At 45.0% G+C, this 119,079-nt stretch overlaps 4 protein-coding genes across 4 annotated transcripts; 2 read left to right on the top strand and 2 right to left on the bottom strand.

Moving 5' to 3' along the window:
- Window positions 1-49,516: 49,516 nt before the first annotated feature.
- Window positions 49,517-79,287, bottom strand: CCDC25 (coiled-coil domain containing 25; the record flags this gene model as incomplete). The annotated part of the gene is made up of 9 exons (XM_080710910.1): window positions 49,517-49,546; window positions 51,866-51,911; window positions 54,093-54,295; window positions 54,508-54,611; window positions 59,923-59,998; window positions 65,373-65,424; window positions 69,137-69,176; window positions 76,027-76,074; window positions 79,260-79,287. 9 exons carry the CDS (start codon window positions 79,285-79,287, stop codon window positions 49,517-49,519), a joined length of 627 nt encoding a protein of 208 aa, XP_080567036.1.
- Window positions 79,288-83,946: 4,659 nt separating this feature from the next.
- On the top strand, window positions 83,947-87,293 carry LOC308273082 (N-acetyltransferase ESCO2-like; the record flags this gene model as incomplete). Its single annotated transcript, XM_080710199.1, has 3 exons — window positions 83,947-83,999; window positions 85,454-86,137; window positions 87,269-87,293. The coding sequence occupies 3 exons, from the start codon at window positions 83,947-83,949 to the stop codon at window positions 87,291-87,293; spliced, it is 762 nt and encodes a 253-aa protein (XP_080566325.1).
- Window positions 87,294-88,492: 1,199 nt separating this feature from the next.
- Window positions 88,493-99,994, top strand: LOC308273081 (N-acetyltransferase ESCO2-like; the record flags this gene model as incomplete). Its single annotated transcript, XM_080710198.1, has 8 exons — window positions 88,493-88,556; window positions 90,622-90,679; window positions 93,735-93,861; window positions 95,065-95,196; window positions 97,172-97,261; window positions 97,903-98,043; window positions 98,759-98,934; window positions 99,862-99,994. 8 exons carry the CDS (start codon window positions 88,493-88,495, stop codon window positions 99,992-99,994), a joined length of 921 nt encoding a protein of 306 aa, XP_080566324.1.
- Window positions 99,995-103,450: 3,456 nt separating this feature from the next.
- On the bottom strand, window positions 103,451-118,135 carry PBK (PDZ binding kinase; the record flags this gene model as incomplete). The annotated part of the gene is made up of 7 exons (XM_080710197.1): window positions 103,451-103,656; window positions 105,002-105,175; window positions 111,169-111,298; window positions 112,480-112,649; window positions 113,172-113,314; window positions 116,437-116,530; window positions 118,078-118,135. 7 exons carry the CDS (start codon window positions 118,133-118,135, stop codon window positions 103,451-103,453), a joined length of 975 nt encoding a protein of 324 aa, XP_080566323.1.
- Window positions 118,136-119,079: the final 944 nt, after the last annotated feature.

Genomic DNA, 119,079 nt, shown 5'->3' with positions numbered 1-119,079 from the left:
GACCCCCCAAGGCAGGGACCGAGCAAAGCCCGGTGAGCTTCGTGAATCCTACAACTGCCCCCGAGTTCTGTGGTTAAAGAAATAGAACAGGCCTGGACACTTGAGGGGTGCCTCTCCCCCTCCTCTTCCCTCTCCCCCTCCTCCCCCTCAAAGACAAGGAGATAGAAGCCAGACATGTTGGCACAGGCCTGGAATCTCAGTACTTGGGAGACTGAGACAGGAAGATCGCAGGTTCGTGGCTAGCTTCAGCAACTTAGTGAAATCCTCGGCAACTTAGTGAGACCCCGTTAAAGAATTTAAAAATAAAAAGGGCTGTGTGGTAGGTCAGCAGTAGAGTGCCCCTGGGTTGAAAGTCCAGTGCCAAAAAAAAAAAAAAAAAAAAAAAAAAAAGCAGGTGAATAGGAGGGGAAAGGAGGAAGAGAGCAGGTCAGACCTGTCCGCAGGAGCAGAAATCAGCCAGTCCCTGCTCAGGGAAGACTTGTAGGATATAGTAATCAAATTTGCTGGTAAAACATGGTTTAGCACAAGCCTGGGGCACTTTTTAAAAAAATTTTTGTTTGTTTGTTTGTACGTGAGCACTTAGTACAAGAAGTAAACAACGAGATGGAAAAGTGGGAGGGGGCTGTGTGGGGCCCCAACATATGGGCTCCTGCCTCCTCAACCATCTGTGTGACATGAGGTCCCTCCACCCACCAGCACCAGAGATGTAGGGGTCCTGGGGGTGCAGGGGCCAACAGAACACCCATCTCAGGGGAGCAGAGCACGTGGTAAGTGCTAGCTGTCTGCCTAGAGCCATGGACAGAACAGGCCGGGGCTGGGATAGAGGAGTCCCCAGGGTCAAGTCTCCTCGAGAGGCTGAGCAGGTCCAGGAAGGTGACATCCAGACAATGGCACCAGAACAAGCAGGACACGTGCCAGAGGACTCAACCCACCACACCCTGGGCCCTGAGCAAATCTCCAGGGAACTCAAACTGCTGGTTGTCTAAGGTGGGTGCACAGCTGGGCAACCCTGTGGGAGCAGCGAAAGTTGAAGTGCGTGGGCCGGCCAGGGTAGCTGGATTTGGGGTCAAGTCCAAGGGATGAATTTGGGGCCAGAATGAGAGACAGGGCCACCTGGATACGGACAATAGCTCTGAGAACATAAGCGCAAAGAAGAGAAAAATTCACGAACTCCGACAACCGCCACAAACCAGTCCCTGGTCTTACAGTTTGGGGAATTCACTTAAGGGCATAGGATGGAGGAAGATACTACTGAGCCCACCCACCCGGTTACCGGGGCCCTGAAGTGCATTCGGGAAAATAAGGGAGGGGTGTTTGTGGGAAGGGCGCGGGCAGGTGGGCTCCGGGCTGCCATGGTTTTAGGTGAGATGCATCGGCCTCCAACACTCTTGCTGTGGAAAACTGGCCGGCCTCTCGCCTCCCTGGCCCTTGGCAGCCACTGATCCCCGCTCTGCACCTTTCTCTGTTCCCTCGCCCAGCATCTTCTGTTAGCACAAAACCCAACTGAACAGGACTTGCACTCTCCACCGCTGGTGGACGTGGCCCTACGGCTCCTACTCCCCAGTTCCTAGGTGAGAAAGCCATTGAATTGCACCAGGTGGTCCTGATGTAATGAGGGATGGAGGGAGGGACGAGGAACATAAGATCAAGTGAGGACATGGAAGCAAGAGTGTCGATGGCGGAGAAAAACCCCGTGGGTGCTGTAGAAAGGTCAAAGCAGCTTAGTAGTACTAATGACAGCAGAGAACTGTTTTGAACACTTCACATATCGTAACTTTTGTGTGTGTGTGTGGTACTGGAGATGGAACCCAGGGTCATTCTCCCTCCAAGCTACACTCCCAGCCCTATTTGTTATTCTTTATTTTGAAACAGGGTCTCACTGAGTTGCAAAGGCCTCACTAAGTAGCTGAGGCTGTCCTTGAACCGCGATCCTCCTGTCTCAGCCTCCCGAGTGCTGGGATGACGAGCGTGCCCACCACGTCCTGTTTGGTGACTCATTTTGTCTTCTCTACATGGACGACCTCGCTGCTGTTGCTACCCCCTACTTTACAGGTGGGGAAAGTGAGTTTCCGAGAAATTCCTTGACTTCCCAAAGCCACAGAGATCATGAGATTTTAGGCATGTCTGTGCTGAAAGGCAGCCTGGGGTGAGTCCCTTCAGTCTCCAGCCTCAGGGTTGCAGAGAGAGGATGCTCTGGCCAGTTGGTTGCCCAGGGTCTTAGGCTGCTCGGGCTGCCACAATAAGACACCACAGATGGTGTGGCACAAACAACAGAAATGGATTTTCTCACGGTTCTAAAGGCCAGCAAGGCTAGCATCAAGGTTCCAAAGGCCAGCAAGGCTAGCTCCTCCTGGTTTGCAGAGCACCACCTCCTCACCGTGTCCTCTGCTTATAAGGCCACAGTCCTGTAAGATTAGAACCTTACTCAATTTTATTTTGTTCTGTTTTCACTTGGTATTTGGGAATGACATTCATAGGCATTCTACCTCTGAACTATGCCCCCTGCCCTGTTTTATTTTTTATTTTGAAGCAAGGCCTAGCTAAATTCCTGAGGCTGGCTTTGAACTTGTGATCCTCCTGTGTCAGCCTCCCAAGTACTGAGATTACAGGTGTGTACCTACACGCCCAGCATGACTTTGCTTATTCTTAATTATCTCCTAAAGACACAAGTGTCCAGTGCAGTCACACTAGGAGTTCCAGCTTCAGCAGAGGAATCTTTCAGGACAGACTTCGGTGTGCAGAAGCAGGATGGTCAGCGCTCCATAAACATCAGCTGCTGTCCTGAGGGTGCCTGTCCTATGGAAGCGGAGCCTCTTCTTGAGTCTCAGAGGGCACCACTATTCTCCTCTGCAGATGAGTGGCCAGAACACGAGCCCCTGCACAGCCCTGTTCCCAAATGACCCCCTGCCCAGTGAGAGCCAGGGGAGACATGGTGAGCCACCGACCTCAACACCTTTACTCTTCAGGAGAAAAACTCAAGCTGGAGAGAGGCTGAAGTGTTTGCCACACATCTGGGGCTAGAACCCGTGACCACTGAATGGCTCCTGCTGCACACGCCCCGGAAGTGACCCCACCCCATCCCTCTCTGTCCCGTATCATCTCGTAGCTGGTAGTACTGGCCCCTCAGAGTGTCTGGACATTTTTTATGTACTGCTGAAACTCCAAAGAGCTGGCCATGGGGCAGTCAGGACCATAAAGCCTGAAGCAAATTCTATGAATCAATAAGCTCCAGAGCTGGGCGAGGTGGTGCACGCTTGTCATCCCAGCATTCCGGAGGCTGAGACCAAAGGATTGAGGTTCGCAGACAGCCTCAGCTACTTAGTGAGGCCCTCTGCAACTCAGTGAGACCCGGTTTCAAAATAAAGAATAAAACAAATTGGGGTGTAGCTCCGAGGTCAAATGCTTCTGGGTTCCACCCCCAGACCTGCAAAAAAAAAAAAAAAAAAAAAAAGCTTCAGAATGTTCTGAGATGGGAGGAATTGTGTGGGCTCCAGGATAGAGGCCCCTCAGCGGACACAGAACCAGGACAGGTGTTGCTTCTGGCATGCTGGGCCCTTTATCCTCATAGACCACAGGCTCAGCACGAGCCCCCAGACCTTCAGCGGCTTCATCAGAAAGCAGAGGGAGTGGGCCGGTCCTGACTCCCCTGGGCCTGGCCCACACACTCCTCGTCCCGCAGTTCTAACCTGGCACTCTTCCTCCTCCTCGGTTGTTTTATTGGTACTCGCCAGAGTCCAGGCAATAAAGCCTGGACCCAAAATAAGAGGTGACAGTCACTGTAATTTCAGTCACGGCACGAGAAGCACAAGCTTTGCCTTTGGGGCAGTTTGAATCTCTACTAGATTTGTGAAGCTCTGAGGTCACTCCTGGGCCCCTATGAAAATCAAAAGGCTTCTTGGAAGCCAGAGGCCTGGGCCTCTAAAACCCCAGCATCCTCACTGCCTCTCCCGCAGGGCTGGGACAACCTCTCTCCCTTCCTCCCGCTTTCTCACTCCTCTCCCCAGAACCAGGGCTGAGCTGGCAACTTCTGCTGCCCCGGGCCCTGGGTACACCTGTCAAAATAGAACCACGGGTGAGGAGAGCTGGGAGCTGAAAACATGGTCTGACCGCACCAAGCTTTCCAGCAGGGCAGGGCTGGGCTGGCAGAGCCAGCGATTCCCGAAAGCCTGGCCCCACCCACCTGTGGCTGGGTGCCTTCCTGGGACGGCCTGACCCACAGAAGTGCAGGCGTTTGTTTTCTTGCCTTTAGCTGGTCAGTCCTTTGTTTCTTTTTGAATAGTGCTGAGTGCAAGGCTCTGCTTGGATGTGGCAGAAGATGTACTAAGGCTGGTGCACAGAGCAGGGGCCACCGTGGGCACAACCACCCAGCCCATAGCACTGCGGGCTGAGATCATACATCTCCACCTGGCACCCCCTCACTTGCAACCCCAGGGATGCGTGGCCTGGGTGGAATGTGACCTTTACCCAAGTTCCCAGGGAGGTCTGATGCCTCATAAATTTGAGAACCACAGATGCAGGAGATAAAGAAAGGAACTTATTATTGTTTTTTTTTTAATTTGTGTATATTATTATTTAATCACAAGCAAAGTGCATTTGCCTGCTACGGGTCAGAAAATGAAGGCTCATAGAGAAGTTTTCCTTGAATTTGGGTTTTTCACAGCCTTAGATAGCTATTTAAATACTTTGTTAGCCGGGTTAATCTTAAATACTTTGTTAGCGTGGTGGCACACGCTTGTAATCCCTGAGCTTGGGAGGCTGAGACAGGAGGATCGCACAGGTTCGAAGCCAGCTTCAGCTACTTAGTGAGGCTCTCAGCAACTTATTGAGACCCTGTTTCCAAATAAAATAGAAAATAGGTCTGGGAGCATAGCCTGGAGGTAGAAAGCCCCTGGTTTCCACCCCTCGTACCATCAAAAAATAATAATAGTAATAAAAAATAAAAAATAAATAAATCTTTTGTTATGTCATAAAAGGTTTTTTTTGGAAGAGCTGCTAATTTTACTTCATGAAACAGAATTATAAAAATATGACTCCTTTTTTTTTTGCAACTGGGGATGGAACCCAGGAGCATTCTACCTCTGAGCAACACCCCCAGCTCTATTTTTTATTCTTTATTTTGAAACAGGGTCTCACTGAGTTGCAAAGGGCCTCACTAAATAGTTGAGGCTGTCTGCGAACCGTGATCCTCCTGTCTCTGCCTCCCAAATGCTGGGATTACAAGCGTACACCATCACACTCCTTTTTTTTTTTTTTTAAGAAGAAAAAAAAAAACTCTCCCTCCAGGACATGTAACACAGCATCACCGTGTACAAGACAGGGCTCAGAAGGAACCTGGGGCAGATGTGCTTTCCTTATAGTGGCTGTAAAGATGTTATATTTATTATGTATCAGATATTGTATTGAATAATAAAACTATGGAATTAAGTTTAAAAAAAAAAAAAAAAACCAAGGCTCCAAAAAGGCAAGTGGTTTGTTCAGGGCCACATAGATATGAAGTAGGTCTCAAGCCAGGATTTAGGAGCTGGACTGCATTGCCTCTGGCAGAAGGGCGGAACTGGAAATTCAACGAGTCCTGCCTTTGCAAATGGGAAAGCTGAAATCCACAGAAGGGGCCATGCTCAAGGCCTTGTTAGAGCAAGCTCGTGACAAGGCTGTCACAAGGCCCCGAAGAAAGGCCCATCATTTCCCTGGTCCCAGCTGCCTTGTTGCTGAACAGCGAGAGCAGGGCAGGAGCTAGCAATGGCGCGTGCCTCGCCGTGAAAGCCGGTGGCCTCTCCAAGGAAGCCAGGTGCCCACCCTCGGCCAGGCCACTGCCGTCCCCAAGCTCAGGCTCTCCCAGATGTGAGTCCAACTGCATCCTGGGGGCAAGGAACACATGAAATGCTAGAACTTCTTATCATATTCCCTCTGTTCTGTTTCCGTTAGGTAGCTAGTTAACATTAGCAGATAGGGTAGACTGGGTGGACTTGAAGCAGAGATATCGGAAGGCTAACCTCCCTGCAGAGGCACATTCAGACCCTTCCCCGGGGGAAAGGGGGCAGAGACAACGTAGATTCACTAAAGTGCATGAGATTCTGTTTCAAAACAAAAAATAAAATAGGACTGTGGACTGCAGTGGTAGAACACCCCTGGGTTTAATACCCACAGACACACACATAAAAGAATTTAATTTAAAAAAAATGTTTGTGTGTGTGGTACTGAGGGTGGAACCCAGGGGCTTTTCTACCTCTGGGCTATACTCCCAGACCTATTTTTATGCTTTATTTGGAAACAAGGTTTCACTAAGTTGCTGAGAGCCTCACTCAGTAGCTCAGGCTGGCTTTGAACCTGTGCGATACTGTCTCGGCCTCCCAAGTGCTGGGATTACAAGCGTGCGCCACCATGCCCAGCTTCACAAAAGAATTTAGAAATGAACAGATTTTGTGTATTAGGAAGATGGCTAAAATATGTTTGGTTTTTTGCCAGGTGTGGTGGCGCACGCTTGTAATCCCCGCGCTTGGGAGGCGGAGACAGGAGGATCGCACAGGTTCAAAGCCAGCATTGCTGGCTTAAGAGACCCTGTTTCCAAATTTAAAAAAATATATAAAATAGGTCTGGGAGTGTAGCCCTAAGGTAGAAGGGCTTCCAGGAACCCCAGTACCACCAAAAATAAAAATAAATATGTTTGGTTTTTGTTTTTCACTGATGGGTATTGTAATAAAAATATTTAAGCACCACACTACCCCAGACCAGCTCTGTTGGTTCTGATCTTCCCGTCATCAGACACAGGGGTGATAAGTTGGTTCCTGCACTCGTGTGACTTTGCGTCACATGACCTCTGCACAGGCAAGGGGGGGGCTGAAACCCCCGCGAGAATTGGGCGTTCTTGCAAGATGCATACCTTGAAAAGGAGAGCCCGCCTCCTCTAGCTTCGGACAGGCGCGCCGGCCCCACGGTGCCTCGCCCTGATCCCCGGGAGAGTCGTGCCATTAAAACTTTACATGCCACGTGTACTGGACTTCTCTCGTGTTTTTTTCACACTCACATATTTTTTATTTTACTCGCATTATTTTTTATTTTACCTAATAAGGGGAAGGTAGTAGAATCTATACATGGTGATTTTATCTAGACTTGGAAATTGATGGTCCTTCTCCTGCACAATCCCCAGGTCCTCTGAATCCCCCAGAAAAGCCCGGCCCCAAATTTACACTTGGATAATCATCCATCAGCGTCCTTATTTCAGTTTCATGAGGTTCCTTCTTCCAGACATAGAAACATCTCAAACCTTCATAGGCAGCGTGAGGATACCACTGATTTTGTTTACTCATCCAGCAAAGAGTTTAGTGAGCTGTGACTGTATCAGGAAAGGTGAGCTCCAGACCTTCCCTAGGTCCTTCCCTAGGTCCTGCCCGGGCTTCTCTCCGAGCTGCCCCACAGAGAAGCAGAATTCACACAGGAGCGGTACCCATGGGTGCTCTCTGCCAGGCTCTACCTTTGCTCACCCAGAAGGCTTCTCCACAGCCTGGGAAGTTCAGAGCTGCCCTTCAAGATCCAAATGAAATGTTCCATCTCCATGGGAACCGCCAGAGCCCAGCCTGGGGAACTGCCCCTCCTCTGCATTCACGGGGTACTTTGTCATCTGGTCATTGGGCAGCTTTGATGTATCAGCCTGGAGCAACCTCAGGCGTTCTTTAGGAAAAGCTATCAACTTTACTAGATACGTAAGCCAGGCCTGCAAGGGGAAGGCGCCTTAGGAACATTTGCCGTATGGTTTGGACTTAGAATGTCCTCCTATCCCTCACGAAAACAAGGTAGCCATGTTGGAGGTGGGGCTTGATTGCCAAGAAGGGGTCCCTGGGGATGTGGCCTCAGGGGTTATATATAGTTTCTCTATATAATCTACTCTCTCTCTCTTTTGCTTTCGGCCTTCATGATGTGAGAGCAGAGCCTTGCTCTCTCCTTTGCTTCCCGCCGCCATGCCCTGAGCTCCACAAACCCACCCTGACGTGGATTGAAATTCTGATATCTCCGAAGCTATGAGCAAATAAATTTTCCTTCCATTTGTGCTGTCAGTTGCTTTGGATGATAGCAGTGAGAATGTTGTCTAAAACATTTGTATGATCCATTTAGATTGACAAAAATGCTCCCAAAACATTGGGACCAAGGTGAAGACTGTTCTTAGAAAAGAGACAAACATTAAGGAAAACCAACATGACCAAAGTTGTTTCTCTACAAAGATAAATGAAGTTGATAAAGTCCCAGTTAAACAACCAAAGGGAAAAAAGAAAAGGAAAAAAGATATAAATTAATAGTATTAGTATTAAAAAAAGGACAACACTATGAATCCTATAGACAGTGAAGGATAATAAAGGGATATTTTGAACAAGGTTATATCACGAAATGCAACAGCCTAGATGAGATGGACAAATTCTTAGCAGGGTGCATGTGTGTGTGTGTGTGCGTATGTGTGTGTGTGTGTGTGTGTGTGTGTGTGTGTGTGTGTTGTGTTACTAGAGATTGAACCAAGGGGCATTCTAACACTAATACCTCCCAGCCCTTTTTTATTTTTTATTTTGAAACAGGGTGATGCCAAGTTATGCTCTTTGGCTTCAAACCTGCAATCCTCTGTCTCAGCCTCCCAAGTACTGGATAACACATATGTACCATAGCATCCACCTGGACAAATTCTTGAAAGACAAAAATCTCAGAAACGAATACAATAAACAACAGTCCATAGGCCTATACATATTCTAGAAATTGAATTAGTACTCTTCAGCAGGGTAGCAAGACTCTCAGCAACTTAGAGAGACCCTGTTTCAAAATAAAAAATAAAAGAGGCTGGGGGTATATCTTGGATGTAGAACATCTGTGGGTCCAATCCCTAGTACCACCCAAAAAAAGGGACAAGAATACATAGAAATATATAATGCTCATAAATTGGTAGATACAATATTGTTAAAACGTACATTTTCCAGCATATTTTTTCTCATAGAAATTGAGAACCTGTTGATAAGATATATATGTTGGTCCAAAAAGTAGTCTTGAAGAAAGAACCAATCTGGAGAACTTGTCTTGCGTGATTTCGATGGCTACTATAAATATACTGAAACAAAGCCAGGCATGTCTGTAATCTCAGGCCTGAAGAGCTAAGACAGAGAGATCACAGATTCGAGATTGGCCTCAGCAACTTGGCAAGCCCATCAAGCAACTCAGCAAGACCCTGTTTCAAAATACAAAGTGTTGGGGGCTATAGCTTGGAGATAGAATACCCCTGAATTCAATTCCTAGTACAAAAAAATAAATAAATAATAGACAAGATAGTTTGGTATTTTAACAAGACTTAGCAACTGCTTTTGCTACAAACACTGGCTCTTAACTTGGGTCCACAAATGTAAAAACTTTGGCGTTTCTGCCTCCATTCTGCATCTGTCTCTTTTGCTTCGAGTCACCCTGGATTCCAGGAACAGCAAGTCTGATAGATAAACATCTTGCGATGAATTGAAACTACCCCTAGCAATAGCAACTGTCTTATCATCTCTGACAAGTCCCTGCCTGACCATCCTGAGATAATGATCAACCATGCCACGGTTTGACCAAGTCTACTTGACCATGCATATTTCTGGTCCTCCGGCTACATGATCTTGAAGCTCACATCAACACCCCAAAGGCCCAGCTGCTGGTGTCTTCTGTCTTCTCAGTCATGGTCATGCGAGTAAAGTTTCTTTCCTGCTTTTCACCATTGTTTTCCACTTTGTTTTTTTGGGATGAGTGCCTGGATATGATTTGTTGGGATCTCCAGAATCGAGCCTCTGGCTTAGGACTCCAGTGATTGTATTGGCATAATGACAGATATACAGAAAACTGAAAGAGAATAGAGACCAAAATAAATGAATAGAGACCAAAATAAACTTATTATTAAATTGTCAACTGAATGTTTATAAAGGCAATGAAAGAAATCAATGGGGAAAAAAAAGATCCTTCAGAAATGATGCAAAAGTAATTAAATATCTCTGTGGGGAAAATATATCTTGACCTCTCTCTCATGCTCTACAACAAATTAATTTGAGATAGATTGGACCTTACATAAAGAGTAAGTCTAGAAAACTTCTCTAAGAAAACACTATCGTGACCTGGAGGTGGCAAAGATCTTTTCAGCTCAAATAAGAAAAGCATTAACCACAAAAGAAAACTAAACTAGATTTTGCCAAAATTAAAATCTATCGGGGCTAGTGGTATAGTTCTGTGTAGAGCACTTGCCTAGCATGTGTCAAACCCAGGTTTAATTCCCAGAACTGTAAAAAACATTTTTAAAATTAAAATCTATTCACTAAGAGACCTAGTCAAGTAAATAAATAAGACACATTGCACATTGGGAGACAACATTTGACAACCTATAAGTAAAATCTATAAATATCTCTTATAACTTGATAATTCACAAATATTGGTAAAACTACTTAAACCAACATTTCACAAAATAACATAATAGCATGTGGAAAGACAGCTGATATCCTAGTGATCAGAACATCACAAATTAAAAGCACTATACCCATACTGAAATGGCTAAAATCAAGAGCATTTGTCAAGCCAGGCACGGTGGCACACACCTGTAACCCTAGTACTTGGGAGGCTGAGGCAGAAGGATCACAGTTCAAGGTCAGTCTTAACAACTTAGTGAGACCCTGTTTCAAAATAAAAAGGGTGGGGGGTATAGCTCAGAGGTAGACTTCTGGTTTCAAATCCCCAATGGGAGAAAAGAAAAGAAAAGAAAAGAAATGAATTAATTAATTAATTAATTAATTAATGAAAACACCACAGCAACTGACTATTGGCATGGATATGAAGAACTGAAACTCCCACCCACTGCTGATGTGGTTGTAAAATTATATAATCACTTTGAAAAAAGTTTGGTAGTTTCTTTAAAAATTAAACATATACCTCCCAAATGTTCCAGACATTCCAATCCTAGGAACTTCTCCAAGAGAAATAAAAACATGTATTGAAAAATACTTGTGAAATATATTCATAGAAGGCTTACCCATAATAACCCAAACTAAAAACAAGCCAAATGTCTGTCACTGGGTGGATGGATCAATAAGTCGTGTTATATCCATACAATTAAATGACAATATGGATGAATTTCAAAAAAATTAGGCTGTCGGAAAGAAGCCATATAAAAACAGTACATCATACGTGATTTCATTTACATGAAATTCGAGACAGGCAAAGTTGGTCTAGAGTGGTAGATTTAAAATTAGTGGTTACCTGAGGCAGAAATGCAGTGTAATGAACTATAAAGGCTCATGAGGTAATAGAAATGTTCTAGATCCTGATTTTGGGTGGTGGTTAGATAGGATGTTATACATTTGTCAAGACTCACCAAACTATACGCCTAAAATGTGTACATTTTATTGCAAAGTAAATCATACCCTATAACATAGATTAAAAAAAAAACAACTAGGGATACCATATTTTATTCATCAGAGTAATTCAAGCCCCAAATACTTAAAATGTCAAATATTAGGTTGGATTTTCCTGGTGGGAGTGTAAATTGGAAGAACCTCTTTGGGAAACTGTTTGGCTTCTTATAAAGGTAAACACTCACCTACCATATGACTCAGCATTTCCATCCCTGCCCAAGAGAAATAAAAAACATTGCCCACAAAGACTTGTACAAAAACATTCACAGCGGCAAATCGTAACTGCCCAAACCTGGAAACAGCCCATCTATCCATCGACAAGAGAAGGGGCAAATAAGTTGTGATATTTACCTGCAGTGGAACACCATGAAAAGAGAGAGGAGGGAGAAGAGGTGGAAGGAGGAGGAGGAGGAGGAGGAGGAGGAGGAGGAGGAGGAGGAGGAGGAGGAGGAGGAGGAGGAGGAGGAGGACGACGACGACGACGACGACGGGGAGGACGGGGAGGAGGGGGAGGGAAAAGGGGCAAGAGGAAAATCAACAACAATAAAAAGAAGCAATAACAGAAAAAACACTATAATGAAGAAAAAACTAAACACAAAAGAGTACATATGATTCCATTTATATTAAATTTTGGAAAAGGCCAAGCTATTCTATGACACTGAAATCCAAATAGCCATTGCCTCAGGGTGCACAGGGAAAGGGCAAGCACTGATTGAAAAGCCTGAGAAGCTGATGCTCTCCTAGAGGTAGCTGTATGTTGATAGCTGTATGACTTGCACAGGTGCATGCATTTGGTGAAGCTTATCAAAGTAGACATGATTTGTGCATGTCCCTGAATGTAAACTAAAGCTCATTTAAAAGCCATAAAAATAAAAATTTGTTTTCAAAAGCTCCTGAGTTGGGAAAAATTATAATTTAAATTAATTAAAAACATAGAAAATACTTGCTAACTTTTTTTTCTTTTTTTTTTTTTTTTTTTGCAGGTCTGGGGATGGAACCCAGAGGTATTTAACCTCCGAGCTACACCCCTGCCCAATTTTTTATTCTTTATTTTGAAACAGGGTCTCATTGAGTTGCGAAGGGCCTCACTAAGCAGCTGAGGCTGTCCCCGAACCGCGATCCTCCTGTCTCAGCCTCCCAAATGCTGGGATGACAAGCGTGTGCCACCACGCCCGGCTCTTGGTAACTATTTTTTAATGAAGAGACTACATCTGTGAAGTTTAGGAGTTGTGGCTTAGGCGAGACTCCAAGAGAAAAAATAATGGCCTTAAATAAATTAGACAAAGTAGAAAGGCTCAAGTTAATGAGCTACGTGTGCAACATAATGTGCAGAACACACCAGAACATACTTGAAGTAGAAAGAAGAGCTGAGAAAGGGTAGAGGTTAGTGAAATGGGAAGAAGAAAGTCTGGACTAGAGAGAATCAACAAAGTCAAAAGTTGGCTGCTTTGAAAGACTAAGAAAACTAGTAAGCTCTGGGCAGTGTTGATCAAGAAAGTACAAGGAGGCAAAAATAGAGAATGTTAGCATAGGAAAGGTGACATTAAAAAGAAATATTATGAAAAGCTGATGCCAATGGCTTTGAAAACTTAGATGGAACAAATAAATTCATAGGAAAATCTAACACACCAAATTAACTCAAGAAGTTGAAAAAACCTGAAGAGCCTGAAACCATGAAAGAAATTGAATGGGTGGCTTAAAGTATTCCACAAGAAAAACATCAGGCCCATGCAGAAAGACTTATAAGGCAAATTCTACCAAAACACTCAAAGAAGACCCAGCTCCAATCCAACACAAACTCTTCCAGGGAACGGAAAAAGTCAGGAGCATCCCCAGCTTGCTCTACCAGGATAGAAAACCCAGGTACCCAAACCAGGAAAAACACAGATAAATAGACTGAGAGGAAACTTAGCAAATTAAGCATTTATTCACAGTTTTAAAAAGTCTTATTAAACTAAGAATGAAAGGGAATGTGGAAAACTCATATATAGGCTCTACCCCCCAAATCCCACAGCAAACATCTTTGCTAAAGGTGAGAATTTAAAGTCTTTCTTTTAATAGAATTAGACCTTGTGAGCCCAATAAGAGGATATCATAGAAAAAATAGAAAAATAGAAAATTGACCTGAGGGTTATCAACACACACACACACACACACACACACACACACACACACACACACACACTGATCCAAAATGCAATCAAGTGTCTAGATCTGTTTTCCAGTTTATAGGCAACACATCCAAAGACAGAAATATATTAAACAACATCTTCATAATATGGAAGTGTTGACCAGTCAAATTCAGAATGATCCAGTTCCTTCAACAAATAAATGGCATATGAAGGGGGAAAAGAATAGAGAGAAGCCCATAAAGTAAAAGAAATCTAATTTTCAAATAAAAAAATTATGAAAGGACTTAGACACATCAACAAATGCCACGTGTGAATGTATTTGGATATTTATCCGAACGATAGTTTTAGCAGACTATATTAAGAAGTTAACTGTGGTGATGTATTGTGATTATGCTATTTTATGTCTCCATTTGTTAAAGACACACACCTGAAATATTTAGGGCTAAATATTTATGTGAGGTCTGGGTTTTGCCTTAAAACACTCCATGGAGGAAGATAGATGCAATTGGCAAAACATTAATCATTGCAAAACTGGGTGACCGGTGCCTGAAGGATCATTACTTAGTCTACTTATCTTTGTGTCTGTTTAAAGTCTTCCATAATAAAATCTCCAAAGACAAAATAAAATATGATGATGTTGATAGTAACAGCAACAAATGTTATTTTGAAAGGAAACCAGGAGCGCGTAAGGATTCTCTCTTTAGTCACCATTATGGCGCCTTCCAGGGGAGCCAGACTGCTAGTTAATCTGTCTCCAGCCACAGCTCATACCTGTCCATTTCTTCCCAGAATTTCTTTCCTCTTTATTACTGAAAACCCAGCTCAAACATTACCTATTGCCGACAGCTATTACATTGATTTACCAAGCACCCGCCCCCTCTTCTACAGGTAACAACACCTCTATTTTCCTGTGGATAAATACCTCTAATTACATCATATGGTTGAAACTGAGCTGATCTCACCACCCACATCCCCCTAGAGGTGGGCAAATGACTCAGGTCTGTTCAGCGATGATAGCACTGTGACGGAAGGAAAGGGCGCATTGCCCAGACTGGACCAAAGAGTGTCAGCTCCTGGACTGACAGTGCTGTGAGTGTTGGCAAAGAGACGATCCCCCCTCCCCCTGGGTTGCTAGTTCAGAAGGCGTTCTTGTGGCCATTTGCCTTAAATATGAAAGAAGATCCTGTCCAAGAAAGCAACTGCTGTAAGGAAGCAGACACACAGAGCTTGGTGCCAGTATTAGAGTTGTGGAACATGGCCGCACTCCCCTCCCATCCAGCCTCCCCGTCACCCTTCCAGTGTATTAATTAGTTAAGGACTTTTTGCTAGAGAGAAAAGGTTGTAGGAGGAGACAGAATAAGAGAGAGAGAAAGAATGAGAAAGGCAGAGCAGGTTAGAGGAAAGGGAAAAGAGGGTGATGGTGATGATCGAATGAGAAAAAGAAGAAAAGACAGAGAGACAGAGAGAGAAAGGAAGTCTGACAGACAGAAGGAGGAGTAAGGGTGGAAAGCATTCTCTTTAGGATCAAGGGCAGGACAGCAGGGGTACCTGCTGTCACCTGCGTATTCAACACAGAACTGGAGGTCCCATAAATTTCAATAAAGATAAAAAATAAATGGTGAAGATACAAAGGTGCTGACTGGTGTATGAGATATTTTTACCTCTTATTTTTTCCAACGCTGTGTTAATTCAGCCAACATCCTTTATTTTTACCATTTGCCTTTAAGTGGGATCTGAGCCCACCAGGGCTTTATGAGATTATGTACCACGAGTAAGGTGGCCTCCTCCTTTGTCTCACAGCCTATCACCTGCACAATAACTCCAAAGAGATCTTTCTTGACCCCCTACTCCCCACTAGAACTGTGTACTACTAGTGTAACTGAATTTTTCCTTTGCTGCCCCAAAAGATGCAGGGTTTTTTTTCTTATTCGGTTCTTGTCTGTGTAATTAAAAGTCAAGAGAAGCCAGGTGTCATGGCACATGCTTGTAATCCCAATACTTGGGAGGCTGAGACAGGAGGATCGCAGTTCACGGACAGTCTCAGCTGCTTAGTGAGGCCCTCTGCAACTCAGTGAGACCCTGTTTTAAAATAAAGAATAAAAAATAGAGCTGGAGTGTAACTGGGAGGTAGAATGCCGCTGGGTACCATCTCCAGACCTCCCCCCAACACACACACAAAAAAAAGTCAAGAAACCATAGAAGGATGGGTATAAAAATACAAAGATTTTGTTTAAGCCAAAGAAAAAGACAAAAAACAGCCCCCCCGCACACACACAGGGAGGTCCCTGAAAGAGAGCAACCGTTGACGTCCTTGGGAGGTGAGCTTTTATTCCTTCTGCGGTTCCTGGTCCACTCTTTTGTCGTTGGTCGGAATTGGGTCTTTGGGACCCAATGTCTTCTGCCCAGTTTCAATCCTTAATTTGAATCTTTATCTTGTGGGCATCTGCCTGCTCATCTCCCCATCCCTGTTTACACAGGTTGTCCTCAGCAGGCAGCTCCCGAAGGGGCTGGAGTTTTGTTTTGAGTCCCATAGTCCTTGCCTGGTCAGTGTTACCCTCTATCTTATTAACCTCCTCTGGTTTTGTTCTTTAAAGAGATGGCCTCTTTTAACCCTCCCTGTCCCCAGGTCCTCTGCCCTATCTCAGAAGCCAAGCAGGGCAGCACCAGTGAGGGGCCGGAGGAAGCACACCCTGCTGTCTAGATCTGAGTCCTGCTCTGGTCAGCTGGGTGCCTTTCTGAGACTCATTTTCCCTACTGAAAAGTGAGTAATGGTGGCTCCCTGGGGGGCTGCCGTGAGATTTAAACGTGACAGCACGTGTGATCATACTTCTTGACGTGATCTGGTCTTTTGGTTCCCGTTCTTGTTGCTGTTCTGCTTATGGCAACCAGAATGTGCTCTTTCTTTGTTAGTGTTTAGCATTTTATATTCTGTGCTAAACCCCTTTCTCAAACTTCCCATCAGAGAATGAAACCCACACTCTTTGACAAGGCTCATGGGCTCTGCCTGCTCCAGACCCACTGACCTCTGCAGCCTTTCTGTCCTTTAGCCGCCACTCTCTTGCCCTGACCCTCCTTCAGAGGCCTATTCAAAAGTCACTCCTTGAGCCGGGCGTGGTGGTGCACACTTGTAATCCCAGCATTCGGGAGACCAAAACAGGAGGATGGGGGTTAGTGGCCAGCCTCAGCTACTTAGTGAGGCCCTTTGCAACTCAGTGAGACCCTGTTTCAACATAAAGAATAAAAACTTAGGGCTGGAGGTCGTTCGGAGGTAGAATGCCCCTGGGTTCCATCCCCAGTACCACAAAAATAAAAAAGTCACTCCCTCCTCTGAGCAGGGCTTCCCTGGTCATTCTTTCTAAAATAGGAGAAACCAATGGCCTGGGGCGGGGAGCTGTAGGGAGCAGCACTTCACATGCACTTCTGACACTATGGTAATCTGTGTGGTGCGTCGTGCCCTGTCACTACACAGCATCCCTGCAGCAAGCAAGCTCTACACACTGATCTGTACTATTCCAGGTGTGCTCAGCCCTTGTGAATCAACAGTCCAGACACAGTCCTGGGCTGCCCTCCTCTCCACCTGTGCCACTCCTCAGGCTGGGGTCTCTCAGCCCACAATCTGTCTTCTGCTCTATGCCCACTTTATGACGTGGGTGGGACCCTCCTCTTGCCCAGCCTCATTCCTCTTACCCCCTGGCTCTGCAGACAAGAAGGAGACTGCTACCTCGGAGCAGGACAAGGGACTCGTTCCTTGCCGTCTGCAGCTGTAGGCTCTTGGGTTCCCAAGAGCATTATCTGGCCTCTGACCTCACTCCTCAGTTATAGCAACAGTCCTTTCCTGTGGCAGCAACTGAATCCGGTTGAAGTTTCTCCAATGCATCATCAGCCTTCTTGCACCCTCCTCCCCTGCTGAGGACCCCAGGCCCAGCCAGCTGGTGGCCCCAAAGAGATCCTCCTCCAGGATCAGAGGCACCAGAATCAGCTGCGCTGAGCCCCCTCCTCCAAGGTCTTTTTCAGCTCTTTGAGTCTCTCTCCTCTGGGTTTCGGAGTTTTGTTTTTGTTTTTGTTTTTACAGTACTGGGGATGGAACCCAGGGGTGTTCTATCTCTGAGCTACACCCCCAGCCCTATTTTTGAGTCCTTATTTTGAAACAGGGTCTCACTAAGTTGTGAAGAGCCTCACTAAAAAGGTGAGGCTGGCTGCGAACCTGTGATCCTCTTGTCTCAGCCTCCCAAGTACTGGGATACAAGCGTGCGCCACCACGCCTGGCTTCTGGTGTGGTTCTTGCTGGACCCTGCTGGGACAACAACCCACAAGATGAAGAATGGGAAATCAGACCATCCCATCAAGACTGAGGCTAAGAGGACTAGAGGATGCTCGGCTGCGACAACAAGGAGACACAGGGAGAGCTAGGAATCTGCTAGACATCTTTAGGGTCCAGGAGGGAGAAAATTCCAGACCAAGAAATTATAGGAGTAGAGTCAAGAAACTTACATTCATGAAAAAAATGTGTACTAAATGTCTCCTGTATTTCAGGTATTCTAACTAAAAATGGCAGACAGCGCTGGATTCTGTAGCTAGTCTTTGTACCTGTAATTAGTGGTCCTTGTGGTTACTTCCACCTACAGGAGAGAGAATGTGCTGTGCTCATGACTGGCGGTCAGTGATGGCATCGTGGGGAAGGAAGGAGAAGAGGGGTAGAAAGGGCACAGATAGAGGGAAGGAGCCTCCCAAACCGTGCCAGTGGCCCTCAAAATGCCTTCGAAACAAAAGGCAAAGATTTGCCAGGGAAAACCACCACTTCTCCCTCACGTGTGTGTGTGTGTGTGTGTGTGTGTGTGTGTGTGTGTGTGTGTGTGTGTGTGTGTTTATTAACTCATACTTCTTCCAATTGTGTGGTGGGAAAGAGGTCAAGGGTTGAGAGAGACCCACGTCCCAGAGACCTGGAGAGAAGGCGGGGTCTATACAATTATGGCTACGGAGGCTTTCAGGAGTGAACACGCTAAGCTCAGTATTTCTCAGACTTACTTAGGAAAGGAACATAGAACACAGATTAGGGAGGCCGGCTGGAGCCACGAGGGGGCTGCCCCGTTCTCTTCTTTACCTGGGTGAAGGTTGCAGAGGCATCGTCTTTAAAATTAATAGTATGATTATTATTGCAGTCCTGGGATTCGAACCCAGCTCTACCACTGAGCTACCTTTCGAGCCTTTTTTTTTTTTTTTTTTTTTTGAGACAGAGTCTTACAAAGTTGCCCAGGCTGGCCTGGAACCTGTGACCCTCCTGCCTTAGTCTCCCCAGTTGCTGAGGTTATAGGACAGGAGCAGTCGTCTGCACCTGGCTTGTAATTATTTTATTTATTTATTTATTTTTTTGGTGGTACTGGGGTTCCTGGAAGCCCTTCTACCTCCGGGCTACACTCCCAGACCTATTTTATATTTTTGAAACAGGGTCTCTTACGCCAGCGCGGCTGGCTTCGAACCTGCGCGATCCTCCTGTCTCCGCCTCCCAAGCGTGGGGATTACAAGCATGCGCCACCATGCCCGGCTACATAATTATTTTTTAATGCACATATATTTTTTGTATTTCTTCAAATATCCACTTCACAGGGGTTTTTGTTGTTCTTGTTTTTTTTTAGTTTTGGGGATTCAACCCAGCAGCATCCTCTCTCCAATACATACCCCAACCCTTTTTACTCTTTTATTTTGAAGAAGGGTCTTGCTAAGTGGCGAGTGTCTCACTAAAGTGCCCAGGCTGGCCTCAAACCTGCAATCCCCCTGTCTCAGTCTCCTAAAGCACTGGGATTACAGGTGTGCACCATCACACCAAGCTAAGGAAGTTTTCCTTAGGTAATGGAAATTCACTGGGAATACTCTGAACCCCTGACCAGAGCAAGTCGGTCAGAAGTGGCTGCAAGTCAGAGATGATCTTTTTTTTTTTTTTTTTGTGGTACTGGGAATGGAACCCAGGGAAATTCCACCTCAGAGCTACACCCCCAGCCTTATTTTTTATTCTGCGTGTGCGTGTGTGTGCGTGTGTGTGTGTGTGTGTGTGTGTGTGTGTGTGTGTAGTACTGGGGATGGAACCTAGGGGCTTTCTACCTCCAGACTATACTCTCAGACCTATTTTATATTTTTATTGGAAACAGGGTCTCACTAAGTTGCTGAGAGCATCACTGAGCAGCTGAGGCTGGCTTTGAACCCATGCGATCCTCCTGTCTCAGCCTCCCAAGCGTGGGGATTACAAGCGTGCGCCAGCATGCCTGGCTTCTATTTTATAGTTTATTTGGAGACAGGATCTCACTAAGTTGCTGAGAGCCTCACTAAGTAGCTGAGGCTGGCTTTGAACCTGTGTGATCCTCCTGTCTCAGCCTCCCAAGCGCTGGGATTACAAATGTGCGCCACCACGCCTGGCTTATTCTTTATTTTGAAACAGGGTTTCACCAAATTGCAAAGGGCCTCACTAAGTAGCTGAGCCTGTCTGCGAACCACGATCCTCCTGTCTCAGCCTCCCGAATGCTGGGATCACAAGCCTGAGCCACCACACCTGGCCAGAGACAGTCTTAAAGGCGTCTAGGCAGCCTGAAAGTGCCGGCAGGAGAGAGTTTTGATGGATCGGTTCTGGAAGTATCCAGGGAACTCAAGCCACTCAGAAGTCTCTAGACTCCCCCAGTTCTGACCACTGGGTGGGCTAGGAGTAGCAGGGAGACAGTGGGAACTGCTCTAGGTTCCTCCGAGCCTGGCATCCAGGAGGAACAGGGCTTTGTGCCCTGCTGGGGGTGAAAGTCCCCGCAGAACAAGGAAGCGAAACAGGAGCTGCTGATCAAAAGCCCGATTATTCCGTGACCCTTCCCGGCCAAGCGGTGACCCAGCGCCCTACGCACTAACCCGTAGAGCATTTGTCTCTCATAATCTGCCCACGCCGCAGACGAGGGCAGGTGGGGGACAGCTCCCCAAGGCTCTGGAAACAGGATGCCAGGCTCTGGAGGGCCCTGTCTGGCGGTGGCCCTGCCAGGTCATCTCAGAGTTGCAGGGCCTCACAGATCTGGGGGACAGGAGCCGACCCAGGCGGCTCGTTTCTGCTCTGAGGAAGCCAGACCCCGGCAGGGGATCCCGGGCCCACGCGCAGGGCCAATTTGGACCAGATACCTGGCTTTGGCATTTATCATGAGCAATGTACACTTCTAGAAACCAAATAGCTGAGCCTTTTGTCCAGAGAGATGGTAACTTACCTAGCAGTAGAGTCCCCGAGAGACTGATGAACGGCGGCAGAGTTACTCTGGGATTCCTAAGGCTTTCTGAGCTCGGGGAAATAGAGGGTCAACATATAGGAACGACTTCACACACGGCCTCCCAGTATCGTCGGAGGAAGAGCTGAGACAAAGGGCAGACTTAATGCTATCTCTGATTCAGTTTTCTCTTACCAGAGAGTCTATGGGCCAGCCCCACCTACACACACAGCAGCCAACAGCAATGCACAAAGGGGGCAGACATGTCTTCAACTTGAGTTTCCCATAAAAGGAGACTAGTCAAATTATGATACATCTATAAAAGTGAAAATGTATGTGGCTACTAAGAGTGATAAGGCAGCCAGGTACAGTGCTACACACTGCAATCTCAGCAACTTGAGAGGCTGAGGCAGGAGGACGGCAAAGTTAAAGCCAACGTGGGCAACTTAGCGAGATCCTGTCTCGAAATAAAGTAAGAGAGAACTGGGGATGTAGCCTGGGCTACAATCCTGGGCTCAATCCCCAGTAACAAAAACAAAAATAATAAGGCAGCTCTCTCTGTTCTGATAAGGAATAATTTCATACATGTATATTATAATTAAGAAAGAAAGGTGCAGTAGGCTTTCATTTGAATGAACCTTTGTTTGTTTGTTTGTTTGTTTGTTTGTTTGTTTGTTTTTCCACTACTAAAGACTGAACTCAGGGGCATTCTACCTATGAGTTACACCCTCATCCCTATTTTTTTTTCTCTCTTTTTTCTTTTTTTGAAACAGGGTCTCACTAATTTGCTGAGAGTTTCACTAAGTACCCGAGGGCTGGCCTCAAACCTCCTGTCTCAGCTTCCCAATACTGGGAATACAGACACGCACCATCACACTCAATGTACACAGAAGCTTTTAAATACTGAAGATTCACAGGAACCAGAAACAGAAGTGGCCTCTGGACAGGGGCCTGGGGAGCAGGAGGAGGAGGAAGGATGACATTTCCCTGGATACTCTTTTGCCCCCTGGATTTTATGATGAAATTGTTTTTTATTTTAAGATATTGTGAGCTGGGCATGGTGGCGCACACCTATAATCCCAGTACTTGGGAGGCTGAGACAGGAGGATTGCAGGTTCTTGAGGACCGCCTTAGCAAGCAGTGAAACTCTAATCAACCCAGCAAGACATTATTTCAAAATAAAAATAAAATAGGACTGGGGTGTAACTAAGAGGTAAAGTGCCCCTGGGTTCAATCCCCCATACCAAAAAAAAAAAAAAAAAAAAAAAATATATATATATATATATATATATATATATATATATATATATATATATGAGAATCAGGAAGGCAGGCTGCCTCTTCCAACCAGGGAGAATTATTTGCATTCCATCCAGACTAAGGAGAGCTCTCTGCCTGCTCAGACTCCCAGCTCCTGCCTTCTTGAGCTTGTGCTGATAGCAGGCTCCATTCCCATGCGCTCTCAGGGTCCTGGCGTGACATTTCGCTGGCCCCCCTGAGGCCCGGGGCCTCTGGTGGCGGTCAGAGCCTCGCCTTCTGGGAAGGCCTGGCTGCCGCTCGCCTGCCCCCGGGGATTCCCGCAGGTCTCCGTGCACACTTGGCCCCGTGGCCCTTTGTTCTTCCTCTGCCTCCTCCTCAACCCCCAGACCTGGGCTCATTTCCTTGTGAGTCCTACCGTTCCCTTTCAATGACCTAAACCTCTGGGAACCCTCACCAGACGACACAGGTGCCAGGTACGAGGTTATAATAGAGGACCCTAAGGTTCTCCCGGCTGCAGGAAGGCAATGCCGAGCCGTGTGCCTGCTGCCTGAGGGTCTGCTGCCCCTCATTCCAACCTCGTGAGTCTGGAAGGTTGGAACATACATATGATTTTCTTCTCTCTCTCTCTCTCTCTCTGTGTGTGGTGTGGTGTGTGTGTGTGTGTGTGTGTGTGTGTGTGTGTGTGTGTGTGTGTTTTATACTGAGGATTGAGCCCAGGGGCATTCTACCTCCAAGTTATACCCCCAGCCCTTTTTTATTTTTCTTTTGAAACAGGGTCTTACTAGGTTGCTGAGAGTCCCTCTGAATTGCTGCCCCCAAACCTGTGATATCCTTCTGTCTCTGCCTCCCAGGCACTGGAATCACAGGTGTGCGTCACCATGCCCGACTCGATCGTACTTCTTGACAGACTCTAATAATGTGATGGAGAGTCCAGATTTGAAGGGATGCTGGTTTGAATTTCTGCTCGATCGGTCACCAGCAGTGTGGTTTCTGAGCAAAATACTTTCACCTCCTTAAGCCCCAGAATTCTTTCTGAAAGGAGAATGCAAGAGACCTTACGCTGCAGGGAAGTAACAAGGATGAAACAAGCCGTGTGTAAACGGCACGACTCAGAGCGGCTCAGAGCTGAGGCTTGGTGAGGGTGGCATCTTCCCTGCACATCCTCCAGCCTCACTCTGCCAACTTCCTCCCACAGAAGCTATGCCAGGCACTCGCCAGCGCATGCTGGGACATCTACTGCAGGCTTATCCATATACATATGGGTCTGCATAGATATATAGGTAGGTATTCACTGACCCAAGGAATAAGAAGAGAGAAAGAAAGAAAGAAAAGGAAGGAAGGAAGGAAGGAAGGAAGGAAGGAAGGAAGGAAGGGAGGGAGGAAAGGAGGGAGGGAGGGAGGAAGGAAAGAAAGAAAGGAGGGAGGGGGGGTTGGAGGAAAGAAAGAAAGAAAGAAAGGAGGGTGGGAGGAAAGAAAGAAAGGAAGGAAGGAAGAAGGAAGGAAAGAAAGAAAGAAAGAAAGAAAGAAAGAAAGGAAAGAAAGAGAGAGAAAGAAAGGCTAAGGAAAATCAAGTATAGAAAAAGAAATGAAAAGCCAGGCATGGTGGCACATGCCTGTCATCCCCATACTTGGGAGGCTGAGACAGAAGGATCACAGGTTTGAAGCCAGCTTCAGCAAGTAGTGACACTCAAAAACCTAGTGAGACCCTGTTTCAAAGTAAAAATAAAAATAAAATAGAGCTGGGGGTATAATTCGAAGGTAGAATGTCCCTGGGTTCAATCCCCAATACCAGAAAAAGAAGGAGGAGGAGGAGGAGATGGAAGGGGGAGTGGTCAGTTGGAGAAATGGACAGCTGAGGAGGCCAAGTAGAAAGCAGGAGAGGACATGGGTGCAGACGCGATCAGAACTCTGATCAAGAGCGTGGGAGGCCGGGCGTGGCGGCGCACGCTTGTAATCCCCGCGCTTGGGAGGCAGAGACAGGAGGATCACACAGGTTTGAAGCCAGCCTCCCTGGCTTAAGAGACCCTGTTTCCAAATAAAAATGTAAAAATAGGTCTGGGAGTGTAGCCCGGAAGTAGAAGGGCTTCCAGGAACCCCAGTACCACAAAAAAAAAAAAGAGCGTGGGAAGCGCAGGTTACCTTCACCCTAACCCGTGAACTTGTCCCATCCAGGATAACAGAAGATGTGGAGAAGGAAACTGACCCTGACAGAGGGCTGTGAGCAGCGAATGGCCATCGGGACCTACTGGAAGTAGGAATGAAGCACTTCTGTATCTCACCTCAGATTCTACAAGGACCAAGTCACCAGAGTACAAGAATGTACCTTGGAAAAGAAAAGATGAAATATCAAGAGAATAGGAAATGCAGAAGTGTTCAGTAAGGTAATCCATCCACATATCAGAGAAGCCCCAGGTGTCCTACAGGGTACCATCGATATCTCACCATGTGACACAGACTAAGGTGGTCTGAGACTTACTTATTGAAAATCCAAAGATGAGTCTCACTTCTGGATATAACATGGTGGCTGAGACCAACCCAGTCTTCCCTCCGTAAACAGCTGATCAAAATGTATAGCACAGCTTTTTTTAGTCAGTGTACAACAGGCAGGGTGAGATTATTGTCACCGAGAGAAACAAGTCATGGCCTCATGACCACCCTGGGGACAGGGTCTTTCTTAGAGGCAGCAGTCTTTCTTAGCTGAGGAGTCAGAGCTTGGAGTTTGAGACTCCTGAAACTACTGGAATCTGAAAGGCAGGGCTTTGGAAAAGAGAAAGATGTGTAGGATAGGTACCCAAAAGATCTGAATCAACTTGAACAAATTGGTACACTAATAATATTGAACTGATATATGCCGATCAATTGACCCAATTAAATACATTTGTCAAAAATCATCAAATTGTATACCGGAATGTATGCATTGTATGGTATGTAAACTATGCCTCAAAGTAAATGACTTTTTTTTAATACCACCCACAGCTCCCCTTTGCCTACAGATCACCATCCAGGTGATACGTTCCCTGGCTCCCCTCTCCGAGCTCCACACCTGCACACCCTCTCTGATTGATGGCTTTTGATCTCTATGGTTCCGGGTCAGGAGCTGCTGGGTTCTGGGGCTAAAGTGGCCAGCTCTCCAAGCCTGCCTGGAGCCAAGAGTTTTCCTGGGCTTCCTGACACATGGATGTTCACTGTATCCCCCGCAGACTGGGACCACTGCCACCTTCCCTGGGCCCTGTGGTTCTTATCTCTCTACTCCCGGGCTTAGCACGCTGTCGGGCCTGCCTGTGGTGTGTGTGTTGTGTGAATGTTTGCTGGAAGCCTCAGATAGACCTCCGAGTTCTACCTCAGATGCAAACTGAGGCTAAAGACAGGGACGCCAAAGACAGTGGCTGATCCACCCCAGATGTGGGGCTCACTCCGGTCCCACCCAGGGCTCCAGCCTCTGACCACGGCCCCTGGCCGTTCTGGAAGGCAGACACACTGCTGACATGAGGCCTTATTTAGGTTTTATGGAGTCGCCAGCCTTCCAGAGTCCCCCTCCCAGGGCCCTGCCTGCCATTTCCAGCTATGGTGAAGTCACCCAGCCCCAGTGGCCCCAGCTTCCCCTCTCCACACCTCCCCAAGGCCGCCCAGTCCCAGCAAGACCTGGCCTCCAAGCTGGCCTTCCAGGGGGGCTTGTTTTCTCCCTCAGGTTGGGGGCAGAAAAACATCCTGTGGTAAAGAAGAGAGAGGCCCAGAGGAGGGCCTGCCTAGGCCTCGGGCCTCTGTCCTCTCTGCTCCTCCCTCAGGCCTCTTCTTCAGAACTGCTTCCCAGGGGGAAGAGGGGCAGGTGGGGGGGGGGGCTCTCTTAAACAATGCCACTCTGTCTGCACGGGAGCAGCAGCCTGCTGGCCTGATTAAGGCCAGGGCCGCAGAGGGAGTCTTCCACCCCAGCCGCCCTGGCCCTCCCGGTGTCTGTGGCAGCTTCTCTTCCTGGGTGAGCAGGCTCTTGTACTCATTCCCAAGGAGTGCTGCGACCTGCCGCTGCCCTCTCCCTCTGGCCTCTGCGTCCCACAGGCCAGCTCCCAAACAGAGTTTTTCACACTTGCAGCTTTGCCTGCCAGGCCGGAGGCACAGGCCCTGGAGCCCAGCCGCCATCCACATGAAAGCCTTCCTGCCCAGCGCCCACAGGGCACTGGGGCCTCAAGGTTACCCACGCCCATGGCGCGGGCTCAGGGTCCCTAACACCCGGCCGCAAGGCTCCTGGGAAAAATAGCCCTGAGCCCTGCAGGAGGGGTCTCCCAGGGCCAGCACCGGGAGGGGGAGAAGGGCGCCCTGCCCAGGCACCCTCCACACGCCACTGTGCGGCACCTGTGTCTGGCGGAGGACGGGGAGTTTGTTAGTGCAGGTGGAAAGAAGGCAGTTCCCAAGGCCCTGGCAGAAACCTTGAAAACTGAGATGGCAGGGCGCAGGGCGAGGCCCGCAGCGGTGGGCAGTGGGCCCTGAACTGAGGGCGGTTCTCCAAATAGCTGAGCAGGAAAGCCTCCGGCTTCCTGGGGAGAGAAATCTGGTCCCTCAGCCTGCGACGGGCGTGGTTAGCAGCTGGCACAGCCGGCCTTGCACATGGAGAAACTGAGACCCAAGGGTGGTGGCTTGTTCCAGGTTGAACAGCTCCTTCAACTACACTGAACACAAGCCCCGGCATTCTGGCTTCCAGACAATCTCCTACTAGTAGTGCTCACTCTTAGACATCTGGGACAACATACACCAAAATGTCAATTATTTTGAGTTTTCTTGTTGCTTAACTGTGCTTTGTTTTTTTCTTTTTCCTTTCTTTTTTTTACTCTCTGATTTATTTATCTATTTTTTTGGTACTAGGGATTGAACCCAGGGGCTCTACCTCTGAGATTCGCCCCCAGCTCTTTTTTATTTCTTGTCTTGAAACATCTGGATTGTTGAGAGTCTCTCTAAATTGCTGAGACGGTCCTTGAGCCTGTGATCCTCCTGTCTCAGCCTCCCCAGTACTGGGATTACAAGGATGTGCCACTATGCTTGGCATCCCCTTTTTATTATTTTTAAACGGGGTCTCAAAATAATAAGTGGCCAAGTTGCTGAGGTTGGCCATGAACCTGTGATCCTCCTGGCTCAGCCTCCCAAGTGCTGGGATTACGGGCATGCTCCACCACACCCTGCTTCTAACATTATTTTACAATGAGCAAGAATGACTTATGTAAAATATAATGTAAAAGAAAACAAGGGTTTGATGAAGCAATGTACCGTGCATATGATTAGCAGGTAGGCAGGCAAGGTGGTGCACACTTGTAATCACGATATTTGGGAGGCTGAGACAGGAGGAACACAGGTTGGAGATCAGTCCCAGCAACCTAGTAAGGCCCTCGGCAACTCAGTGATGGTCCAAAAATTAAAAATAAAATTGAGCAGGGGGTGTAGATTGGAGGTAGAATGCCCCTGAAGTCAAAGCTCAATACTACAGAAAATAATTTACATAAGTTCTGCAGGTCTGTCACGTGTGCACACGCACACACGCACATACACACACACGCACACACACACATGCTGGCCAGCTCCATGGGGAGCAGCCCCATTCCTGTGCAGAAGTGAGAGTTCTTCTCTCAAGAGGACGGGCTGGGGCTGAGAAGGGGTTTTTGCTGCCAGCGCCCCGCGGGCTAGTCAAACAGTCCAAGGTGACATCATGTTTTTTGAGTGGATGTTTGCTTCAAAAGCTGCAAAATAATCCAAACTTTCAGCCCTGACTTCTTCCCAGAGGGCCCAGCAGCCTGTGAATCGGCCAGAAAGGAACTCACACCCCTGCTCCTTAAGGGAGTGGCTGGTGTGGGCACCAATTAGTGAGGGCGGCCCCCAGAAAACTCCTCCCAGCCCGTGCTCCTCTGGGGTTAGGGTTAGGGTGCGGGTTTGAGGGAGTGGAAGGGCCGGTCTCAGGAGCCTGACCCCACCAGGGCTAGTATCCTTCGTGTGAGCGCATGGTTGATGGAGGTGCTCTGCAGGACCTTGGCAGACCCAGGCAGGCTCAGCTAGGGATCCTTGCTGATGGTAAAGCTGCCCCAAGGACCTCGGGAATTTCATCCCCACTGGCCACGGAGCCAAGGTCAACATCTCTGACCAGGGACCCAGAAAGCAACTGCGGATCTGAAGAGGAGACGCCCGTCACCAAACAGGCTTCAGGCCAGAGGGACCAGTTCTGAGCCCAGCCTGGTGACTGCGGGCCCTTCCCGGCCTCCTCAAACCTCACTTTTTGCATCTGAACATGGGAGTCCAATTATTTATTCCTGCCTTCATTTGCTTAACAAATATCCATCGGGTGTCTACATGCATCAGGGACTGTGTGCCGGTTTTGGAAAATGACTTTGGTATTAATGTATCAGAAATTAGTTTCAAAATGTAAAAAGTAGTCAGGGCCTGGTTGCTGCCAGGCCCTCAGGCAGTTGTTATAATGCAGAATTCTCTCACTAAAAGTAATTAGCAAGAACACAGAAGAGTTGGGACCTAGGGCCTTGAATATATATATATATATATATATATATAGTGGAGGGGGTACTGGGAGTGGAACCCAGGGGCTTTTCTACCTCCGGGCTATACTCCCAGACCTATTTTATATTTTATTTGAAAACAGAGTCTCACTAAGCTGCTGAGAGCCTCACTAAGTACACTAAGTAGCTGAGGCTGGCTTCAAATCTGTGCGATCCTCCTGTCTCAGCCTCCCAAGCGCGGAGATTACAAGCGTGCGCCACCACGCCTGGATTAGGGCCTTCATATTTTAAAGGTAGGTTTACATAATAAATAACTTCTAGTAGATAGGTTAAAATTCCCCAAGAATGTGGGAGGGGGGTACAGGCCTCTGTCAAGGGGGGCAGATACCACGTGACCCCTGACTTTCTTAATCATTCTGGTCCTAACAAAGCCCTGGGCCTACACCTGCTTCGAGGCGGAAAGAAGGCTTTTGGTCAAGAAATCCCCATAACCGTAATCCTCCTAATCATAAAAGGGGCCTGCACGGAGTTAATAGGCGGGCTCACACCTAGGTCAGATTATCGGTTGAGCAAGATGAAGAATAATGTCTCTTTATAAAAACTGTTCTGTATCCAAAACCTTCAGTAACTTATTTTCAAGTAAATCCACTGCATTTCTTTCTCTAAATGCAGTGCTTTGCAAATTGCTGTCCTTTCTTTCTGCCTTTGTGATAATAAAATTGCTCAAGCCTACAGCAGAAGAGTTCTGGCTATTCTTTTCTAAAAGAGCTAAGAGCAAGAACACACAGTTGCATCTCACACTGAGCGCCGTAACAGACTGTATGAGGTACAGGGGCACAGTAGAAACCAAACTATTGTTTCTGCTGTGAAGGTGCTTGTAGCTTAGTGAGGACAAACGAAAAGGCAATTCTTGAAGAGACTGAGAAGTGCCACCCTCAGTCTACATACTGGACAGTGCACGGGCACTGGTTTGGAGGCTGGGAAAGGCAGCACAGAGCACAGCTTAAAGCATGCACTGAGTAAGTGCGGCGCCCTGGAGGGGAAGCATGAGCTGGAGGGAGAGAGGGCGGAAAGAGGCGGCCACCTGGGCCCGGCGGGAGCTTAGACTTCACAGTCTACACGTGAATGGGGCGAATGTGAAGATGAAATTTGGGTGGCTGCAGGAGGCACGGTTGGTTGGTTGGAGGAAAGGTACACAGAGGAAGAAGAGACCATTAAAGGAGGTTACTGGAGGGAGCCAACCAGAGACAGCAGGAGTCAGAAGTGCCGGAAGCCATCAGCCTGAGAGGTGGGGGAGGAGCGATCAGGTCTGGGGACCCTTGCAGAGGAGGAAGAGGAGGCTTCGGGATGGGAGGAGCAGCAGCTCAGCTCTGGGGAGGAGTAACACGCGGAAAGAGCCAGTCCACCCACAGAGCTCCGGGGAGAGTCAGAAGGCCCAGGTAGGAGGTCAGTGGGGAGTGGAGGACCCAGGATGAAGTCAGTCTGCCTTCAGTGTGCTGGCAGAAAGATGCCTGCTCCTACTGCAGGAGACGGAGAGAAGAAGAAGACGAAGACGAAGACGAAGACGAAGACGAAGACGAAGAAGAAGAAGAAGAAGAAGAAGAAGAAGAAGAAGAACAACAACAACAACAACAACAACAACAACAACAACAACAACAACAACAGAAGAGGTTATGGACTTGGGGCTCCAAGCATCAATAGTGAGATTCCAAGCTGAAAAAGGAGATGCCCACTGCAAGTCCAGCGCAGTCAGGCTTCCAGCCTTTCCTCTCGTCCTGCCTGCTGCTGATCATCTTTTCCCCAGAGAAGGACATGGAATTCCTCAGAGAAACAGAAGCGTCCCCAAGTAATAAAACTTCCAAACACAGTCATGCGATGCTTAATGATGGGGCTACATCCTGAGAAACGCATCGTTAGGTGATTGTATCATTGTGTGTACACTGTAGAGTGTACTTACACAAACCTAGATGATGTAGCCTACTACCCACCTAGGCTATACGGTGTGTGCATGTGTGTGTACATGTGTGTGTGCGTGTGTGTATTTGTGATATAGCCAATTGTTCCTAGAGCCATGATGGACAAAATAATACAGGATTAAATCAAGCACAGGAGAAGTGGTACCATCAGTGAAGTGGCACAGGTGGGGATGCTGCCTTCAGGAAGAGTACATGCTTAGCACTGGGAGGCCCTGGGTTCATCCCCAGCACTAAAACTTTAAAAAGAGAGAGATGCAAAAAATAAGAAATCAGATGCTTTCCCTGATGTGCGCAAACTAGGGAGAAATGGGTGACAGGAGGAACTCTAGATGAAGACGGGACCCTCTAGAGGAGCAATGAAGGTGACCTATCTGAGGGGATAAGAGGGAGGATAAGGGAAACTCTTTAAAGCACAGGATGTACTTAAACACATCAAAGTCAATCAGGAAGCCAAGCATGGGCAGGAGGGAGGGGGAGGGAAGGGCTAGGGATTGGGTAAGGGCTGATTGGGTGATGCATACATGTATATCTCCACAAGATTTTTATCCCATTAAGATGTATGACTACAATGCACCAATAAAAATTTATTAAAAAATAAATGACTAAAAAAGAGAGAGAGATGCAATAAACAGGAGCTATATGAGGCTATTACCAATACAATGCTTTACGATAAGCTTTCTAAAAATAATTTGAAAGCCGAGCACGGTGGTACACGCTTGTAATCCCCGCACTTGGGAGGCTGAGACAGGAGGATCGCACAGGTTCGAAGCCAGCCTCAGCTACTTAGTGAGGCTCTCAGCAACTTAGTGAGACCCTGTTTCCAAATAAAATATAAAATAGGTCTGGGAGTGTAGCCTGGAGGTAGAAAAGCCCCTGGGTTCCACCCTCAGTACCACTCACACAAAATTAATAATTTGAAGAAGCATACTCTAATATAATGATAATAGTATAGTAAATATGTAAACCAGCAGCAGAGCCACTTATGATCTCTCTCAATCTCGCACACTGTACAGGACTGTAAATGCTATATTTTTTACAAGGCTGGCAGCACAGGAGGTTTGTTTACACCAGAATCATCACAAATACATGCATAACACATTATCCTGTGTCACACCAGCTACGTGGGCACGAGGCAATGCAAATGAGGCAACTCTGTTAGCTTCTTTTGAGACCACTGTTAGATATGTGGCCTGGAACATGTTAGGAAGCACATGATCACACTGTGGGTGTTTGTTTGTTTGTTTGTTTAAAAATCTCAGCGGGCTTGGTGGCACACACCTATAATCCCAGGAGAAGGGAGGTTAAGACAAGAGGATCAAAGCCTTAAGGCCAATCTGAGCAATCTAGTGAGAGTATTTCAAAAACTAAAAAGGGCTAGGGGTGTAGCCTGGAGGTAGAATGCCCAAGTTCAATTCCCCAGTACCCAAAAAGAAAAAAAGGAATGGCAATATCTCCTTCCAGTAACCCCAGTACCACACACACACACACACACACACACACACACACACACACAGAAAATAAATAAATAAATAATTCAACCTGGGGCAGAGGAAGGGACTGGAGAGGATTAAGGTTCAAGTCCAAGTCCACACAGACCAGCTGCGATTGACCTGACCACCCGAGGGAGAATCCCCCAAAACCCCAGGCGAGCAGCGCTTAGGTCCTCGGCCCCCCATGATGCCCTTCTCTGGGTGCCGGCCCGGGCTGGAGCCAGAAAACGCAGCTGTACCGTTTGCCCATGGCCCATGCAGGTTCCAGCCAACTCTGACTCATGCTTCGTCACTGGGCCAGACCCCACGGCTCTTCCAGGTTCCTTCCCTTGAGATGGCCGCCCCGCAGGTGGCTGAGGGCCTGGCACCCGCTCTTCTGCCCCAGCACCAGGTGTCAGCGTCCCTGGATCAGCAGATTGAATGGAATTTGCTCACCGAAAATCAAAGACTTTGTTATGTTTGAATAACGGCCCCACGTTCACTTTTCCTTATATTCTTATAGTTTGGAGCCAAGAAAAACCATCTTGAGGAGAAGGAATTGAAAATAAAAACAAGACCGTCTTACATGTTCCTATCACTTTATACCCAGACGCTGCTGCATACATTACCTCGGCCATCTGAGCCGCACCGCCACGCTTTAAGTTTGTTATTGAAGACTCTAAACCCTATAAACCCTGTGCTGCCCGCCTGGGGGAAAAGAAGGGTTGTCTGCAAAGTAAACACTATTAATACATGAAACAGAACCGCCTGCTCCTCAGAAGTGGAAGCCAGGTGAAGGTATGCACCAGGCTTCGAGTAACCCAGACATCGGCAGCCAGTCAGCTACCTGGTTTTAGTGACGTCTAAAAATACGCATTGTCGAAAATTTCAACACGTAACAAAAATAAAGAGCATTGAGCCACTAAGCTCCAATCACACCGATATAAGAAAATCATCAGCCCCCAGCACCACTCTTGCCTCTGTATCGTAACCTGCTCCACTTCCCATCACCACCGTGGATAGAAGCAAATCCATATACCATCGAATACTCAGTCAGTGCTCAAATTTCCCCCAAGTCTTTTAGAATGTACGAGTTGCCTCTCTCTGTGTCTCATTATTATTTGTAAAAGAAACCAGGTCCTTTTTCTCTTTTTTTTTCTTTCAATTTTATAATTTTCAGACAGTGGCTCGCTATATTGCTCCAGCTTGTCTCAAATTTGTGATTCTTCTGCCTCAGCCTCCCAAGTACTGGGATTACAGGTATGCACCACCACCTGGCTCAGTTCCCCTTTGATCCAGTAATCCTTGTCCTGAGAATTTCTCCTACAGATTCATCTGTACATTTTCTTTTTCTTTCTTTTTTTTTTTTTTTTTTTGCGGTACTAAGGATGGAACTCAGGGGCATTTTACCTCCAAGCTACACCCCCAGCCCTATTTTTTATTCTTTATTTTGAAAAAGGATCTCACTGAGTTGCAAAGGGCCTAAGTAGCTGAGGCTGTCCGCGAACCGCGCTCCTCCTGTCTCAGCCTCCCGAATGCTGGGATGACAAGCGTGCGCCACCACGCCCGGCCCATCTGTACATTTTCAAAATGACTGTACTCAGAGTTACTCATTTCAACATTCCAATAGATTAGAATTAATCTGAATACCTATCTAGATAAAACTATTAAACCATGGCACATCTAGAAAGTGAAATATTCTGTTGATTTTTTTTTTAAGGAATGAGGAAGCTCTTCGTGTATCAGTAAATACCTCCAGGGCTTCTGAATGAGTAATCTCAGCACAGCAAGAGTCTATGTTGGACACTGGCTAACAGTTGTCCGCGTTTCCTGTTTTCTGCTGGGCACAGCTAAGCACCAATTCTCGGCCTCCTTTGTAACAGGACTGGCTATTGCTTGAGCTTTGACCCAAAGAATATAAGTAAGAGTGATTGGCTGTCACTGGCCAGAGGTGGTCGGCCATGGCAAGCCACACAAGACTGACATCTGAGCAGGTAGCAGGGAAGCCAAGGGTGAGAAATGGCTATATAGAGACAATTGTGAAAGGCAGAAAAGGGGTACAAAGGCCAGGTGTGGTGGCGCACGCTTGTAATCCCCGCGCTTGGGAGGCAGAGACAGGAGGATTGCGCAGGTTCGAAGCCAGCCGCGCGCGCTGGCTTAGGAGACCCTGTTTCCAAATAAAAATGTAAAAATAGGTCTGGGAGTGTAGCCCGGAGGTAGAAGGGCTTCCAGGAACCCCAGTACCACCAAAAAAATAAAAAAGAAAAGGGGTACAAATATAAAAAATGAACCCCGTTGTCTGGATTGGAAATGGAAGTTGTAGTGTGACTTTGCTGTTAAAAGCTAGACAGACAGACAGACAGATAGACCGTAGACTGAAAAGTAAACACAGATGCATGAGTGAGACTCCACCGGGAAGGTTGAGATCGACAACGCTCCAGAGACCTGGCAAGACGAGGTAATTAAATATCACTCTACTAAAAGGAGCCAAGAATCCATGGCGAGGTGACTGCTTTCAGAGATAAGACCGGGCTTTTTTTATCTTACGAGAAAGTAAGAAAATGTTCAAAGAATAATGGGGAGGTGTCAAAGGACACAGAAGTCCCTTGGAAGGGCTCCTAGTGGCTAAGTGTGTGACAATGGGAGCATCAGAAAACGCTAGGCTTTAACTGACTGGATAAAAAAGGAAATCCACACTAATAAAAGTAACAGACAAATAACTACATGTGAAGAAGACAAAGCTCTTCCTTATGATAAAATGTCAAACATATAAATGTATAAGGTGGGATAAAATTTTAAAAAACATTATTTTGCCAGGCATGGTGGCTCACACGTGTAATTTCAGTACTTGTGAGGCTGAGACAGGAGGATCGTGCAGGTTCAAAGCCAGCCTCAGCTACTTAGTGAGACCCTGTTTCCAAATAAAATAGAGATATGGGAGTATAGCCTGGAGGTAGAAAGCCCCTGGGTTCCACCCCAGGAACCACAAAAACAACAACAACAACAACAAAAAAATCAAACAAACAACAAAAACCCCAACATTAGGCCGAGCGTGGTGACGCACGCTTGTAATCCCAGCATTCGGGAGGCTGAGACTGGAGGATTGCGGTTCGCAGACAGCCTCAGCTACTTAGTGAGGCCTCTGCAACTCAGTAAGACCCGGTTTCAAAATTAAGAATAAAAAATAGAGCAGGGGGTGTAGCTTGGAAGTCGAATGCCCCTGGGTTCCATCCCCAGACCCACAAAAAACAAAACAACAACAACAAAAACATTATTTTATAGCCATTACAGTAATAATTCAGGCAAAAATATCAATGGATGCTAAAACTAATAAGTGAAAGATAATAGGACACTTATATTGCTTCCAAGTATGCCAAATACATTTTAAAGACAAAGTAAGAAATAAGTAAACTTAAATTTAGAGTGGAGAAATCTAGTAGACACCAAACATACGTGTGTGTGTGTGTGTGTGTGTGTGTGTGTGTGTGTGTGTGTATCTGTGTTACTGGGGATTAAACCTCCAAGCTACATACCAGCCCTTTTTATTTTATTTTGAAAGGGGATGTCGCTAGGTTGCTGAAGGTCTTGTTAAGTCGCCAAGGCTGGTCTTGGACCTGAGATCCTCACGCCTCAGTCTCCCGAGGACTGGAATTACAGGTGTGCGTCACGATGTCCGGGAACCCATCTTAATCAGGTGATTTTAAAACTACCACCAGGAATGAAACAAACCCACATTGTGTGAAACCTCACAGGGCTCAACACAAAGAACACAATGTCACTTCTGTGAAATCCTTGCCAAAGAAATGTGTAATCGGGGGCTAATCACAAGGAAACTGTGCATGAATCAAACTGCAGAACCTTCCACAAAGCTGCCCGTAAATCCTCAAAATAAATGTCAAGGGCCCCCAATCCAAGAAAACTCTGAGGACCTATTCCAGACTGAAGGGGGCTAGGGAGATTACCAGCTGGGTGTGACATGGACATCTGACCCTGGACTGGATCGGGTCCTTAGCTAGAATCTCCTAAGGGCAACTAATAAATAAAATGTAAACTGGGTGTTTGAGGAAGTTCTTTGTAGAGTCAAAAATCTTTTTTTTTTTTTTTCGGTAATGGGGATGGAACCCAGGGACTGTACCTCCAAGCTATACCTCTGCCCTCTCTTTTATTTCTGAGACAGGGTCTCACTGGGTTGCAAAGGGCCTCGCTAAGTAGCTGAGGCTGTCTGCGAACTGCGATCCTCCGTCTCTGCCTCCTGAATGCTGGGATTACAAGAGTGCGCCACCATGCCCAGCTGTAGAATCAAAATCTTTCAAAATAAAACTGCACAGAGAGTGACCTGGGCCTGGATGCAGGTCTAGACGGAGACAAAGCAATCAATAACTGCTAGACAGATGGCGGCACAGGATGACCCTAAGCACCCCCTTGCTTCATCTCGATCTCAGCTGACTTAAGTCACTCACTCTGGAGGTCGCACGCTGGGGCAATGTGTATCGGTCTCCCCCAGCCTTGCTGTAGACACCTCTGCCTCGGGTAATGAGTGAGTGATAAGGTTGCCCAGGTTACTTGTCAGGGACATGGAGGCCACGCTGGCTGAAAACATTGATTGTCCTTCCCACTGTGTCAGATGACAGGTGATTGGAACAAAATGTAAAAGCTTGGCACTGGTGTTCGTATCGTGCCTTATTAACCTTTGGGCTAAAAGATACCTAACAGCCGCTGTTACAGGAAACACCAGACCGTAAAAGGAATGAAGAGGTGGCAGCAGATTGCTGGAAGATCTCCGCCTATTCCCAGAAAACCCACGAGCATCCCTCCCCTTCATTAGCTGTGCCCCTCTCCCCTCATTACTCCTGTCCTGTGTCTGTAACCCTTCAGTTCCCTGGAGCTGAGAAGCTGGTTCACAAGCACAGCTCCCTCTTCTCCAGTCTTTAGCCATTAAATAAAGCGCTTTCTTCTCCGTCACACTGTCTCTTGAGTTATTGGTCTTATGAAGTGGCAGCAGAATTAGACTTTTTCTTAATTACAATAGCCATTAAGAAAAAAAAAATACCCAGCCGGGCGTGGTGGCGCACTCTTGTAATTCCAGCATTTGGGAGGCTGAGACAGGAGGATCTTGGTTCGAGGACAGCCTCAGCTACTTAGTGAGGCCCTCTGCAACTCAGTGAGACCCTGTTTCAAAATAAAGAATTAAAAAATAGGGCTGGGGGTATAGTGGAGGTAGAATGTCCCTGGGTTCCATCCCTGGTACCACAAACACACACACATACACACACACACACACACACACACACACACACACACACTACCCACCTTATGTGAGAGCATGAGGAATCATGAAGGGAATCAGGGCTGGGACCAGACTTTTCAAAGTACATCTTTTAATATAACTTTTATTTTTAAACTATAAAATTGTTTATTCAGGAAATAAATCAGTGAGCTGGGTGAGGAGGTGCATGTCTGTGATCTCAGTACTTGGGAGGTTGAGGCCAAGATGGCAGATTTGAGATCAGCCTCCGAAACTCAAAAGGAAAAGGAAAAAAAAGGGTTGGGTACGGCCTAGGTAGGATGCTTCTGGGTTTTATCACCAATATCACACACACAAAAAAAAAAAAAAAAAAAGAAAGAAAAAGAAAAGGAAAGAAAAAAAAAAAACAGTTACATACAAACATCTTTCTCCACCCCTTTCTGCCTAGGCTCGCATTCAGTCCTGTCCGTTTCTAGCTCTCCTTGCTGGTCTCCTCCCCGTCATGCTTCCAGCCCTCCAGAGGCGGTCAGTACCACCAACAGGTGGAGACATTTACTACGACTCAAGGCTGTGCAAAATGCCCCACACGTGATCATGCGTGGAGTTATCTTATGCACACACTGCCAGTTCTCTGCCCGACCCTGGTCAGAAAGCCCCTCCCCCCCCCAGTAAGTTCTGGGCACCCCTCGGTGCCTGCACGGTGGGAACCTCCTTGGCTCAGCCCAGCGCATCGCATCCTCGTCTCCCGCTCTCTGGACCCTCTGTGGTCTGGCCCCTGGGCAGCTTTGACACAGCGACCTGGACCCTCTGTGGTCTGGCCCCTGGGCAGCTTTGACACAGCGACCTGGACCCTCTGTGGTCTGGCCCCTGGGCAGCTTTGACACAGCGACCTGGACCCTCTGTGGTCTGGCCCCTGGGCAGCTTTGACACAGCGACCTGCAGCAACCCGAGGGGCCTCAGGAAGAGTTCTCTACTTCAACTGGGCCTCGGCCTGGCCCGAAAGGGGCAAGTATCTCAGGAACGTTTGCCTAACTCATTTGTATTGAGAAAAGTGCTCCCCAAAAAGTCAGGCCTCAAGGGAGACCAGGTCCTGGGCAAAGGCGGCCTTCAGATGAACTTGGGAGTTCTGGGAACCCCCGAGTGCGCAGAAGTAGGACTCCTCCCTCCAGCTCCACTGTTTTCAAAACAAGCAGGTCCAGGGCACAGCTCTCCACCCATTAGGAAACAGGAAAGTATTTCTTCGGAAAAGTATACAGAAGTATGAAATAAAATCAGGCTGCAAAAGATGCGACATCAGATATGTAAAAGTAGCTCTTCAAGACACCGCGGGGCGAGAGCTCTGCCTCTTCATTAGGACAAAGCAGAGTTTCCAAAGCCCGGATGACCGGATAAAAGCAAAAAATATTTGCCTTATGCTGGGCAAATGGCACACGCCTGTAACTTCAGTATTTGGGAGGCTGAAACAGGAGGATCGCAGGTTCATGGCCAGCCTCACCAACTTAGCAAGACCCTGTTTAAAAATAAAAATGTTCAAAATAAAAGCCCAGGCTTCGACTCCCAGCACTATAATAGTAAATGAGTAAGTAAATAAACTTTTATCACAGTATCTCTCTTTTGTGGGGATGGAACCCAGGGGCATTCTACCTCTGAGCAATACCCCCAGCCCTATTTTTAATTCATTATTTTTTGAAAACAGGGTCTCACTGAGTTCTAAGAAGCTGAGGCTGGCTTCGAACCTGCGCGATCCTCCTGTCTCAGCCTCCCAAGCGCGGGGATTACAAGCGTGCGCCACCATGCCTGGCAAAAAACAAAATATTGAGTAAAATAAGTCACAGGAAAAAAATAGTAAAATTCCATATAGATAAATTCAAAATAGGTAAAACCAAACAATATATTGATTAGTGAAACACGCATGGGGGGTTTGAAGAACAAAGACAGGGTCAGCACAAATGTCAGGACCTCAGCGTGACACGAGTGAAGGAAAGGCAGACACTGATTCCAAAACAGAACAGATTTTTTAAAAAATGAGCAGTTTTTTGGTAGCAATTTTTATTTTACTTTATTTGGTACTAGAGATTGAACCAGGAGCATTCTACCTCCAAGCTACACTCCCAGTTCTTTTTAATGTTTTGTTATGAAACAGGATCTTGCTAGGTTGCTGACAGTCTCACTACATTGTTGAGGCTGCCCTCAAATTGGCAATCCTCCTGTCTCAGCCTCTCAAGTACTAGGATTACAGGCATGCACCACCATGCTTGTCTGCAATTTTAGACACAGTATAGGTTTAGAAGTTTTGGACACCTTGAATCCCACATTCCTATTATTTCAATGGCAAAAAGCTTTAAAACACCACTCCCCAACCCCTAGAGCTCAGCTTTTCCGGAGACACTGCAGGACTGTGGGATCTACCTCTCACCCATCGTGATAGCGCCCTATGGACTCTCAGAACCCATGGGGCAGAAGCAGACAGGACTGACTCTCTCCTGCCACCTGCTGGTCCTTCCCTCCAACTCTCATTTCTCCAGGACATTGATGGTGTCCTTCAGAATAGAGTTCCAGGAAGCCCTGCCTACCCAGAGTTCCATCCAAGAGCTTTACGAAGTTCTAGAAAAATCACAAATTCTCAGATGCTGAGGGGTGGAAGAGACCTCAGAGCTCATTCTAACCAGAGCCCTCAAAACTGATAGCGCACGGTTAACGCACAGCCATAGACAAGACAGGCCTTGTTCGGCTCACGAAATGTGAGTTTTGAGCCAACATTAAAAAAAAAAAGAAACAAAAATTTTACCTAAAATTCCAGATTTATAATGTACCTAAAATTCCAGATTTATAACATATTATTGGATAATCACAAAGTTTCAAAACAGAGCAGGAAGTGGTGAGTACATCTATATTCCAATTTTAAGACATCCCAAAGCAGGGCCTACCCAGGGATAACAAAACTAGTCACTCTATACAGGTGAATCCACAGACCCGGGGAGAACCTTCAAGTCCTCCACGCCCAGGCCCCGGGCCAAATGAGGCCTTCAAGAGGTTGTGGGTGGCCTGGGTGGTGGAGTACAAGTCAGAACATGGGCATCTCAGCACTTGCTGGGGCATGCCTGCACCTAGAGACCAATTCTACTCTGATTTAGGGATTGTTTTTTTGGTACTAGGGATTGAATTCATGAACTCAGGGACATTCAATCTCTGAGCTACACCCCAGCCCTATTTTATTTATTTTGTGGTACTAGAGATTGAACCCAAGTGCATTCTACTTCCAAACTACACCTCCAGCCCCATTTATTCTTGTTTTTTTCCCCCCAGAAACAGGGTCTCACTGTTTTGGAGGGTCTCACTAGGTATCTGAGGCTGGCGGTGAACTGCAATCCTCCTGTCCCAGCCTTCCAAGTACTGGGATTACAAGCGACACTACCACATGCTTGTGCTTGGGAAGGCTTGCGGCATTTTCTCCTGGGTTGAATGTCCCAGGAGGCAAGGCAGAGAGAAGCCCTTCTCCCCTCCTCCTTTGGCTGAGACGCTGACACTTCCAGGCAAGGAGTTGGCAGAGACCCTGGGTTCACATAAGCCACATCAGGAGCTTCTGCTTTTAAGAAAAGATTGGGAGCATTGGTTGCCCAAGATGGGGAACTGGGACCATTTTTCACATTTACAGAGAGAGAGAGAAAGGGAGAAGGAGAGTGTGTGTGTATGGTACTGGGGATTGAATTCAAGGGCATTCTACCTCTGAGCTATACCCCAGTCCTATTTTGTTGTTTATTTTGAAACAGGGTCTCACTAAGTTGCAGAGGACCTCACTAAGTAGCTGAGGCTGGCTGGGAACCTGCGATCCTCTTTTCAGCCTCCCGAGTTCTGGGATTACAAACATGTGTCACCACGCCTGGCTTCTACCTTTTGAATTCTGAACGTGTACCTGCTCATGTAAGTGAGAAAACTTAATAATTCTTTCCGATCCTGGGGCCCAGGAGGCCCTCTGAGGGATTAACAGAGGGCCTGGGGAGATGGCTCTATGGTGATCCTGTGCGTATCCTTTGGTCCTGACAGGGAAGTTCTGATTCATCTGTTCTCTTGTTTTGATGGAAGTAAGGAAGAAAATGACTGGATAACTGATGCATTGTTCTATTAAATAGACCAAGATTTTTCTGTGTTGTCAATCACTGATTTTAAACAAGGCCTAGTGGCAAAAAAAGGACCAAAGAAGCAGCTTACCTTGGGCCAGGGAGAGGAACATGGACTACTTTCCCCATTCTTGCTTAAAACAGAAAACATTTTCTAGTCATAGGCACCGAGAAAGTTTCTTGGGAATTAAATTTAAGCTTTATCTACTTCATAAAATGTCTTAGTCCATTTTATGGTGACATAACAAAATACCTGAGGCTGCTTATTTGATAGAGAAAACAGGTTTTCTTAGCCCACCGTTCTGGAGGCGCAAGAGCATGGCATGGCACGGTTTCTGCTCAGCTCTGCTGAGGGCCTTCTGAAGCTGCATCACACATGTCAGATGGCATCACGGGGGGAGTGTACATGAGAGGGAGACAGCACACGGTGAGACAGGACGCCTGGGTCCCACAAGAACTACACAAATCCCTTCTACATATATAAATATAATATAAATATATATATTATATATATATATATAATATATATATATTTTTTTTTGCAATACTGGGGATGGAACCCAAGGGCATTCTACCTCTGAGCTATACCCCCGCCTTATTTTTTATATTTTGAAACAGGGTCTCACTGAATTGAAAGGGCCTCAGTAAGTAGCTGAAGCTGTCTGTCCTTGAACCTGTGATCCTCCTGCCTCAGCCTCCCAGATGCTGGGATTGCAAGCCTGCGCCACCAAACCTGGCTTTAAATGAATTCCTTCTGAGGCAACACATCCAGTGATCCAACCAGCTTCCACTAAGCCTTTCCTCCAAAAAGTTCTGCCACATCTTGGTATTTCCATACTGGGAACCAAGCTTCTAGAACATGCATTTTTTTTTTTAAAACAAAAACAAAAAAGCCATATCCAAACCACCAGAGACATTCCATCTCCTTCCAAAGACTCTTCTAAGGCAATGCTGTTAGACAGGAGAGTTCTAGTGGTCCCCAGCCCAGCGGGGTGACTATGGTTTACAATAACCTATTATAGCTGGGTGCGTTGGCACATACCTGTATTCCTGGGACATGGGAGGCTGAGACAGGCGGAACACAGGTTTGAGGCCAGCCTCAGAAACTTAGCAAGAGTCTCTTTCAATATTATTATTATTATTATTATTATTATTATTATTATTATTATTATTTTGGTGGTACTGGGGGTGGAACCCAGAGGCTTTCTACCTCCAGGCTATAGTCCCAGACCTTTTTTTTTTTAATTATATATATTTTTTATTTGGAAACAGGGTCTCACTAAGTTGCTAAGAGCCTCACTAAGTAGCTGAGGCTGGCTTCGAACCTGTGCGATCCTCCTGTCTCAGCCTCCCAAGTGCGGGGATTACAAGCGTGCGCCACAATGCCCGGCTGAGTCTCTTTCAATATAAAAAAATTAAATTAAAAAAGGGCCTGGGGAGAAGGGGGAAAGTAGCATGGAGGCAGAATGCCCCTGCATTCAATTCCTAGTACCAAACCAAACAAAAAAACTAATATATATTTCATGAGAAACCAGAAGAGAGGAGCCCAAAGGTTCTAACTGTAAAGAAATTATAAGGAAAGGGAATGTTAATTACCTTGATTTTATAAGTACGCACTGTACACACATATTAAAGTATTATGCAGCACCCTATAAATATATATTGTGTGTTAGCCAGGCGGGATAGCACACGCTTATAATCCCAGTACTTGGGAAGGTGAGACAGAGGATTGCGCAGATCAAAGCCAGTCTCAGCTACTTAGTGAGGCTCTCAGCAACTTAGTGAGACTCTGTTTCCAAATAAAATATAAAATAGGTCTGGGAGTGTAGCCTGAAGGTAGAAAGCCCCTGGGTTCCATCCCCAGTATAATAATAATAATAATTAATAATAATAACAACAATAGTAATAATAATATACTATTGTGTGCTAATTAAGAAGAAAACATTTAAGCTGGGCATGGTGGCACACACTTGTAATTCCAGTACTTGGGAGCTTCAGCAAGTAGTGAGTGACAGCTTCAGCAAGTAGTGAGTGAGATGCTTATCAACCTAGCAAGACCTGGTTTCAAAATAAAAATAAAACAGGGCTGGGGGAGTAGTTTGGAAGTAGAATGTCCAGGGTTCAATCCCCAGCACCATAAATACAATTTTGGTACTGAAATAAGCCAAGTAAGTTTCCTCAAGGCCGAGTATGTTAACCATAAAATAATTAGATTTTCAGAGTTTTCAAAGGAATCCATTACATGAGGCTGGGGATTTCACAACTGAAGACAGTCTGGCAAGACGGAGTTGGTTAAAAGGCACTGCACAGCACCTCTTTTTATTTTCGGGTCTGGGGATGGAACCCAGGGGCATTTGACCTCCAAGCTACACCCCCTGCCCTATTTTTTATTCTTTATTTCGAAACCAGGTCTCACTGAGTTGCAGAGGGCCTCACGAAGCAGCTGAGGCTGTCCGCGAACCGCGATCTGCTGGTCTCAGCCTCCCGAATGCTGGGATTACGGCGTGCACCACCACGCCCGGCTAACACAGCACCTCTTAATAAAAACTTTATCAGCCGGGTGTGGTGGCACACGCTTGTAATTCCAGAATTTGGGAGGCTGAGACAGGAGGATTGCGGTTCACGGACAGTCTCAGCTACTTAGTGAGGCCCTCTGCAACTCAGTGAGACCTGGTTTCAAAGTCAAGAATAAAAAATAGGGCTGGGGATGTAGTTCAGAAGTAGAATGCCCCTTGGGTTCCATCCCCAGTACTGCAACAACCAAACAAACATAAAAACTTTATTGAGTGACTACTTCCAAGTCACTTCGCTGCATCCTATTAATGCAGTGCCTTGGTCTGTCCCTTCTTTCTGCCTCTGTAATAATAAAATTGCAAAATAAATAAATAAAACTTATCTTTTTCATTCCATAGTTTTAACTTGTTGCCCCTGGGTTATATCTTCACCAAGGATCGAAAAGGTTCGAGGCTGACGGGTCAGCTTTTACCACCTAAAGTTCCGGTTCTCTTTTGAACCCTGAGTGAACGTAGGCCTTTCTCTAAGGGCCGCAAACTGCTGATGCAGAAATCCAAACGCCAGCAGGAGCCGGACAGCAGGGGCCGCCTCAGGCAGGGTGCGGAGTGCCAGGCCCTTAGTCTTCTGTTTCTACTGCTGTTGGTAAAGATGGGCTTGTCACGGAAAGGAAACACAATCCTGACCTTGAAGACTCCCTCCATTTCTCCAGCCTTGAAGACTGACACCTATTCCCCAGCTTTGAGAGTCGGAGCAAGCCAGCTCCGTGAGCAGTCGTTTCCCTTGGCCGCCATCTCTTGGCCGTTTATAAATGCAGAAAATGCTGAGTCAGTGCCGGGCAGGCCAATGCCAGCTCAGGGATCAGCTTCTGTTTTAGGACCAGCCAGAGTGCAGATCTTTGGTCACCACCACTAGGGTGGAAAGTTCCTCAAACAGTTGACACAACCTTGACATCGAAATACAGAACAAAGCACTGGCGTGAAACAGGGGCGTACATAATCTCACAACAAGCCACGTCTAGATAGTGTTTGATCAGTATTTGTATTTTCGGTTACTGGCATAGCCACCTGGTATAGACATGAATTTCTAAATTTTTCTGTATGGAAGTTCTGATTTCAAACTACAGTCTCATTATAATTTACTCAAATATTCAAACCCCAGTAGTTAGGGCAGATAAAAACCAAAGGGTAGCCAGGTATGGTGGCACCTGGAATCCCAGTACTTGGGCGGCTAAGAAAGGATGATCGCAGGTTGGAGGGCTGGGAGTATAGCTCAGAGGCAGAATGCCCCTGGGTTCAAGTCTCAGTACCACAAAAAAGGGTTCCAGGTGTTGCCCTGCCTAGAGAAAAAAATAAACCAAATTATAAACATTAACTGTTTAATAAACATTTAAGAGTTCACATATGGGGCTCAGTGATATAGCTCAATCCCCAAACCAGGAAAAAAAATAATAAAAAAATATGCTTTTACATCTGGGAGAAATCTCCAATACCTCCCCACCAACAACACTGAGTAACATTAAAATTCTGTAATGATGAAGTGAAAATCGAATGGAAAGAGCACTAGTCCAGAGCCCTGCGTTCACCAGTGAACCCATTCTAAGAAGTCTTTACATTCCTGCCCTCCCCCCAGCCACTATGGCTCCGGTGTGCTGTGCCCCTACAGGGCCCTGTGCTGGAAGCCGGATCCCTATGGCGCTTCTGAGGTGGTGGCACCTTTAAGAGGTGGGGTCTAGTCAGAGGTAATCGGGTCACTGGGGCTCCACCCTCATGAATGGATTCAAGGGGCGCCCTGGGGGTAGTCCTGGAATGCAGGCTGTCACAAAGCAAGACCACCACCTCTTCAGCACACAGCTGTTCCCCGCACCATGACACCGACACCATGCTCTTTGGGGCCTGCAGCTCCACCACAATTGCCAATCAAAGAAACCTCTTCACTCCTCAAGTACCTGACCTCGAGTATTTTTTATTACAGCAACCCCAAGTGGATTAACACAGCAGCCAAATTTTTAGGCAGATCCCTAAGAATTTTGAGAGGGCAGGGAGTCCAATGATAAACTTCAAATGTTGCTGCTCAAATCTGGCCTTTCAGCTCTAGCATCATCAGTTTCCTTGAAATTCTGGCAATCTTGTCTTATTTCTCTGACTTGCCCTTCTCCTGCTGCTAAAAAGCAGTGACTGGAAGGCCTCACTCAGCTCCTGTGGCACAGAACCTCCTTTTCCCTACATTCCTGACACCAGCGGGCACAGCCCAGGCTCCAGACTGAGCCCTGGGGGACAGCGAAATCCCAGACACATATGGTTTTATTCAAACTAGAAGCTTTTTTATTATATTTTACAGATCACTCATCCAGGACATGCTGTATCTGCAGTTGGCACTACATCATTCTTTAAATGACAGAATGTACATTAAAAAAAAAAAATTCCCATCCGCGCTGGACTCACTCATGCCTGACAGAGAACAGCTCCAGGTGTAGGTTGCAGGGGCCTTGCTTGGACCACGGCCACGCTGTCCTGTTTCTGAGCGCTCTCACGCAGGAGTGAGGCGGATGAGACTGCGGCTCAGTCTGGAATGAAGTTTCTGACCTTTTGATGACAGCTTGATCCTTCTTTACCGTCTACTTCAAAATCAAAAGGTCACCCATTCACTCACTCTAATAGGACCATTCTGAATACGGGGACTCTTATTCACAGGCTATACTCTGAGCCAACAAAAGAAAAGTAGGCTTCAGCATCATGACTCAGGAAGCGATGCAATGTTACTCCATTTCTCCATTCGCCACCTGTCTCAGTTTCCCCCGAGCTGCTGCAGCTCAGAGAACAAGTTTGCCCTCTCAGACGGAGGCCAGGGTGGGAGATCGGCTTGGGTCTTCACCTGGAGGCTGGAGCTGAGCGCTGCCTCTCCAGCCTTGGCGTGACGGCTCACACCACTGGCACTGACCAGTCAGAAGGTGCGCCAACCCTGTGCTTCTAGAGTTAAAACGGATACAACAAAGCCCACTGCGCAGGTCCCACTGAGGCCGACTGCCTGTTGTTAATGTCAAAATTATTGCACCTGAAGTCGGTCACCTGTGTGGTTAATGTCAAAATCACCGACGCAGCCGGGCGTGGTGGCACAAGCCCGCAATCCCAGTGTCTGGGAGGCTGAGATGGGGGTTCAGAAGTTCGAGGCAGCATAAGCAACTTAGCGAGAGACCGTTTCAAAATAAAAAATAAAAAGGGCTTGGGGTGTAGCTCAGAGGTAGACTGTCCCTGGGTTCAATCCCCAGCACCATGCATACACCTCCCCAAAATTAAAGTAGCTGATGTTTTGGTAAGCTTTTCAGTATCTGTTCCAACACTGACGAACTCCCCTTGCCCAAGGATCACGTCCACCATGGACAAAGGTGGTCCAGAAATGTGCAGTCCAGGGCTTTCCAAGTACAAACGCAGTTTTTGTGCAGTTAATCTGATAGCGTCCCACTCGCCTGCGTGAGACTGGGGTGGCGTAAACTGGAACCAGAGCTGGCCAAGAGACCAGACCCACAGCCCAGCGCTCAGGATGCCTGGTGTAATCAAGGGCACAGCTCATCACAATAGTAAATGCTTAGGACACATGCCAACAGCAAAGAATGAGAGCACTCTGATACCAAGTCTGACCTGTCTGCAATCAATCTGTGTCCTCAGACGGTCCTTGGGCAGGCGCTGTGGCATGCCTGTCATTTCCGCTACTCAGGAGGCTGAGGCAGGAGGAGCACAAGCTTGAGGCCAGGCTGGGCAATTCGGTAAGACCTTGTCTAAAAACAAAATGTAAAGAAGGGGTTAAGGACGGAGCTCAGTGGTAGAGCACCCCTGGGTCCCATCTCCAGTACAGGAAGATGAAAAAGAAAAAGAGTCCTTGCTTCCCCCTGGGACCAAAGGAGCTGGAAAAAGCCAAGCATGGGCAGAAACGGAAAGAAATTAGCAGAGAGCACCAGGAGTTCAGCGGAGAGAACTGAGACGTTGGGCCCGGCATCTGAAACTAGCAATGAGTGAGTCAAGTAGTTTAGACTGGACCCCAGGACCTCTCACATCAGATGAATTCTTCAGAAGCCCTGCCTACGTGTGCTGCAGTGTGGGGAGACAGCGCCCGCAGAGGCAGAGGTGGAGGGGCACCATCTCCTGCCGGAGTCTAACCAGACTGCTGCGGTCACCAGGCAGGAGGGAGAAGGATGCAGGCACAAAAATACCCCTGCGTTCAATCCTCGGGACCCAAACCACCAGCCTAGGAATGGAGCTGCCAATCCTAGGAATTCATGTATCAATGTCTTTCCAGGGTAAAAATGATACTTTATTATAATTTTTAATTGCTGAACTCGTCTAAATATCATTAGACACACACACACACACACACACACACACACACACACACACACACATACCCACTGATCTCTGGTGCTGTCTTCATATCCCTCAAAATTTGGCCAATGAGTGATGCCTCAGGGAGCTTTCCAGTTCAACCCCACACATGCCTTGGAGTGAAAGGACTCTCTGGTCTTCCAAAGCGCTGACACAGCTAGAACGTTTGCCACGGGCTGTCATTACTGGGTCAGGGTAAGGGAGCTCCAGGCGGGGCTCTGGGCGGGGCAGCCCACATCTGCAGCCTGCACTCTCTTCATCTTTTACTGTTTTATTTTTTCCTCTTCCTATTGGGTGGCCTTATTTTCTGCAGTTAAAATGTCTCTTTTCGTCAGAATCACATTAAACAGCAGGTGTTTTAGATGATTATCAATGCTACGTATTCAGTTAAAAGCCTACAACCGAGAAATCTGAATTCTGGGGTAACAACTTTAATAAATTCAATGGTAAGGAAACAAATTACTTGGCTGCCTAGGGAAACGCTCGATTCTCTGCAGAATCGTAAATCAAAATGGACTTCTGCTTCACACCGTATTGCAAGACAAAAGTCAGGCACATTGGACATCCCGCACAAGTCACAGAGCGCCCCTTCCTGCGTCTCCCTCTGAGCTGAAGTTGTCACACCTGTACCCAGTAACAACTCTTGCTACTTGCTTCTCAGGTAACAACTGCCATGAACTTGATGACGACCAACTATTTCTTTAAATACAAAGCTACTAAGTTAGAGGCCCTCACTCTAAGACAGTGAGGACACAGGAGCTGGGACAGGCTGGGAACCGCGACACTGTGCGTATCGAAGCCAGCTCTCTTTTGAGGTATTGGGATTATCTTCAAAGCCCATCTGCCTGCTTTTCTAAGCAGGCAATCCAGCCCAGGGGAAACGCTGGCCTGTATTGCCCACCAACACATTCTTCTACAAAGAAGTGAAGATGTTTTAGGATGTGAAAAGTGTTTCAACATATCTGTTTTCAGGGATGAACCAAAGCCACAGAAATACTTCTCAGAGCTGGTTTGCTCTAATGCGTATCTCAAGGATAAGGTCAGCCCGCTTTCAGGAGGTTCCGAGACACGTTCTGGCAAAAAATAATTTTGCTTTCCTAGAGTTATATGTTGTCTTCAAGTTCAACTATATCACATATATATCTGTTCCTTTTCTGTCGGCAAGAAAAGGAACTTTTTTTTTTTCAAACTCCAAAATGAACAGTATCTGTGTAGAACAAAGGTAGAATTTTGGTGGTTGTTTTTTTATAATTCGGAACACAGACGAAGCCCAGAGGTCTGCAGCTATCTCTGCAGCCCCATCTTTCCACAGTCCTTTTCTTCTTTCACATGAATTCATCCGAATCATTGCCGTCCTAGAAGAAACAAAAAAGCGAAACTGTAAGCGCCTTGAAAATAAATACCTCAATTTCTTACATTTTCAATTATAATCTTAAATGACAGGCCTTCTTTTCATCCCTAATCTCAGGATTCAGAAAATAAGAAGCGAATCAACTGACTCTTCACTTCCGATCTGTCTTTACCAGCAGCCAAACCCTCTAGAGTGATGCGCCGGGGGACGTGAGCCACAGCCACTGGTCACCAGGGCTCCCGGAAGAAGGCCCGGGTGACCTAGTGCAGGGCGCAGTGAACGTGACCATAAGAAAATGCGATTTTGTGTACGAGCAGCTAAATTGCTAAATCTACAAGCTAAATCTCTGTGTAAGAGCAGCTACAGCTAGCATAAACCCCCCATTTAAAAAAATAGTATGTGAGGTAAGAGATAATAGATATAATTTGCTTCACTGTAGTAACTTTAGTCTCTACATATATACCATAACATTGTGTTCCATACCATAAATATACATGATAAAATTTTAAAAAAGAAAACATGATTAATCCTTCAACAAACACTTCACATCTTGACTTCCCAAGATGGCTTTGACTTTTTATTCTTACTATTGTCATTGTGTGTGTGTGTGTCTGTGCACACGCATGTGTGTGTGAAGTACTTGAGACTGAACCTACGTGTATTCACCAGTCATATCCCCAGCTCTTTTTTAATATTAATAAAATTTAAAAAGATATATAATACATTTTAATAAAAATTTTTAAAATTTTAACGTTAATTAATTTATTTTTGAGGCACTGAGGATTGAACCCAGGGGCACTCGACCTCTGACCCACACCCCAGCCCCCTTTAAATTCTGTTTGGAAGGAGGGTCTCTCTAGGTTGCTGAGTCTCTCTAAGTTGACAGGGCTGACCTTGAACCTGTCATCCTCCTGTCTCAGTCTCCCAAGTACTGGTATTACAGGCATGCATCAGCACACTTGGCTTTATTTTTATTTTATTTTTTAATTTTTTTTATTGGTGCATTATATTCATACAACTTATTGGGGTAAAAAACTTGTGTGTACAAACATGTACTCGTCGCTGATTTAACCCCTACCCAATTCCCACCCCATTCCCTCCCTGTCCCTCCCTCCCTTGCTTGGCTTAGTGATTGACTTCGATATGTTTAAGTACATTGTGTGTTTTAGAGATTTTCCTCTTCCCCCCTCCTTTCTCCTCCTTTAGGTTGTTGGCTTTATTTTTATTTTGAGACGGGTTCTTACTAAATTTATGAGGCCGGTCTTGAACTTGAGATCTGCCTGCGCCAGCCTCGCAAGCACTGAGATTACAGGAGTGCGCCACCAACCCAGCTGACTCTTTGTACTAGGAAGTCATTAGGAAGCCAAATGTAGTCTTCTTACCAAGTTGTCTGGCTGGCCAGGGCCTGACAAGGGTAGTGGACAGATAAAGGCATCACTGATGGTGCTGATAAGACCCTGGTAAGACCCTGGTCTTATCAACACCAGCAGTGTGCATCCTGGTGGACTGGCTGCCGCCACCACCTCAGCACCAGAGCACTGACTGCCGTGTGACCTTCCTCTCCTTGTGACTAGAGATAAGCAGGACCGGGCTCAGGGCTCGCCTCCTCCCAGCCCTGTTAGAGACACCAGGCAAAGGAGATACTGGTGAAAACAATGGTTTCCTGAAGTCTGGTTTACCTCCAGTTCATTCGGGGCTCTGTGCTCTGTGAAGCCAGGCCACGGTAAGAGCCTGGGAGAACCATGCAAGCGCAGGTGCACCTGCGCTCCACCTCCATCCCGCACCAGGACCTGAGCAGCTGTGGATTTGGGTATCTCAACTGTCTTGCTGCAGTGACAGAAAGCTGACTAACACATTCCGGAATACTGGCAGACCTGCATTTCACAGTAGGTATGGCCTAACAATCTCTTTCCATGAGGTGGCCTATTTAAAAATAAAGGCAGGAGACAGGAAAGGAGGGGTCATGCCTAATAGCTGGGATGAGTGCACCACTGACAGCCACAGTAAGCAGTTTGCAACCCTGTAATGGCCAGAAACTCAATAATGAGAAACTCTTACTGAAAGCCGGGCGTGGTGGCCACGCTTGTAATTCCAAGAGTCAGGAGGCCGAGACAGGAGGATCGCGGTTCGCGGCCAGCCTCAGCTACTTAGTGAGGCCCTCTGCAACTCAGTGAGACCCTGTTTCAAAATAAAGAATAAAAACTAGGATCGGAGACAGAATGCCCTGGGTTCCATCCCTGGTACAGAAAAACAAGAACAACAACCACCTTACTGAATTACTTATTTCAAGGCACAACACTCGAGCAAGTAAACTCAAGCATACCTGATTTGAAGACATATTCTCAGCTTTCATTAGGGATGAATAGCTCCTGAAAGAAAACATTTAAATAGGTTAGCATTTAAAATAACAAGCATTTCATAACATTTAGCAAATACCAAGCACCACCAAGAGGCCTCAGAAACAACATTAAAGCTATCAGAAATGATCCTTGCCAAAAGCTGGGCCTGGTGGCGCACACTTGTAATCCCCGCGCTTGGGAGGCTGAGACGGGAGGATCACACAGGTTTGAAGCCAGCCTCAGCTACTTAGTGAGGCTCTCAGCAACTTAGTGAGACCCTGTTTCCAAATAAAGTATAAAATAGGTCTGGGAGTGTAGCCTGAAGATAGAAAAGTCCCTGGATTCCACCCCCAGTACCACAAAATAAAGAAATAAAAGAAATGATCCTTGCCCTCAAAGAGATGGCACCTTAGAAAGGTAAAGACCTATGGATGACAGTGAGGTGCCCCCAGCACTTCGGCTTACAGAGCGCTTCTCAACTGGCTCGTGTTGCCTCCACAGCCCTGTGAGGTGGATGGCACCATCCTGTCCCTTACAGGAGCTTCACTCACAGCCAGATCAGCGGTCCACAGTCCAAGCACACAGGCCAGACCGCAAACGCTACGGGAATACAAGCAGGGACTCACTGATGTGGGCAGGGACTGTCCATAGAGGGTGGACCCAAACCCAGCCTGGCAGGGGTAGGATGAGTGTGGTGTGTTCAGACTACAGCAGGCATGAGCTAAGGGAGACACTCAGAACGACAGTCAGTCCGGATGTAGAGTGTAACGCTGTCCTAGCTGCCCGAGTGAAGCCCACGTGACCAGCAAGGAGCCACGGTAGTGACTGAGCAGAGGGAAACGTGACCAGGCTCCATGAGTATCCATTAAATAGCCACTAGGTCCTGGCAGAAGAGAGGGCGGGGAGAAAACCAGGACAAATATAACAGCCTAGCCCCACAGGATCCACTGGGAAGGAGAGTAAGAGCGACTCGGCAAGCACCATTATAGAAAGTTCTTTTTAAAAAATACACAAAGTAAAATAAAACTACTTTATTTTAAAAAGAATAATCTAAAACGCCAAGCGTGGTGGCGCACACTTGTAACCCCCGCGCTTAGGAGGCTGAGACAGGAGGATCGCGCAGGTTCAAAGCCAGCCTCAGCTACTTAGTGAGGCTCTCAGCAACTTAGCGAGACCCTGTTTCTAAATAAAATATAAAATAGGTCTGGGAGTATAGCCCGGAGGTAGAAAAGCCCCTGGGTTCCACCCCCAGTACCACAATATAAATAAATAAATAAAAAGAATAATCTATAGCAAACAGCATAGATAGAAGAAAGAGGGAGAAGAGGTTAAGGCGAAAAGATCAGTTAGCAATAAAAATATTTACCAAGTACCTTTTATTTGTTAGGAACTCTGTTAAGCACTTCAAAATTATTGCTAATCCCCACAACCACCTTCTATGACAAGGAGTTTTTATGCGGCTATATATGTGAGGACGCAGAGTCAGGGAAGCGAGTAAGTTGTCCAATGGGAGAGTTGCTTTTTCTTTAAGAGCAGGGAAGGCTGTGGTGAGAGAGGAGCAGTGACCATGGCTTCAGAGAGGGAAGAAGTGGCCACAAGGTGTGGGATATGGGCAGTCCTTACATGGTGGAAAAGGAACGATTCTCCCCTGCAACCTCAGAAGAGGATACAGCCCCACAACGCCTTGACTTTGGCCCACCAAGACTTGGCTGGGCTCCTAACTGACAAGACTGTAACATGATACATCAGTGTTGCTCTAGCCAATTACATCTGTGGCAATTTGTTATGGAAGCAATAGAAAACTGATACGGTATGTATTGTCATGGCCTTATCACTGGTAATTCATTTTATTTTTTGGTACTGGGGATTGAACACAGGAGCATTCTACCTCTGAACTACACCTCCAGCCCTATTTTTTATTCTTTTTTATTTGAAACAGGGTCTCACTAAGTTGCAGAGGGCCTCAGTGGTAGCTGGCCACAAACCTGCAATCCTCCTGTCTCAGCCTCGCATGCCCACCATGCCTCAGCACCACCATGCCTGGCTGTATCACTGGTATTTTAGAAGCCAAATTGCATTTTAACCATTATTTTAAGGGTAGGGCATCAGAACAGGCCTCACTACACTAATATCATCCTTAGGGGTTTTCTGTGATTAAAGTCAGCAGCGAACGCCCCCTGAGGTCCGCATCAACGGGACGCACCCACACACCTGAGCTCGTCCATCTCCCGCTTCTTCTTCATTTCTTCCTTTTCTCTCCTTTTCATTTCCTGAATCTGGGCTTTTTTCTCATTCCGCTCTTCACGGTCTCGACCTTCTTTCTCTGCTGCGAGGTCTGGGAAACGCTCTGATTTGGTCTTCTCCAGTCGGTTCAGGATCTCATTCACTTTCTTCTCCACTGTCACAATTTTTACCTGTGAGGGAGACAGAGGAGACAGCTCTGAAGTTCTTCTTTTGCTGTGTTCTCGTAGAAGAGGGGCGAGGCTCTCCAGGGGCTTAGCAACCCGGCTTAACTCCCTTAAGAAAGCCACCTCATGCTCGGTCCTCAACAACGGTGGCGCCGGGCAGAAGAGGCAGGATCTGCTCTGTGCTGGGACCCGCCTCCCGCTGGGCGCCAAGCACTTACATCCTTCTGCCTGTGAAAGCCTATCTGCCCCACATCCATGTCGGCTGTTTTCTTCAGGTTGGACCACGGCGTATACACCACATTAACGCTGCTCATCTTGCAGCCTGCCAAGAGAGACTGTCTTCAACACGCAGGCAGGCTGAGACGCCAACGCGCCCCTCACCCGCTGCACGCGGCCGTCATCCAACCCAGGAAACGGCTGAGGACGGACCGGCCTCCGCTGTCGCAGCCCACCAGACGCTTTCCAGAAACCTCCCACAAAAGGCAAACGGCGTCGGACACGACAGACCAAAGTATTATGGTGGAAAGCCTGGATCCATGGTCTGGCTTCAAGGACTTCTGAGAACACCCTAGAGTTGAATGCAAAGTTTACCATGGATACTTTTTCAAGAGAAAGTAAGTTTGCAAAGAAGTTTCCTCAGACTCTCAAAGAAGTCTTTGAGTCAGTAAAAGTAAAGCAGCCATGTAAACCCGTGGCCCTGAAGTCCAGAAACCTGAGATTTGGACTCTCTGCTGGCACCACCATGAACCAGCTGTGCCGCCTTGGAAACGTCCCCAGGGCTCTCTGAATCTCATCTCAAATATGAAGAAACCGGACTAGTAGGACTTATATTTATTCTTTTAGCAGTGGGACCCTTTCACCAAAGAAAGCACAAAAAAGTCACCAACACAGAGATGCCCTGGATGAAAGGGGGCTGGGCACCCTGTCCCCTCCCCACGGGCTGTCCCCACCCAACAGCTCCGAGAATCGCTCTCCACCGTCCTCCCATGTTAGATGGCTACAGACTTCAGTGTTTACATCCCAGCGTGCACCAGGGAAAGCTCAGGACACAACCCTACCAAGTGGTCAAATGAACATCACCAAAATGGGGCAAGAAGACATCATGTTCCACCTGACTGCAATGTGTGGGACTTCACTCACGCATCACTTGTTAGGATAAGCAGCCCAGTCATGCCAAAGATGGCACCTCTCTGGCTTCTCTTCCGGATTGTGCTGGTTACCTCATAGCTTGCCAAAGGGGCCACGGGATGCCCAACAACCAGTCCCCTGATAACACACTCACTGGGGTATGAACCATCCAATCAGTAAACACCCTGTACTTTGTGTGATCTTCCGCTGTGAGCGGAAGCCCCTCCTTTCAGAAAATCCCCACCTGCCTGATATAAAAGGGAGCTGGGCTGTCTTAATAAAGCTTTTGCTTGCTTGCTTGCTTGCTTATCTCTGACGGCTGGCTCGGGTCTTTCCTGCGCCGACCCCTGACCCCTTCATCACTCCTGCTCTAAAGTGCTCACTGTGGTCCCAGTCAAAAGGACACAGGAGACAGACCCACACCGTGGGACAGAGAAGCACTTCCAGATCAGAGGGGAGCAGAGCAATGACAAGTAAACGCACCGTGGGAGCCTGGATCTGAGAAAAAAACAAAAGCTATAAAAACCAGAAGCGGGACACCCGAAAAATGCAAAGACAGACTCTACCAGATGAGTCTCCGCCGCCTCCTTTGTGTGTATGGTTGAGAACACAGGGTCTCGTGCATGCCAGGGAAGTTCTGTGCCACCGAACCTCGTTCCCAGCCCTCGGTACTTAGGTCGACCGGGCTAGTCTTGACTGTGTGACCCTGCTGCCTCGGCCTCCCAGGTAACAGGACTTGGGCGTGTACCGCTGAGTCCAGCAGGGTTCTGTTCATGGTCAAGTCCATGAATTTGACCATTTTAGTGCAGTCACCTAAGACAACGTCCTTGTTCTTAGGAGACATGTGGAAGGGTCATGTCTACAACTTTCCTTCTGATGGTAAAGAGTAAACAAGTATGACATATATAAAGCAACTAAAAATGAAAAAATTTATAAAGCTGATGAATCTAAATGAAAAGCATATATGGGGGTTGTATTTTTCTTGTAACTTTCCTATAGGTTTGAAAGGTTTATTCGAAATAAAACGTTTTAGCCATACTTGGGAGGCTGAAGCAGGAAAATCATAGGTTTGAGGTCAGCCTCAGCCCTCAGCAATTTAGTGAGACTCTGTAAAAAATGGGCACTGGTGGTATAGCTTGGCAGTAGAGTGCCCCTGGGTTTAATCCTCAGCACCAAAAAAAAAAAAAAAAAAACAAAAAAAAAACCCCAAGGTTTTACATGGAGGGTACGAACACAAATAGGTGATGGCCCTTGCCTTCCACAACTCCAAAGAGAGAGGGAAGTATTTTAAAAACTTCAGGCCAGGTGTGGTGGCGCACGCTTGTAATCCCTGTGCTTGGGAGGTGGAGACAGGATCGAAGCCAGCTGTGCTGGCTTGAGAGACCCTGTTTCCTAATTTAAATAAAGTATAAAATAGGTCTGGGAGTATAGCCTAGAGGTAGGAGGGTTTCCAGGAACCCCAGTACCACCAAAAAAAAAAAAAAAAAAAAACCACTTCAGTAAAAAGAAGGTAGCAAAGGTTTCTGGGAAGGTGCAGGACACGTGCTGCGGTAGTGCGGGAGGCACGGCCACTCACAGCCAGAGGGGACAGTGTGGAGGGGAGCACACGAGGCGGGGGCTGTGTGGCTAAGACAGGACTGGAGTCAGCCGGCCTCACTCCTAATCCAGCCTCTACTACACTTCACGTTGGTCAAGTCCCTTGATCTTCTCGAAGCTCAGTTCCTTCATCTATAAAATGAAGACAATACATCTAACTCAGTACAGTTGATAAGAATTATCTGCCAGGGGTGTCGCTAATACTCCATCAACACTACCAATAGCTGCTATGACCACACCTGCCATGCGGACCTTGAACCTTCGCCTGGCTGCTCTCGCTGTGGCTGGAGGGTGAAGTAGGTGAAGGGGGCGGAGCCAGCAGCCAGAGCGGAGGTGCCCAGGTGCCAGTCTCAGCCTCTGGCCCCAAGTGTTCAGGCGAGGGGGCATCACAGGAACCTGCTGAGCTTTTAGAAGGTGAAAGCTGGCAAGGTTCACTGGGTGATACAGAACAGGCTGGCCTATGAGTCCAAATCTCAGACCCAGATCAGGAAGATTCTAGGGCTACAAGTTTAATCCCTATTCCCAGGCGCTGAGTACTACTGGCAATCACACAAGGACAATTCTGTGACTAGTCACTGTCACAAGCAAAGCATCTTTGCAAATCTCCCAGCAAAGACCATTTTCTTCATCGCTCAATAGCACCTCTGCTACTGACTTATGAAAGCGGGACCCTGTAGCTGAGCTCCTTTTCTGCTAAGTGAGCTATCACTGTGGAAAGCTCAGGAGAGAAAAGAGTAATTCAGTATCGTGATCCTACCCTCCTCTCCTCCTCTTCCTGTTTTCTCTACAACTAGTAAACTAGTTGATAAGTTGGGTCCCTCCCCCACATGATCTCCCAGCGGGAACAGGAGGCGGAACCCCGGAAGCCAAAAGCTGAGATATTGCGATACTCCAGGTGCCTCGAGACTCCAAACATCCCGAGACTACAGATGTGAGAGAATCAGCATGCCTATAAAACATTGGTGCCTCCATCCACCACGTGACTCAGCCGGCCAATCAGGACTATGCACAACTCTCCAGACACGCCTGTGGGTCCCTTCCCCCTCAGCCGGCTGACTCCCCGGAGGGCACCAGGGTTGGGTCCGAATAATACAGCAGTCTCCGATAACCCGGTTGGTGTTTTTACCTCCCTCCTAAACTCCTCTGCTCTATTTTCAACCTTTCACTAGTGTAAAAGGCAAGCCACCTAACCTAACTATACTCCATCTCTGTCCTGAGTAACCCTGTAAAAACCACAATGTTAAGGCCTAGAAACCAGAGTGACTCCATGTCTGCCCCTACCTTCATGCCCCGCCTACAACCTGCAGTAACTGAAAATGTCCCTGAACACTTGCCAGCCAATCAGCTTAAAAGTCAGATCCCCAGGGGCCTGGAAAACTAACCAACATTCTGTTTCCCAGACCACGCATCCTGAACCTCCACGGTAGCTAATCAATGTCCGACACGGTTTGATAGCCACCTCAACTGAAATGAGCACCTGCTATTGTCTTTTATGTAACATCTGTGGTTTTTGTCTTTATAAACCCCTACCCACCGGGCATGGTGGCGCACGCTTGTAATCCCTGCGCTTGGGAGGCGGAGACAGGAGGATCGCGCAGGTTCAAAGCCAGCTGCGCTGGCTTAAGAGACCCTGTTTCCAAATATCAAGTATAAAATAAGTCTGGGAGTGTAGCCTGGAGGTAGAAGGGTTTCCAGGAACCCCAGTACCACCAAAATAAATAAATATAAATAAATAAATAAACACCTACCCCAGCCAGTCAGCGCCCCTCCAGTCAGATTTCTAGACTGAGGGTACCACCGCTGGCCAGCTGATAAAGGCTTCAATTGGCACTTTCCCTTGGACACTGGAGTCTCTCATTTCTCACTAAACCTGCATACAACACTGGAAAGAGATCAGAGGAGGCTGACAGAGGTAGAATGCCGAAGTTGCATCCCTAGTAACCACCCTCAGCCAAAAAGAAAAGGCTAAGCCTAAACAAAGGCATCCAAAGCCTTTGATCAGAGGAGTACCTGCTAGGCAAGGCGTTTAACTAATAACTACTAGACTGTCTCACACAAGAGAAACAAGCACGCACCAGGCACTGCACTCCAGGCTCTCTAAACATTCAGGCCAACTGTCCTCAACCCAAGCGGTGAGGCTGTTACCAACCACATGGAAAGCTTTTTGTTCCAGTACTGAGGATGGAACTCGGGGACATTCTACCTACGAGCTATATCCCCAGCCAGCCCTCTTTTTATCCTTTATTTTGAAACAGGGTCTCACTAAGTTGTAGAGGGCTTCACTTATTGCTGAGGCTGGCTGTGAACCTGGGATCCTCCCATCTCGGTCTCCCAAGTACTGGGATTACAAGTGTGTGCCTCCACGCCCAGCTTCATGAAAAAAATTTAAAAATAGTTATACTCTGGGACTGTCCCAGACTAACTAAGTTAGATTCTCTGGGAAGGAGGGAAAAGATCAACTGACTTGATACCTTCACAATTTAAAGGGAGAAAAAGAGTATGCAAGAGAGAAAGAACCAGTAGGAAAGCACGGTTTAGAGGCCCTGGTTCTAGAATCCAAATCCAGTGACAGACGATGGAAACTACGACACACCACACACAACAATAAAGCCACGAGACACAGCTCTCTTGCTAAGCTACCGACACTGCCAGACTTCCAAGTCTTCTCACAAATAACCTGAAGGACAGATGGATCCAGACAACCTTCTCTGCAAGGTAAGGAAGACAGTAAAAAAGCTGAGACTCAGCCCTGAAAACATGAGGGGTGGGAAGATTAACTTTGACACACAGCACAGCTGCCGCCCCCTTCAAGACAGCATCTGCTCGTCCTTTGGTGCAGACCAAAGTCAACAGGACGTTCTCCTGTCAGGACCGAGAGTGTGGGTGCTAAGGCGCCCCAGGACACTGACCTTGGATGCTGTTGGCCTTTACAAGCTGGGCGCAGTCCCTCAGCACCTCCTCTGGGATGTCTTCTATCTTCTCTCCCTGCAACACAGAAAGAAGCAGATGGTCCCTTGCTTCCAACGATCCTGGGCATTTGCTGCTTTGCTTGCTAGGCATGAGTTTATTATAAGCAGGGGCTCTTTAATTATATGTAGAATACTAAAAAACAAAGTAAATTTACTATCTATTATAGGAATGTTTATTTAAACTAAGGCCGTAATATAGAAAAAGTAGCTGTAGCCGGGCGTGGTGGCGCACGCTTGTAATCCCCGCGCTTGGGAGGCGGAGACAGGAGGATCGCGCAGGTTCGAAGCCAGCCGCGCTGGCTTAAGAGACCCTGTTTCCAAAAATAAGTATAAAATAGGTCTGGGAGTGTAGCCCAAGGTACAAGGGCTTCCAGAAACCCCAGTACCACCAAAAAAAACAAAAGAAAAAAAAAAAAAAGAAAAAGTAGCTGTAATTTTGTAAAAAATATTAACACTAATTATGTCTGAGTATGCCTTTACCATCTTGTATTCCATGGAGATATATAACTACAATGCACCAATAATAATAAAAAAAAAACCCACAACTTTTGTTCTCTTTTTTTCTAAGTCACACTTTTGGAAACCTTGTGGGAAAATAGCACCTATTTTTGGCAACCAGAAGTCTTCTGGTTGAGGGCCCTGTGGTCCTCCTCTCAAAGAAACTACTAGGAATTTTGTGTCTCAACTATCTGATGGGTCATCTACCCTTAACCAATTACCAGGAACAAAGCTTTCTTGTGTTAGCTCTTAATCATCCACCAGGAAGGAGAAATGTCATGAAGATAACATCAATCCTTTTCTCTTCAGAAATCCGTATCATATTGAAGACCAATTCTAAGAGGGCCAAAAAATGCCAGAGATAAGGGTGGAAAGCAATTCAATATTGGCTCCTTCTTGGTATGGGATTACAGAAATACCTGAGAACAAATTTCACCCAATTAATATTGAGATCAATTAAGTTGATTCCATTGTTCCTCAAACTTTTTTCATTTCATTTTATTTTATTTATTTACTTGTCCGGGCTATACTCCCAGACCCATTTTATATTTTATTTGGAAACAGGGTCTCACTAAGTTGCTGAGATTCTCAATAAGTAGGCGAAGCTGACTTTGAACCTGCGCGATCCTCCTGTCTCAGCCTCCCAAGCGTGCGGATTACAAGCGTGTGCCACCACACCCGGCAACTTTTTTCATTTTAAATGGGACTTTCTCAAATGTATAAATTTTTACTAAAAATAAGTGATCTAAGTTTGTCATTGCTTTAAAGATCTATCTCTTTCCCTGTATGTCTAAAACCATTTAAATAGAGGATCAGGAGTTTAACCCTTAAAGACACAACGTCATCATGAATATCAACTTTTACACTGGGCTACAATACAGTAATCATGATAAAATACATAAAAGTTGACCTCACAGTAAATAAGAATCACAATAAAACCAGCTATTATTTTTGAGTGCCCGCCAGGAACAGCAAACAGCAATGAAAGGGATGGCCTGGCCTCACTCTGCCAACGAGGACACGGGAGCCTGGTGAAGTTAGACCACTAGGCCCCGGTCCCTGAGTCTATCAGTGTCACGCTGAGAGGCGAGTCAAGTAAACAGCCACACTCCAAGCAGTGGCTCTAGACTTTGGTGCTGATGGCGTTCTGTGGCACCATCAAGTTTCTTGGTTCTTGGTCAAGCTATGTCCAATATTTGTTCTTACTACCTGTGGCTGTCACTATTTGTAAAGCAATCTCCTCTTTCTGATTTACTGCTTTTAATACTGTATCAGCAGGCCATAAAGAAGGAAAACTGACATCCAACTCGGCGCTCTGCATGAAGTCACAGGGGGTAGGCTCCAAGTGGAGGTGTGAGGGACTCTCAGTAGGTAAAGAACAGACCTTCAATGCCACCTACGTTAACACGGTAACTCCAGACAGGAGAGATTTTCCCCTGGGTTTCAAAATCAAAGGAGCCTCAGAAAGAACACGGCAGGTATATGCAGTCTTCCAATGGTGAGTTGAATTCAACAGAACAACGGATGCATATAGTGGTTAGCACATGCCACACATTATTCTAAGTGCTTTAAGAGATGACAGCTCAGCTGGGTGTGGTGCCGCAGGCCTGTAATCCTAGCGCTTGAGGATAAGACAGGAGACCACAGGTCAGAGGACAGCCTCAGCAATGCAGCGAGACTGTCAACAACATAGTGTGGCCCTGTTTCCCACAATGTCCTAATAAGATGGGTATTTGGCCCCTCTACAAAGAAGAAAACAGGTCAGTTAAGCATCGAGCTCAGTCACACGCTAGTAAGCCCAGAGCTGGGCTCAGACCTAGCAGTCTGGCTTCAGTCGGGGTCTTCTGCTTACTCTTGGACATCGCCAACGCAACTTGGTACCTACCAAGGACAAAGGGCTAATCTGTTTACTGCAGGAAATCAACTTGGTCAAAGTCCCTCACAGAACAGGCAGGTCAAGCCGAGCACATTAAGTGCTTCAAAAAAAAAAAAAAAAGGAAAAGAAAAAGCAGAAATTGAACCTCTAGTCAAATAAGTAATAACTGGTGGTAATGTGAACCCAAGACAGCCACCACTATTTCCATATTGACACAAGCAGGACCCAAAGGAAAAAAATAATCTGTACTGTGCTGATATTGGGAAAGGTCTTGGGTACTCATTTCAGAAACGTCTTTGATACCAATTTCAAAATGTATTTGAAAGTAGTCAGAGCTTGGGTGTTGCTCAGGCACTCAGACAAGGAAGGGACCTCCTGCAGAGCCCCCCAAACAAGGGTGATTAGCAAGAAAAGAGAGGTTGCCCAGGGCCTTTGCATTTTAAAGACAAGTTTACAGAGTAAAAACATAACTTGAAAACTTCTAGCAGACAGCTAGATGTGGGAGGATGGCACAAGCCTTCAAAAGATGCCTGACTTTGATAATCAAGTAACACATTTTGGGGTCATAAAAATTGGAGCTTACACCTAAAGGAAGAAGACTTTTGGTCAGATAGGATGTAAGATAGCAAATCCCCACATCAGAAGGCTTGCCCAGAGAAGAGGTGGATCTAGTCGGGGCAGGAAGATGGTTGGTTAAGCAAAGATGCGAGAGAAAATTCTCTATAAAAACTGTTCTGTATCCAAAAACTTCAGTGACGTATTTTCAAGTCACTCCACTAGGTCACTCTCTCTACGACGTAGTGCTTGAATCTAATTTCTGTTCCTTCTTTCTGCCTTTGTAATAATAAAATTACTTACGTTTAAAGCAGAAGCGTTCGGGCTATTCTTTTTCTAAAACAGCTCAGAACAAGAACCCATGGTTACATTTCACAGCGGTACCGTTTTACTGTCCCACCGTAACAGCTTTTGGTGCCCAACAACGTGGGGCACGTGACATGCACCTAAGGGGATTTGGTAACACCTTACCTGGTGTTCCCTAGAGTGCCTAGGAGGAGGTACAAGACAGCTCCAGCACGAAGTTCATAATATGCTTTTCCTTTATAATACAGTCCCTACAAAACCAGCATTACAAGCACAGTTTCACCTTGCTGATAAACTCAAAAGTTAATATGGCTGGGCGTGGCCTGCCTCTCTCAGCAACTTAGTGAGACCGTTTCCAAAAAAAAAAAAATTAAATAGGGCTGAGGGTGTAACTCAGAGGCAAAATGCCCATGAGTTCCACCCCCAGTATCACATATACACACACACATGAAATAGTAATTAATATGAAAATAATATAGTAACATAAAAAAGTATATTAATGGTCACCAACCAGGAGATGCCAGAATAGATACAGACTGAAACAAAACAATTTAACTGCATTATAAATGTAGGACATAGCTGGGCGTGGTGATGCATGCCTGTAATCCCAGTACTTGGGAGGCTAAGACAGGAGAAACCCAGGTTCAAAGCCAACCTCAGCAATTTAGTGAGGCTTGGATAAACTCAGTGAGACCCAGTTTCCAAATAAAAAATAAAATCGGGTTGGAAGTGTAGCTCGAATGTAGCATACCCCTGAGTTCAATCTCCAGCAACACAACAAATAAATGAAGGAAGGACATTTCCCTAAAACGGTGAGGGAAAACAACTCATATACCTTGGGAAGCCAAAAGGTTAAGACAAACATTCCAGATACAAATAATATAGTTGGTCGTTTCTCATGGGGATACAGGTTAAAATTCTGAAATGACCTACCCCTAATAAATGAGCAAATGGGAGGTGTGTGGTAGCAACCAGGCTCTGGGTACTGTGGTGGGAAACCACAGATCAGGAGCGTTGGGTAAAGGACCGGAGTCAGACATCACTACGAGCGCATGCTCAGCCTAGTAGAGACAGAGATGGAGGGTACGAAACAGTGGCGGGCAGGCACTCACACACAGGTCCACACACACACACACACACACACATCCCTAGCGCTGCCAGCCAAGGGCCTGGAAGCAATGGTACTCCACAGCAACAGGCACACCCAGCGCCCAGATCCTCGCTTAGAAATATCAGCAAGAAAAGAAACTGGAGTTCCTTGGAGAAATGGCTGGTTCTAGAGCTCGGTCAGGGAAGCCCTCAGAAAATAAACAGAGCAGGGCATGGCGACGTACCACTAATCCCAATACTTGGGAGGCTGAGACAGAAGGATCACAGAAATGAGACCAGCCACAGAAACCTAGTGAGACTCTCAAGCTAGAAAGACTGTTCCAAAACAAACAAACAAACAAACAAACAAATAAATGGCTGGGGGTGTACATCAGAGGTAGAATCCCCTGGATCCATGGTACCAATAAATGTACATAGGCACTGTCAGAAGAACACAGGAGCCAAGCTGGAAGAGTTGAAAGCGCTTTAGCCAAAGCTGGAAACATCTACCCTCAGAGAGGCCAGAGGGTCACACGAGCCCAAGAAGGAAGCGCTGGGGAAGACAGGAAGTCCGGTCACGTCCACCTAGTGACAGGGAGAGGAAGCCAACCAAGGGGACACCTGAACAGGAGGAGGCGGTGCGTCTACATGGGAGACTCATGCCACAGCCCCTTCAGCTGTGTGTGGTAATAAGGACTGAACCTTACCTCTGAGCCCCAGCCCCAGCCCTTTGTCTTTACTTTCAAACAGGGTCTCACTAGGTTAATGAGAGTGTCACTACTTGTTGAGGCTGTCTTTGAACCTGGGATCCTCCCATCTCAGCCTCCCAAGTGCTGAATTACAGGTGTGCACTACCACTCTCAGCTTACCAAATCTCAGAAATCACCCAGAATTTTCTTCAGTGATTTTCTGGGTCACAGGGAAGGCATCTCTCTACCTACTAACTTTCAGATTTTTTTTTAACAGAGTTATTATTTAAGCAATTTAATTGCAGAAAAAGAATAAAGGACAAGATATGATGCTCAACACTAAAGAAAAATCGCAAATTTCTATTTAAATCTGTTACCTTATGTAATCGAAGGTACACATGAGCCGAAGAGAGTTTGTCCACGTGAAACCTACAAAGAATAAAAACTACTTTAACAAGAAGTATAAGACAGCTACCTATGGGACCCTTGCATCTAAACCATCCAATTCTAAGCTTATAATCCTAGTACTTGGGAGGCTGAGGCAGGAGGATCCCAGGTTTGCTGCCGACCTCTGCAACTCAGTGAGAACCTGTTTCAAAATAAAGAATAAAACAGGGCTGGGGATGTAGCTCGGAGGCGGAATGCTCCAGAGTTCAATCCCTAGTACCACAAAAAGCAAATAAACAAATAAAGAAAGCGTCCCATTCTCACAGAGTACCCCCTTGGTGCGCAGCGTGTGTTAACCCTGTGGGGAGTGTAAACAGTCACCAGCTCCACAGGGCTCACCTGGAGAGGCCAGGTGAGCACCAAGGTATGCAGCGCTTTTTGGCTAAGTGCCGAGATAAGGAGGATAATAAATATTAAATGTCCTGAGAAAGGTGATTTTTCAAGTGATAAAGAGAGCTATCAATGGCCACGGGCTTCATGGAAGAATTGCGATTTGACTGGCCTGGAACGAGGCAAAGAATGGGGGAAAAGAATTCGAGGCGAGAAGACGGGAAGGGCTTGGAGGATCTGCGGGACCGTGCTGGGCGGAAAGAGGATTGCAGGTATGAAGCCAGCCTCGGCAACTTAGTGAGACCCTGTTTCAAAAAAAGGCTAGGGGTATAACTCCAAGGTAGAGTTCCCCTGACTTCAATCTCTAGTACCAAAAAATTAAAAATAAAAAAATGAGCTGGGCGTGGAGGTGCACACTCATAATCCCAGGATTTGGGAGGCTGAGACTAGAGAACTGCAGGTTCCCATCAGCCTCGGCAATTTAGTGAGGTCCTCAACAACTGAGACCATTTCAAAATAAACAGGGCTGGGGGTGTAGCGTGGCATACCCCTGGATTCAATCCCTAGTATTCCTCCCAACACATACAAACACAAATATTGATATGACATTTGGGGATTTTATATTTTTCAAGTTTATAAGTCACCAAATGAAAGTGACTTTCTCTTTTCTCTTCACAATACCCAGAGATGCCCCTAGATTCTTAATCCCAAGCAATGAGCCAGGTAACACACAACAGACGTCTGTGACTCTGTTAACTTTGGTCCTTAGTTTTCCAGACTAGGAATGCTTAATAAAATCTAAGGAGGAACCGGCGTGGCGGAGCACGCTTGTAATCCCAGTATTTGGAAGGCTAAGACAGGAGTATCGCAGGTTTGAGGCCAGCCTCAGCAACCTCGTGAAGCCCCTGCAACTTAGTGAGACACTATTTCAAAATAATTAATAAAATAAGGCTGGGGATGTAGCTCCGAGGTAGAATGCTGCTGAGTTCAATTCTTAGTACCACGCACACACAATTTATTTTTACACTACTGGAGATTAAGCCCTGGTGTTCTACCACTAAGATACATACCCTCCACCCCATTTAAATTTTTCTCTTTTTGAGACAGGATCTCACTAAGTTGCTAAGGCTAGCCTCGAACCCGTGATTCTCCTGTCTCGGCCTCCCATTACAATTATAGGCATATGCCACTGCCTAGGTTTTATGCTTAACCATTACTGATAGCCAGAAATGGACACTGCATCCTATTTGGTTCAGGTTTCCTTTGCTCATTCACAATGAATCACAGATTTATTTCATTACCTTAGCAGGGCTTTACCCATTCCTTAGAAAAAAGCTGAACTTTTTATAAATCTAGACTCTCTCATGACCCTCTTTCCTGAAAAAAAAATGATCTTAGGAGAACATCACACTCCTCGTAAAGCTTAGGCAAGGAGACACTTCCCCGCAAATGTTTACTTGCTTTACGCCAGTCCCCTATTTACAACCGTGGTCCTCCGGTCTCAGCCTCCCAAATGCTGGGATTACAAGCATGCGCCACCACGCCCGGCTTATTTACAACTCTTTCCTACCTACCCAGATTAGTTAGATTTTATTCTGATTTTTTTCTCTTCAAGGTCTCTGGTGTGAAGTTTTGTCAAAAGAAACACGCAAGATAACTCAGTAAATAGTTAATAAATTAAAATAGAAGTAGTCAAAGTACCAAAACACACACAGGAGCATTACAGTCAACATATCCCAACGTCAGGTGTGCGCACAGTAGGTGCACCTGTACAAAGGGTGGAAGAACAAAAGCTGGGGGCTCTGAGGACGTGTCACACACACTTAGTGAGGCTCTCAGCAACTTAGTGAGACCCTGTTTCCAAATAAAATATAAAATAGGTCTGGGAGTATAGCCTGGGGGTAGAAAGCTCCTGGGTTCCATCCTAGAAAGATAGAAAAGAAAGAAAAGAAAGAAAGAAAGAAAGAAAGAAAGAAAGAAAGAAAGAAAGAAAGAAAGAAAGAAAGAAAAGAAAAGAAAAGAGGTCTGAAAAGCAGATCAACTGGGAACCTCTTAGTGCTCCCTGGGAGCATGCCAGGAGTCAGGACTGACCTAGATGGAGCAGGTCTTGAGGCTTGGGCCTATTCCAGCTCGCATCAGTACTCAAATACTTTATGAAAACAAAAGTCAATTACATCTGACCACAGTCACTAATCTCTAGACGGTTAAAGACTGTCAAAACAAGTCTTCAGGTTATCTATGGACACCAGTTTCTTTTTTTTTTTTGGTGGTACTAGGGGTGGAACCCAGAGGCTTTCTACCTCCGGGCTATGTTCCCAGACCTTTTTTATATTTTTTATTTGGAAACAGGGTCTCACTAAGTTGCTGAAAGCCTCACTAAGTAGCTGAGGCTGGCTTCGAACCTCTGCGATTCTCCTGTCTCAGCCTCCCAAGCGCAGGGATTGCAAGCATGCGCCACCACGCCCGGCAACACCAGTTTCTTCAAATACCAACTTTAATGAAATTTAAAAACCTCAGTCATAATTTATTGGGCGTGGCTTGCAAATCAGAAATTTCTCTTCCAATTAATTTTTTAAAAAAGGTGAGCTGGACTTTGTGGTGCACGCCTGTAATCTCAGTACTTGGGAGGCTAAGGTTTAGTGAGACTCTTCAGCAACTTAGTGAGACCCTGTGTCTGAAGAAAAAACAGGGCTTGGAGTGTAGGCCAGAGGGAGACTACTACCGGTTTCAATCCCAGTTACCCCCCCCCCTCACAAAAGGTAAAAAGTTGTGAACTGACTTTCATGTTACAGCTGACTGTATAACCTTTTCTGTGTAGGTTTGAAGCCTCAAAGCCAGTATGTTAACAGTAGAGTAGGTGGTGCACACAGTGGCAAAGCCCGTAATCCAGGACCTGGGAGGCCGAGACAACGTGGCCTCAGAACCTTGCCACAGGGAGAGCAGAAGGAAGCCTGCACTCCGGTGCCTGAGGCCCAGCCTCACAGCACCGTCCACTGCCAGCTCGCAGGCCACCACAAAGAGAGCGAGCGGGCAGTGGCTTAGCACTCAACACAATGTGCTCACAGACTCCAAGACACAAGCCCTAGTTTGTTTTATGGCTTTTTATGTACTGGAAATTGAGCCCAGGGGCATTCTACTTCTCAGCTACACCTTGAACCCTTTTTAATTTTTTATTTTAAAACAAGGTCCTGCCGGGCGTGGTGGCGCACGCTTGTAATCCCTGCGCGGGGAGTCCTGGGACTGCAGGCATTCGCCACCCGGCCCGGCTGAAGAGTTCTAGTTCTAGTCCCGGGAGGCAGGAGTCTGGCCGTATCTAAGAAAGTAAATGATGATCTGCAGAAAGCAGAGTCAAGTCACTACTTACCAAATATCCTCAGGCCAGCCATACTTTATCAGATCTTCATCTAATAAGATACATGAGAAGAAAGAAAAGTTAGGGAAACCGGTCAAAGAAAGACAGGTCAGAGCTCATAAACTGTGAGGACAGAAATACCACTCTCTCTCCCTTAATGGAGAAAAGAGTAATTCAGAGAGGTTTTGAAACTTGAAAATATAATTTAAAAAAACAATTTTTACCACTGAATGATATAAGCTGTATAGTTTAAATACTTTTAATCCAAAGCTCACAAATTTCTATTTGAAGGTAATGAAATTAGCACGGCCACGTCAGAGCCGCTCAGAAGCTAGAGGATGCTTCAGAAAACGGAGCCATCGTAACTTAAATGCTAAAATGGTTTTGCTGAGACTTCAAAGTTACGGGCTGCACTTTTGTTCTCCAAAGAAAAATCAATTATATAACAGAAAATTAAGAATAAAACAAACACCAAAAGCATTAGAAAGGGTAAAGTTTACCTACAGTTTTATCACATATGAAAATAAGATGCCACAGGAAAGGGGTGAGAGACTGGGTGTGGTGGCGCATGCCGGTAATCCCAGTTCTTGGGAGGCTGAGACAGGAAGGTCACAGGTCTAAGACCAGCCTCGGCAACAACAAACAGTGAAACGTAATAATCTGAGTAAGGGGTTCGAACATGGGTTCTGTAGGGATAGGGTGGGGTATAAACATTCTACTGCTATTAGACTTTTTATTTTGGTACTGGAGGTTGAATCCAGAGACATTCTACCTCCAAGTTATATGCCTAGCCCTTAGTATTTTTATTTTGAAATAGGATCTTGCTAAATTGCTGAAAGTCTCATTAAGTTGCTGAGATTGTCCTTGAACTTTTGAACCCCTGCCTCAGCCTTCCTGGGATTACAGGCATTTGCAACCATACCCAGCCTATTTGACTTTTTATGGCAGATATTTTTTTTTAAGCTGGGTGCAGTGGTGCATGCCTGTAATACCAGTACTTGGGAGGCGGAGACAGGAGGATCACAGGTTTGCAGTCAGCCTCAGCAACTTTATGAGGCCCTCCACAACTTAATGAGATCTTGTTTCAAAATAGAAAGATGAAACAGGGCTGTGGGTGTATAGCTCAGAGGTAGAATGCCTCTGGGTTCAATACCCAGCACCACACACACACACACACACACACACACGAGCTTCCTGGGAAATAATGAGTACAGAAAATAGCATATAACTTCTAGCGACCACATTCATCATTAGGAACAATTGTGCTTAGCATGGAAGTATTTCATATTAAACACCAATTTTAAAACTGTAGATAAAAAGTAGAGTCTCGGTAGCTCGATGCGTGTGAGTGTGGATGAAGGCGCGCTGGCAACAGCGCCATGAGTTCTGCAGGACTTCCTGGCGGCTGAAGTGGGAGGCCTAGCAAAGAGCCTGGCAGAGGAAAGAGAATCCTGCCCCCTGTCCAGCACACAGCGCAGCTCCCGGCCGCCACCTGCCGGCTGCGGGAGGAACAGGCTGAAGGCTCTTCAGCCCAGGCAAGCCGGCCCACCTACACTCCTGACCTCTCCAGGCTTTAACCTCAACAGGCTTTAATTAATTTAATTCAGTGCCCTGAATTAAAAGGCAGACCCCTCCAAATGACCTCACAGATTCCCGGGAGAACACGTTCTCCCACACAGGCCTCCAGATTTACATCTGTTGACATGAATCTTCCATCTAGAGAGTAGAGTACAGATACCAATCCCTACAACAGACACTGAAGGCGTCCACACTCTCAGCTCGGCCTCCCTGGCCTTCCACAGCCCTTGTTACTTACAGGGCTTCACATGCCTCTTATTCATTCATTATTTATTTACTTATTTATTTTTATTGTGGTGCTATGAATGGAATCCAAGGGCATTCTTCCCTCTCCTTTCCCCCTTTCTTCCGGGGTATTCTACCTCCAAGCTATACCGGAAGACCACAGATAGGTGAACGGTGAAAGACAGCTCTGGGACTACAGGCAGCCCCCAGCCCTCTAAGGCGGTGCTCCCCAGGGCAGGAGAAGGCTCAGCGTTCACAGCCTGCAAGGCAGCTCCAGTCCCATGAGCCTCTATGACAGCTGAGGTTCCAAGGTTAGATAACTACAGGGCTGTAGAACTTATCCCCGATTGGCTGACTTCAAAGCTGTTGTTTCAAACACTCCGCTAGCTACCTCCAGAGAAGAGCAGCTGTCTCCCGGCAGGGCGGGCATCCTTCCCAGCTCGCATCCCTCACCTGGATGCTGCTGCACACCTGGAGGGTCCGCGCCGCGCCCTCGGTGCTCTCGTGACCAAGATGCTCAACGTGGGGTTGGGGATGTCGCTCAGCGTGTGTGAAACCCCGGGTCCCATCCCAACACCAAGAAAAGCCCCTCAGCTTCCCTTTGGTCTCTCCTCATTCCCACAGCTAAAAAGGCTATCTGCTAAGGCCGTGTTTTTCTTTGAAACTTTAGTTCTGATTCCTGAGCAGGTCCCAAAACAAATTTACTAGGTTGAGACTTTCTAAAAATAAAATAAAATAGCAAAAGGAAATAGAGGGCTGGGCTGTAGCTCAGGGGAAGAGTGTTTGCCTAGCACTCACGAGGACTTAGGCTAAAAAAAAAAAGGACGAAAGAAATAGAAGGCATAGGGACTTCCGGGAAGATGGCGACCAAGAAAAGCGAACCAATCTCCATTACCACAAAATCAGCGCCTTTCATAGCCAGAAAACACCATCACCAGAGAAACAAAAAAATCACCAGGCTCCAGAGAGAAAGCAGACTGAGAACAGAGCTCAGAGCCACAGAGGAGATACAGCGGCCTCACGCCCGAGGACGCAACAGCAGTGCCATACTGCCGGCGGCAGCGGCGAATTCATCAGACAGCTACAGCAAGCCGAGGTGAGCTGCTGCGGAACAGCCAGGCGGGATCTTTCGGCACAGGGAGCATCTAAAGCTCCCAGTGGCTGAGCTCAGCACACGCTGCAGGGACTCAGAGTGGATCTCAAAACCAGAGAAGAAAAAATACGCCAGCCTCATGGCCGAGGGCGTGGCAGCGGCGCCACATTGCCACCGGCGGCAGCAGCATTGAATTCACCGAGTCCAGTACAGCTACATCTGCGTACTCAAGAACAGTGAGTCAAATTGCGGGCCACAGAGGAGAAATCCCAGTACTGTACTCCCTGGGACTTGACCCAGTGGGGGAGGGGCGGTGGCAGTGATATCACACCATAGGAGAACGTGCACCCTGGCACCCCCACCACAGTCTAAAGCAGCTTCTATCGACTGTCTGGGTCGGAGACTCTGTGATACAACCCAGTAAATTAGTAGTGGGGTCTGAGATACTACTGACTCGAGATCCAGAACACCTTAAGTGAAGTCATAGTGACCCAAGGGAAGAACCCAGAGAAGGCACAAACTTCCGAAATCATGGAAAGAGGAATAACACTGGAGCAATGAATGCCCACAACCCCACAACATCAGAACCCGATAAAACAGAAAATCAGAGATTTCTAGAAGATCAAATTAGGAAAATAACTGTAGAAATAATAGAGGTGCTTCGAAAAGAACTCAGAGAGAGCCAAAAAGAGATAAAGGATGCAATTAATGAAGTAAAGGCCTCAATTCAAAGCATGAACAACCGATTAGACCACATGGAGAACAGAATCTCGCTCTTAGAAGATGATCATTCCAAAAATGAATGCATAGTTTCTAATCTAGAAAAAAGTATCCAACAGCAGGAATCTGACATTGAAGAAATATGGGCCCATTTTAAGAGAGCTAACCTAAGAATAATTGGAATAGAGGAGGGAAAAGAAAGTGAAACCAAAGGGATCAACAATCTCTTCAAGGAAGTAATAGCAGAAAATTTTCCAAACATAGAGCAAGAGGTTGATACACAGGTCCAGGAAACTTATAGAACTCCCTTTAGACAGAATCAGAGAAGAGGATCCCCACGCCACATAATTGTCAAAATGACCAATGTGGAAGCCAAGCAGAGAATCTTAAAGGCAACAAAAACAAAGGGCCAAGTGACATTCAGAGGCAAACCAATTAGAATCACTCCACACTTCCCAAACCAAGTCATGAGAGCCAGAAGGGCTTGGAGTAACATATTCCAAACTCTGAAAGAAAACAACTTCCAGCCAAAAATTTCCTACCCAGCAAAACTTTCTATCAAATTAGATGGAGAAATAAGAAGCTTCCATGACAAACAAAAACTGAAGGAATTTATGTCTTCAAAACCAGCACTAGAGAAAATACTCAAAGAGATTAACTACAAAGAAGAAATAGGTAACACACACCAGAACCAGAGAAACAAGAGTTTCCATCCAACAGTTAACTAAGATTGGTTATCTGTGGAGATTCATTACTTATGTTAGTCTTTTACCTATCTCTAAATGGTATTGTTTGCCTTTATTGTTGTTAATTTTTAGGATGTCTAGTTGGAATATTAATATACCTTCAGATATAGCATTTGGAAATATTTTATCCAATTCTATTAGTAACTTTTAACTCTGTTTACATTGTCTTTGGATATACAATATTTTATTTTTTAGGGAGTTTGTATAACCTTCTGTTGCCTGTGCCATTGAAATCATATCCAAGAAATCACTGCCAATTTCAGTGTTGTGAGGTTTTATGACCCAGATTTTCTTCTAAAAGTTTATAGTCTTAAGATTTATATTTAGGTCTTTTATCTATTTTGAGTTAATATTTGTATATGGGATTAGGTAAGGGTCCAATTTTATTCTTTTCCATGTAAGTATTATTTTTCAACAATATTTAGTTAAAAGATTATTATTTCCACCACCAAATCTTCATGGAAACCTTGTCAAAAATAACTTGACAATATAGGGAAGAATTTAGCTCTAGGCTTTTATTTAACTCCAATGGTTTATATATCTGCCTTTAGAATAGTACTACACCGTTTCAATTATTGTAGCTTTATATGGTTTGAAATCAGAAAATATATATCTTCTAGCTTTGTTCTTTTTCAAGATCGTTTTGGGTATCTAGAGTCCATATTCCATATTAGGATAGATTTTTTTCTGAAAAATAAATATATAAATATATGATAGTTTCACCTAAAAAAAAATAGAAAAAAATATTCTCTGGTAAGAAAGAAAGCAAAAAGAAATATTGAAATGTTTTCATGTAATTTTAATTTTTCAACATTATTTAGTTAAAAGATTATTATTTCCCCCACCAAATGTTCGTGGAAACCTTGTCAAATATAACTTGACAATATATGGAAGAATTTAGCTCTAGGCTTTTATTTAGCTCCAATAGTTTATATATCTGCCTTTAGAACAATACTACACTGTTTCAATTATTGTAGCTTTATATGGTTTGAAATCAGAAAATATACATCTAACTTTGTTCTTTTTCGAGATCGTTCTGGGTATCTAGAATCCATATTCCATATTAGGATAGATTTTTTTCTGAAAAAATAAATATATAAATATATGATAGTTTCACCTAAAAAAAAAATAAGAAAAAAATATTCTCTGGTAAGAAAGAAAGCAAAAAGAAATATTGAAATGTTATCTTTATGTTATCAAAAGCTTGGTATCAGACAAATGAAACTGTTATGTGAGATTATCATTTTTAATTTTGGATAAATTGCTATAATACTAAATGTCAACCACTAAGCCAAGCTTGGGAAGGAGGGATAGGGAGGGAATGGGGTGGGTTTCGGGTGGGGGTTGACTGGCGATGTGTGCATGTATGTCTACAAAAGTTTTCTTTGTATCCCACTATGATGTATGAATACAGCGCACCAATAAAAAATAAAAAAATAAAAAGAGATAAATAGAAGGCATAAAAAATAGTATAAATTTCCCATATGTTTTTGTTTTAGTGACATGAATATGTACATCGAGTTACAATTCATACTGAGGGTGGTCCACCAAGTTCGAAAAATCATATCATGATGCAGGAAGAGCATCTCTGACCTCAAAATACCCAACAGATAGGTTTCCACAAATCTGAAAGACGGTTTAAAAAGGGAGGAGGGTAGAAAATCAGCCCTTCAAAATCCAAACCACAGAAGATTTGTATCTATCTCAACCAGCACATATTAACTTCTGGTTCATGTTAACCTAAATCAAATGACACCACAAAACTCTCTGTAACAGTTTCTTTCTTTCTTTCTTTTCTTTTCTTTCCTTTATTATTATTATTATTTATTATTATTATTATTTTTTTTTTTGGTGGTACTGGGGATGGAACCCTTCTACCTCTGGGCTATACTCCCAGACCTATTTTTTTATATTTTATTTGGAAACAGCGTCTCTTAAGCCAGCAAGGCTAGCTTTGAACCTGCGCGACCAGCGCTGGGATTATAAGCCTGCGCCACCATGCCTGGCTGTAACAGTTTCTAATCAGCGACAGGTAGTCTAATATAAATAGAATCTGGTATCACTAAACTCTACAAGTAGGAGTTCCTCAGAATGGATGTGATCTGTTTCTCCAAGGCTGATTTATTAAAGTAGTTGAAAACTCGTACCCTGTGCCACCTACAGAAAGGCGATCCCATGAAGCAGAGGCCCACAGGGGCTGGTTGATCAACAGGCCCCACGTCACTGCTGGGAAGGAGGATAAGATCGACCAGTAATGTGTATTTCTAAATAGCTAAAGTGAGAATTCTGAATGTTTTTGCTGCAGAAAATGACAAATGCTTGAAGTAACAGATGCTATTTACTCCAACTCGATCATCACACAATACATACACAGAGCGAATATAACACTGCGCCCTGTAAATACGTAAAAATGTTATTTGTCAATGAGAAATTTTAAGATTAATTAAAATTAAGAAGAGAAAGCTTACCCAATAAACGGTGTGGGGAAAGACAACACTTACCTGCTGGAAATTTCAAATCAGATGCTTTGGAAAACTTACTTTCATGTTTGTCCTTTCCCATGTAGATCGTGTAAGCCGATGCGTTAACTATGACAAAACAAAACAAATGAAATTAGATACCTTCATCTGTATGGGAACAGTAAGTGACTGGCAAACCATGGCCCATGGGCTAACTCCAGCCCACTACCAATTTCTCTAAGAATGACATATTTTTAAAGGGTCGATAAAGGGCAAACAAGGGTTCAGCTATAGAGATGGCAGACGGCTCAGAGCTGCGTGGTAGAACGCCCGGTTTCAATCCCCACACCCTTCCCCACGCACAAAAGGAGCACGACCACAACAGACCCACACCAAGGGGCATTCTATACAATAATTCTCCATTAAAAAGAATAGGCAACCACTGAAGACTGTAGGAGCCTAATGGGTACCAGCAATGGCATGGGGCGGTGTTTATAATCATAGGGCTGGGGGTGTAGCTCAGAGGTAAATGCTCCCGGGTCTTTCCCCAGTACAGCATAAAAACACCTGATGCAGTAAACTCGTAGAAATGCAAGCAATAGGAATAGCTTCCTACAAAGTATAGAATGCTTTAGAAAATAATCGTCCTGAAGGAAATATCCTAAAAGTTATGAATATATTGTGTTTAACAGTGACTTTTTTTTTCAGTACGGGGGATGGAGCCCAGGGGCATTCTACCTCTGAGCTACACCCCAGCCCTATTTTTTTTGGGGGGTGGTGGTGGTACTGGGGATAGAACCCTTCTACCTCTGGGCTACACTCCCAGACCTATTTATATTATATTTTATTTGGAAACAGGGTCTCTTAAGCCAGGGAGGCTGGCTTTAAACCTGCGTGATCCTCCTGTCTCCACCTCCCAAGCTTGGGGATTACAAGCATGAGCCAACACGCCTGGCCCTAGCCCTATTTTTTATTCTTTTTTTTGGGTGGGGGGTAGTACTGGGGATGGAACCCAGGGGCCCTCTACCTCTGGGCTACACTCCCAGACCTATTTTATTTATATTTTATTTGGAGACAGGATCTCTTAAGCCCACTGAGGCTGGCTTCGAACCTGCACAATCCTCCTGTCTCAGCCTCCCAAGCGCAGGGATTACAAGCGTGCGCCACCATGCCTGGCTTTTATTCTTTATTTTGAAATAAGGTCTCACTGAGTTGCAAAATGCCTCACTAAGTAGCTGACGCTGTCCTTGAACAGCGATTCTCCTGTCTCAACCTCACAAGTGCTGGGATTACATACGTGCGCCACCACTCCAGGCTGTGACTTGTTTTCTTTAATGGTACTGGAGATTGAACCCAGAGTCATTCTAACTCTGAGCTACACCCCCCAGCCCGCAGCCCTATTTTATTTTGTTTCTTTCTTTATTTATTGCAGTACTAGGGATGGACCCAGGGGCATTCTACCTCTGAGCCACATACCGCATCCTATTTTTTAGTCTTTTTGTTTTTTCAAACAGTCTGAGTTGCAAAGGGCCTCACTAAGTAGCTGAGGCTGTCCTAGAACCACAATCCTCAGTCTCCACAACCCAAATGTTGGAATTACAAGCGTGTGCCACCACATCTGGCTCTGTATTTTATTTATTTGTTTATTTATTAGTGGTACTGGGGATGGAACCCAGGGGCCTTCTACGTCCGGTCTACACTCTCAGACCTATTTTATATTTTATTTGGAAACAGGGACCCTTAAGCCAGCAGAGGCTGGCTTCGAACCTGCATGATTCTTCTGGCTCAGCCTCCCAATCGCGGGGATTGCAAGAGTGCGCCACCACAATCGGCTATATTTTATTTTGAAAAAAAGGTTTCGCTAAGTTTTGGAGCCTCGCCTTGAACCCATAATTCTGTTTCAACCTTCCAAGTACTGGGATTACAGGTGTGTGCCACCACATCCATCCAGTTTAGCAGTGATTCTTCTTCTTCTTCAATGTGTGTGATATTGAGGACTGAACTCAAAGGCATTTTACCTTTGCGCTACACCCTCAGCCCAATTTTATTTCTTATTTGAAAAGAGGGTCTCACTAGGTTAATGCAAGTCTCACTCCTTGCTGAGACTGTCCTGCAATCCAGGCTTGTGTGTGCCACCTGGATTTCTCAGCAGTGGCTCGTTCTTGAAGCACATCTCTGGACTATGCACTCATTTTTACTCCTGAATAGAAACACGGTGGTGGCATAATTCTGAAGGTGGTGTTTATACAAGAACACACGACCTTTATAGGTCATTCTTGTTTTACTCAAGCGATACATAACTGGGATTATCCTGGGTGCCAGGGGAGAACAGCCCACGTTTTACAAGCAAGCGTTAGGGATAGCAATGGACAGTGCAGTGCTATGAGAAAGTCATAAAGTACCACTCACCTACCCAACAAACACTTATTGAGAACCATTATGAGTCAGACACCACGCTAAGGAAACAAGATCGAGTCCTTACCCCTGTCCGCAGGAGGCTGATGCTCTTGCTAACTGGTCACATCGCATTTAATGTCCTGTGAGGTGGAATGCTAGAGGTCTACTTGGGACCTTAAGAAGTCCCGGAAGAGATATCCTTAAAACAATCGTGGTGTGGAAGCTAGGTCAAGCAAAGTGTCTTGGAAGAGATTAGTCCAAGCTATCTCAACGGAGCAAGCATGCCCTGGGGGGGTTGATTCTGGGCAAAGGAAAATAGCATGTCCAGAGAAACGAAGGGAAGACACACCATTTTGGCAAGCACCCTTTCCTTGCCTGCCCAAAACAAATCAAAAGTATTAGCTCGTGTCACTTTTCAAGAACTGGCACATCAACGCTGCCCCTGAGCGCCAGTATCGACGGCGTTCCAGTCTTTCTACTGCTCTGCGTCGCGTCCCAGGCCCCTCAACCCCTCTGTAAAAGGGTAAGGCGCACTTCCTGTGGGAAGCGTTGCAGGCAGGTGTCTCCTTTCTGCGCCCCTGTCCCAGGGTGCCGCCGGGATCTGGCCGCAGGAGGGGAGATACTCGGGAAGGAGGGATGTGAGGCACCCCACAAACCCTGCCCCATTCCAGGGAGCGCCAGGAGGTCTTAGCTGGAGGGGGGGGGGGGACAACGACTCCCAGGTGCACAGACAGCAAGGGCACTGCCCCTCCGTACTTCCCAGGTTCTGATGAGGAGCACCGGGGATCGACAGGGTAGCCGCAGAGATAAGGCACCGGGGACCGAGGGGCGCGGGGTCCCGGCCGGCCGCAGCCTGGGGGTCCCGGCGTCGGGGCCAGCTGTCAGCAGCCACCCGCCAAGGCGCGGCGCCCACTCACCGCTGCTGCTGGTGAAGTAGAACACCATGATCCCGACGGCTGCGCGGAGACTCCAGCGCCGAGCTGCAGGTCGCGGGTCGCCAAGCTCGGGAGACCAGAAGCGCGGCGGCCGCCAGCTCCCCGGAACTCCTCCGCGCACTTCCGGCGGAAGTAGGGCAGCGTCACAACGCCGTCCCGTCGGTGCCATCTTTAATCCTGGCAAGGTGCAGGTGAGATTGCCTCCAGGGGTATTACTTAGTGACTTAAGGGTTAAGGAAAAGGGGATGTAGCCCAAATAACCCGTGGGTGGAAAACAGCGGAAGAGGTCTCCTTTGAAATCCTGAAAGAAAAAAAAAAAAATGCTATCAGGAAGCCGGGCGTGGTGGCACGCGCCTATAATTCCAGTATTTGGGAGGCTGAGACAGGAGGGTCGCAAGTTTGCAACCAGACTCTGCAATTTAGTGAGGGCCTCAGCAATTTAATGAGACCCTGTTTCAAAGTGAAACAGTAAAACAGGGTTAGGATGTAGCTCAGAGGGAGAATACCCCTGGGTTCAGCCCCCAGTACCACAAAAAGACAGAAAAAAAAGGCAATTGGTATGCCTTTGTTTTCAGAACCAATAACCTTCAGCAGTTGTTTTGAGGGTTATTTATTGCCTTTATTTGCCTCCTTTAGATTCCTTGTAGGCTCTGTGAAAGCAGGAAACTTCACAGCAAGGGCTCACTATGCTGATCGCATTACTGGATACTTAGTCCGTGCTCCTTACATTTTATTTTATTTTATTTATTTTTTGCGGGTCTGGGGATGGAAGCTCCTTACATTTTAATTGAACCCACAGTCCTCAGATATCTGACAAAGATTATTTGTTTGGCTAGACTTTAAACTTCTGAATCTTCTGCTAAGCCCATCTGTGCACCCTTTTTTTTTGGGGGGGGGTCTGAGAATGGAACCCAGGGTTTTACTGAGTTGCTGAGGACCTCACTAAGTAGCTGAGGCTGTCTGCGAACCACGATCCTCCTGTCTCAGCCTCCCAAATGCTGGGATTACAAGCGTGGGCCACCATGCCCGGCTGTGCACTTTATTGTAAAATCCAGTTTTAGCAAAGCCGTCTGCTAAATCTTTTTAGCCAGGGTATTCCCCCTCCCATTCCTGCCAGTCCTTGCTACCAGGTTCTTCATCCTCAGCCACCCCCATGGCTCATCTACAGCCAGAAACCTGTTAGTTCCTTACCCAAATCTTCCTTACCCTAATGTTTTCTATGGACTGACCGCCACCCTGACTTTTGACTACAGATTCTCAGTTGCCCAAGCTGTACTTGGAGTTGAGCCCAGTCTCTCTCCTGCACTACATACCTCTTATCAAAACAGTCCCGAATAGCTTTCCTTACTGTTACAGGGTGAGAGATCTCAAAATTCTATTGCATGACCTCAATCTTTGCTGATCTGCTTGGTAAGCATTCAAACAGCACACGTGGGGAACACGGGTGGCTTACTTAGAGAAGCAAAGGCGCCCTGTGAGAAGACCAGTGAAGGGAAGGTGTCTCACTCTAGGGGGAAAAGCCTCTGGAATGGGCCATTTCCCACAATGCAAAGGCAGCCTGGGGCAATGGGTTACACTCCCGACCGGGCTTTGGAGCGGCGGGTTTCTAGGTGTGCAAAGCCATGTGTTGGGCTTTATGGTCCCTCTGGACACCTTCTCTATACGCATTACTTTTGGAGTCATTGGCAGCTTGCACGTGGTGACCCTACATTGTTTCTCTGCCCCCTTCTCGCAGGGGAGGGGGTCGAAGTGAGCTGGGCACTGCAGGTGAGCCAACCCATCTCTGCCCCCTTCCCACAGGGGAAAGCGTCAAAGTGAATCTTTGCAGATTGAGTTGGTCCAGTTGACCCAGTCTGCCCCAGCTACCTAACATTACCAGTGCTTTAACAAGTATAATTTAATTATTTTTTTTTCTTGAGAGTCGGGACTTGTACTATGCTGGTTGGAAAAGAATTTCCAAGTCAGAATAAGGCTAAGAAGGAAGTTTATTAAGGTGCAGAGGCTGGAGGGGGGAGGGTCAGCCTTTGGGAGAGCTAGGAAGGCCACCCTGAGGCAGAGGGTCGCACCCTCTGTATTGTTATTTTACTGAACCAGCCCTACTTCCCCCAGGTTTTCCTTTGTGTTGGGCCCAGATTTTCCATACTTTGGTTGTAATGCAGATGGACCTGCTCCCAGGCCTTGTCCTTGAAGTTGGTAGAAGAAACTGATTGTTTTCCCCCAGTTCAGTTTTATTCCTTGTAAAATGGGAATGATAAAACATGCCCAATAAATCGTGGTGAAAAATAAATGAAATAAAACTGAAGGTGTCTAAGAATGCTTGAAGGGTAGATGTTTACGACCTGATTAAATTTTAGCTTAATTTGAATAATAAAAAAGTGAATTACTGCCGGGCGCGGTCCCCACCCTTGGGAGGAGACAGGAAGGTCACGCAAGTTCGAAGCCAGCCTTGCTGGCTTAAGAGACCGTTTCCAAATAAAAATATAAAATAGGTCTGGGAGTGTAGTCCGGAGGTAGAAGGGTAGAAGGGTTTCATACCCAGTATCACCAAATTAAAAAAAAAAAAAAGTGAATTACTAATTTACAAAAAAATGTGAAGCCCGGCTTGGTGGTGCATGCTTGTATTCCCAGCATTTGGGAGGCTGAGACCGGAGGGTAGCGGTTTGGGAATAGCCTCAGCTATTTAGTGTTGTCCTTCACAACTCAGTGAGACCCTGTTTCAAAATAAAGAATTGGGTTGGGCCGGGCGTGGTGGTGCACGCTTGTAATCACCGCGCTGGGGAGGCGGAGACAGGAGGATGACGCAGGTTCGAAGCCAGTCGCGCTGGCTTAAGACACCCTGTTTCCAAATTTAAAAAATATAAAATAGGTCTGGGAGTGTAGCTCGGGGGTAAAAGGGCTTCCAGGAAGCCCAGTACCACTAAAAAAAAAAAAAAAAAAAAAAAAAAATTGGGTTGAGGGTGTAGCTCAGAGGTAGAATGTCCTTGGGTTCCATCCCCAGTACCGCCAAAAAAAAAAAAAAAGGTTAAACTAACCATCAGATTTCCAATGTGAAAAAATGCCTTTATAATCTTAGAGAGGTTACGAAAGCTGCACCCAGTACCCTGAGTATTTGACCGCGCGTTCAACTAGGCTGAAAACTACAATTCCCAGAACACATCGCCACAAGACCCGGGGAATAGAGCCTGGCGCTGCCGCAAGGCACTGTGGGAGATGTGGTTCGCCTGCGGGGAGCGCGTTTGCCTCCGAAGGGCGGGAGAATCTTGAGTTATCCTTTGTGATGGGCGGGGCCAGGACTAGTGAGCAGCCAATCAGCGAGCCCGCTCTGGAAGCGCTGAGCGGCGGCCAATCGGAACGCGGCAGCGGCGGCCGGGACCAGCGCGCGTTAATTTGAATAAGATATTGGAGCGTCTTCTCGGTGGAGGAGCTGTCTCTCGGCTCTGCGGCGCGGGTAAACACTGCGAGGGCCGAGGCTGGAGGCGGCAAGCCGGGGAGAACGGGGACTCCGTGGAGCGGGGGTGAATGTCAGAGCAAAGGAGCTTTGCCGTGGGCTCGGCGGCGGGGCGGGCTCGGGAGCGGAGCCACCTACCGGCCTAGGCGGTCGCCGGCGTCCTCCTGTCGGCGCTGCCCGGCGGGTTCGGGGGCCGGGGCGCCCCTCTCTTCCATCTCTCCTCTCAGCCCGCGAGGGTCTTCCCTGCAGCCGCAGCTCCACAGTAGGTCCTGCGGGTCCCGGCCCTTCGGTTAGCTCAGCTCTGAAATGCGCGCTTAGAGAGTTTTATGCACAAGCTTGCCCCGGGCTCCGTCAGCTGGGAAAACGGAAGAGCTGATACTGCACCCACTCTCCTGCTGGGCTCTGAGGAAGTTGCAGCCGGTCTCTGCCTTTATTGAGCGCCCCGGCTTGTGGAGCTGGGGATCCAGGAAGTGTGTTAAGTTCGGAGCCAGCCTCAGCAGCTTAGCGAGATGCTCTTTCCAAATCAAAAACAGGGCTGCGGGTGTAGTTCGGAGATTGAGTGTCCCTGGGATCAATCCCTAGCACCACAAAAAAGAAAGGAATGTATTGAGTGAAATATTAAAGGAGCATAGGGCTCAGTGGAAGCAGAGAAAAAGTGGAAGGGGTGGAATGAGAGCCAAGGCTAGGAAGGCCTCTCAAAAGTGTGTTTAAACTTGGTATGGATTGCCGGGCGTGGTGGCGCACGCCTGTAATCCCAGTGCTTAGGAGGATGGCGCCTGTTCGAAGCCAGCCTCAGCTACTTAGTGCCTCACAAACACAGGGATTACAAGCGTGGGCCACCACGCCCGGTTTAGGGGCTAATTAAAGGGGAAGGTTTTACTTTGAATTAGGGTAAAAACTTTCCTCCTTGGTAGGGTTATTTCCAGATTAAAATATATGTAGGATTCCCTACTTTTTTTTTTTTTTACTTCCTATCCTTGTTTGTTACTGTGATGTAATAGTCTGTCTCAAATTCATGGCTTAATCCACTAAAATAATTTGCTTTTACAAAAATCTTTCAGCCGGGCATGGTGACACCTCTGTAATCCCAGTACTTGGGAGGCGTGTAGCAAATCACCCGGTTTAAATATAATTTTGACAGTACTTTTTATACTCATTTGATGAATCATTTTATTATAATTGTATTATAATTGACCTGTTATTTTTAGGAATTCAATTAAGATGGCAACTTTTACTCCAAGGAAGAGGAAGCAGCATTCTTTCAACTATGATGGGTAAGTCCTATTCATTGCATAGAAATTCTTTTTTTATATATATATATTTTTTTTATTTGGAAACAGGGTATCACTAAGTTGCTGAGAACCTCACTAAGTAGCTGAGGCTGGCTTGGAACCTGTGTAATCCTGTTTCAGCCTCCCAAGAGTGGGGATTACAAGCGTGCGCCACCATGCCAGGCTAGAAATTTGTTTTTCTTTTTTTTTTTTTGCGGTACTGGGGATGGAACCCAGGGGCATTCCACCTTCGAGCTACACCCCCATTCCTATTATTTATTCTTTATTTTGAAACAGGATCTCACTGAGTTGCAAAGGACCTCACTACGTAGCTGAGGCTGTCCATGAACCTGCATCCTCCTGTTTCAGCCTCTCAAATGCTGGGATTACAAGCGTGTGCCACCAAGCCCGGCTTAAAAATTCCCAAAAAAGAAAATCTTATATTATTCTATTTCCTAACATTTCCATTCTTACAGTTGTCTGCTTCTTTTAGTTATAGTAATAGTCTATATTCCGATTCTAGTTTGGAAATAGAGTAAACTTTTATCATCAATGATTTAGTCTTTTGAATGGAATCAAGGAAGGAGCTGTTTTCCATGGCTAGGAAGTACACTGCCCTTTTTATCCTTGTTCCTTTCCACTCACTTCTATAGTATTTAACATAGTGTTGTGCATAGAGTAGATATTCATCTGTAAACTATGCCAGAAAGTTTCTGCACTATCAGTCACCTTTGATTGTGCTTTCCAATGTTTTATCTGTAGTCAACTGATTGGCATAATAAATGGAACAGGTGAGCACAGCGCAGCAAGTTATTTTGAGAGGAAGAGCGCAGTCACATCGCTTTTATTTTTTTATTACTGTTAGTCTCTTAAAGTACCTAATTTATACTTGTAAGTTTTATCATAGGTATGTTTGCATAGGAAAAAACACAGTATATACCTACAGGGTTTGGTGCTATCTGCAGTTTCAGGCATCTGCTGGGCCTCCTGAGATGTATCCCCCTTCTGATAAGAAGAGACTCCTCTGATGGTCTTTAACTATGTGCCATACCAAAGATACAAATTACTCCCCATGGAAAAGCCCCAGGAAGTCAGTTATTACAAATATCTAATTATCATAGGAAACTTTCTGGCCATTTGAGTAAAATATATGGGTTGTAGTTTGTATATGGCCTAAACACAGAAATAGTTTTTGAAACACACACATACAAAGCTTCCTTGAAAACTGTTTTCATGAACATTATTGGTGTTCATTTGGAGGAATAGTTGAATGCTTTGTGTGATAAAGACAGAATTTGCAAATTCTACTGTTAAACTAATAGATAACTATTTTTGGTGAAGAAGGGTGTACTACTTTTGATATGCCCTATATCGAAGTTTTTTACTTAGTAGTAGATTTACAGAAATTTTGAAGCAAAATCACGAACTTATAAGTGGACATTTATTTCTTTTTATAGCCTATATTCTCCATCAAAGAAATTAATTGTGGACTTTACCGAAAATCTATCACATAATAAAAAGCCCACTTGTCATACCAATGATAATAATGAAGAAAAAGTGTGCGTCTCTCACCAGGATCATTCAAGTCCACTCAAACCAGCTGACAGCAATAGATGGACATCTGCAAATCACAGTTCACCGTTTAAGTCGGCTGTGTCCACTGTATCCTTTTATAATAAAGATAAGTGGTACCTCAATCCACTGGAGAGAAAGCTGGTAAGAGAAAGTAGATCCACTTGTCTAAAAACTAGTAATGAGGAGAAACCTTTACCCACTGTGACTGAAAAAATGCAGAGAAAAACAACCTGCCCCAAAAAGAGGAACAGAAAACCACAGAAGAGTTTAACTGCGAAGTATCAACCAAGTTACAAGCATGTCAAGCCTGCACCAAGAAATTCTAAAAATCCCAAGCAAAACCGAACGTCCTATAAGCCAGTTATGAAAGAAAATAATTGTGAAAATGATCTGAGTGCTCCTCGGGTTCTAAGCCAGAAAATAAGACCTCAAGTTACACTCCAGGGTGGAGCAGCATTTTTTGTTAGTGGAAAAAAACTCCCTCTTAGAAAATTAGCTCTGGAAAACAAGCCATCACTTGGACTCACCCAAAGGGATGAATCAGAAGAGAATGAGCAAATGCCAGAGTGTGTGTTTCAAGGAAAGAATACAGGAAGTAAAGAAGAGAAATTTAAAAAGGTAATAACATGTATAACATAGTTGAACTTGTTTTCTGTGTGTGTGTGTGTGTGTGTGTGTGTGTTACTGGGAATGGAACCCAGGGGCATTCTACCTCCAAGCTATACCCCCACCCCACCAGCCCTATTTTTTATTTTTCATTTTGAAACAGGGTCTCACTAAGTAGCTGAGGCTGGCCATGAACCTATAATCCTCCTGTCTCAGCCTCCCAAATCCTGGGATTACAAGCATGGGTCACCACGCCCGGATAAAATTTTATTTTCTTTACAGTTTGGAGGGCTGTTTTTATAAAGCCAGATAGTATAAAGAATTTAGAGACAGGGTAGAATGATGAGACATTTTTAAAAATTTCTATTTCAGGGAGTATTCTAGTGGTTAAGCATACTGTGTGTGTGTGTGTGTGTGTGTGTGTGTGTGTGTGTGTGTGTTTGGCTCCTTATTTAATGTAGGTTATTCTAGAAATTTTAGAGTACACAAAGTAAAAAATAGACAAATCTTCACATCCTGAGGATGATCGCTCTAGACATGTGATTGGACTTTATTTTATGTACTGTGTTTCTGCAGTTGTCATTCTCTGCTGTTTTCACTTGACTTTGCTCTTACTAACACAACTGGCCTAGATTAGTGCTCTGATAGGAATGTGATGTGTGCCGCATGTACTTTCAATTTTCTACTGGTCATTTGAAAGTTTTTAGAATTCAACCTACTCTCTATAAAATATTACTATTTCATTATAATCATTAAGAAATTTTTCTTTTTTGTACAAAGTCCTTGAAGTCTGTGTTTATCTTGTACTTAACAGTTTATCTTCATTCTGGCCACATTTTATGTTCTCATTCGCTACAAGTGGCTTGTAGCTGCCATATTCCACTCTGCAACTCTAGATTGCCACTGACCTTTCGTCTGTCATCTCAATCAGAAAAGCTGTCTTCGAGTTCAGGGCTTCCATTTCTGTAATGTCTTATTTATATTCATGATAGGCTCATATAGTGCCTCACACAGGCCGAGGCTCCTGTATCTATGTAGTAATTCAAACTAGTCCTTTCCCTCCTAACCCACATGTCCTCTGTCCTCCTCAGTGCTGCCTCTCAAATTCAACCCTAGGCAATGCCTCATGATCTTCTAAATTTCATAGCTCAGTGGCAAAGATTATAAATTGGCAGCCAGTGAATCCGATCCGCCCCGTGGAAGTTTTGCTTAGCCTACATAATTAGGAAAATTTGATCCAACATATTTTGCCAATGCTAGAAAATGTTTCTGGTGTGTCATGAAAAACTGCAAGGTTGACGAAGCTGAGCCCTCATTCCTGCGTGTCAGTGATTTCTCAGCTGAGCATGAGAAATGACAGGCATGGGCTTTTTATTTCGCTTCATCAAATCAGTGTATGTATGTGTTATTTAGATCAGTCTAGTTTTGAAATTAATTTTACTTAATCTGTTGACTTTGTAGGCATTTAAGTTTGTAGTCCTCACACCTGGCAGAATTAATACATTTTTGAAAAGGATGACAAATGACATACATTCTGACTTAATAAATGCTGAGGAAGTTTTCTTAAAGGGTTTTTGGGTTTTTTGGTTTTGTCTTTTTGGAACCGGGGGCCCGAAATTTGCTTTTTTTTTTTTTTTTTTTTTTTCTTTATGGTGGTACTGGGAGTGGAACCCAGAGGCTTTCTACCTCCGGGCTATACTCCAAGACCTATTTTATATTTTATTTGGAAACAGGGTCTCACTAAGTTGCTGAGAGCCTCACTAAGTAGCTGAGGCTGGCTTCGAACCTGTGCGATCCTCCTGTCTCAGCCTCCCAAGCGCGGGGATTACAAGCGTGCGCCACCACACCCGGCTCAAACCTGAAATTTTCTAAAAATAGACTGGAAATTGTAAACTTCAATCACATTTTGATGTATAATTTATAATGAATTGTTCTAGAAACATTGATTGGGATTCATTTACTAAGTAGAAAGCAATTGGAATTTATTAAATGTTAGGTAATAGATTAACTTTTTTATTTTCAGGATTCCTCAGGCGCAGTAGTTTCTCCAGAGGAAAATCGACTTGGTAAAAATAAGCACTTTCCTCTTGAAGATGCTCTTGATGAGAACAGTACAAGTAAGTTTAAAAAACCTCTCACATGAGTTTAGCTGTTTGTAATAATGCTTTATCAGCTGTGCGTGGCAGTGCACACCTCTAATCCATGTAATAGGTCCCCAAGTCTGCTCTTTTTATCATGATTAGGCTGTGATTATAGGATTTGGGGAAGAATGCCACACAAGTGGAATGCTCTTCTGCTCCAGCTGTTTGGGATACATGATAGCCACAGACCTCACTGGTGATCATGAGGTTAAGATCATGTTTGCCACATTAATTAGCTGTAAAGTTAAATTTTAGAGGAGCGTAGTGGCGCCTGCCTGTTATCCCAGTACTTGGGAGGGTAAGACAGGAGGATCTCAGGTTGAAATCAGCCTCAGGGAACATAGTGAGGCTCTCAGCAACTTAGGCCCAATTTCCACATAAAAAGTAAAATTGGGCTGGGGGTATAGCCTGAAGGTAGAATGCCTCTGGGTTCCACCCCTAGTACCAGAAAAAGAAAAAAAAAAAAAAGCCAGCCTTGGCTTATGAGACTTTGTTTCCAAATAAAATATAAAAGAGGTCTGGGAGTGTAGCCCAGAGGTAGAAGGGTTCCATCCCCAGTACCACCAGAAAAAGAAAAATATTTTTAAAAAATTATTTTTCCACACTGTGTTATTTGAGATGTAGTCACAAAATCTTCTACATTTTCAGGATGTAGTGGGAATTAAGTTCTGTTTTCTAAAGGGGAAAAATACGTACATCTATTATTTGAAATTCTACTTTAAGAAGACTTACCTGTTCTCCATTTATGTGTTCCGTCATTTAAATGAGTAAACTCATGGATATGTTTCATATGGATTGATGAACATTTTACGTTTGAGGTTTAAATCTGCTCCATGATTGGTTTTCATGCCCAAACTGTTTAGCTTTCGACGTTGGAATCTTATTTCTTGATGCTGCGAGGTGCTGTTGGCTCGTCGTGTATTTTCCCCGCCTCAGCACTAGAATGAGCCAGTTCTCCATAGAACCCTGGTTACTTTTATTGAAAAATGCTGTTTAGAAATCAAGATCTGGAAACTGGGCGTGGTGGCGCACGCCTGCAGTCCCAGTACTTGGGAGGCTGAAACTGGAAGATCGCAGCTTCGAGGAAGTGAAGCAAATAGTGAGACTAACCGGCCTAGTGAGACCCTGTTTCAGAATAAAAATAAAATTGTGCTGGAGGTGTAACTTGGAGCTAGAATGGCCCTAGTACCAAAAAAGAAAAAAACATGGAAATCAAAATCTGGACTCTGGGTTTGTTTGTTGCTTCTAGAATGTTGTTTCTGGGCTCTCGGAAAAGACAGCTAGTAAACATACAAACATCTATAATTATTTTTGGAAATTTCCATCTGTACAAATTAGCAAAGTTCATATTAATGCCTCCCACTCTGACCCAATACTTCAGTATTATTTTACCTTTTTATATTGTCCATTGAGATCTGTGATCCACTTACTTTTTTTTTTTTTTTTTTTTTTTTTTTTTTTTTTTTCCCGTGGTACTGGGGTTCCTGGAAGCCCTTCTACCTCCGGGCTACACTCCCAGACCTATTTTATATTTTTATTTGGAAACAGAGTCTCTTAAGCCAGCAAGGCTGGCTCTGAACCAGCACAATCCTCCTGTCTCCGCCTCCCAAGTGCTGGATTACAAGCGTGCACCACCATGCCCGGCTCTGTGATCCACTTTGAATTAATTTTTAAATAAGGTTTGTGTAATTTTTGTATACAGATGTCCAGTTATTTCAGCAATATTTGTTGAAGACTAACCTTTCTCCATTAAGCCACCTTTGCCTTTTTGTTAAAAAAAAATCTGTATTTGTAGGGGTCTGTTTGTTCCATTGTTCTTTGTGTCTCCTTTTGCCAATACAGGTTCATATGTAACCACATATGAACCACATATGCATGTGGTTCTAGGAATTGAACCCAGGGTACCTTACCTCCCTAATCTTTACTTTTTAAATATTTTATTTGAAACAAGGTCTCACTAGCTTGCTGAGGCTATCCTCGAACCTAGGATTCTTCTTTCTCCACCTCCCCAATACTAGGATTACAGATGTGCGCAACCATGCCTGGCTCCTCAGCCCTTTATATATTTTATTTTTGAAACAAGGCAGAGGTTGACGTGGACCTTGGGAACCTCCAGTCTCAGCCTTCCAGGTACTAGGATTAGAGCCTGTGCCACCGCTGCTGGCACAATAGTGCCTTGATCATGATTAAGTCTTAAAATCAAGTAATGTGAATATTTAGTCTCGTTAATCTTAAAAGCCTTAGGATTTAAAGCTTTGGTTTTATTTCCTAATACAAATTTTTGCCATTTTCCCCCCTACCAGTGTCTCCTGAATCCATTGTTTATCCCATTTTCAGTGGGTCTTCAGTTAATAAAAAAAGGTAGGAATTGTTTTTCCTTTAATGTCCAATATTTATTAATTACATACTACTTTCTTACACTAGTTAATTTGTAGAGCATTTTTATTTCTTCACCATTAAGGGAGCAGAATATTTTTGAGAATAGGAGATGAAATCAGTTGCTCATAGAAACTTCATTTAGAGTTGAGATAGAGATCTTTGTGGTCTTTAATAATAATTAACATTATGTAGGGCCTGGCCCATAATAAACAATCTATATCTGGTCTCTCAATCTTCACAACAAACTAAGAGATAAATTCTGTTATTAATTCTATTATCGGCCATGGAGATTGATAACAGCTTAGTCACGGTTGCATAGCTGTTAGGTGCTAGAGCCAGGACTAGAAAACATTCAAATCAAAAGCCAATTAGTCTAAATTGCATTCCCTAGGTGACAATATTAATACCAGCTAAATTTGATGAGCACCTTGTGATACAAGTGCCATTATTACCCCATTTTATAGATGGGGAGCTGGCCAGAAGGGTGAGGAGCTTGAGTAGGTTGATGCTCCTTATACATCCCAGCTGGAGCCACCACTGCTATCAGATCCAAAGACTGAGAAAAATTGCGGGTGGGTAGGGAGTTTGATACGTGGAGAGTTAGAATAAGGAAATTTCTTATAGTCCAAATATCCTCTTTCTACGCAGCTTTGAGTCTTCTCTCCCTGTTTGATGATAAATACGGTTAAGTATTAAGAAAATAACTTTCTAGCTAAGTTCTCCTGTCCTAGAGCACCTCATCGTCAGCTGCCTCAGAGATTTGTGTGGCTGTGCACCTTTGCCCTTCACAAACCATGTTCCGACCTGGCGTGGTGGCGCACGCCTGTAATTCCGGAACTGGGAGGCTGACACAGGAGGATTGCAGATCAGGGTCAGCTTCAACAAGTAGTGAGACTCGGCAACCTAGAAAGACCCTGTTTCAAAATAAAAATAAAGTAAGGCTGAGGATGTAGCTTGTAGGAAAAATGCCCCTGGGTTCAATCTCTGGTAGCACAGAAAAGAAAAAAAAACAACCATGTTCCTAGTTCCTCACCTTTTCCTTTTCTCACTGTTGTGGTCTTTCATGCCTCATTGAGGATGAATGCCTACCATAAGCAACGCATAAAAGAGGACAAGCTATTCTAGTGTGGAGAGATACCGGGATACTGTTGGTCAAATCATGTGAAATTACTCTTCATAATTCCCCCAGTATGTCAGATAGTAGCCATTACTTATAGTTTAAGCTATTACTTCCAGTAGATAATAGATTCTCCAGGTGCACAGTCTCACATTTTGTCTTATTTGTTCATTTAACAAACATTTAGAAAGCACCTACTTTATGGTATTGAACTTTTATAATAAATTTTTATTAGGTGTGTGCGTGTGTTAGTTACACTCCCCTGGGCCTGTTTTATTTTTTATTTTCAGACAGGGTCTTACGTAACTTGTTGGGAGTCTAGTTATGTGGCTGAGGCTGGTCTTGAACCTGCAATCCTCCTATCTCAGGCTTTCAAGTAAGGGGATTACAGGTGTGTGCCAATACACCTAGCTTATACTAATTTGTAAAGATATGAAGATATATGATACATGGTCCTGATATCAAGGAAATTATGGTTGGAGGAGGACAGGCCTTTAAACAAATATAGTAATGAGGAGAATAATATTGTTGCCAAAACAAAGTGCAATTGATTGTGGTCACACGTGGAGATCTGAGTTATTTAGCAAAGGTCCCCAAGACAGGAGAGTCAATGACTTAGACAAGTGTTTTTCACGCTGTAGATAGCCATCTATTTAGTGGTTTGTCCAAGCAGTATAGGGTTGTCATATATTCAGTGTTTTTTTAATGGGCTACTGTATTTCCAGTATAGCAAGTGTATTTAGTGAAACCATGGTTTCAGTCGTGTGTGTGTTTTACTTGTGGAGCACAATTTATATCTTACCATCAATTTGTCGTTGCAGTTTGAAAGCGTTTTTTGGGACAGCTTAATTTAGCTTAAAGCATTTAATAGTGTTTTTCCCTCTCTTTTCTGTCGGGATTTTTTCTGTTGTGTGAACTTTTCTTTGGGCACTTGGTTCTTCTTGCCTCTTTTATGTCTATTCCCTAGGGGTTTCTACGCCTTTTCTTCCCAGGAAAACCAGGGTCCTTTCATGAAAAGGCAAGGGGGACTCAGTGCTCCAGAGCCGGGCAGGCCGGGCGGGCCTGGTGCCTCCTGGAGAGTGCATGCCTTGTTTGAAAGGACAAGCATGTAGGTTTTTTGAGGGAATAGAGCTCTAGTGTCTTTGTAATATTATAAACTATTGGCAGCTAATCCAAAGTTTTGAACAACATTGGGGTAACTAAAATGTGTCTGCTAGTGGAAGGGATATGAGGGGTTCCAGTTTGCAACCTCATAAGCCAGATCCCAACATTCTTTCCTAGTGTGCAAAGATGGCTTCAACTACCTCTATCCAGAGGAAGTTTTGTTTTTGTTTTGTTAAAGATTTCATAGTCCTGGAATACAGCTTTCATTATGAGGGAAAGTGAACTTAATCAGCGTCATCTTGGTGACTCGTTTCCTGTTAGTGTGTGAGATTCACTATTCAGTCTAGTTTTTGGCGGGGTTACATGGATAAATACTGTCCTAGGATTTTTTTTCTTTTCTTGGAACTGAGGATGGAACCCAGGGGCATTCTGCCTCCGAGCTATAACCTCATCCCTATTTTTTAAATTTATTTTGAGACAGGGTCTCACGGAGTTGGCAAAGGGCCTCACTAAGTAGCTGAGGCTATCTGCAAACCGCAGTCCTTCTGTCTCAGCCTCCCAAATGCTGGGATTACAAGCATGCACCACCATGCCCGGCTTTCATCCTAGGATTTTATAAAGCAAGAATGTTCCTTTTTTTTTAACACGAAGTTGATTTCCAAAGTGATTCTACATAGGAGCATCTAATACTAAACAGGGGAGTTTGTTGGGCTCGAAGTTAGAAGAGCAAGGATTGAGTCCTGACACTGCCAATAACTAGCTGTGGCTCTGAGTGGGCCTCAGATGTCTTCTTTAATATTACCTTCCTGTTTCAAGATCTCTACCTGAAGAACAGTCTTTTCTGGGAGCCAGAACCTGTGCTAACACCTTGAAACCGACGAATGCCCAGAAAAATTTGAATCCCAGAGATACAAATAAAGAAACAAGTGACCAGCTCATCATCGTGAGTAAATTCAAGACAAAGCTCCTCCGTGTGCCTTTCTCTTATAGAACGTGAGGTCAGGCTTTGTCTTGGCCTGGATTCCTTGGGTGATAGCTATGCTGAGTCTTGTCATTGCCAGTTTTGTTGTAATGGTGACATTTAACGCTGGTCAGTAAACCTGAACTCTTAGTTTTAGGTGATGCTCATATTCAATGGAACACTGAGGAATGAACTGTCTGCAAGTAAGAAAAATATTTGATTCACAGAAGGCTTCATGGCAACAGCTCTGTCAAGTTAAACCTAGGTCTGGGAAACTGTCACCATGGGCCAGAGTTAGCCCATGGCTTGTGAGCTACAAGTGGTTGTTAAAGTTGTAAAGTTTAAAAAAAGAGAGAAAAGTATATGATGAATCATGTATGGCCCTGAAAAACCTGAAATATTTGATTCTGGCTTTTTACAGAAAGTTTGCCAACAACTGTATTAGACAACTCAGAACCTGGTGTTTTCAAGTGCTTTAAGCAGTGGTTTATGAGCATAGTAGGTTGTGACATTGGATATCCTGACTTCCCTCTTTTTTTCACCAATTTATCTCTGCTTTTCCTGAACTTTTAATTATTGTGTGTGTGTGTGTGTGTGTGTGTGTGTGTGTGTGTGTGTGTGTGTTTATCAACGGTAAGAGCTTTGTAAAGAAGTTTCATTTTTTGTCTCAGATAAAATTGTTTTTGTGGTTCCTGGGATTGAACCCAGGGGCATTCTACCTCTGACCTATACCCCTATCCCTTTTTAATTGTGAAACAGGGTCTCACTCAGTTGCTGAAGCTGACCTCCAGCAGTCTCCCAGGTACTGGGATTATAGGTGTGTACCACCATGCCAGCCTTAGCTATATGTTTTATAACGTGATCTTAAAACTATAAACTTAAGCTGGGCATGATGGCACACACCATTCTACAGTCTCAGTACATGGAAGGCTAAGACAGGAGGATTGCCAAGTTCAGGGCCAGCTTCAGCAACTTAGCAAGACCCTATTTCAAAATAAATAGGGCTGAGAGTGTAGCTCAGTGGTAGAGCACTCTAAACCCCCCCCCCCACACACACACAACTATGAACCTAGAACTATGAACATAGTTCTATTCAAAAGAGAAAAGTTGGTGGCTTTCATCAGTTCGTTGCATTTTTAGGTCTCTTAATTCCATTTTGGGTTTTTTCCTCCTTTTACATTGCAGGATGCAGGTCAGAGACATTTTGGTCCTACTGTGTGTAAGTCCTGTGGCATGATCTACACTGCCTCCAACCCTGAAGATGAGATGCAGCACGTCCAGCATCACCACAGATTCCTGGAGGGAATCAGATATACAGTGAGTTGAAGGCTGTCTTTCAGTTTGTTCTAAAAGCGAAATTTGCAGTCCCAGTGTAAGAGAAGTATTATCCTAGGCTGAGTAAGTACTCTACATCTTTATCCCTGGCTTTCTAAGGAGAGCTTAATAATCAAAATATAAAACTCAAGCCAGACATGGTGGTAAATGCCTGTAATCTCAGGATTTGGGAGGCTGAGACAGGAGGATTCCAAGTTCAAGATGAGCCTCAGCAACTTAGTAAGACCCCGTTTCCAATTAAAAAGGGCTGGGGTTACAGCTCAGAGGTAGAACACCACTACATTTAATCCCCGGTACCAAAAAAAAGATAAAAGAAAATTACTTGGATTTTTCACCTTTTTGTGGTATATATGGTCACACAGAAATTTAAAATTTGCATTTAATTTGTGACTTCTGAGTGACTTAAGTCAGAAATCCATCCTCAGTCCCAAGACTAATAAAAATTTTTCTATACTTAAAATATTTCTAGCCTTGCGTGGTGGTGCACGCTTGTAATCCCCACGCTTGGGAGGTGGAGACAGGAGGATCACGCAGGTTCGAAGCCAGTTGCACGCGCTGGCTTAGGAGACCCTATTTCCAAATAAGAATGTAAAAATAGGTCTGGGGGTGTAGCCTGGAGGTAGAAGGGCTTCCAGGAACCTCAGTACCACTAAAAAAAAAAAATATATATATTTCTAGTGGGGTGTGGTGGCACACACTTGTAATCCCCACGCTTGGGAGGCGGAGACAGGAGGATTGCACAGGTTCGAAGCCAGCCGTGCTGGCGTAAGAGACCCTGTTTCCAAATAAAAATATAAAACAGGTCTAGGTCTGGGAGTGTAGCCCAGAGGTAGAAGGGTTTCCAGGAGCCCCCCAGTACCACCCAAAAAAAAAAAAATATATATATATATATATTTCCATAGTTATAAATTCTATTTTTAGATCTTCAACCCATTGGGAGTATCTTTAAAATAACAGAGATGGAGCTTAACTTTGCATTTTTCCTAAAGGATTGGCACGTGTCCCGACATTTCCTGATTCACAACATCACATGTGCTAAGTTCCCACGCCAGTGGTCTGCCGTTGGTGAGCACTGTTTTACACCGGCAGCCTGTGTCTGGACCAGTAGTCCACCTTTTTACCTGTAGCCTCATCCTCTTAATGGGTATCTGTCAGGTCATCTCTTCTCATCCTTTCCTTTAAAAATATCTCGACTTTCCCTATACATTTACTCTCCCAGTGCTCTTCCAAATAAACCATAAAGTGAGTCTGTCATTAAGTTCCCCCAGAGTAAAAGTCCTGTTGGTTTTAATTGGAATTGTTGTTAAATTGATGCCATCGTCTCGGGGGGGGGGGGGTCTATTTTTCATCATCCTCCAATACAGGAACTTAGTATTTCGTATACTTCTATTCATGTTTTGCAAGAGGAGAAAGAACCGAGCACTGTACAGTCTGACGTTCAGCGCTTGGATGAAGGCAGGGCCGCCGACAGAAGGATGGGCGTCTCCCCATCTGTAAAGTGGCCCGGAGCTCAGTGCTGGTGGTCATTCTATAGAGCTAAGTGCGACGCCTCCGGTCAGATCTGTGCTGAGCTGCTCCAAAGAGGAAAGCACTGGGGCCTGGCGCTTGTCTGGCGTTGTCTGAGTCCACTGGACTTTTATTAGCCTTTCCTTAGAATTCAGCTTAGCCCGCTGCCCACCCTGTGTAGGTGAGCATGCCCTTCTCTGGGATCCTACGGAGGCTCTTACTTGCTTGGCTTTGATTGTAACAGATTACATCGTGTCTCCCAGTAGGGTGTAAGCCCTTTGAAGGCAACTTTGAAGGCAATGGTTTAAGCAACTTTTGTCACACCATTTTGTTTTTTAGGTTATTATTCACTATTCGGCCTTTTATCCTCTCCAAATCATTTAATGTCTTGTTTTCTCTTCACAAAGTAAACCTCCCTTTCCCCCTCTTTCTTTCCCCCTCCATTTGGCAGGGCTGGAAAAAAGAACGGGTAGTAGCAGAGTACTGGGATGGGAAGATCGTGTTGGTTCTGCCGCATGATCCAAGTTACGCTCTCAGAAAGGTATGGAACATTGTCGGTCTTTTCTCCCTCACCCGCACAAAATCAGCCTGTGTTTAACCGTAAACTGCTTTGATGGTAAACAAGCCACTTGGTGCGCGCCTGAGGTTGACTTTCATAGGGATCCATACAAAACCAAACTAAGAATTACAAATAAAGGGGTGTCGGTTGGAGATTCAAAAACTACATAAGAGTCTGTGGTTTATATTTTATCTTCTACTTCTGAAAAGATGCTTTTCAGCTTTGAGAAATTGTCCCCAGTGTGCTTTCTTATATTGACATGCGGGTTGGATGCTTAGCCAACACAGTGCCTGAACCTAGAGCCAAGTCCATTTTAGCACTGCTCTACCTCCCCCAGAGTTCTGAATTGCTGTTGAAAGTGGTGTTTAAATAGGTTCTTAAAGCACGCCCTATTTTCAAAATACCAGATATACACATTAATAGTGGAATGGAGAGTATAAATTTATGAAAAAAAATTTTTAAATAGAGATGAGGCTAAAATGATAGTGATCATTTTGTGTAGATTTATATAGTTTTCATTGTTTTATATATATAATTATAAGATTTATATGTAGTTTTGATTGTATTTTTAAAACAAATTCATTTTTTGGTGAATTTAACATCATTTTTTTTAACATCATTAGGTAGAAGATGTCCAAGAACTTGTTGATCATGAATTGGGTTTCCAGCAAGTTGTTCCCAAATGTACAAAGAAAACCAAAACTTTTCTCTTTATAGATGAAAAGAAAGTAATTGGGTGTTTAATTGCAGAGCCCATCAAACAGGTATGGTATATGCCTCTTAAATTATTAGTATAAGTTGTGAGCAAAATGAAGTAGTTGGGAGAAGTCCCATAAACGTTTCAATGTGTTCTTACTAGTCTATATTTTGAGATAGAAAGCTTTTTTAAAATTTAAATGTTTATCAGATTTCATAGTTAATATGCTAGGTTATCCTGTATACATTTTAGGGTGGAGAGGATAGGGAAAGTTTTGTATATTTTTTCCATTAAGAATTTGGTTCTTAAGCCGGGCGTGGTGGTGCACGCTTGTAATCCCAGCATTCGGGAGGCTGAGACCTGGAGGATCGCGGTTCGCGGACAGCCTCAGCTACTTAGTGAGGCCTCTGCAACTCAGTGAGACCCGGTTTCAAAAAAAAAAAAAGAATAAAAAATAGGGCAGGGAGTGTAGCTCGGAGGTCAAATGCCCCTGGGTTCCATCCCCAGACCCGCAAAAAAAAAAAAAAAAAAAAAAAAAAAGAATTTGGTTCTTATAAAGTTTTTAATCCACAAAAATAAAAGGAACCTTTCAGAATGAATGGAATGGACAGACTAGAATGGGGGAATATCTCAACACCACTGGTATTCTGTAAGCACTGTAACTTAAATGCATTCAAGACATAAGAAAAATTTAATGCTTGTGGTAGTACATGATAAACTTTAGGTACTTGAAGAGGGAATTTGTGTTTTTAAGCTGTCGATGTTTCTATATATTACCGTAGGCTTTCCGCGTCCTGTCAGAACCAAATAGCACAGGATCCTCAAGCGCTAAGGAATGTCCCAGAGCTTGGCAGTGTTCAGACGTGCCGGAGCCTGCGGTCTGTGGGATAAGTAGAATCTGGGTCTTTAGACTGAAGAGAAGGAAGCGCATTGCCAGGCGGCTGGTAGACACCGTCAGGTAAGCAAGCATGAAAAGCGCTGCACCTTGAGCCTCGGGTCCTTCCTTCCTTCCCAGAACTGTCGGCGCCTGAGCCAGAGGGAACGATGTAGGCAAAAAACTATGAGTACCGTCACTCGGGCTCAGCACGTGTTGGCACTAGAAAAATAATACTGTGTACAACGTTCCAATGCTTTCCAAACTTCCTACAGTAAAGGACTAGATTAATTTGACACAGGCCAATGCTAAATAAAAGTGGATTGCTAGAAAAAAGAAATGGGGAATTAAGAAAATGGAGAATATGAGCTAGGGTGTAGCTCAGTGTTAAGACTACTTGCCTAGCATTTGTGAGGCCCTGGGTTCGGTCCCTGGTACTGTCAGCAAGTAATAGGAAACCCAAGAGCAAATTTCTAGCACAGTCATCTGGTATAAAATTGTATTTCAGGGATGAGTAGTAGATTACAAACCAGTGACCGCAGTTTGAGGAGCACTCCGAGTCTTTTGAGTTCCAGGCCACCTATTTTAGTTTTTATTTTTATTATGGCACCCAGGAGAACTGTACCTCCCAAGTAGCCACCCTCCCCTCCATTTTTTTCCCTTCATTTTTTATTTAGTTTTTTAAACAGGATCTCACTAGGTTGTTGAGGCTGTCTTTGAACCTGTGGTCCTCTTGTCTAGCTTTTAGTTAGCAGCATCCTCTCTTAGTAGGTTCTCAGGACCAAGGATGTCTAAGTCAGCTGTATGACTAGCATGCTTCCTTTTGTCTCAACAGAATGTTCTGTTTTCTTGTCTGTAAAGTGATGCAGTTAGACTTCTGTCTTTAAAATCTAAAGCATTTTATCACTTAGCAGAAATGTTGGTTTTAATCAGGAGAATTTACGTAGCTTGTACTCGTGATTCAATCAGGACTTGGCGTAGATTCCATTGTTATCTTTTCCTCTTTTTCAGGAATTGTTTCACGTTTGGCTGTTTTCTCAGCACTAATGAAATCGCATTTTCTGACCCAACACCAGACGGCAGGTTATTTGCAACCAAGTACTGCAATACCCCTAATTTCCTTGTGTACAACTTTAATAGTTAGAGCTGATTTCAACCGAAATGTTAGGATGTGGACAAGTTAAGGTAGCTTTTAATCGTTCAGTGTAAACAAGTATCAAAATAAAAAAACACTGAGACTCATGCCATAGCTTTGTTCCTTAAGAGTTGGAGGGTCATAGATAAATTTGTTGAAAATTATTTGGGGGTTCAAAGAAAAGAAAAATCTTTGGGTAATGTAGCAAATAGCATTCTGAGTCCTTAATTAGGAAACTATGCCTTAACTGGAAAATTACTTGCCTCCTTCATAAAAACATTGACAAAACAAGGCTGCTTTCTACAGACGTGTGCCCAGGTAACAAAAGGAAGCCTAGTTTTATTAGACAATTCATTTGGGGTTTTTTGGTGGTACTGTGGGGTTCCTGGAAACCCTTCTACCTCCGGGCTACATTCCCAGACCTATTTTATACTTTTTATTTGGAAAGAGGGTCTCTTAGCTGGCTTCGAACCTGCGCAATCCTCCTGTCTCCGCCTCCCAAGCGCAGAGATTACAAGCATGCGCCACCACGCCCGCCTTGGTTTCATTTCTTAATTTTATTACTTGTCTAAAATGTCTCTTGTTCTGAGACATCCAGAAAGTCTTTACAGAGTGTGTGTTAGCTGGGCACAGTGACACATGCCTACAATCCCAGCTACCCCAGAGGCTCAGGCGAGAGGACTGTAAATTGTAGCCCAGAGCTGAGGCAACTTTAGTGAGACCAAACAAAAGGGGCTAGGGGTGTAGCTAATGGTGGAGCGCTCCTGGGTTCAATTCCACTACAAAAATAAAAGCAAAATCCGTGGTAACAGAACCAAAGTTAGCAAATGTATCTCAGCTGGTGGACCAGAGAACGTGATATCAGTATTTTATACCCAAATGTGCATTTTTGTAGTATAATTATTATTTTGAAAAGCAAAAAATTATATTGTTTGATTCTTAAATCATTTAACTGCTGTCTGACAATAAGGCTTAGAGGAAGTAGTTTTCCAAAAGGTTTGACTATGTAGACTCTTCATCGGGAATCTTATATTTGCCTGTAAATTAACATGATTTCAAAATTTAAAACTTCTTGGTTTTCAAGAATGTGTGTTGATATGTGTAATTATGCACACATTTAAATGCTATTTTCTGCACTGTTTTCTTTATTTTAAAATTTTTATTTTAAAATTTTTATTAAAGTTATTTCTTTTGTTCAATGCTTCTGTGATGAATCAATTAAAATTCTTAATGTTCCACTTATTTTTTTATGCAATTCAGTGCTCCCGTTTATTATTACTACAAAAACAGTAGGTACTCTTCATTTAAAAAAAATCAAATTAATAGAAGGAGAGTGACCCAAAAAAGCAGTTTCCCCATAATCCTTTGGGTGCTGGTGTACATATTACTTCAGATTAGTTAAATACAGTTATTTTGCATTTGTTTTTGATTAATTTCAATATGTCTTAAGCATGTTTTATTTCAAGTACCTATGCCAGTACTTTAATTGCATGCCATAATTTGGTGGTTTGGTTGAGGTTTGGTTTGACTTTATGTGTGTGTGTGGGGGGGGGGTACTGGGGATGAAACCCAGGGTCCTTCTACCTCCAGGCTACACTTCCAGACCAATTTTATTTTTTATTTGGAAACAGGGTCTCGGTAAGTTGCGAGAGCCTCACTCAATAGCTGAGGCTGGCTTCAAAACTGCGCGATCCTCCTGTCTCAGCCTCCCATGTACTGGGATTACACGTGTGCGCCACCACGCCTGGCTTGATATTTTTCATCAAAGTATAATAACCAAAGTAAGTGTGAGATCGGTGGGGGCAGAGGGTGTCAGGCACTAGGCCTAGGGCCGCAAGCACACTTACCACTGAGCTGTGTCCCCAGCCCAAGAAATATGTGTTTTGCTATAAGCTACCCAGCTTAGTGTGGTTTGTTATAGCAACCTAAGTGGAGCTTATTTTGTTTTTCCTAAAATCGTGGCTGATTTTCTAGTCTTTTTTAATATAGCACTAACGGCTACAAATCTCAGAAGAGAAGTCTTCTGGACAAGTGTTTGAATCTCCCAGGCCAACCTGGGAGTGCTTGTTCCCTTTCTGAAATCCCAGGTACAGGAACTAGATACAGATTTCCCAATGAGAAGTACTAGTTTATGTATTAAAAATTCATCTTAGCCGGGTATGGTGGCGCACGCTTGTATATCCAGCACTTGGGAGGTGAGACAGGAGGATCGCACAGGTTTGAAGCCAGCCTCAGCTACTTAGTGAGGCTCTCAACAACTTAGTGAGACCCTGTTTCCAAATAAAGTATAAACTAGGTCTGGGAGTATAGCCCGGAGGTAGAAAAGCCCCTGGGTTCCACCTCAGTACCACCAAAAAAAAAAAAAAAGATTCATCTTTATGACTCATAAACAGGAATTGCTAGTCCTAGGAGAACGGTAGCTGTTTGGTAAACCTATTAGATGATAAAATATTTAAGTTGACTCGAGGATAATAGACTCTACTAAATATCAGTATATAAAATTATACGATTTTCCCACAAATTAAGTCAACTTTCAGTTTACTTTCTTGTCACTTCATGTTTTGATTGGAGATGAGCTAGTTAATGATCTGTGCACTATAGCTTGGTATAATCTCAAAAAGAACACTCCAGTGAACTTTAAGATTTCTCAAAGCCCAGGACTCCATGCCGCCCGTAACCAAGTGTGGGCATAACACCTAGCTTCCCAATTATAAATAATTTGAAAATTCCCAGGGGGCTGTGGTTCATAGAAACTACTGATCCAAATCAGTCCCATTTTACAGATTGACCAAGTGAGAGCCAATCGAGGGAGAGACGCCCGCTCACATCCACTCGAGTCAATCAGAGGAGAATAAGACACTGGAGACACCTGGGGCCACACTGCCCTTTATTTTGTACTGTCCTATTTTTACACTACAACTTAAATGCTTATGATATATAGATTAGTAACTAAAAACTGAAAAAGGAAATCAGTGCAGAAAATACATTTAATAAATTAAAGGAGATACCAAAGATCAGGGGAGACCCAAGACAGCAAGAGGAGCCGGGAAGAGCCAAGGAGCTACTGGGTCATTCTTTCAGGTTCCCGTGCACATTTAATAAGCACATCAGCCGAGAATCACCAGCAACAAATGTACTTTAAAATACAAGCAAATATACTTTTTACTATATAAAGTGCTAATTTTATTAAATGCACTAAAATAGAGGATATCTAAGATTAATGAAAGTAATGGCTATTCAATGTTAAGTTTACAGCATTTTACCCTAGCATTAACTAGTTTTTTAAACTTAAAGAAAACTCAATGCCACGTGCTTCCCATCATAAAAGTATTTTTAAAACCTTTATATTAGAAATGTACCCAAATGTTAACTGTACTATGGTCCTAAAATGGCTGCGAGTCTAATAACTGCAAGCCGTGTAGTAACTACAGAAATGTACCCAAGTAGACAGACCCGTTCTGTGTCTCACACCGAGCTGCCGTCGAGCTCCAGAGCGGCGACGATGTGTGCAGCAGAGGGACGGTCCCTCGGGTCTTCATTGGTGCACACAGAGAAGAGTTCGATTACTTTCTGGTAGGACTCGTCCAGCTCTTCCATGTTAATAGGCGGCCTGCTCCCCAAAGCCGCGTAGTATGCTTCATCATCAAAGTCACTTTCATCAAAAGTTTTATCTGCTCATAAAGGAGTTAGAGATGGGAAGGATGAAATCATTTAAAGCCATGAAAAGTGTGTGTGTGTGTGTGTGTGTGTGTGTGTGTGGCACTGGGACTGAACCTAGGGACACTCTACCCCTGAGCTACATGCTCAGCCTTTTTTTTTTTTTTTTAAATCTTGGAACAAGGTCTGGCCAGGTTGCTGAGGCTGGTCTTGAACCTGTGATCCTCCTGAGTACCGGGATCACAGGTGTGCAGCACCGTGCCCAGCTCACGGAAAGTAACCCGGGTTCCTGCGACGGCTCCCTCGTCCTCCAGTGTGCTCTCCGCCTCCCTGCACCCGTACATGAGCCACTGTCTTGGCGTTATAAATTAACCCGGATCCCTTCCTATGATAGTTTCCCAATATTTTTCCTCAGGTAAAGGAGGTTTTTTGTTTTTTTAACAAAAGGTAACTTTATTTTGATTGGCTAAATATAATCAATTTTACCTGTCAGTTTTTTATTTTTTTGGTACTGGGAATTTAACCCAGGGGCATTCTACCTCTGAGCTACAACCCTAGCCCTTTTTATATTTATTTGAAACAGGCTCTCGCTGAGTTTCTGAGGCTGGCCTCAAATTTACAACCCCACTGTGTCAGCCTTCCAAGTCCTAAGATTATGGGGTCACAGGTGAGCACCACTAAGCCAGGCTCCTCAGATGACTCCTTAGAGGTTAGATGCACGTCTGATTTATCTCTGCACTCCCTCACCCTACAGACCCCAGCTCCTCACCTGGTACATATCACAGTAAAATGTTAGTGAATTAGTACAGAAAGGGCTGAAAGGAGTTTTTAAGGTTATTTTGTTCTTTTATATCTAAGTGTTATCTCCCTTATCTCTCAATCAATCTGCATTTCATTTATGAGATTAATCCTAACCAAATTAATAGTATCAATGTATCCAGTATTTACAAACTATGCTGAGTCAAACAACTTGCTCTTTTAAACTTAATGGAAAGATAAAATTATGTAAACTAATCTTTAGTGTGACGAGGAAAGACTGGGACTTGTTTAAAAAGTGCATTTAGGCCGATGTGGTCGCACATGCCTGTAATCCCAGTACTTGGGAGGCTGAGACAGGAGGACTGCAGGTGAGGACAGTCTCAGCAACTTAGGGAGACCCTGCTTCAAGATTGAAATAAAGCTGGGGGGTGTGGCTTGGGGGCAGAATCCTCCTGGGTTCAACCCCCAATACCACAAAATAAATTTTATTCATACCACCGGTCCGGGGATGTAGCCCAGCAGTATAGTGCTCACGTTACTACTATGCAAAAGCCCCTGGGTCGGATGCCCAGCACCATACACAAAACGTTGTGTTCATACCATCATCATCATCATCTGAAAGGTTAATGTGTGGAATAGATAAAGTCATCATTTCCCAGAGAGTAAGGCCATAGGCAAATATGTCCGCCTTGTCGGTGATAACGCCATTTTCCTCCAAAGCTTCCTTGGGTTTCCAGGGCTCAGTACCAATGTAACAGGCTTCAGGATCAGTCACTGAAACGAATAAAATGCAAGTCAGAGGCATGAGGGCACGTGCTCGGCACCACTACGGGCACTACGAGGAGAGGCAAGCGCCCTGAAGAACAGGCACGCGATTTCCACGGGGTCCAGTGCACATGAAAATGCACTCAGCACTGATAAGGATTACTTAACCCATCAGTTGATATTCAAAGGCTGGTAAGTTGTCCAGGATGCAGGGAAACAGCAGCTCTCCTAGAATATAGTAGGAATATAAAGGATGTGAATTCAAAAGCTAAGTGTGGACCAGGCTCTTCACTGTGTGAATTCTGCTGTCATGAAGCTGAAAATGAATTTCATTTCAATGCTTTCACGATTGAAAAAGGGAAAGGGTCACAAAGTGCCTCTCAAAGCTTCTACTCAGGAATAAAGTAGGTCCAGCTGGGCCTAGTGGCACACCTAGGAAAGGTTGAGGCAGGAGGATCACAGGTTCTGGGTGAGCCGCAATAACTTAAGGAGACCTTGTTTCAAAATAAGGCTGAGGGTGTAGCTCAGGCAGAATGCCCCTGGTGTTCAATTCCCAGTTCCACACACAAAAGAATAGATAGGACCACTCACATTTCCACTGAGAACTGACTTGTCGATTTCAGTGAAAAAGCCAGCTAGAGTTCGATTGAGTTGGGTTGAATCTCTAGATCAGTTTGGAAGAATTAACATCTTCACGGTACTGAGCCTTCCAGCTGACGTCGTGATAGATCTCTCCACTTACATCTTAATTCTCTCAGTGATACTGTGTGGTTTTCAGTACAGAGCTTAGACTTTTGAGATTTATTCCTAAATATTTTGAGGTTTTGGCGCTTATAAATGGAATTTTTAAAACTCCAATTTCTGTTTACTGCTCATACAGAAGTGCAGTAACTAACTTCATTTATTCTAGTAGTTGTTTTATACATTCCTTGGATGTTTCATTGAAAACAACATCTAGGTTTGGGGTTTTCTTTGTGAGAATGTTTCTTTAATAGACACAGGGCTGTTTAGATTTCGTATTTCTTCCTATGTTAATAGCATTTTCAAGGATATTGTCCTTCTAACAAAGTTTGTGGCATACAGCTAGCCTATCTCACAGGTGTGACCACAGTGCCTGGCAGGTTTTAAAGCTTTTGCTGTTCTTTCCAAAGAACCAGCTCTAGCCTGACTAATCACAGCCTCCAGTCCTTCCTCCCCTGGCTTCCGCTCACCCCTCTCCCTTCCTTGGGCTCCCGCTGGCCCTTCAGTACATACGCTGCTTGGCCCTTCCTTCCAGCTCACTAGGAAAACACTCCAGTGGTTTGTTTGTTTAGTTTGTGGAACTGGGGATGGAACCCAGGGCCATTCTACCTCCAAGCTACACCCCAGCCATATATTTTTTATTCTTTACTTTGAAACAGGATCTCACTAGTTGCAAAGGGCCTCACTAAGTAGCTGAGGCTGTCCATGAACCGCGATCCTCCTGTCTCAGCCTCCTAAGTACAGAATTACAAGCAGGCACCACCACACCCAGCAAATTAAAAGTCTTAATTCGGAAACAATTTATATTTCATCCTTTACTACAAAGAGTTGAAGCAGACATCACTTTGCTGACCTGGGGCTGCTATCCCAAGTTGAAAACATAACTAGTGTTCCTTTCTCACATTAGCCTGGGGCAGGTGCCCTGCCAGGCCTTCCTAAGTCCCGTAGCTGTCACTGCCTTCCCAGGATCTCGGGAGCTACTGCCCAGCCTGGCGCGCAGCTGTGTCTACTCCATCTCCTTTACAGCCACAGTGCTCAACACAGGGTCCGACATGCACTTGTTATCAATATTTACCAATAAATCTCCAGATAGCCACTGTTAAGATTATGGCTTTTCCCAGAATATCTACGTAGGTTTTAATTGTGAAAAATAAACATCTGAAGAACAAACAAAAGGAAGGGCTGCGAAAAGGAAAAATGAGAAATTGTGAAAGGTGTTTTTAAATAGGACAAGTGAGCCACTTCTCATTGATGGCCTTTTCATATATTTCTGCATAGGTCTGTTCTGCTATAGATTAGTTCAAACACAATTCACAGAGATTAATTAGGTAGTATTTCTCCCAGCACATTATTTGTAAAGCATTCGGGAACAAACAGAAACCTTCAGGCTACAAAGGTGCCTCCCCTCAGCACACGGCCACTACAGCAGCTCTCAGAACCGCCAGCTACAAGAGTAAACCACCTGGTGAGACAAGTGCGGCTACGAGCTTCAAATACGAAGCCTTGTGCTTGAGAGGTCAAATTTTCATCCTAAACCAGGCATGGTGGTGTACACTTGTGATCCCAGGACTTGGGGGGCTGAGACAGGAGGATCGCAGATTTGTGGTCAGCCTCAGCTACTTAATGACACCTTGTCTCAAAATAAGGAATAAAAAATAGAGCTGGTGGTGTACTTCGGCAGTAGCATGCCCCGGGGTTCAATCCCCAATACCGCAAAAAAAAAAAAAAAAAAAAAAAAAAAAAATCATTCTGATACAAATAACTGCCTTCCCATATATACCTTTAAGAAAGCACAAACTCAGAGTTTGAGTACAAAGGGTTGACTGACATACTGGGCTGGAAGCCGGTCAAGATCTTACCTCTTAGTATTTTACTACAATTGTTATGGCTTTATTACTTCAAAGTTGCATGGGTTTTGAATCTTGTCCCAGTTTTATTTCTTCTGTAAACCTAGGTATGTCTTATGGCTTTTGCAGGAATGAGCGTGCCGGTTTATTGTTAAAGTGCTGCACGGGCTAGTTATTTCTCTGGAATGTGTCTGTGAAGGGAACAACGAGGTTCAAGAGCATAAAGAGTTTTAAGGACTCTTTTTACTGTGTGACTTTCCAGTCTGGCCTCCGGAAGGTTCTACCATGTGGTGTCACTGCTGCTCCCCGAGGCGGCCCGCTCTCCCCTCTGGACTGCGGGACAGGGTGGAGCGCAGCAGGACGTGGATGGAGGAGCCCTAATTTGCTTCACACCTGGTGCGATCACTGTTGCTGCAGGCCTTTCTAGAGCAGTAATGTCCAGAACAACTTCCAATGATGAAAACGTTCAGAATCCGCATTGTCCAAAACAGTTAACTGCCAACCACACGTGCTGCTGAGCACTTGAAATGTGGCTGAGGAATTGCATTTTGGTTTTCTATATTAACTGCAACAGCCATGTGCAGCCAGTGGGCCTGGACTGGACAGAGGCACTCTCACGCTCTTTTACCCTCCACGCAGTGACGGCCATGTTCTAAACAGCCAATTCATCAGCTTGGGCCCTAACGTAAGAATAGCACGAACAGCCCCGAGGGTGCGGCCTGAGGAGGAAGTTTTGGTGTGGTTGGAGGGCTCTGAGGTCTATGTTACCGCAGCAAAAGCCATCCCGCCCTGAGCCGCTCAAGGTACACTGCCGAGGCAGTGTACGAGAGGGCAACCGACGCTGTTGATCATTCTGACAACTTGGTACCAGTGAGGCACGATCAAGATCAGTGAAAGTACAGCAAACAAGATTCCCAACCTCCTACAGCTTACAAATCTAAAAGAAGTTTAGAGAAACATTAACATAATTTAAACCAAGTGTAATTAAATGCCAACAGTGAATCACTAGACTGATTGTTATTTAACTTAGCACTTAAAAATTAATAAGAATAATGCCGGGCGTGGTGGCGCACGCCTGTAATCCCCGCGCTTGGGAGGCGGAGACAGGAGGATCGCGCAGGTTCGAAGTCAGCCACGCTGGCTTAAGAGACCCTGTTTCCAAATAAAAATATAAAAAATAGGTCTGGGAGTGTAGCCCAGAGGTAGAAGGGCTTCCAGGAACCCCAGTACCACAAAAAAAAAAAAAAAAAAAATTAATAAGAATAAGCCAGGTGAGGTGTTGCACACCTATAATCCCAGTACTGGGGAGGCTGAGACGGGAGGAGGCCAGCCTCAGCAATTTAGCAAGACCCAGATCAATAACTATCTCTGCACCTTTGTCACATAAACACATTCCTCTGTATATTTGAGAACTATTTCCTAATATTTTCTGCCTATTTTTGGTATGTATATCACTTTATTATTTACTTAGATCTTTTATATCCTTACTTAGTGTTATCTATTTGATCTATTAAGTTTTGAGATAACTACACTAAAAACCCTTATTTTTATTGCATGTGACAATTTGTTTTATTTCCTAAAGTTTAGACTTTAAAGCAGTAATTTAGCATAAGGGTTCATAACATCTATTTTTATTAATGATTCCAGACATCATTATAGTTCTTATCCTGACTTTGCATTCTATTCAACTTGTAGACTCTAACTGCTGCTGGAATTTAAGGTTTACACGTGTTCTAAACAGCATTCATGGCTCTTCCCTTTAGCTTATATTTCTATAAAGAGACAAATTTAAGTGTCACTTGCTAAATAATGTTAAAAGCAAAGGCATTCTATTAAAGCTGGCTCTTGGTTCACACCAAGAGTGCGCCTTAGCCAGGATAGGTGGCACTTGCCTGTAATCCCAGCACTTGTGAGGCTGAGACAGGAGGATCGCAGGTTTGAGGACAGCCTCAGCAAGTAGCAAGACTCTCGGCAACCTAGCAAGACCCTGTTTCAAGACCAAAAATAAGAAAAAGGCCGAGAAGCCAGGTGTGGTGGCACAAGCTTGTAGTCCCAGTGCTTGGGAGGATCGCGATTCATCATCGCCAGGCTCAGCTACTTAATGAGGCCTTCTGCAACTCAGTGAGACCCTGTTTCAAAATAAATAATAAAAAAATAGGGCTGGGGGTGTAGGTTGGAGGTAGAAGGCCTCTGGATTCAACCCCCAGTTCTGCCAAAAGAGAAAAATAAAACTAAGTAAAAGGCTTAGAGTGGAGCTCGAAAGTAGAATGCCCTGAGTTCAAGCCCCAGCACCACAAGAAAAAATAAAAAGGCCCGCACCTGACATCTCAGAACGAGTGAGCCGGGCCAAGGGGCAGAGGCAGGGCCCTGGCTCTTCCTGCCTCCCTCCTTCCTGCCTCTAGCGACCTCCCAGCTCTCAGCGTGTTCCTGAAGCCAAATGAATCCCTTTGGAAAACCACATTCGATTTTATCTTCTATTCCCAGATGCTCCCAAAGTCGACGTCAGTTAAAATAGACACTAGTGAGAAGATAATTATATGGACAATGTGGGAAGGGAGGACTGAGCTGAGCGAAGAGAAAAGGGGTCCTTTCTGTTACACATGTTCCAAACACAGCTTTAAACCTATGCACCATGGGAATATATCTGTGTGTGTGTGTGTGTGTGTGTGTGTGTGTGTGTGTGTGTGTGTGTGTGTGTATATATATATATTTTTTTGCAGGTTTGGGGATGGAACCCAGGGACGTTTGACCTCCGAGCTACACCCTCTGCCCTATTTTTTATTCCTTATTTTGAAACAGAGTCTCACTAAGTTGCGGAGGGGCTCACTAAGTAGCTGAGGCTGTCCCTAAAACATAATCCTGTCTCAGCCTCCCGAATACTGGGATTACAAGCATGTACCACCACGCCCGGCTGGAATTTTTTTTTTTTTTTTTTCGGGTATGGGGATAAAACCCAGGGGCATTCGACCTCTGAGCTACACCCCTGCCCTATTTTTTATTCTTTATTTTGAAACAGGGTCTCACTGAGTTGCAGAGGGCCTCACTAAGTAGCTAAGGCTGTCCGCGAACCAAGATCCTCCGGTCTCAGCCTCCCGAATGCTGAGATTACAAGCGTGTGCCACCACGCCTGGCTTAGAATTTATATTTTTAGGGCCGGTGTGGTGGCGCACGCTTGTAATCACCGCACTTGGGAGGTGGAGAAAGGAGGATCGCGCAGGTTTGAAGCCAGCCTCACTGGCTTAAGAGACCCTGTTTCCAAATAAAAAATATATATATATATTTATAAAAATAGGTCTGGGAGTGTAGCCTGGAGGTAGAAGGGTTTCCAGGAACCCCAGTACCACCAAAAAAAGAATTTATATTTTTAAATGCAAAAGTTTTAAACTGTAAAAACAAAACTTTAATACCACTTACCAGTCATATTTTCATCCAGTGGTAGAGAAACTCCGACATCACAGATCTTAATTGTTTCAAAATCGCCTTTAATTACAACATTTGAAGACTTTATGTCTCCATGAAGCAGTTTCTTTTCTTGGTGCAGATACTAAAATTATTAAAGAAAAAGTAATATATCTGAGTAGAAGCACAAATTAATAAGAGAGATATACATAATCGTAAGCGCTGGAGATGCAGCTCAGCGGAGATGCACTTGCCCAGCATCCCCAAGGACTGGCGTCTAATCCCCAGCACCACAAAAAAATAACTTTCAAATAAAAACGATGACTTGAGCCCCCTTCCTAAACTACAGACGCATTTGCCCATCATTTAAAATTATCTGAAGCCAGGTAAGGGAGCATTTCATGCTATCTAAAATATTCTTGTAAGACAGATATCAATACAAGTTTGTTTGTTTTTCTTTTTGGTGGTACTGGGGATTGAACCCAGGGGCATTCTACCTCTGAGCTACACTTTCAGCCCTATTTTTATTTCTTAATTTTGAAACAGGGTCTCACTAAGTTGCAGAGGGCCTCACTAAAGTTGCTAAAGCTGGCTTTGAACCTGTGATCCTCCTGTCTCAGCCTCCCAAGTACTGGGATTACAAGAATGAGCTACCACACTCAGCTATCCTATTAATTCAAATCAATTTTTCTATAAATGTATTAAAATACTTAGATTGTTTCTTCCGATCTTTCATACATCAATTTCATTTGGACTTTTAACATGTAACTTTGACATCTGAGCCACTTTAGAGCCAGCCTACAGTTTTCTGGAGCCATGGTTAGTTCTGTGTAAGTGATTTAGTATGTAGATGTAGATTTTTTATTCCTTACACTGTTTCTATTCAAAGGCACAATAATTTCTTTGCATAATCCTGAAAGAGCTTTCTTTACTAGACCTGCGGAGGTATACTCATGATGTGCAAAACTTAACATCCCACAAAGTAATCATTAGGAAGTTATATCAACAAGAGATTAGACTATATATTCCCAAGAATAATTACTAAATTTATATTAAATTTATTAATCCATTTAACTACGAATAACAGTGATCTCTATTAGTTTGAAAAACTACCCATCTCAGATTATTTCAGGCTCATGTGAGGGCCCTAAACAATACTTTGCTGATCAAAATAAAGAAAAAATACACTTTGCTATATGAGACTCTGGAAACTTTAAGTAAAGAAAACTCCTTTTCGTAAGGAAAACCCCACCTTGTAGTTAGGAATGACGAGTTAGTGTTTTAACAGTCCATGCCAAAAGTAGTTAAATACAGCAGCACATTCACCTTTAGCCCCCGTGCCATGTTCAGAGCAACCTTGAGGATCACGGCTGCCGGGAAAGGGTCCCGGCTGCCTTTCCCGCGCTCTTCTATCAGGTCATTGAGCGACTTCTCCCCTCCGTACTCCATGGCGAGGCACAGACTCCCGTCGCTGGCCTCAGCAAAAGCGCGGTAACCTGGAGCAAACACGTGGTCTTTAGTAGGTTGGGGAGAGCAAGGGTATTCAGGTTTCTCACAGTAATGTGACGGAACGTAGACCTGGACTGACACCGACAAATACACAATGAAACAGCTGCTATTTGCAAAACGAACTCAGCAGACACAGTCGAAAATGCCTTCAGTGTGCGCATTAGCACAAGTTAAAATATTTTTTAGTACTCTATACCAGCCCTACTGGTACTAAAAACACAAAATGAAAGCAGGGGATTATCCACATGGACCTAGGTTTTCTAAGTGTTACATGCCTGAAATCTTCCTAGTCCCAGAACCACAATGACTTATCCCCATGAAGTGTAAATATACACTTGCGTATCTCAAAATATTTCAGGAGAAGTTTTAGACTGTTGACACTGGTTTGATTCCCAACCTCCAGCCCCTTCCTCTTCACGTGTATTAGTGAGAGCAGTTGAGAGGGCTGGACTCGGGACACACGGAGGAGCAGCGTGGCAGATGCCGGCACCGAACAGCAGTGAGCTCACCAACAATGTTTGGGTGATGAAGGTTCTTCAAGACCTTAGCCTCGTCGGCCAGCCTCTTTTGATACAAACTTCGATAATGATGATCACATATGGGATTGATCTTCTTCACAGCCCAAGGAGAATGAGACAGACCTCTTGGAGACCTAAAGATACATAAATTTACAAATTTTAAAAAGTCACAATCAAGTTGTTACATGTCCTTATATCATAGATACAAATATTCCTAACATATTATCAATCTATCATTTTGTTTAAAAATAGTCAAAACTATGTTGGACTTTAGGAATGCAAACTTGATTTAACATTAAGAAGTATAAACTTTAAAAAGCCGGGCGTGGTGGCGCACGCTTGTAATCCCAGCATTTAGGAGGCTGAGACAGGAGGATCTCGGTTCAAGGGCAGCCTCAGCTACTTAGTGAGGCCCTTTGTATCTCAGTGAGATCCTGTTTCAAAATAAAGAATAAAAAAAATGGGGCTGGGGGTGTAGCTCAGAGGTAGAATGCCTCTGGGAACCAAACCCAGGACTGAAAAAAAAGAAAAGAAAAGAAAAGAGAAAAATTTACCAAGATTTAAAAACTTCTAGCCAGGCGTGGTGACTCATGCTTATATTCCCAGCATTTGGGAGGGTGAGACAGAGGACCACGGTTAGTGAACTCCGCTACTACTTAGTGAGGCCCTTCACAACTCAGTGAAACCTTGTTTCAAAATAAAGAATACAAAAATAAGGCTGGGGTGCAGCTCGGAGGTAGAATACACCTGGGTTCCATGCCTAGTACTGCAAAAAAAATAAAAGTATAAACTTCTGAGCCGGGTGCAGGGGCGCATGCCTATAACCCCAGTGACTCGGCGTTGAGGCAGGAGGATGGCAAGTTCAAGGCCAGCTGGGCATCTTAGCGATACTCTGTCACAATATAGAAAATAAAAAGGTCTAGGGATGGAGCTCAGTGGTAGAATGCCCCTGGTTTTAATCTTAGTACCACCAAAAGAAAAAAAAAAAAAAGAAAGCTAGGTGCATTTGTGCACACCTGCAATTCCAGTACTCGGGCGACTAAGACCAGAAGATCTCAGGTTCAAGACCAGTGCAAGGTAACTTAATGAGACCCAGTTTAAAAATAAAAATACAAAGTCAAGCACGGTGACACACGCCTGTAATCCCAGGACATGGGAGGCTAAGACAGGAGGATCTCAGGTTTATCACTACACTCAGCAACTTAATAAGGCTCTGTTTCAAAATAAAAAATTAAAGGGCTGGGGGTATAGCTCAGACATAGAATATCCCTAGGTTCAATTTCCAATTAACAAACACAAATACACATACAAAATAATTTTAGATAACAAAAACTGTGTGTTGATATTTATATTACTAGTTATTAACACCACGCTTATTCAGTAATTTCATTTTTTTTCCAACATAATTTTCCTACTTTAAAATCATGTATCCCACGCCAGGCATGGTGGCGCACGCTTGTAATCCCCGCGCTTGGGAGGCGGAGACAGGAGGATCGCGCTCGTTCAAAGCCAGCCTGGCTGGCTTAAGAGACCCTGTTTCCAAATAAAAAATATAAAATGGGTCTGGGAGTATAGCCCGGAGGTAGAAGGGCTTCCAGGAACCCCAGTACCACCAAAAAAAAAAAAAAAAAAAATTTAAATTTAAAAAAATAATAAAATAAAATCATGTATCCCAGCCAGGTATGGTAGTGCACACCAATAATCCCAGGATCTGGGAGGCCGAGAAAGGAGGATCCCAAGTTTGCGGCCAGCCTCAGCAACTTAAGGACTCTCAGCAACCTAGTGAGATCCTGTTCCAGAATAAAAAGGGCTGGGGTGGGGAGCTCAGACGTAGAATAACCCTGGACTCAATACCAGGCACCAAATAAATAAGTAAACTCATGTATTCCCTCCTCTTAGTAAGGATGCCACAGAAAGAAAAACCTCTGCCGCGCCTTCTTCCCAGTCTCAAACTGAGCAAGGCTCGTTTTCGCAGGAACGCTGCACAGCACACATTCCCTGCAATGGGCGCGCGGCGTCTCCTTCTGGGGAACAGGATTAGGCATGGGGGTTTGGGGATTTTTTTTTTAATTGGCCTTGTTACCAAAACGATACTTGAGACTTATGTTATTAATGGCCCCAGATTGTTTAAAATAATTCAATATTTACTCCCTGAAGCTTTAATATTTATGTATGGGTTGCACTTAAATTTCCAAATGACCGAGCTAACAAGAATTCTATGAAGACTCAGACAATAACAAGCAGAACAAGCCTTAAAGGCAACCGATCCTCCCCAGGCCTTTCCCAAGCAAATATTAACAATACACCTACAACACAGCCAAGACAAGTTGTTCCCACCGTCATGAGTTCTGGGAGGCCGGCATGTGTAATCAGAGGAGCTATGGCGGAGTGCCTCCTGACCCCCAGGAACCCCCTTGGCTGTACACTGGGTACGTGGACAGCAGAATAGATGGGTACCAGCACAGCCCTGGGACATGGGAAGTATGAAACGCTCCTCTCCTCAGTAGTGCCTACTGATTAAAAACGATGATGTATATCAATCAGAGAGTATAATGCTTCGCATAGGATATTATTTTGATATTATATTAGTAGTTAATAATAAACTTCTGATCTTTTCCATGGTTGCTTGTAAGAGGAAGTGTTCTCTTAAAAAAGAAACTGGCCGTCTGTCACCTTGCCCTTATGTATTAGTTCTTTGTATACTTACTGATGGTTTAATTCTAGAAAAAATTTCTAAGAGTAGAATGTAGCCAAAAAAGAAAGTATAAAATGCTTGCCCAAACCGAAAGTAGGGAGAGCAAAAATGGAAAATAAAGAGAGCAGCTTCACCCTCCATTGTGTCTGTGTGCTGTTTCTCCACCATACTTCGCCGACTCCTCACTTCGCCGCTTGCGGACCCCCGACTCTTGCTAGGGCTGGACCCCAGCAAACCTCGGGCTTGTTGAGAAGGGAAGATGTTGGGCAGCTCCTCCAGAGAGAAGAGGTGCAGTCACCGCCCTCCGCAGCTGCTCCAGAGACTCCCTTCGCAGCTCCCTTTCTCAGGAAGCCCAGGGAAAGGAGGGGACCGCTTGCCGCTCCACAGCGCGGGCCCGCACAGCTCTGACAATTATCAGTCCTAGGGACTGGAATGCCGCAGCCAGAAAGCACCAGGTACACACCCCAAACTACACACCTGAGTTTTCACATTCCTCTTTTGTCCCCAACTAATGGGACTATGGTTCCACATAAGAAAGTTCAGCTGAAACCTGACACTTACCTTTTCATTAGGTAAACATTTACCCCAGTCCCAAAGCCAAGCTTCTGCATAAACGGAGAGGCAGGAATATTTATACATGGGGTGGAACATAACACTAAATGTCAGAAAAAGAAACAAAAATAAAATTAGTGTTTGAACAGACGTCCTAATGAACACATCCTAACACTCTTAAAATCACTGTTTAGAGTAATCCCCGTGCCTGGGAGGCGGAGACAGGAGGATCGCGCAGGTTCAAAGCCAGCGGCGCTGGCTTAAGAGACCCTGTTTCCACATAAAAAGTATAAAAAATAGGTCTGGAGCTGGGCGTGGTGGCGCACACTTGTAATCCCAGCATTCGGGAGGCTGACACCAGAGGATTGCAGTTCGTGGACAGCCTCAGCTACTTAGTGAGGCCCTCCGCAACTTAGTGAGACCCTGTTTTAAAATAAAGAATAAAAAATAGGGCGGAGGTATAGCTCAGAGGTCAAATGCCTCTGGGTTCCTTTTCCAGACCCGCAAAAAAAAAAAAAAAAAAAAAAAAAAAAGTCTGTGAGTGTAGCCCAGAGGTAGAAGGGTTTCCAGGAACCCCAGTACCACCAAACAAAACAAAAACTGTTTAGGCCTTTTTTATTTTTTGTAGTAATGGGGATGTGCCACCACGCCCGGCTTGTTAGGACTGTTAATTGTTATGTTTTTAGACAGCAATTTGAAAGTTATCTATCCTAATTTTATTCCTGTTATTGTTTTTTGCAGTCCTGGGGATGGAGTCTAGGGGCATTCAACCTCCAAGCTATGCTTCTAGCCCTATTTTTTTATTCTTCATTCTGAAACTGGGCCTCAATGAGTTGCAAAGGGCTTTACTAAGTAGCTAAGACTGTCTGAGATCCACCATCCTCCTGTCTTAGCCTCCCAAATGCTGGTATTACAAGCATGCACCAGTTAATCTATCCTAATTTTAAATGGATACCCTTTGGTAGGCATGGTGGCACATACTTGTAATCCCAGTACTTGGGAGGCTGAGACAGGAGGACTGCACAAATTGGAAGCCAGCCTCAGCTACTTATTGAGGCTCTCAGCAACGGAGACCCTGTTTCCAAATAAAATATAAAATAGGTCTGAGATTGTATCCCGGAAGTAGAAGGCCCCTGGGTTCCATCTCTAGTACCACAAAAAAAAAAAAAAAGATATCCTTTGATCATGTCTACTTTTAGAACTCTATTCTACATTAACACTTCAAATCTATCAGACTATCAATAAAATTAGTCCAGAGATGTTCAAACCCTGTCTATTAGATAAGTCTTAGATTAGAAGCCAGATGTAGTGACATATGCCTGTAATCCCAGTACCTGGGAAGCTGAGACAGAGGATTGTGGGTTCACAGCCAACCTCAACAATTTATTGAGGCTCTCAGCAACCTAGTGAGACCCTGTTTCCAAATAGGAAATAAAATTGGGCTGAGGGTGTGGCTGGAAGGTAGAATGAACCTGGGTTCAATCCTCAATGCCACACACACACAAAAAAAATAAGTCTTATTTATTATGATTAACATTATAAAGGGAACTTGTGCTAAACCTGTGCATAAAAGACAGTAAAGAAGCTACAGTGCTAACACGTTTTTAGTAGCAACAACAATGAAGAGAGTTATTACATCTACGCTCTTACCAGATTTCCTTTTTTCAGATAATTTACTTGGTGTCTTGAAATTATTGACTCCTTCCATTGTAACAATCGCTCTAGGCCCTATAATGAAAAGTTACACTGCATCAAAAAGAATAGACTCTCTCCCATGAAGACTAGTTCCTTTAACACTATAGCTCATTTTATCATCTACACATAAAATTTGAGAACCAGAAAGGACATCAAATATTTAGTCCAAGGTATAATTACTTACCCATGTGCATATGATTAATGACTTAAGATATTTTTAGAAACCAAGTAGTTTAAGAAGCAGCATTAAAACATTATTAGGAGCCGGGCATGGTGGCGCACGCATGTAATCCCAGCATTTGGGAGGCTGAGACTGGAGGATCGCGGTTCGCGGACAGCCTCAGCTACTTAGGCCTTCTGCAAGTCAGTGAGACCCTGTTCAAAATAAAGAATAAAAAATAGGGCAGGGGGTATAACTCAGAGGTAGAATGCCCCGAGTTCCATCCCCAGTACGGAAGAAAGGAAGGAAGGAAGAAAGGAAGGAAGGGTGGGTTATTAGGGAGCCAGGTGTGGTGGCGCATGCTTGTAATCCTGGTACTTGGGAGGCTGAGACAGGAGGATCACGCAGGTTTGAGGCCGGCCACAACTATTTAGTGAGGCTCTCAGCAACTTAGTGAGACCCTGTTTCCATATAATATATAAAATAGGTCTATAGGTCTGGGAGTGTAGCCTGGAGGTAGAGTGACCTTGGGTACCATCCCCAGAACCACACACACACACAAAATTATCAGGACTCAGCAACCTCATCAACAGACCTACTAGATCAAATATCAGTAATTTTTGGACCCGAAGCCACCCTGGGACTGAACAACCATCTGGACACCTGCAGGCACAGCTGCAGGGGACAGAAAAAAAAAGGAAGAAAAATTGAAGATGAGAACAGAGAGATGCAAATTAGAAGAAAGGAAAATGTAATAGGCCAAAGTTTGGCTCAGTCCGTTAGCGGAGGGTCCTTTG

The sequence above is a fragment of the Muscardinus avellanarius genome, assembly GCF_963383645.1.
Source record: "Muscardinus avellanarius genome assembly, chromosome: 14".
NCBI lineage: Eukaryota > Metazoa > Chordata > Mammalia > Rodentia > Gliridae > Muscardinus > Muscardinus avellanarius.
The sequence above is the reverse complement of the archived record's forward strand: the minus strand, read 5'-3'. Positions and strand labels throughout refer to the sequence as shown.